This window comes from Cyprinodon tularosa, unplaced genomic scaffold, assembly GCF_016077235.1.
Source record: "Cyprinodon tularosa strain WSP-4 unplaced genomic scaffold, ASM1607723v1 ctg92, whole genome shotgun sequence".
Lineage (NCBI taxonomy): Eukaryota > Metazoa > Chordata > Actinopteri > Cyprinodontiformes > Cyprinodontidae > Cyprinodon > Cyprinodon tularosa.
This window is the reverse complement of record NW_024039696.1, coordinates 2117912-2259964: the sequence shown is the minus strand read 5'-3', so window position 1 is coordinate 2259964 and position 142053 is coordinate 2117912. Positions and strand designations below refer to the sequence as shown.

General features: G+C 38.7%; 9 protein-coding genes across 18 annotated transcripts in view; 3 read left to right on the top strand and 6 right to left on the bottom strand.

Moving 5' to 3' along the window:
* The window catches only part of strip2 (striatin interacting protein 2), a 32292-nt gene extending 7050 nt beyond the window's left edge, over positions 1 to 25242 (bottom strand). Inside the window, exons 1-13 of one of the 4 annotated variants that reach the window (XM_038274550.1) lie at positions 24886 to 25242; positions 16203 to 16272; positions 14627 to 14701; positions 9864 to 9998; positions 9527 to 9647; positions 9202 to 9270; positions 6707 to 6813; positions 6491 to 6618; positions 6183 to 6371; positions 5848 to 5898; positions 2249 to 2472; positions 1764 to 1829; positions 1630 to 1693 (exon numbers count right to left, since the gene is read on the bottom strand). In XM_038274550.1, the coding sequence (XP_038130478.1) occupies positions 1630 to 1693; positions 1764 to 1829; positions 2249 to 2472; positions 5848 to 5898; positions 6183 to 6371; positions 6491 to 6618; positions 6707 to 6813; positions 9202 to 9270; positions 9527 to 9647; positions 9864 to 9998; positions 14627 to 14701; positions 16203 to 16272; positions 24886 to 24999 (1413 nt within the window). In that variant the 5' untranslated portion in view covers positions 25000 to 25242. Of the gene's footprint in view, positions 1 to 1629; positions 1694 to 1763; positions 1830 to 2248; positions 2473 to 5847; positions 5899 to 6182; positions 6372 to 6490; positions 6619 to 6706; positions 6814 to 9201; positions 9271 to 9526; positions 9648 to 9863; positions 9999 to 14626; positions 14702 to 16202; positions 16273 to 24845 lie in introns of all 4 variants that reach the window. The other 3 variants (XM_038274552.1, XM_038274553.1, XM_038274551.1) reach the window with 3 other exon arrangements.
* Positions 25243 to 27926: 2684 nt separating this feature from the next.
* On the bottom strand, positions 27927 to 65625 carry ahcyl2b (adenosylhomocysteinase like 2b). Of its 2 annotated transcripts, XM_038274524.1 has the most exons (17): positions 65206 to 65625; positions 41972 to 42080; positions 39202 to 39345; positions 38894 to 38994; positions 38712 to 38814; positions 38537 to 38631; positions 38316 to 38422; positions 37925 to 38041; positions 37753 to 37816; positions 36834 to 36922; positions 36684 to 36754; positions 34699 to 34793; positions 34413 to 34511; positions 33634 to 33702; positions 33465 to 33543; positions 33037 to 33157; positions 27927 to 31348 (listed from the first exon to the last, which is right to left on the bottom strand). In XM_038274524.1, exons 1-17 carry the CDS (start codon positions 65545 to 65547, stop codon positions 31342 to 31344), a joined length of 1812 nt encoding a protein of 603 aa, XP_038130452.1. In that variant the 5' UTR covers positions 65548 to 65625; the 3' UTR covers positions 27927 to 31341. The 2 variants fall into 2 exon arrangements, with proteins under 2 accessions (XP_038130452.1, XP_038130453.1); XM_038274525.1 differs by lacking the exon at positions 27927 to 31348 and having other exon boundaries at positions 33033 to 33157.
* Positions 65626 to 65926: 301 nt separating this feature from the next.
* tmem209 (transmembrane protein 209) lies at positions 65927 to 72895 on the bottom strand. Its single transcript, XM_038274500.1, has 15 exons — positions 72807 to 72895; positions 72352 to 72510; positions 70093 to 70151; positions 69648 to 69779; positions 69319 to 69548; positions 69030 to 69234; positions 68717 to 68892; positions 68051 to 68122; positions 67854 to 67950; positions 67651 to 67776; positions 67459 to 67556; positions 67249 to 67363; positions 67065 to 67162; positions 66912 to 66985; positions 65927 to 66746 (listed from the first exon to the last, which is right to left on the bottom strand). Exons 2-15 carry the CDS (start codon positions 72489 to 72491, stop codon positions 66692 to 66694), a joined length of 1677 nt encoding a protein of 558 aa, XP_038130428.1. The 5' UTR covers positions 72492 to 72510; positions 72807 to 72895; the 3' UTR covers positions 65927 to 66691.
* Positions 72896 to 73135: 240 nt separating this feature from the next.
* Positions 73136 to 81373, bottom strand: prdm4 (PR domain containing 4). Its single transcript, XM_038274569.1, has 12 exons — positions 81281 to 81373; positions 80954 to 81005; positions 80735 to 80850; positions 78823 to 79011; positions 77601 to 78374; positions 77123 to 77272; positions 76920 to 77038; positions 76747 to 76832; positions 76536 to 76663; positions 74842 to 75387; positions 74049 to 74217; positions 73136 to 73966 (listed from the first exon to the last, which is right to left on the bottom strand). The coding sequence occupies exons 3-12, from the start codon at positions 80847 to 80849 to the stop codon at positions 73603 to 73605; spliced, it is 2640 nt and encodes an 879-aa protein (XP_038130497.1). The 5' UTR covers position 80850; positions 80954 to 81005; positions 81281 to 81373; the 3' UTR covers positions 73136 to 73602.
* Positions 81374 to 85036: 3663 nt separating this feature from the next.
* On the top strand, positions 85037 to 85849 carry LOC119776260 (achaete-scute homolog 4). Of its 2 annotated transcripts, none has more exons than XM_038274573.1 (2): positions 85037 to 85101; positions 85175 to 85849. In XM_038274573.1, exon 2 carries the CDS (start codon positions 85200 to 85202, stop codon positions 85662 to 85664), a length of 465 nt encoding a protein of 154 aa, XP_038130501.1. In that variant the 5' UTR covers positions 85037 to 85101; positions 85175 to 85199; the 3' UTR covers positions 85665 to 85849. The 2 variants fall into 2 exon arrangements, with proteins under 2 accessions (XP_038130501.1, XP_038130500.1); XM_038274572.1 differs by having other exon boundaries at positions 85047 to 85083.
* Positions 85850 to 90028: 4179 nt separating this feature from the next.
* On the bottom strand, positions 90029 to 95796 carry sapcd1 (suppressor APC domain containing 1). Its single transcript, XM_038274555.1, has 4 exons — positions 95538 to 95796; positions 90716 to 90883; positions 90272 to 90418; positions 90029 to 90197 (listed from the first exon to the last, which is right to left on the bottom strand). The coding sequence occupies exons 1-4, from the start codon at positions 95634 to 95636 to the stop codon at positions 90108 to 90110; spliced, it is 504 nt and encodes a 167-aa protein (XP_038130483.1). The 5' UTR covers positions 95637 to 95796; the 3' UTR covers positions 90029 to 90107.
* A 7710-nt stretch (positions 95797 to 103506) lies between these two features.
* Positions 103507 to 120873, bottom strand: slc37a3 (solute carrier family 37 member 3). 3 transcript variants are annotated; one of them, XR_005279757.1, is made up of 15 exons: positions 120761 to 120873; positions 119914 to 120151; positions 118822 to 118936; positions 118585 to 118677; positions 118423 to 118506; positions 118195 to 118340; positions 117821 to 117917; positions 117308 to 117392; positions 117031 to 117230; positions 116749 to 116890; positions 116568 to 116669; positions 116278 to 116477; positions 114931 to 114996; positions 114674 to 114820; positions 103507 to 103981 (listed from the first exon to the last, which is right to left on the bottom strand). XR_005279757.1 is itself a non-coding variant. In XM_038274564.1 (14 exons), exons 2-14 carry the CDS (start codon positions 119988 to 119990, stop codon positions 114728 to 114730), a joined length of 1500 nt encoding a protein of 499 aa, XP_038130492.1. In that variant the 5' UTR covers positions 119991 to 120151; positions 120761 to 120873; the 3' UTR covers positions 114645 to 114727. The 3 variants fall into 3 exon arrangements, 2 of the variants coding, with proteins under 2 accessions (XP_038130492.1, XP_038130493.1); XM_038274564.1 differs by lacking the exon at positions 103507 to 103981 and having other exon boundaries at positions 114645 to 114820; XM_038274565.1 differs by lacking the exons at positions 103507 to 103981; positions 120761 to 120873 and adding an exon at positions 120271 to 120694 and having other exon boundaries at positions 114645 to 114820.
* On the top strand, positions 107154 to 112233 carry cdkn1d (cyclin-dependent kinase inhibitor 1D). 2 transcript variants are annotated; one of them, XM_038274568.1, is made up of 3 exons: positions 107154 to 107306; positions 109804 to 110288; positions 110379 to 112233. In XM_038274568.1, the coding sequence occupies exons 2-3, from the start codon at positions 109808 to 109810 to the stop codon at positions 110435 to 110437; spliced, it is 540 nt and encodes a 179-aa protein (XP_038130496.1). In that variant the 5' UTR covers positions 107154 to 107306; positions 109804 to 109807; the 3' UTR covers positions 110438 to 112233. The 2 variants fall into 2 exon arrangements, with proteins under 2 accessions (XP_038130496.1, XP_038130495.1); XM_038274567.1 differs by lacking the exon at positions 107154 to 107306 and adding an exon at positions 107451 to 107608.
* Positions 120874 to 122071: 1198 nt separating the features above from the next.
* On the top strand, positions 122072 to 141677 carry LOC119776251 (DENN domain-containing protein 2A-like). Of its 2 annotated transcripts, none has more exons than XM_038274563.1 (20): positions 122072 to 122162; positions 126985 to 127035; positions 128326 to 129510; positions 129604 to 129695; positions 129912 to 130006; positions 130082 to 130291; positions 130376 to 130469; positions 130556 to 130606; positions 130708 to 130895; positions 132397 to 132506; positions 132639 to 132708; positions 133034 to 133111; positions 133188 to 133328; positions 134871 to 135019; positions 135476 to 135653; positions 135765 to 135806; positions 135905 to 136013; positions 139826 to 140095; positions 140174 to 140260; positions 140350 to 141677. In XM_038274563.1, exons 2-20 carry the CDS (start codon positions 126998 to 127000, stop codon positions 140379 to 140381), a joined length of 3219 nt encoding a protein of 1072 aa, XP_038130491.1. In that variant the 5' UTR covers positions 122072 to 122162; positions 126985 to 126997; the 3' UTR covers positions 140382 to 141677. The 2 variants fall into 2 exon arrangements, with proteins under 2 accessions (XP_038130491.1, XP_038130490.1); XM_038274562.1 differs by lacking the exon at positions 122072 to 122162 and adding an exon at positions 125960 to 126320.
* The last annotated feature ends 376 nt before the right edge of the window (positions 141678 to 142053 follow it).

Genomic DNA, 142053 nt, shown 5'->3' with positions numbered 1-142053 from the left:
CGGCTCCATGAGCTCTTTGGGAGGAATGGATTTTATTGATTAACACAAGGGAGTAACAAAAGAGAGTAACTAATATCAGCAGCGCTGTGAGTCACTCATGTGTGTCAGCTGTTCCATTTTATGTTCATTTTAGGAAAAGAGAACCTGTAGATTAAAACTAAAAGCATTTTTAAAAGGTATAGTGGAGGATGTACTCATCTAAATAAGTGGTCCTCCTGATTGTCAATCATTCTGGTGATATGTTTACGTAAGGGCGTCCTACGCGCTCGTCCCTTTCAGGCATATGTCTGTGGTGAGCTATGGTTTCAGACAGCCATTGAAGCTCACCCCCCTCAACGCGGTTCTTTGAAAAGGGCCGAGGGTCGTAAGAGAAAAAGTGTCTACGAAGAAAGATATATCCCAAAATGCTTTGCGTGGAGAGCTCTCCTCGCAAAGCATTGTGGGATTTGCTGTCACAGCAACCTGCTTTTCGCCATAGGCTGTCGCTACCCGACAGCGGTGACTAATAACAAAGATGGCACAAGCACCGCGCAGTGGAGGAGGAGTTACGTGACCAACGGGGAGCAAAAACCAGTGATCATCCGTCTGAAAGGTAAGTTAACTGAGTTCACAATAAAGTCCACTATATAGTCCCCGCTCTATATGGTGATCAGGGGATTTAGCAGGTACAGGGTTGGGTATGTGCATTTTTTTTAAAAGAAGAGAGGGCAGGTCTTTTAAAAAAAATCGCAAAAATCCTCCAATATACCTTTAAATAATGATTTTATTCACCAAATAAAAAAGATTTTAAAACCAACTTGAGCCTGTTTGGAAAAAAAGAAAGATTCTACTCAATCATGAATTCATCAAGATAGATTTAATATCTGTTGAATCAATCATCCTGATTAACAGAACCTGACAGCCAGCATGAAGTAGGACACTGTAAACCAAAGAAACACAAAGTCACTGATGTCTATTAGCCTAGAAAGGGTAACTAAGCTATTATCCAAAATGATTCCTGTTTTAGGATCTGGAGCAGGACGTTCCACCTACCAATGGTTCAAAAATATGACCTTGACCTAGTCAAAGGGTGCACTTAAAGATGCTGTAACAGGATCCTAAACCGCCAGTTCACATTTGAACACCCCCCCAATTCAAAATAATTCTGCTACTGATCTACCAGACAGATACAAATGGGTCTTTTCATCTTCTGCTAGTTATTAAGTTTAAGGCTCTGGATTTATTTAGCTTCCTCCTGGTCCCCTACACTCCAAAAATGATTGGAAAAAAAAATCTTAAAATAAGTGTATTTACCCTTATTTGAGAAGGTAAATAAGATTATCTGTCAATGGAATTTGTATGTTTACCATTAAAATAACATAGAGACTGAAGTTGGTTTTTTATCTCTTATTCTGAAATGTAAATTTTCTTAATTCCATTGGCAAATTGTCTCACTAGCTCAGTTCAAGAAAGAATGCACTTATTTTAAGAAAAAATGATTCTATTAGACTTCAAATTTTTTGCAGAGTAATGGGTAAAATTACCCAAAAACGTATTTAAATGTGGGGGGAAAAAAAGCCACAACATGAATAATCTGGGGGTGAGATGGTAAGAAACAGAGAAATCAAAGTGTAACGTTTGCTGACTCACCTGTTTGAGGGTCTTAACACTCTCATGGATGGGTCTGGGTAACCCTACCAGGGTCTTTGTGTCACTAAAGGAGAATAAATAGTTAAATGTGACCTAGAATGAAAAAGATCTACCTTCCTTAGAGACACACCTACCTTCCCAAAGTAAAACCAATGAACTTGTTCCTACTGGTCTCCAGGAAGTGCTCAATGTCCTTCTCCCTGTAAACACAAAGACACATCTCCTAAAACGCTTCACCATGAAGCGCCGTTAGAATTGGCACACTTCAGGTTCTTAAAGAGAAACCCAGAGGCTAGGTGTTCTGATAGAGCATGAAAAATGCAGTGCTGTGCTGAGATACAGCCTGCAGAGACACCCAGGCTGCTCTTTGAGATACACAGATGGAGAGCATATTGCTTTTTTCAGATCTTATTTTAACCTCTAAAATGCTGGCAAATAATAAAGGAAGGTAATTTAGTCCTGACACAAGGGAAATTGACATGTTTTCATTCCCAGTTTAATTAAACAAGGACTAATACTACTACTGGTCAGTGATCTAAAACCTCTTTCAGGCTTTTATTTTCCTGAAATCCAATTAAAATTCAAACCACAAAAATAAGGAAAAGAATGATCCACTAACCTAACTTTAGGGGCCCAGGGGAGGCCTTTGGGGAAGTTGACCCTCTCTGTGGGGGGTCTCAGAGGAGGCGGAGGCTGGATGATGACGTCTCGGTCCAGCGGGTCCACCTCCCCCTCAATGCCGCTGTCCGTGTCCTCCGGGTCCTCCTCTTCATCCCGGGCGTCATCGTTTTTAAAGGGGTCCCGCTCATTGTAGGTGTCCAGGCTGTCCTGCTTGACCAGGGGCTGGAGATGTGGGGGGGGAGCAGAGGACAGGGGGTCAGCGCTCATAGATATATTAATGGGAAACGAGGAAAGTCTCTCCCAATTTAACGAAGCTGTAACCTGCTATTCTGAGAATTATTGTCTGCTAATATTCAATCATTTAAGTTAAAGGAATAGTACATCCAAAACATGATTAGCCTTCATTTTCTACTCACCCCCATGCTGAACAACACTCTGGAGTACTTTTTTGATATCTCAAATGCATCTGGAGATCTGGGAGGCTTCTTGCTGTCTGCTGACATTCAAATAATGGAGGTGTATGGTGCCCGAGACAGAAAGGTCCATAAAAGTCCACAAAAAACGTGTCAATATTCCTCCATACTGCTCGTCCAATGTATTCCAAGTGTCCTGAGTGGGTAGCATCCAGAATTTACTCGAAACGAAGTCATTTAGAATGTTTTTAGAGCATAAACAGTAGTGTATAGGATTTCCTGAAAGCGCGCACACGCGCGCTCACGACGCTACGGAAGCCGGCAGACCAAACCAGCGCATTCAGCTCGGCAAAGAACTCATGCTCTTCCTCAACACTGAAGTCCTCAGATATTTTTCTTTCGTTGTTTCTTTCTTTGCACCGGTAAACAGCACATTTCTTCTTCTATGCTTGCATTATTGGAAGATCAGACGCTGAATGCGCACTTTCATCTGGTTTGATCTGCCGGCTTCCGTAGCGTCGTGAGCGCGCGTGTGCGCGCTTTCAGGAAATCCTATACACTACTGTTTATGCTCTAAAAACATTCTAAATGACTTCGTTTCGAGTAAATTCTGGATGCTACCCACTCAGGACACTTGGAATACATTGGACGAGCAGTATGGAGGAATATTGACACGTTTTTTGTGGACTTTTATGGACCTTTCTGTCTCGGTCACCATAGATCTCCATTATTTGAATGTCAGCAGACAGCAAGAAGCCTCCCAGATCTCCAGATGCATTTGAGATATCAAAAAATTACTCCAGAGTGTTGTTCAGCATAGGGGTGAGTAGAAAATGAAGGCTAATCATGTTTTGGGTGTACTATTCCTTTAAGTTCTACTAATATTTCATTTTTTCACACAGCTGATTTAATTTAAAAAAAGGGCCAATTTAGATTAAGGAATGGAGCATGTAATTACCAAGTGACAACAAGGACATTTTGAATCATTTCTTTCTTTAACAGGTGCAAAGAAAACAACAGCAGGATGAAGGAGCGACTCGCAAACTCCCACGAACATCTGAGAGGAGGACAGACTCAATAACAACAGCAACTGTTTGGAGGAGTTTTTTATTTTTTCTGATTTGCATAAAATGTCAAAATAATCAAATATCCCAGTCGCTGATTAGAGGGAGTAGTTGGTGACTGTTGAGACAAGAGTTAATCTGATATTTATTCCTTTAATTAAACTTGAAACAGTGCGTTGGAAGAGCAGGACAGAATTGCTAGCAGTTCTAGAATCCAATCATTTTAATAAAACTGCCCACATCCTGATGCTGCCATTGCCGTGCTTTACCAAAATCTGCACCAGTCTGTAGACTGGGAGCTCTCAGAAACCAGATGTAGTTAAAACAATGAAAAGGGGTCCAGGTCTCTACATAAACAAACAGCCTTGAAACAGTTCTTATTTTTTATTTTTTTTACTGCCCTGTCAAAATCCTCGAGGATAGCACTCCCTCATCATGATGCTGCCTTCATCATGCTTGACTGATTTTGACTCACATCTCTTAGTATTTATGGCCAGAAAATTTTAAAACAAAAATGTATTTTATTACAGAATCCAACCCAGTTTTTCTGAAGCTCAGAGCAGAAAAACAATCCTCCATCATGATACTGACACTGCCGTGCTTGAATGTAATCTGCAACAATAAACAGTATATTGGCTTCTTAAAGGAGCGTCCTGTTTTTCAGGGAGATGCTAGAATTTAATAATGCCTCTTCTATTGGATTTAACATAAGCTAAGAATTCCCTCATTATTATACATCCTCCACCGTGCTTGGCTGACATCAGCATTAATATAGAGCTTGTTTTCCTGTTTCGCATTGGATTTATTCTCCTCATACAGGTGTAAATGAAATTCAGACAGAGCTAAACTAAGAACTGCTAGCGCTAAGCTATCAAGCAGACCTAACTGTACTTTTAGTGTCTCCATACAGCTGTAATGTTTTGGAAAGTAATGGCATCCAGTTCTCTTTCCTTGTAAAATGCCCCCACATCAAGATGCTGCCACCACTGTGCTATAATATATGTAAGAATGTTACTTTTCCTCAAACCTTTATGATTTTAAAGTAATGGAGGCTTACAAAAGTAAGCTGAAGTTACTCAAATGAAAGGTTTAATTGATTATTCTGGTAGAGTTACTGGTTTTGATAATTTTTTTTCTCAAATCAATCATAATTCTTGATTCTTATATTTTAAAAATACCATCTTTGGATACAGAAACCTGGTAAAGAAGCTCAATTCGTTCAAAAGAAAAAAGAAAAAGAAGACATTTCCACAGCAACCAAATGTTGTTTTTATTTAAACTTACCACACACGTGCACGTCAGAAGAAACAGGCACAAAACTCAAGCAACACTGAGTTCCTGTCTACAAACAATCCCATTCCAAGTGTGAACCACGCAAACTTACAGTGTCTGAATGGCAACATGGCAAGCATCAGGCATGAAGTAAGCTCTCTGGCCGCTAGCTGAACTACTGCAGCTGATGTATGGTGAGCCAGGGGGGCTGCTAAGTGACTAGTACATGGACTGTGCGTGGTGGGAAGGAGGGAAGGGGATGAGAAGAGAGGAGCAGGTGGAGCCATTCTGTATGGAGAAGCCATTTTCTGCTAAGTGAAAAAGTAAAGCTAAAGCTTTTTCTACCGGGTTAGGAGGGCCACCGCTTTCAATTACATCCGGTTGAGAGCTGAGTCTACTTCTGGAAAAGTGAAAACTAAAAATGTAGCCAAATTCCCTTCTCAATGAATGCATTTTAAAGAAAGTGGCCCCTTGAATAAACTCTACAGAGCATGGTGGTTGGTTTTAGAGCTAAAATCTAGTTGAAATGAGATGAAAACTAAAGGACAGATGCTCCTAAAGTGTAGGTGAACCGTCTGTATGGGGGAGTGGAAAGTGACCACTCAGGAGCCAATGGTTACAGCCAACAGGTCAGCCCTATCCCGCCAACCCTACTACCCACAGCGGAGAGGGAGAAGAAATAAGCCAAAAAAAAAGAAGAGGAAATGACAAGAGAGGGTAGGATACTAACAAAAAGAAGGAAGAATAGAGCTGTGGGAGTGCAGGGAAGTGGGTGAGCAGTGCAAAAAGGCTAGCTCGGTGCAGAGAGGAAATGCAGGAGGAAAGAAAGGGAATTTGTGGGTAAAGACCTGCTTCTTGGGAAAGGGACTGTCTCCTTCCAAGCTATCAACAAAGGCACTCTGTGGGGACAGAAGGAAGAGGGGCAATGAGAAACCAGAGGGTAGTTAGAGCTCAAATGAAAAAAATAAAATGAAAAAAAAACATAGCAGAAGCTGGGAATCCCTCAGCGGCGCAGGCACCAAGATCATCTGTGGTCACTGACTCACAGCAGGGAACTGATGATGTTGGCATCTAAGCAGTTATAGAAAAGCCGACACTGCAAAGAGACCTTCCATGCTAATGAAGGGTTAACTATTAGAAGAACGGCTGAGCTTTTTGTCGGGAGGGTGTTCAGTGGCTGTACCCTGCGGCTGCGCCGGCCTCTCTTCTGCTGCTGCTGCTGCTCGATGAGCTCCATCGCCGATGCCGGGGGAGACGCTGCCCTCATGGCTCTCACCACCTTGATGCTGTCCTCCGGGAGCGGTGGTAAGCTGAGGCGCTCCCGGGCTCGCACCTTCATCTGCTGGAGCTCCTCGAACCCGCCCAATGTAAACTACAGAGAGGGAGCACAGAACACAGTGAATCTGGGGTAAATTCACTGCATCCCCACAGCATGATGCTGCCACCACCGTGTTGCAAGACATAAAATGTGATGCGGTTCGCTCTACCCACCAGAACTGTTTTCCACAGCAGCAGCAGCACTTTCTTCATGGGGAAGTGAGGCGCGTTCATGCTGCAGAACTTGGTCACCATGGTGAAGAGGAGCAGAGCGAAGGGCTCTCCGTTGTAAAGAGGCGAACCTGAGGGTGGCAGCAACATCTGCGAGTATTAAGCGCTGTGCTATAGAGGTGTTACACAAAAACAAAAGCACCCCATGTGAACACACACCCAGCTCAGTCTTGAAGGCCTCTCTGGCTGCCCTCCACTCTGGCCGGTCATCTTCTGTTTGGACGCGAATCATCTCCACAATCAGATACATGATGCTCAGAAGCACTCTGAGGGTTTTAACACAGCATGTATTATTCTATCACCCTCGTTATGTCAAACAAATAAAACTTTAATATGAAGAATTACCCCTTTTATAATTAATATTTAAAAAACACTTAACACTTTTAAGACCTTACAGAAACTATATGATGGAAAGACGGATGGATCTGAATTCACCAAACTGCTGATAATAGGGAAATTACAGGAGATGAGAGCTTACTGGAGTTTATCCCCGTTTATCCCTAGTTTTGTACGAAAAATAAACATTAAAGTACCTCAACGGGTATGTATCTATTTAGTCATGTACAAAAAAAAAACTATGTAATTACTTACTTTTTGGTGGGGTTTTTTAAGCGTATGGCGGTGTTTTTTGGGGTGTTTTTTTAAGCATATGGCGATGGTGGGTTTTTTCAGCGTATGGCAATGGTGTTTTTTAAGCATATGGCGATGGTGTATTTTTAAGCATATGGCGATGGTATTTTTTTGGTGTCTTTTTTTTAAGCGCATGGCTATGGTGTTTTTTTTGGTGTTTTTTTTAAACGCATGGCTATTTTTTTTGGGGGGGGGTTTCTGAAGCGTATGGCTATGGTGTTTTTTTTAAGCATATGGCTATGTTTTTTTTTTTGTGTTTTTTGAAGCGTATGGCGATGGTGTTTTTTGGGGGGGTTTTCTGAAGCGTATGGCTATGGTGTTTTTTTGGTGTTTTTTATGTGTATGGCTATGGTGTTTTTTTAAGTGTTTGGCTATGGGTTTTTTTTTGGTGTTTTTTGAAGCCTATGGCTATGGTGTTTTTTTTAAGCATATGGCTATGTTTTTTTTTTTGTGTTTTTTGAAGCGTATGGCGATGGTGTTTTTTGGGGGGGTTTTCTGAAACGTATGGCTATGGTGTTATTTTGGTGTTTTTATGCGTATGGCTATGGTGTTTTTTTAAGTGTATGGCTATGGTTTTTTTTGTGTTTTTAGAAGCTAATGGCTATGGTGTTTTTTTTAAGCGTATGGCGATGGTGTTTTTTTGGTGTTTTTTTAAGCGTATGGCTATGGTGTTTTTTTAAGTGTATGGCTATGGTTTTTTTGGTGTTTTTTGAAGCGTATATCGATGGTGTTTTTTTTTAAATGTATTGTGATCTCTCTTTAAATAGTTTTTTTTGTACAGGTCGAAAGGGATAAATGCCCGTTGAGCTAGTTTACAGTCTATTTTTTGTACAAATGGATAAATGCAAATCTGATGTCTTGCGCTCATCTGACAGAAGAGTGGCTGTAATTGTTATTTAACTGCATTGCATAACTGCTGCTGTAAGAAGGATCAAAACATATTGAGTCTTAGAAAGATCTAATCAAAGGCCCCGTCCACACGAAGTCAAAACGAACACGAAACGCTGATATTTTCCAAAACGTTTGCCGTAAAGCAACGGCGCCATTGTTGTTGTGATACTGGTCGCGCATGCGTGTTTAGAGGCGACGCTATGACGCATGCGTGTAAAAAAAAATATGCGGTTAGAGCGTAAAGATGGAAACGCGAAAACGGCGTTTCGAAATCTTCCCACTCTGAAGGCTGAATAAAAAAAAGATCGTTTACAGACCCCCGAAACGCCGGCTTCGTGTGGATGAGAGGCTGGTTTGGTGAAAAATTTGTGCGTTTAGGCCAGGGTTCGTCTTCGTGTGGACGGGGCCAAAGCCGAGTACTAAATCCAACTGGGAATCAGTGGGAAGACCAAAAAAGGTTCACCGTTTTGCAAGGCGAAATATTTAAGTCTCATTACATTTAAAGCTGACTGACTACAATGAATTTCCTTCTGTTTAGTCTATCAATTCAATTTATTTAGGTATTTTGAAAGCCACTTTAAAATAACATATATTAGGATTATTTTTCTCATCACTAAGAGCTATACTCCCTCAGCTCAACCCAATGCATGCTAACCTTTCCAGATTTATATCTAAAAAACATTCCTTTATCCTCTACTAATCATTTTGCAGTTTTGTTCTTTTTTTGTATTACTCTGTGTTAGAGTTATTATTACTTCCAAATTTTAACATCTGTCAACTCAAGGATCAATAAAACACACTAAATTTAATAGTTATTTAAAGAATCAGAGCCCTGCACAGTGCATTATTCGGTAGCATTGTTTTTTCAGTTCTTCAGAACTACCATAATTGGGCGTCATTTTTTTCATCTAGCTTGTGATTTTTTGTGGACATTGATCCAAAAAACACAGAAGGAGCTCTGTGTCTGTCATCTGAGCACAGCGTGTGGTTATGCTGTTCAGCCTATTTGGCTGAAGCATTATATCCACCAAAAAGAGCCAGAAGCTTAATAATGAACAGATATAAGTGATTTCAGGAGTATTTTCATCTCAAGCCAAAGAAGTAGGACTCTTTGTTTGTGATGGATGCCTTACCTGAGCTCTGTGCTATCTGCAAGAGAGATGGCAGGCTTCCTCACTGCACTGCTGCACGCCTGGCTGTTACTGCAAGTACAAATATTTGGCAACTTTAAAAACCCATGCAAAGAAATGCATTATAAATGGTACAAGTAATTATGTTATAAAACAGAGGGCGAAAAAGCTGACATCACTACATCCCTAATAAAGCTAACACCAGCCATGGCAAAGCTGACAAGCTCTCCATCCTCAATATATTGTGTATAATTTGAAAGATATTGCATGTTTTGTACTTTTCTCTCTCCCTCTTATTATCTACTGAAGGCATTTGTGCCTTGCTTACTCCATCTCCATGCTGAGCAGCTCCAGCAGGGCAGTGAAGATCCCCATGTCATAAAGCAGGAAGATGTTGTGCCTGGACCAGTGGAGCACATCCACCTCCGTGTCACACTCATCAAACACTCCTGGTGAAAGGTGTGGGAAAATGAGAAACAGAATGAGGATTTTCAATAATCCAAGTCCACATATTGCGCTCATACAACTAAAATTTAAATGGTGAGGAAACTTAATTAGAGGCCTGAAGGTCAAATAATAAATGATCCAAGTTATAAAATAGAACTAAACTATTATATGTAAGGATATGTGCTGTGTTAGTTAGTGCTGGGTTTATAGAAACGAACCCTGAGCCAGGTAGAGGATGGCCCTGGCCACCTTCAGCCTCTTGTCCCTGTCTGTCACCTCCAGAGCGTCCAGCAGTCTCATTACATAAGCTTTCTGTTCATCCACAGTCAGCTCGGTCCACCGTCTGCCTCGAGCTGCAACAAAACGCACCGTTATTTTATGATGCTTTGTTTTAGATCTTTAAACAGATTTCAGTATCAGAATATAAAAAGGAGATTTTATATTATGCCTGGGGGGGTTAAACTAATCAGGCCTTGTGATGCATTAGCTTTGATTAACCACAGTTTCACTTGCCTCATCAATGCTTGATAACTAAAAGCAAGAAAGCACTTGCACCGAGCCCATCTGCACCTGCTCATGTTGATCTATTTATAGAAATGCCCAAAGCACGGTCACTTGGTGTTTCATCCACATGCCTTTCAAAATGTGGCTTTAAAATTGCTAAAACATGCTTCAAAATGATTTTTTTTCACAAATATATTTTGTTTTATAGCTGTGAAAAAATGCAAACCAGGTTTTCCCGCTGCACCTGTGACTGATGATGGGGACATGCGTCATAATTATTTTGCCAATTTTTCGACAGAAGCTTCTGATTCTAATTGATTTTTACATTTTTGTACTGTTTTTGATTTCTAATTCTTTTTTTCATAAAATGTCCCTATTTGATGACAAAAATTATACTATTCATCTTATTTTCTATTCAGTTTGGTGACATTATGGTGTGTTCAATGTTGTATTTCAATGAAACAATGGTTTAGTCTTATGTGCAAAGGCTTTGTCTTATGCAGTCATGTTAATCAGCATAATGTAAATCTGGCCAGATTCTCTTTTATGAATGGTAAAATGCATTTGCATTTAATAAAAAAAATCCAAAATATTCTTTATTATATTTCTGGTAAACAAATACAAACAGTTGTATTTCAAATTCATAGTTTTGGAGCTGTACTTGCTTTAAGTCACATATGTAATGTCAGGCGGAATTTTCTCCTACACTAAAAAAGCAACAATTTTTGGCATTAATTTAATTATTTTTTGTTACTTTAACATAAATGTTTTGTTTCTCACCCTGCTAACATGAAGCAATTGTGTTAAAAGTAACTAAAAATGATTAAGTAAATGCCAAAAACAGTTTCATTATTTTTTTTAGAGTAAGACACTCTGGGCTTAAAGGAATAGTACACCCAAAACATGATTAGCCTTCATTTTCTACTCACCCCCATGCTGAACAACACCCTGGAGTACTTTTTTGATATCTCAAATGCATCTGGAGCTCTGGGAGGCTTCTTGCTGTCTGCTGACGTTCAAATAATGGAGGTCTATGGTGCCCGAGACAGAAAGGTCCATAAAAGTCCACAAAAAACGTGTCAATATTCCTCCATACTGCTCGTCCAATGTATTCCAAGTGTCCTGAGTGGGTAGCATCCAGAATTTACTCGAAACGAAGTCATTTAGAATGTTTTTAGAGCATAAACAGTAGTGTATAGGATTTCCTGAAAGCGCGTTCATGCGTGTTCACGAGCCTACGGAAGCCGGCAGACCATTTGAGATATCAAAAAAGTACTCCAGGGTGTTGTTCAGTATGGGGGTGAGTAGAAAATGAAGGCTAATCATGTTTTGGGTGTACTATTCCTTTAAGGGGTTAAAGTGGCCTAGTCAAAGTAAACTTAAATTCAGCCAAGATGCTATGGCTAGCTGTTTGTCTAAAAACAGAAAAAGAAATAAAAAAATAAAGCCCCGGCCTGTGCTGCGGTGGTGCAGTGCTTAGTGCACACGACCCATGACCCTTAGTCATTGTCCGACCAAGGTTCGAATCCCACATGTTTCTCCCCCTCTCGAATGGCCCTTTTCCTGTTAGCCCACTTCACAAAAAATGAGCCACTAGTGCTGTAAAAACCTAAAAAACAAAAACAAAAAACTGGAAAACTCTCTTTTTTTTATTTCCGCAGATTATTTCTGCATGGTATTAATATTTCTTTGATTATATGACATACTTAAGTGTTCCAGGACTTTGATATTTACATGTAATTAGTAGATAAAGCTTATTTCAGCAGAACTATATTGTTTTTGCATGCCTCAAAATAAGAAAAAAAGTATTAGACAACAGCCTGGGGTGAAGTCTAGATTAGCCAACTGTTGAAAACATCTTGGTGTCGTTAAAAAAAAAAGACCCTGAACTCTAGAGCTGCCAAAACTTCTGTAACATATCTCACATTTTAGGATAGTGACATTCAACAGAAGGAAAACAAAAAGCTTTGCTTGTTTGTCACTGTGAGCTATTATTAGACTGTTTATATGATCAACGGAAATAGACATTGAGGATCATCAGCATTGGTGAGATAGCCAAGAAATGATGCTGTGGCTTACTCTGTGTAGATGCAAAAAAAAGGCTTTTAAATAGCAGCTCCATTTGCAGAAAGAAAAAAAAAAACTCAGAAAGCCTCATTCTGTCTTCTAAATTACTGTAATTCATGTTTGAGACTTCTTTGGAATTCAGAGTTAGTAATATAAAAGATTGATGAGCAGCCTGTCAGTTTCCCTAACAGGCAAAACACAAGTCAGGCAGGAAAAAAATCCCCTCTGTCGACTGGTTGCAAAGACAATACAGTCACCCTAATGAAAAGAACATGATGAAAACAGGCTGCTGGGAGCTGTATCTCTGTGAAAAAGCAGCCATCATCAAACACCGCTATTTATTATCCATCTATTTGGAGACGAGGTGAGAGAGAAGAGTTTCTCCTCAAAAATCAAAATAGATTTTAGCACAGTAATAGAGGGCTGTAGTTTTTATGAAAAAAACAACAACAAAGCAATATCATGCTATGATAAAATGTCGACTGGGAAAAATGTTTTTTTTCTTGACATAAGATTTGGGTGGTCCAGTCTTCAGCTAGCTCAAACTATGTGTTAGGAAAACCACCGCAGCACGCTTATACTGTGCTGAGGTCGCCACTTCACATGAGAAATTATTTTATTATGATGGACTTCCAACCACAAAGGTTGTTTCTAGTTAATTAGAGCTAAATGCCCTAAATCCCTCTCAACCTCTAATAAACCTTTTCAGTCTATGCAGCCATGAGTGCTGCAGAAATCTAAACTGAAGTTCTAATAGAACCCATTATTTCTGAGGGAAGACTTCCTAAATACCGCTCTATGTCTGAACACTTTTATACGACGGAGTATTATGGCCAGGCTAGAGATTTTTTTTTTCAATTTGAGAATAAAGTCGTAATATTATAAGAATAAAGTAATAAACTTACAAGAATAACGTCGCAATGAAAATAATAGATGAGCGAGGGGAGAATCAGAAGGGAGATAAATAGACAGACTGGTGCGGCTGCTGCTATAATGAAGACCTGTACCGGTCTGTTATGGCAAAGAGAGAGTTGAATGAAAAGGAAAAGCTTTTGATTTACCGGTCAGTCTATGTTCCTACGATCTGGATATCTGGAACACCGAAAGAATGAGATCCCGGATACAAGTGGCTGAAATTAGCTTCTCCCAAGGTTGGCTGGGCTTTCCCTTAGAGATAGGGTGAGGGGGCTTGAAGAAGAGCTGCTTCTCCTCCACATTGAAAGGAGTCAGCTGAGGTAGCTAGGGCATGTTTTTCAGATGCCCCCTTGACACCCCCCTCAGGAAGTGTTTCAGGCATGTCCCACCGGGAGGAGGCCCAGTGGACAACCTTGGACATGCTGGAGGGTCTATGTCTCTCGGCTGGGGGCGCCTCTGGCTGGAGGAGGTGTCTGCTGACATGGAAGTCTGGGAGTCTCTGCTGAAACTGGGCATACACTGTACGATTTTTTTCAATCGTTGCACGCAGCTACAGCTCACACTGTACGTCGAATCCGCAGGGTTTCGTCGTACAGTGTGAGTTCACAGCTCACGATCTATGTGCAGCACGATGCTCTCATGCGATCTACCTGCTCACACTGCGCGTCTAAAAACCACGTCGGACTCAAATCCGCAGTGAGATGGAGCTACTCTTACTCGTCTATATGGATGCCAAACAAATAGAAGGAGAAAATAAAGCTCACTAGAGTGAACTGTGCTGCCTTGACAATTTGTGCAATTTTGTGCTGAAAGCCCCAAAAAGAAAAGGCGACGACGTATTTGGACGAAGACATGGCTACTAGGGTCTGTCAATTTTACAGAAAGAACTCCATTTCACTCATTGCACCCCCGCCATGCTTCTGTGTTTACATCTGAGAGGAAGAAGAAAAAGAGGAATCCTTGTTTGCGCATGCACCCTGAGTGATTTGACCTCACGATTCCTAATCGGGAGCTGGTCATCAGAGGCTGATTGTCCCTCGTTACCCCCTATACACTACACGACGTATGATCAGGCTGAAAGTTGGCCCGATCGGAAAATTCTCACATGACTGGAAAATCGCCCCCAAAGAGGAGCTAAATGGGTTGAATACATTCTTAAAATAAAATAAAAATGTGCAATTCCAGAGCAATAAAGTTATTAAAATCTCTACATAATTTAAGATTACATGTTAGGTTTAAACATGAAGTTTCACATAATTAGGGAAAAGTCTCCTTTTGAATTGAATAAGAAATGTTTTCCTTTTTTTAATTACTGTTTTCACTTGTATTATGTATGTTTTTGTTTTTCTTGTATTTATTTGTTTTGGGCTTTATGGATCACACTGCATATAAGCTTTTCACTTCCTCCTAATGATGCTCTGCTCTGTCTCTATCACGAAAAAAGGTCTATATTTAATTTATTGAAGACATTCACTTAAACAGTGACACACATTACCATGGCTCCGGAAATCCTCCTCGAAGTAGTCCCTGTTCAAGGCGAACTCTGGCTCTTCTGTGTAACTGTACAGCTCTGCAGAAAACATAGGAAAAACATTTTTGAATATTTCTGGCAGATCTATTAGCTTTTGTGCCTTTGCAAATGATCTGTTAAAAAGTCTGGACTTCAATCTGAATAATTAAAGGTTGGTAATGCTCGAAAAAACGAATGCGTCTGATAAAGAAGACATGTAAGCCAAACCCTCCACAGGGAGTGAGAGACTCATTAAAGAAAAAAAGTCTTTATTGCTTTTAAAGTTAGTTTCAGCATTTGACATATTTAATTATGATAAAATAATAACTTAAACGGAGGAAATATGTAAGGTAAGAAATATTTTTTCATGCACTGTGCATAAACTACAAATAGAGATTTTCACTTTAATCTGCCCTAGTAAAAAAAAATTATCAGTGAAAGCACCGTAGTTTAGTTCTACCAGGTTGGCAACAACAGCACCATTTTATGAGGAAGCTTGAAAAATGTCTGATGTAAAAAAAAAAATAGATGCTAAGGATGAAAAAGAATGCACTATTATTTATAGTACCGTATTTAATGCCTCATTTAATTATCATGTCAGGTATTTCTAAGGTGTTTAGTTAATTTTAAAGCAATAACTACTACTACAACCTTTCATTGCTTTAAGATAGCAAAACCCTTTTAACCTGGACTCCAAGCACAGAGCTAACATTCAAAGTAAATTAGTTTATTCTGATCAAATATAGAGGAAGGAAATAATCAGATGGATGGAAACAACTGCTCACGTGTTTAAATGTAGTGTTAATTAAAACCAATGAGGGCAGAGCAGAAAAGAAAACATCCCAATTACTTAATTATTATCACTTTTTACACTGAAATAAGCTGTTGTTTCTTTAAGATGACACATTTTGGTTGGTTGACCCCAGAGGCTTGAATTCCTCCATGTTTGCTTCTCTGCTTCATCCAGCCTCTCCTTTCCCACCTGTCTCAGCCACACACATATTCTGTTTGGTTTCCTCAGATATTTTTTCTCCTCTAAGCAAAGCATCATTCTAATTCTTTAGCTCCTCCTAATTGAAAATAATCTCACCTTTCAGGTAAAGCTTGTCAGATTCCTAAAAGAGGCTAATTAAAGCAGGCTCTGTATCAAAAGAGGACAATAAGTCCTGGCTAGACTGGTGTCTAAGAGTAGGAGTCTTGACAGCATTAAAACGAAAAAAGGTCTTAACCTCGGTCTCTCTCACTGTGGATCACCTCTTTTCTGTAGACATCCATCTATTTGTCACAATGTTGCCCATCTTCGTCTGCTCTCAGAGCTCTTTTCATTCTCTGACCGCGAGGATATGAGCCTGTGTGACTGACTGCAGGCACACCAAGGTGACTAAGAATCTCTTAACTGTCTGCCATGATCTATTCACAAGGATGATCATCATGAATCAAACATGTAGGCAACAAAATACAAACTGGTGCTGGTTAGAAACCTAAATTAGTCACTTAAAATGAACTCTCATGATCAAGATCAGTCAGAAGGATGTTGCAAACTGCAAATTTTTAGTCCTACCTGAGAGCTCAGCTGTGAGGGTGTCCGAGTCTCCATACTCAAACTCCAGGTTTGGAGACTCCATGGAGCTCTAAGGAAAACAAAGAGAAAATCATACATTAGCACATTATAAATCATTCTGTACCGCAAATTATCACTTAAAACTAAAATGTAATATGTAGAGGATACTGGTCCTCAAAGAAGTGTCTAGGAGTGACTCCCTACCCTTCTTCCCCCCTACTCCCCCATCTTCCCCTTCCTGTGTTTTGTCTAAGTTCAATAAAAATAAAACAAATTTAATTTACCCTTCTCAGTTACCTAATTAATGGTATACAGTTAACAATGATGCACATATCCAAGCCTGCCAGGTGGCAGTAATTAACCTAAAATTTAATTGTGAGATATAAAAAATGAATTAACAAAAGCTCCTAATAGTGGTGTTCTCCAGTATTCAAGAATAAAAAGATATATGTATACTCAAAAATGTAATCCCGGATTGGGCATAATACACCTGCATTAAATTCCTCATATATTCAGGTTTATATCTTAGCGGTGTCCTGATACAACTTTTTTATTTCCGAAAAAATACGGGTATTGCAGCTTTGCGAATTGGCCAATACCGATATTGACTCGATGTGATATTGGCACAAACCATGGAAGCTTTTACTACTTATTTTATACCCCAGAATGTTAGAAAAGGCTTGATACATTTATATCTTAGTAAAACAGGGAACAAAAGTCACCAGCAAAAGTATAAAAACAACTGACTGTTGTAAAATTAACCAATGGGTTACAGAAACCGTTAAACAGAAGCACAGTGTGTCTATCAGCATGAAAATATCGGACATTTTAGGTGCAGGCCGATATAGTCCGATCTTAGTTTTTTGGCTAATACCCGGCCGATCGGGACTCCCTAATCACTATCATCCAGTGTCCATACATCCATTTTCTTTCATGCTTATGTTTTGATGTGCTGGTGTCTATCTGCAGCTTGTCAATGGGCAAGAGGCGGAATACACCATGGACGTGTCGCCAGTCTATCACAGGACACCACAGAGACAAACAACCATTCACACACAAACTCACACCTAGAGAAGACAATTAACCTAACAGTTATGTTTTTGGACTGTCGGAGGAAGCCAGAGTACCCGGAGAGAACCCACGCATGCTCAGGGAGAACATGCAAACTCCATGCAAAAAGGACCAGGAATCGAACCCAGAACCTTTCTTGCTCTAAGGCAGCAGTGCTACCTACTGCGCCACTTTGCAGCGTGCACAGTGAATAAACAGAGGGCCTTATCGGATCAGAAGTTGTCCTGTCAAACAATATCTGGGTCAAGTGTTGAAGAACCAGGACACTGTGATGACAAATGGGCAACTTGAAAAAGGAACTATTGGAATTAGGGTACTTCTGGAATGTTACTGCTTCAGCAATCCTTGGCACTGGGTCTACTTGAAAAAACTGTGGGAAACACGGATGCTTTGATGCCCACTGTCTAAACTGACAGTGAAACATCTAGTAGTTCAGTGTTCCAAAATCCAGAAACGTCAGCTTCTTTCACAACTAGAGATCCAGGAAATACAACACATGAACACTTGGAAGAACCTCAGAAGATGAAGACCTCAACCAACCTTCGTTTAATAACCTGTCTGTGATATGGAACTTCTGTTGGGCATCAAAGCAGCTAAGATAAGTGGGAACATGGGTCAACACATGACAGAGGTGTGGAAAAGCATTGGTTAAATCACCAGAGGAGCCGAAAACCAACTGCTAATTAACCAAACAGTTTCTCAAGACTGCAAAGTAGAAAAACAAACCTATGCACAGCCTGGGTTAATTACAAGAAAGCCTATGACTGAGTACCATGTATATGGATTCCAGAATGCCTGAAAGGTGTTTTCTAAACCAAGACGCACAAAACTCCACAAGCCTTTATTTCAATCTCCATGAAGGTGTGGAAAACTAACCTTGAAGCCAATATCTAGCCAGTTGTGCAAATATTCGTCAAAGGTGGAATTTATCAAGCAGATCCTCTGTCCCTTTTGTGTTCTGCATAGGAGTGAACCCCCAAAAGCCAATTAATCCCTACAACTGGCTATGAATACCAACTCAGAAATGCGGCTCCTATCAGTTACCTCCAGCACACGTCTGTCATCAACTTCTATGGTAAAAATGGGTGAGATACTGACTCGCTGATCAACAATACCAGGGTCTGCAGCAGGGCAGGCCGGACAGTGACAAGAAGAGAGCAGTTAATCCATACAGAAGGGATTGCACTCTCAGGCAGGATAGGAAATGCCGAAGTAAAGTATAGGTACCTTGGAATACAACAGACAAATGGCCACAAGGAAAGCAGCAATAACAACATACTTGCAAGTAAATGAATCCCTAAAATTCAGCTCAATGGCAAGAACAAGGTCTGGGGAAACAACAGCCAAAATACAGCTATGCCTTGGCAGTAATCAGATACCTTGCTGGGGTAATAATTTGCCCAAATGAGGAAATTCAGACCACTGATGTTAAACCATGAAAGCTACCAACCGTGTATGTTGGATCTACCCCAACTCCAGTATTGACAGGCCATACATTAAGTGCAAAGAAGAAGGCAGAGGCCTTGTTAGCATCAGCGTTAAGATTAAAGATGACACAATAGAGAGCTCAATAATATGGGAGAACCCAAAGGATAAAGCTGTCAGTAATTGTCTCAGAGAATGAAAGCTGGAAAAAAAGAACTTGAGGAACCATCATAGGAGGAGAAGAGCGGCAGTGGCTTATATCATCAAATCTTACCAAAGGTTAGAGAGGGCTGGACTGAAGGACAGCACATAAGGACTGGTCACGGCAGCACAGGAGCAAGCTTTGAGCACCAGAGCAAGAGAGGCCAGATCTACCACCATATCAGGAAAGATCCTATGTACAGGACACGCAAAGAGGCCCCAGATGGACAGACCTAAGATTGCATGGGGCTTTCAGATACAAAAAGACAAAATGGTAGTGGCCAATCAACCGGACATTTCGGTCACTCATAAGTGGTGATATGTCAATTTACTGATAGGGTCCTTTTAAGATTACTCAATTAATTAAAAATTACAATCACTGGATTAATCAATTTCTGAAATATTGAGGAGCTGCACCCCTACCTGGGTGTGATGGGAAAACAAACAGATTTTTCCCTTTTTACAGGAAGAAACCTCCAGCTGAACCTCTTAGCTTGGTTCTGCTGGAGGTTTCTTCCTGTTAAAAGGGAGTTTTTCCTCTCCACTGTCGCTACAAGCATGCTTGGTGTGAGGGATTGCCTTTGAGTCAATGAGTCGATGCAATCCGCTGGTTTTTCTTAGATAGAAAGCTTTGAACCAATCGGACTGTATAATCTGGTTGAATTGTCTCTGTAAAGTTCCTTTAGATGACAATTATTGTGAATTGGCGCTATAGAAATAAACTGAATTTAATTGAAATATCCAACTTTAACCCAAAAAAGTTGCTAAGTTAACATTAACTTCAAAGGCAAACAAACTTACATAAAAAATGTGGCCATATTGAAGCATGCATTCTTGCTTTTTCAACCAGAAAAGCTATATAGAGGATATACAGACTTGATCAAAAATATCTTCTCCACTTCACTCCAAGAGTGACTCATTCATATAAAGTCAATGTTGTTATTAGTGTGATCCTTTTCTTTGTATCACATAAGATGATTTCCTTTGCTGCAGGGTCATTCTGCACACATCTCTGTGTAACTATAGTACACATAAACTATACACCAACACACTCTTCTTCTGACTCATTGGTTGCCTCATTTGAAGTTCGAGTATATATTATTAATGGCTGTTCTAGCTGCAGGCAGCGCTGATTAGGATACTTTGAATATTGTGCCTCAGATCCTCACCCTGCAGCTTACAGGTGCCCTCCAAGGTGGGGAAACAGCTCCTGAATTAATCAGCCTATAATTGAATGGTTAGAGGAGCCTCAGAGTGCTCTGGTGTTGCATTAAAGAGCAGCAGCACTGCAGCAGTGAGAGGAGAGAAGGGCGGACTGAAAGCGTAAGCGAGCAAATCTGGCTCCCTCCGTTTTATAGAGGATTAGCTGCAGTGGCCGGGCATGGGGTCCCTCTTGACCTCAGATCTAGCCTCACTGTTTGACCAGCATAAGAGACAAGAATATGCCCAGCAATCAAAACATATTGAACACAAACAAATGAGTCTAAATATAAGCAAAATGTTACCTTAAAGGAAGAAATGTTTGCAAGAAGTCTGTTTCCAATGAGCAGAAACAAGGAAACAACCTCTCCAATTTGCAGGAAAAACAGGTTGTGCGAGAAATATCAACACAAGAAAAAGGAAGACATCATTGAAAGGTAAACAGCTCGCAATCAGAATAATCTGGGCAAGTTCACTCTATTGGACCAATAATAAGCTACAAAGAAAAGTGAAACAACCTGGTGACTGCTGGATCAATAATGAAAGTCAAATTCTGTGTCAATGAGGATTTAAAGACAATCCTAATGTTACTTGAAGCTCCAAGATCTTATTCTCAGCCCTATTTAACCCAAGGAAAACAGTCCCTGATGGGGCCCAGCCCAGATCTGTAAATAAGGATGTGCTCTCTGACTCACCTCTACTGGTTAAATATCCATCTGCTGACGGCTTTTTAAACACTTCCCTATAAATACACACTGACAGCCAGCATCAACTGCATGGTGCAGGACGTTGGCTAACAACAGGCTAAATAACAACATTCGATAATACGACTAAACTAAAACACCTCAACAATTCCAACCAACAAGGTAATCCTCCCATTAGTAAACGCCTAGGTGAGGATTTAGTTCAATAGAAGAGTATGAGAGGAAAAATCCTATTAGGGATGAGTGCCTTCAAGTTTTAATCCCACCTGGTTTGGAGGAAATCTGCTTAAGGTCATGCCACAGCTTCTCAGTTAGTTAGAAGTCCAGACTTTGACTAGGCCATTTCAAAAACATTCCTTTTATTATGTGCTGAAGCTTAAGCGTACCAATTATACTTACTTTTTTGCACCTCCTCAGTTCTGCCTATTTTGAGCTTGCAGAGAATGTGTTTTAAGATTTGTCAGTTTTAAGCAAATAAGCTGTACTAAGCAGTTTATCCAAGAGATGCACGATGGTACAACCATACATCTTTGACCCTGAGTCAGAGATGGAAGCTGAAGCAGCATCTCCTGCACAACCAGCAAGGATGCATCTAACCTTTTCTGAATGGTAACCAAGTAGCCTATTCTTATAGGAATGTCCCTGTTATGTCATCTCAAATGCCTAAAAACATCTTTGAGTGATTGTTATGTTTTTATAAAGTGTTGGTTTGTGTGACATATTTTAAGGAGGTATTTTGCTTGTTTTAGGTCTGAAGAATCTATGAAAAAAATGAGAACCTAATAGCACAAGCATTCCAATTGGATTTTCAATATAAAGTAGCAACATGTACCACAGGTAAATTTGTTCGTGATTCTGACTAATAACAGCAATGTGCTCAATTTAAGATGTGATATAAAAGTAATGTTGAGTGTCTGGCCAAGAAAAAACAAAGGTTCCACCTAGATTTAACCAAGCAAATTAGGTTGGAGCCTCATATTGGATAATTGCTGCATGGGTGATTCCTTTTAAGCAGACAACAAGTTAATTAGACCCGACTGGTGCAATGAGCTGCTTTCTATTTTTTAACCATGTCAAGTGACACATCCTGTGGTCGTGGAAAGATGCCAGTCTGTTTCAGAAGACTGGCATTTAAGGAGGTTGTAAAAAGTTTTCAAATTGGGTTAAAATGTCCAGCCAATTATTAAAAACTGGAGGGATCATGAGGACCCATCGTCTTCAAGTAAAAAATGAGGCTGGATTGTTGACCACTTCAACATTTGAAATCACATAGAAGAAAAACAGCAGTAGAACTGCAGGCTGTGTTTATCGATGAAAGGAAGTTTCCGCATGTACAACATGAAGGGAACTCAAGGGATTGGGATCACCAAACGACTAATTTGTACGGCTTTAATTTGCTAGGGAGCATAAAGATTGGACTCTGGAGCAATGGGACAATTTGTTGGACTGATGAGTCCAGAATGATGCACATCAGGATAAAAGGAGGGGAAGGTGAAGTGATGCACCCATGCCTAGTTCCTACTGTACAAGTCTTAAGGGGCGATGCTATTGCTCAGTTTTAATTCTGCAGCTGCGTCCTCCGAAGGTCTGATTTGTTAGCCAATTACGTCATAGTGTGGCGCTGAGGCTTGTTAGGAGTAGAAGGTTTCTCGTTATGAAGTCGGCCAACGAGTGCAGACTTCTTTTTGCCCGTTTTGAAGGACGGCTCTGGTGCATCCTCCGTAGCCTTTGGTATCCCGTGATTCATTACGGGTCCAAGTAAGCCAGCTGCTCCGTGCTTAGAGCAAAGGGAAACAATGGATCTCTAGTCATGCTTTACCTTGAATTTTGTAAAGTGAATTAAAAAGAGATACCCAATAAATAGAAAAGTTGGGACATTATTTGATCAAATAGCTATATATTTTTAACAGCAATAAAATGTTTGCATCTCTTTCTCATTTCCGTAGTCTCCTGCCTTCTTCATTCTGTTTTTTTTTTTTATCTGCTAAACAGAAAAAGATTACCACTCAGACGAGAATAAACAAAAATAATTTGCACAAAAAAATCAACTCTAGATGACACACACACAGCAGCTAAACACAGCTTTAACCATAGATGCATTTACAGCCTGAGCCATGCAACCACAACACCATCAACCAACCCCCTCCTCAGCCCTCTCTCCAAGCATGAGCTGAATGACAGCTCCGACTGACAATCAGGATCTCTGATGTCCTGCATCCAGACTCGGCAAGCATAGCAACAAGCATGTGGACGATAATTTACAGCCATGCAGGGAAATGTGCATGTCTGCAAATTAATGTAAATAAATGAATGCACTAAATCATTTAGCGTGAAACATTTAGAGCATTTGGAATTTTTAGAATACAATAAATAAAACATGCTTCATTAGTAGAGCTGAGGAAGGTTTATTAAATAGTAAATACATAAATCTAATGATTGTGCATGTAGAATAAATAAGCTTTATATACAAATGAATATGCATCATTTAAGGTGTATTTAATAGCCATGTGTTAAATTTATTTCAAAAAAATAAATGGGAATTTGTTAGATAACAGAATTATACACATTACAATTTCAGTTAAGTATTTTTATAGGTGTAAGTTAATTTACACACAGATATATGTTTTGCTTTTTTTTTTTTGCGAAGTATTCAATATTTTATTAGTGAAAATGATGGGGGGAGTGGCGGCCTACTGGTTAGTACGGAAGAGGATTAGGGCCACTGAAAAAAATAAAAAAAGTGAACTGATTTTTAAATTTTATTCAGTTTAATATGGGAAAAAGTCAGAATTCTGAGATGAAAATCAGAATTCTGACTTCTTCCCCATATAAAACTGAAATAAAAGTTTAAAATCAGTTATCAATTGGCCCTAATCCTCTTCCGTAGGTTAGGGCAGTGCGCTTGGAATCCAGAGATTCTTAGTTCAAGCCCCACTCCCACAGACTGCCACTCTGGGTCCCAGAGCAAGACCCTTAACCCCACACTGCTCCCTGGGCACCGCACAATGGCAGCCCAATGCTCCCTAAGGGGATGGGTTATGCTAAGTTAATTTAGTTGCTCTGTAATTGTGACGATGTAATGACAATAAAATGCTGGAGAAAAAAAAAGAAAACCAGGGGTTTGTGACATTTCAAACAGTTCAAATGTGATTTATGACCCATTCCCTAAAAATAACACTTAATTCCTGCTTTCTAAGATGTCCTATTTTAAAAAAAAAATCTTGTTTCTTTCCACTCTAAATTTGACTTTTATAAAACAAATATAGAGTGGATATATATATATATATATATATATATATATATATATATATATATATATATATATATACATACATACATACATACATATATATATACATAAAGACTGGAAAAAACATTGCATGTAATTTGCCAAGAAGACAAGCCCAAAATGGAAAGCTCATATTTCAAGATGTTTCTTTCCACACAGAAACTGCTGCATCATAAATGCTCTCCAAGCTTTTAACAAACTCTTTTAAAGTCAAATGCAAATCAAACCTTTTAAGCTCTTTGCTGAAATCTCAGGAAAGTTGTGTGGGAAAGCCATTCAGCTCAATTCCTGTGCCTCTGATGATGTCATCAATCAAAAACACAAACAAAGCAGCATTTGCAACTTATTACCCCTCATTGTGCTTTTTATAAACTTTATATTTAATGAATTCCTGCTCCTCTGCTTTATACTTTATTAAATAGAAGAAAAAAACAGACTATAGATTCTTTATTTTAAAGAAATGCACTAAACAGATGCAAACATGAGAAAAGTGATGTTTGGAGAGCTTATGCTTTCAGGAATGTGTGTCTGCTGACAGCAGCAGCCACATTTCAGCACCTGCATGCTGCACCACTGTAGGATTACCGGGTTATTTTTAGGACTCAGCTGCCAAAATAACACATCCCCGACTGCCTGCATGCCTGCACGCTTTAGAGCCAAGAAGCTGCATTAAAAATAATAATAATAAAAAGGACATTGATCTGATCTGTAACCTGAAAGCTCCCCAGCAACAACACACAGTCTGACACACACCTACTACAGGCTGACAGCCCTGGCTGCCTCCTGCATTCACCTCCGACTCTCTCGGCCGATCCTGGAACATCTCATCCCCCTTCTCCCCCCTCTGTCTGCAGCAGTTCTCGTTAAGGTTATTAATGATCGGTACCTCCATGTCCTCCGGCTGCATGTTTCCTCGCTGCGGCGCCGATCAGTGCATAGCCCCGGTCCGGCGGAGAGAGGAGAGCGCACCGCGTCTGGAGGAGCAAGTTGAAGATCTAACCTCCTCCTCTCTGTTTCTTCTGCTGCAGATCCTGTTCCCCCCTAATAAATCTGTTTGATTCGCTGTCCCCGCTTGTCCCGAGAGGGCGGGGTTAGAGCCAGACGGCAGAGTGAGGGGCAGAGAGCTGACCCCCATTAATATGACAGGACCCACAAGGTAAAATGACCAGGGGCGGAGCTAGATGGGGGGTTAGGGGGGCCATAGCCACCCATATTATTTATTTCTCTCTAATACAGATGGTGGTAACAGTAATAATCTCAAGTGGAATATTCAAAACATTTTAATTTTTCATATATTAACAATTACTTGACAACAAAAATGCACATCAATATACTAACCTAAAAAATCAAGTACAAAATTCAAGTAGAAATAGATTTTGTGTTTTATGGGGTAAAGAGAAAAGTCATCTAGGTGTCTTCAGTAAAATCATAGATAAATAAGTATTTTCATAAAAACTTATTAAATAATCAATTTATGTAGATATTAGTGCTTGTAAATATCAATTTTATGCTGAAGGATTATTGATAAAAGTAGGTAAGTAATGACAATGGAAAAGATGTTCACCCAAAGCTCAAATCTGACAGAAATTTATCCACTATACCTTTTATCTAGAAAGCATGGATGTTTAAATATATTCCTCTATTTGTTAGCAAAGGCTGTGGGAAAGTATAATTTGTCTTTATTTAGAAAATATGGATGTTTTGCTTGTTTTGGTGCCTATCTACTTTCGGCCACCTACATTGGTTGTTGCCAGGCCACCCTCATAAAATGTTCTGGCTACGCCTCTGAAAATTACTAACTGCGGCTTTTGTTCCAGAGTCCTGCAAAAGACCTCGGTAATTTACTTTATGTGGATTTTATACCTGAGGATCTCCAGGATCTGTACTGTACGCCTCCAGGACTCTTAGGCGTGCAGTGAAGATTGTGGCTGATCCCTCGCACCCTGCCGCTCCATCAGGACCAAAACCTCACACCCAGAGGCATAGCAAGACATTTTTTACAAGGGTGGCCTGGCAATAACCAATGTACACTGAGGGGTGGCCGAAAGCGGATAGGCGCCATAACCTCAGAGTCAATATACACTGTTCCAACAGGAAAATTAATGAGCACAACATCCATATTTTCTAAATAAAGACTAACTATACTTTCCTATAGTCTTTGCTAACAAATAGACGAATATATTTAAACATCCGTAATTTCTAGATAAAAGGTATAGGGGATAAAACTCTTTCAGTTTTGAGTTCTGGGATGTAAATCAATCATCGTCATTACCTAATAAACATTCTGCATAAAATTTATATTTACAAGCACTAATATCCACATAATTTGATAAAGTTTTTATTAAAATTATTTATCTTTGATTTTTCACTGAAGACTCCTAGGTGACTTGCAGAGACATAATTTTCTCTTTACCCCATTAAAAACACCAAATCTAGTTGTCAAGGGAGCAGGAATTCTGTACTTATCTTTGATGTTAGTATTTTGATGTGTATAATTAACCACAAAAAAATAAAATGTTTTGAGTATTCCACTTGAGAGTATTACTGTTGTCACCATCTTGAGAAAGAAAAAAAAGGTGGATTGGCTAAGGGTGGCCATTGCCATCCCTGGCCCCACATCTAGATCCGCCCCCTGCTAACGCCCAGTACTGCTAACCCAGTTGAGAGGGAATGGCATCCCTCTTCTTAAAGACATTTTAAAATAAAGATCAATAAAGATAAAGATCTTAAAAGAACAATGTATTTAAATATTTTATTTTTTTACACTACGACTTGGTGGGGTGTGGTTCGATAAAAACATTTGTTTTTATTTCAAATTAAAACTTTAAATGCCTTGTTTTGAATATTATATCTATTGTTAACAAGATGCTGCTTGTTGAAAAGGTTTAAAAAAAAACAGCATTTGGAAGATGCATTTTCTTAAAATTTAAAGAAACATTGCGTTTTCAAAAAATTTGATTTTGCTTTTAAATGTGAACATATATAGCTGTCTAAGTCAGGGGTGACCAGCTTTTAAGACTGAGGGCTGCTTCATCGGTACGGAGTCAGGATGGGCTACCAGTACCATTAACTGGAAGGGTCAGCATGCTCCTTAACTTCATAGATAAAAAATATTTCTATCGTTTCTTTCATTTCTAATTTGCTTTTAGATACTGTCATTTTGAAATCCCTATAAATGCTTTAAACTTCTAAATTATTGATATGATAAAATGCTCTGTAAACGATAAAAAATAAGAGCAGCATCAAAAATTTCAAACTAGTGAGTTGTTTTCAGAAGATGCTGAGGGCACCCCATATGTTCCTTTTTCTGTTTTTCATCTACGTTTTGTTAAGCTTTTCCTTTCGACCTTAAAAAATGTATTTTATTTTTCTATAACTGACATATCTATGTTTTTCTAAAAGGTTGGATTTTTGGAAAAACAGCATCAAACTTGCTCTCATTTACGCATTTATATAGAGATTAAATCAAGACAGTCGGTGGCTTTTGATTTTATTTCGGAGCATAAATGGGGATAAATTATAATGCATTCCATTTTAATGGTAAGTATAATTCCATTAAGGTCGCCTAAAGGCTGTAGTTAAGTGAAAAACGGGGGAAACACTTTGAAAGAAACCATCTACCATAAAATAAATTCATTTTTTGACATCTTTGCAGAATAAATTTCCTTAATTTCTGTCATCCTAATTAAATGGCAGTTTTATACCAAGGATTCAGACTGGAGTCGTGTCTCAGCTCTGGAGAGCCCAGAGACGGCGCCGTCTGACCACTGCTGGCTCCGATGAGCTCACCATGCCACAGACCACCAGGAAAAAACACACCACACAGCAAAGGTGTTCAACTTTTTACATTTTTATTCATTAATATTACAGATTATTGCTCATCTTCTAACATGATCACTTCAGATTTTTGTTTTGTTTTTGTTTTTTTAAGAACTTAAAAGCATGACTGAGAATTTAGCCAGTTAGGACTTTGTGAGGATTTACATCAATAAATACAGGAGACTTCTTTAAACCTTCCTAAACACCTACAGGTTTTCAGGTCTGTATATAGTTTGTTTATACATAAACAATGCTGGTGTGTTCCCTCATCCAGTTTACCACTGATTAAACAGTTCTCCTCTCTAACCCGCGGGTTAGGATTCTGAGGCAGCTGTTAAAAAGTAACTACGGCCTGCAAGGTAAAAAGTAACAACACATATGGACGCACACATACACACAAGTGTCATTCATAAGCACCCATTCACAGAATAAACAAAGGAAAAAAAAATAGGCCTTAAGACAATGGGTCACACAATCCAGTGTGGAGATTCCACAGCACAAGGAGACAAGGACGCACAGACACCGAGTGCCACAGAATGGGGGTGGGTTGTTTATAAGGTTGCATCATAGACTTTTCTGTTTGGTTAATATACATTTATTCTTTTGTCTCACTATTCAACATTTAGTTTTCGATGAAAGGTGGGGAAAAAAAACTGTTGAAAAGCTACCATTCACAAGAAACAACCCTCCTTAAGTTGGGAAAAAAAATAAGCTGATGTGCATGACAGAGCGAGATGTTTCCATATGATGAGCTGCTGTATATTGAGACACCCTCATGGTGTTGGCACCCCGGTAAAGACTTCTGCAAAACCTTAAAGACGTGCAGACGTGAAAGCAAATCTGTGTTTTCATCTAAAGGTAAACTAAGCATATAACACTCGTCAGTGCTGAAGTGTTACTGAAGGAAGGAGGATGAAAATTTGGTATTTTGATCAGTGTAGTGAAATAAGCTACTTCGAATGAGGCTCTATGTCTTAAGACGCGTTGAGACGAGTCTGTGATTCTTTTAGCCTGTGAGAGCAAGACTTAAAGCAGATAACAGGAAGGCTAAACCGAGTGTGGCAACTTTGCTGTTTTATCCGTTTAAGTTGGCAATCTAGACCCTAGATTGTTTTACTTTTTGGGACATTTTAGAGTTAAGTTAGCCACTGACAGTGTTTATCACGATGATATTTGACTAACTTAGAATGCTAAAGGTGAACGCCAATCTCATCTGTGTTTAGAGACGTAAAAGGGTAATAATGCATGTTTCAGTAGAGTTGCATGACTCCACCTCTGCTTTTAATACAAACATAATAAACATTTTCTAAATAATGTAATTGTGGAGATGCCTCAAAGTCTGGCTGATACTTAAGAACCATTTAGCCTGATTGATCTTTGTTGGACCGATCAGAAACTCAACATTCCAATAATTTTACTGATCCCTAAAAGCATCATACTATTATTACAATTTAACACTGAACACACTCGTTAGTGCTCAAGTTGCACCAAGGGAACACTATTTTTTTAAGAGTTTCTTTAAAATAAAGTTTAGAGGACGTCAAAAAGAAAGTAAAAGAAGGTATTTAGAAAAATGGCTGCTGTTCTTTATGGCTACAGGAGAGGGTAAGAATTACAGTGGATAACAGGAAGGTTGAATCTGTTAAAGCTTTAAGTCTGTGTACATTTTTTTTAGTTTTAGTGATGCTGGCCATGCTAATCCTGAGGCCAGTTTAAAATGTCACCCTGTAATATCTTGTTTTCTACAATGACAACCGTAAAGCCATGTTTTACAATGATAACCCCACTATTAATGCTAATAAAAACAACTCTTAAGTGGAAATCTTGGAAATTGTTCTTCCATCTCTTAAGCTAGAAAAAACAGGATGGCTGTTTACCCATCCTTTCAATTTTAAGACCTACATAAAGGGGCAGCCATTTCTTATATTTATACACCAAGAAAACATGAAGCAGTTTGTTTAAGGATTAAGATACTAATAAAAAAGAATGCTTAAGTTCATGTTTTAACAGGACTATTATAGAGATAAAAGAAATTCATTCTATTGGTTGCAGCTTTACCAGAGGTGCCAAAATTCAGGAGAATGTGATTTTATTTTAAAGCATTGTGACATTAGTTTGGGTTTCCCGCTGGTGGAGCAGTGAGGATGTAAATAAGTAGAATAGCTGTAGGGTGCAGATAGGATGTTAAGCACCTGCAGGTTATTACTCTACATCAGAAAAAAACAACAACAGAAAAGCCCTTCAACAGCAGCAGGAAAATCATTGCAAAGTCCGATCTACAAACATGGAGATAAATGTGCTTCTTTGATTCGCCTCGACACAATCATGAGTCAGAAAGTCGATTTACAAGCCGAGTAATTTACACCTTTTAGTACCGTTAACCTGTTGTTTTTGGGTATGGCATGTATGATTAAAAAAAGCACCATACTTTCCAGCGAGTACCTGCTATAGATTGCTTCAGGCTGTGTAAATACTCTGTCACAGTATTCAGACTGAGGGTTTGAGTACATTTATTACAGATTATTAGAACATTTAACTGCTTATCTGTGCGGCGTGACGAGTGAGTCAAAAAGGAAGAAATTAGATGGAAAGATAGAAAAATCTTAAATTCTATTATAAATATCTAAATATACAGTATAACTTTGTAATGATTTGATAATCTGCCATGCTTCTATTTCAGTATAGTCATTCTTGTTAAAGAAAATAAAAACAAAGTGGTTAAATACTTTTAGTGACTTGAACACTGGTGTGTTTGAGCAGCTGGAGACTAACGAGCAGCCAATGAGATGCTTTCACTGTGGGTTTAAGAAACGGGTGAGAAGGAATTCGACATCCAGTCATATTCAGACCAACAGATGGGTGGAAAAAAGCATTAAAATACAAGATATGATTAGAACCTGAGACCCTCCCACAAGATCTACAGCCCACCCTTTATGGAAAAGATATTAAAGGTAGAAAAAGAAAGATGGAAAGAAAAAAAACAGCAAAAAAGGGAAAAATTGTCCACGACTTAATCTTCATTTGCACATTTGTTAAAAAAAAAAAAAAAATGTACGTTTTGCGTACAGTCTATATTTCATTTTTTTAAATAAAGAATCAAAATTCTGGCAGCGTGGAGGGAGGACAGAGGATTAGCGAACAACTCCACACACAAACGAGCATCTAAAGAGAGAGATGGTGACAAGATGAGTGGAAATGTAAGAAACCACTCTTGTTCAAGGAGGAGTTCTGACCAAGAGTGGCTCCAGAGTAGTTATTATTTTATCGACAGGATTATTACTGTGGTCAGGTGGTAGTGAAATAAACACATGCCATGATGGTGGGAAAAGCTGTTTAATGTCCGGCCCTCTTTCCCTCCGTCCTCCTCTTCCTCCAGCATGAGTCTGTGCGATTCATGAACTGATATTTCCTCAGTCGACTTGAGGGTGATTTAATACCTGAAGAAAACAGAAGCGCAGGCGTTAAACTCAAACCAGGAAGTGAGCGGAAGCCAGAGAGTAACTTGTCTCCACTCTGCTTTGTTAAAACTACAAACTTCTACTTACTTAACTGGGATTTTACATGACAGATCAACACAAAGCAGCAGAATATTTGGTCTTAACACCCACCTAATTTTAAGTAATCGTCCCCTTTACGCATACCCAAATATAAAGGAAAATACTAAGAAATCGTAAGCCCAGATTACATGTGTGAAAACAGTGTGACTAAAACACAGCCTAAACTGCAGCAGGTAAAGCATGACTCATAGTTGTTTTTTTTCCTTCTTGAAAATAATAGGTCTTTCTTGAGTAGCAGTTACAAAGACATGCTTGACATTAGGCACATTTCATTGTATTACATTTATTCTGCATTATGTCAACTACAACTGCAGAAAATGTCAGACCTCTTGGTATAACAGTTCCAGAGCAATGGGATTTTAAACTTCTGGTGTCACCAGCGTCTTCAAACCTCTACAAATGTGCCAAATTATTCCAAATTGTGCTGATTGCTTTTATATAACAATCTTACACACAAAAGAATAAAAATAAAAAAATCACACAGAAATATTTTAATGTATAAAATGTCTATATTGGTAAAAGTTTAACTTTATTTTCAAGCGACTGCTGTGTTTAAAGGAGAATTCCGGTTTTTAACACTTTTAGCCCATTTTCTGTAGTGTCCAGGATGAAATCGAATGATCGACACCAAAATTTTGACAATTGGTCCTGTCTCTGCTTTTTGGCTCATTTAGAATCCCCCCCTGGCTGCTTCAGAATGGCTTTCATAGTGCATGTCCGATAATGTCCTTAAAACAACCTTAAACGTTCTTTTTTTAAAATATGCTACTCACCGGGTCGTCAGCGCTGTTCAATGACGTTCCAAAAAAAGTTTCGTAAAGAAAAAACTTTCCTGTAGTGTTTTATTTAGCATTTTGTAAATCCCATTGAGTTCTGTAGGAATAGTCAATATTCCGCTGCCACCGGAAACGGAAATGGGGCCTGTTTACACAGTTGTAGTCTTTTCTCTTCACTCTGTGTACTCCGACGTCGAGAATCAAGAATCCACCTTTCGTATTCCATTTTCAGAGTTTTTTAAAGTGTTTGACAGAGACGTTAGCACCTCGACGTCGGAGTACACAGAGTGAAGCGAAAAGACTACAACTGTGTAAACAGGCCCCATTTCCGTTTCCGGTGGCAGGGGAATATTGACTATTCCTACAGAACTCAATAGGATTTACAAAATACTAAATAAAACACTACAGGAACGTTTTTTCTTTACGAAACTTTTTTTGGAACGTCATTGAACAGCGCTGACGACCCGGTGAGTAGCATATTTTAAAAAAAGAACGTTTAAGGTTGTTTTAAGGACATTATCGGACATGCACTATGAAAGCCATTCTGAAGCAGCCAGGGGGGGATTCTGCATGAGCCAAAAAGCAGAGACAGGACCAATTGTCAAAATTTTGGTGTTGATCATTCGATTTCATCCTGGACACTACAGAAAATGGGCTAAAAGTGTTAAAAACCGGAATTCTCCTTTAACATAAATATGTACAAAGGAGCAGTGGTGAATAGGTGGATGTTAAGAGGCTAAAATATCCGATTAGTCTAAATAACATTTAGATCGGTTGCAGCTGTGTTCTTACCTATAGTAATTTGGCTTAAAGGGCCCGTTCTTGTTCAAGCCCAGGTACTTGGCCTGCTCATCACTCAGCTCTGTGAGATGTGCATCAAATGTCGGGAGATGTAGGCTGGCCACATACTCATCTGAGTAAAAGGAGAAACAGAGATCATGAAAACATTTTCCAGGAAAAGAATCATGGAAGTTTTTTCATTTAACTTGTGATAATGTCTTGCAGACACACATAATGGTAAATATGCAGTATAATTCAGCTGTTAATGATTGGTTATCCAGGAAGCTGACTCTAAGCACATGAGGACAACCGGCTGACTGAAGAGATGAATGCATCCTGTCCTGCAGGCCTTCTCACTTCCTCCTCCTGTGCTTGGTAGCTACTGATGTAGCTGCTCCATTAGCTCTTCTGTTCGTGCATCAAACTGAAGCAATTCTTACCCATTTTCTTGGGCAGCAGATAAACATCCTGCTTGTATCGTCCCTCTGGGGCATTGTAGAGCTCTATCAGGGCCAGAGCCTGGAAACAGACCAACGAGAATCACTCAATTTCTCGTTTCCACCGGCTTCACTGAACACAGGAAGAGAGGGCTAAATGGCAGCAGTGTACCTGGGTTGTGGCGGTGATTGAGAGGACGAAGGTTGGAACCGTGGAGCAGCTGAGGTTGAGCAGACGGCCCTGGAAAGAATGTAGGAAAACATTCATTTTCCTCAAATAATCTGCAGTTGGATACATGGAGGAAAGCAGACTCAGTGTTTATTCTTACATTATTGTGAAAAAGATTTTAAACATATAATTTCTCTTTTGTTTCATGCTAATGATGTAAACCACCAGTAGAACCAAAGAGATGAAGATTTAGGTGCAGTGGTGACTTACCAGCACTAGTTGGTGTCAAAAATCAACCAACAATTGACTCTCTGCCTGAAGCTGCTTTTAAGAACAAAATATTTCTGTGAATTCATCCATAAATCTGAGTTTGCATTCAGCAATCAGCTCCATGCTGTCTGGATGACCTGGTTAATCAGTCCATCAGACTCTGAGGGCATCATTAATATTACCTCCCTGCAGCTATCAAATATATTTATATGTGGATCTATTATGTTTGTATTCGGGCTTATAAACAGTCGTATACGAGGCACGGCTCTGATGTATAAAGGACATTTACTTGCTTTTTGGCTGCATGTGGTTTAACAATAAATCAGATTTTTTTTTTTTTTGCTGTATGCCAAAAAGGCGTAAAATACTTTAAGTATACAATGACACCTCAGATCTACTGTCTGTTATTCTAAAAGCCCCCTGATTAAGGTGCCTGTCGTGCTCTTTAGTAAAGCTCGATCTGAAACAAAAATGTAATCTAGTTTTTTCGTCTCCAGCCTGCAGTAAAGCACCTCAGCCAGCAGGACTATCCTCTTGCCATCAGGCCAGATGACGTGGTCCACCTGTGAGCGCACTCTCTCCCAGGTTAGCTCAGGGGTCCGCAGGCTGGCCTGTAACACAAACCAAAGCTTCAGTTAATCCAGCCTCTTTCTGTGGAATATTATCTTTAGAAAATAGAATCAGCGAAGTGACTCAAAACATCCTCTAGCGTGTAAACTATTTCCAGCTTAGTGCCTTTTTCCAGATCAGTCCCATAAACAGGGTGTTAGAGGAAGTTACTAAGAGCTGCAAACTGACCACATCTATCTCCGTGTTAGAGTGCCCCATGTTGCAGACAATGCAGCCGTTCTTCATGCGGTCCAGGTGCTCCCTCACTACCACGTTCTTATTGCCTGGTGAAGAAGAAGAGGTGGATTAAATGTGAAACAGGCTGCAGGGTCAGAGCAAATTCCTTCAAAAGGAAGAAAATGAGGACAATTCCGCTCATCTGAGGTCAGAGAAAGAAAGCTTAGTCTGTATGGATGATGATGTAATTACTTATCGTAGAGTATGAGCAAAGTTAATGGGCTCTATGCACAGCTCCACTACTTCCTGAATTTAAGGCAGCTCCTTTGTTTCCTGTCTTTCATTACTGGACGAACTGATTAATCCAGGTGTGTCTGGCCAGTTACTTAGGTCATACACACCTGGATTAATCAGTGCATCCAATCATGAAAGACAGGAAACAAAGGAGCTGCCTTAAATTCAGGAAGTAGTGGAGCTGTGCATAGAGCCTATTAGGTCTGGAAATAGAGTTTAGCTCGAGCCTTTTGCTCAGCATGTATAAAGAATCTTAAGCATTTTTTTCTCCCCACAAGTTTTTATGTAAAAACTAAACATTTCTATCTTGGATGCAAGAATTAAATTCTTAATTAGAGAAAGAAGCTTTTAAATTAAACAAGGGCTGCAACTAACAATTATTATGCAAATCGATTAATCAATTAAAAATCTGAAAGCCAAAGGTTCCATAAAGAAGATTTGTTTTTACTGAATTAAACCAGGTGAAACCAACACTTTTCCAATTGACGAGTTCTGGATAGAGCAGGGATGAAATAAATATATATATATATATATATATATATATATATATATATATATATATATATATATATATATATAATATAATTTTTGTATAATTACTGCTCTAAACTGGTTGCTCCCTCAGCTAAAGGCATGTTTTAGGGTCTGCATGCTCCAGTTAACGATTAATCGATTACAATATTAGTTGACGATTATTACAATAATCGTTTAATCCGATTAATTGTTTCAGTCCTCAATTTAACCCCAATTAATAGGGCAAAAGTTTACCCTTCAAAACTTTTAATTAATACCCTTAAAACTGTATCTAAATTTTTTCACAACCACAAACTACGAATTATTTGATTGAGATCTAGTGTAAAACAAAATGTATAGATCTGCAATAGCCATAAAACCACCTGAAAAACACCATCTGCAGAGTTAAAACATGGTGATGGCAACATCATGCTTTGGGTTTTCAGAGCTCTTTACTCTGATGTCCTTTAATAAAACATTGTCAACTGACTGCATATAGAGCTAGAGCTCTATTGTTCAGCGAACCCCGGTAGTGGCTGCATCATGCTGTGGGGAAGCTATAAGACAGTTTAGATAAACACATTGTGTTAAACTGGCTCAGGCTCCTGTTCTGACTTTAAAAACTCCTGTTCAGAGTAACTCTCGAGCTAATCTGACTGAGATTAAACACTTAGTAAAGAGGAACGGATAAAACTTGGCAGAATTGCCGGTAGAGACATATTTTCCTTCTTCAAATCTAAAACACTGTGCAAGCATGTTTAAGGTGAATTGACATTTTAGTAACTAAAACCTGGATTTTATAACTGTCGGCTGTTTTAATGTAAAGGCGCAAAGCTCTTGATAGATGTTTTTTAGGCAGATTTCTTCCTTTTTGACTCTGTGACTGCAGCACTGCTACATAAAGAGCCTCTGCTCCAGGCCTGCATAAAGCATTTGATAATGAACTGGAGGAAAAGTAATTCTCTGCTGTGATACAAGGTTAGCTGCCTGCCTGCAAGGCGTACAACTTAATTAGTAACCACTGAAGAGTCATGTACTCACCTTGGCAAAAGCCAACAGAAAACCTCAAACTGCTACATGCTTACTTTTTATAAAAAACTATTTCTGTTTATTTAAGCAGGCAAACATGGGGATCAATGAAAGTGATGCGTTTCTGCAGTGAAAGTAACAAGTAAAAGTAACAAACCAACCTGTGCAGGTGATGACTATGTCCACTTGTCTGATGACTTCATTGAGTTTCACAAGTCTGAAGCCATCCATGCTGGTTTCAGAAAAAAAATTGAGTCATTGCATTTCAAACTTCATAAATAAGCAAAAAGATTAATGAAAACAAAAGTTACCAGGCCTGCAAGGCACAGATTGGGTCAATCTCTGTGACGTAGACGATGGAGCCCATTGCTTTGAGGGCAGCGCAGCAGCCTTTTCCAACCTGAAGATGAGAGGTTCAGGAACTTACTGTTTACACATCAGATTTAAAAGGTATGGTGGGGCATTTTCGTGAATTTTTGAAAAGACCCGCCCTCTCCACTTAAAAAAAAATGCACATGCACAACCTTGTACCTGCTCCCGAGAGGGAACGGCTATTAAACGCGTGCGTTCTCCTCATGCGTGCTCTGTTTCAAAGTTGCCTTTCTTGTAGCTCATTCAAGCTTACTGTGTCCACACGTTCGCCCTAACCCCTAAATCCCTCAATCACCATATAGAGCGAGGACTTTATAGTGGACTTTATAGCAAACTCAGTTAACTGACCGCTGGGAGAGATGATCACTGCTTTCTGCTCCTCATTGATCACGTAACTCCTCCTCCACCGCATGGTGTCTGCGCAATCTTTGTTATTAGTCGCCATTGTCCGGTAGTGACAGCTGGCTGCTCTGACAGCCAATCCCATAATGCTTTGTGAGGAGAGCTCTCTGCGCAAAGCATTGCGGGATAAATCTGCCTTTTTTGTGGCCTTTCTTTTCTTCTCATACACTTTGTAGACACTTTTAAGGTGAGCTTCAACGACTGTCTGAAACTGTAGCTCACCACAGATATACGCCTGAAAATGCACATGCGCAGAAAAAGATAGCTAACACGTAGGATGCCGTTATGTAAACATATCACCAGAATGATTGACGATTAGGATGACATCATATTATGATGATTGACCTGGAAATCATCATAATATGACATCATATTATGATGATTGATCCTCCACTATACCTTTAAGCAAAGCACTGACATGAACACATATAGCTTTAACAGAGCTGTAAGCCTTACCTCTCCGTATCCACACACCACAACCTGCTTGCCTCCAAACATCACATCAGTGGTCCGCTTCAAGCTGAAGACAGAGAGACTCACTTTGAATACAGACTAATAATAAGCCCCACGAGCTAGGAGAAAAGCCTGATGTTTAGGAGTCGATCTGAGGACAAAGTGAGTTTTATACCCATCTAAGATGGATTCTCTGCAGCAGTAAAGGTTGTCAAACTTTTGTTTGGTAACGGAGTCGTTGACGTTCATGGCTGGAACACACAACTTCCCTGCCTTGGACAGTTGGTACAACCTGAATACAAAAAATACACATTATCACTTATTTTATCTTTTCATAAATACTTAATTTCTGTATTTTTAAAGTCACAAGGCAGTTTAAACTTTTTACCACTAGGTGGCAATGTTGCCTAACCAGACTCAGCATATGCAAATGGGACCTTTATCCTGTTACTGAGCAGGTTACTGCACATTTTTAATCTTTAAAGATACAGAGAATTGCTTTAATCTGCGTTCATCTAAAAAATTTGAGAATTTAAAACGATGATATAAAGACAGAGGAGCCCCACCTGTGAACACCGGTGACGCTCTCCTCTACGATGCCCTTGATCTTCTTGAACATGTTGGGGTATTTTTTATATATCCAGTGCGTCAGGTCTCCCCCGTCATCCAGGATCTGCGAGTGAAAACACAGAGTAACAAAACAAAACATCAAGAGGGAATGAAGGAGAACAGAACAAGATGGGGGAACATTCTGTTTTCTATTTTTTACAAAACGTAATGTTGCTACCATATTCGGCTGCCATCCTTCCACATTAACGCAGCGATCGATGCACCACCAGAAATCATCCTCTGACTCGCCCTTCCAGGCGAACACACTGAAGCCTGCAGAGAAGAGGAGGAAACCAGTGAAAGTTATGAAAGAAGAACATTTAGGAGGAGAAAGCATAAATTATACTCCTCACCTCCCTCTGCCAGAGCTGCTGCCACTTCATTTTGGGTGGAGTAGATATTGCAGGCGGCCCACCTGCACTGAGCTCCTAGAGCTGATAGAGTCTCCATCAGCACCTGAGAAAGAGATGTGAGGAGATTTGTTTTCTGCTGGACTAAAGTCAACAGGTTTCCCTTTTATTTTTGCAGCACTCACAGCAGTCTGGGCGGTGATGTGTGTGCAGCCGACCACCTTGGCACCGGCGAGGGGTTTCTCCCCCTGAGCTCGCTTCCTCAGCGCCATCAGTGCCGGCATCTCTGACAGAGCGGGAAACACAAAGTGCACACCAGAATTAGGTTTAAAATTTAAAATAACCTTTAACCCCGACACTTGAACACTGATCCATGGGGCAGTGTTCAGGTGTTTTATAAAAAGCAATCATGAAAATATATCAGTGAAGTGATAACTGCAATGCTCCGCTCCAGTTAAGCGTGAGATGCAGCTTAGGGGGGTTTTGGTTTCACCTTGCTCAGCGATCTCGATCTCTCTGCGTCCAAAGTCGGCCTGTTTGATGTTTTTGATGCAGAAATCTCCGTTGCCTTTGGAGTTCTTCTGCTGCTTGTCCCGAGGAGAGGTCTCATCGTCGGAGCTGTCGGTGTATGACGCCGCTGGGGACACAAAAGGTTTATCTTAAGCAATTCAAAGTTTTAGGAACCTAATCTAAACTCCGTTTCTAAGAAGAGCAGAGATAGAAGGGTTTTCTCATCGCCGCCCTTTTTTTACACCCTGTAATTCAGCTGCAGAGCTTTCAGGATGATAAATCTGTCTGGCATAACTCCTCTTGTTACTGAGCAACAACAGACATACAGGGAGGAGGCCAGACTTCATGCTGGGGCTGTTTTCTCAGACTTTTGATTTGCCGCTTTGCCATTTATGGTCGATCACAATCATCATCAGTCTTTTATTGTTTTTCAACAGGGTTTATACAGGAATGAGTAACTCTAATTCAATGCTCTTGCTCTTTTAATGCCATCAACAAGGCCAAAAAACTTATAAACGTACAGTTTTTTGGCCACTTTTGTTGAGATTTGCATTTTCCTATTCTCTCGATTTTTTTCCGCCTCGAGTTTCTTTTCCGAACATACGGCTTTGTCATCAATCGGAAGCAGTTCTGTGCAAATAAATTGCAATATAATATATCTGACGAAACTGTTTTTATAAACGTATTTTTTTTATTTTAAATAAAGCATTTTAAATTCCACGATAATCACACTGAATTAATTTTAATGCCAATTAAGGCCTTAATTTAAAAAATACTTGAATGACTTTTAATGATTTTTAATGACCCGTGGAAACCTAGTTCAAGCACAACTTTGGATCCTCTGTAAGCTTTTGTGTTTTAAAGCACATAGTTTTTACTTCTTTGTTAATAGAAAGACAAAGAAAAGATAATCGCTTTATATCCATTGCACCTACCAAGAAGGAGGAGAAGAAAAATGATTAATCTTAGAGCATTAAATCATTAAATTCTAAATCTTTACAGCAGACTGTAGAAACTGTAAAAGTATTTTCCATGTGGGAACAGAGTAAAGAGCCTGAAATCACCAACTAAAACCAACCAACCAACTTACTAACATGGAAAAACAAACCAAGCTGACCCTACAGAGAAAAGATCTTTATGTTCTCACCTTCAAAAATGTAAGAAAACAAACTTTAAAGTTTATTTGAAATGCTAACACAAAGGAAGGCATGTGATGATAGCTTTACCAATAGGTTTGACTAGCATTACGCTACCTTTACCCTGATCCTCCTTAATAAAAAAAACTGCAATTAACAACCCTTTGAAGTGACCTGAGTAACTAATGAAGACATCATTTAAGATGACTCTAAATCCAGCTGATCTGTGAAGGCTTTTAAAGGTTAGACACAGCGGACACGATCAGGGAGAAAGTTGAAAGCTGGGGGCTGGGTTAGTCTGTGAAATAACATCCATTAGGAGGCCGACGGGGACTCTGAATGAGCTGCAGACATCCACAGCTACGGTGGGGAATCAATTAAAAGGAAAACGATCAGGTCTTCTCTCTAAAACATGTTAGAAGATGTTTAACCTGACTGTAGCCTTGTAAGTTTGTTGGTGCTTTCCTTCCAGCAGGAAAACAAACCAGACATGCAGCCAGAGCGTCAATAAACTGGTTAGGTTAAAACATTTTTGGTGTGTGGAAATGGCCTAGTCAAAGTACAGAATACAAATTAACCTCAGAATATGTTTGACTGGTGAATTGTTCGGTCTGAATGACCGTCTGCTATTCTCCGAAGAAGAATGAGGAAAAATGAAAGTATCTTTATAAAAGTAGCTGGTAGAGACAAACCAGCAACGAAAAAGACCGGAACGAAAAGTTATTTTATTAAGCATTGATTGGAGGGGCTGTAACCTACTTTGAGTTGGTCTAAGAAAAACACATAGAGGTTTGTGGTTTTAATGTGACAAAATGTAGGAAAAGCAACAAGTCCAAATGTTCAATTGGTCAAGGAGAAATTCAAAGCACAGATGAATTCATTATGTTAATGGTTTCAATGAAGGGCCTGACTTTGGGCACACAGCAGGACCAAGCAGATTATGATAGATAGCTTTTTGGATAGCAAATAAAAGGTTATGTGAGGTGAGGTCGAAAGCTTAAGAGCAGAAAGCATAGAACATGGGAACAGGGGAAGTGAGGTTAGCCATTTTTTAGACAGAAATGTTGCAACCATACCTCTCATTGTTCTGGGAAATAAGACAGGGGGAGGTGTACCCTCTGATTCCTAGTACTTAAAAAAAAGAAGGAGTGTTCCAAGAAAGGTCCAGGGAATCTTTCACAAAGGCACCATCACCGTTTTAATGACTATAGAGAGAAGGTTGAATGGTCAACACCGTAACACTCAGGGGGTTGCTTTGTTAGACGTTTTTTCCTATTTCATCTTAATATGTCAGCAGCTAATCGAGCTACAAACAAATCCAATCTTCTTCCTGCTGTAGCGTGGGATCAGAGATGGGATTTTAGTCTCAGATTCCAGTGAATTCCTGCAGGCCTCTCTGCAGACCACCAGCAGCTAATCCTACAACACAGAGCCCACAGTCTGACGTGAACCACAGGGTAAGAGAGACAATAAGGACGGAGATGGTTGATAGGGAGACGGGAAAGGTTAGTGAACTATTCATCCAGGTGGGATCCACAGGAAAAGTGTTATAAAGTCAGGAATTTCTGATAAGCAGCGGGATGCTGTGACTGATTAACAGCCTGGCTGTTTGTTTACCTGAGCTGTAGCTGTCTGTGGAGGACTGGGAGATGGACCGAGACAGGGAGCGTCTGCCGATCTTAGACGGGCGCTTGTTGAACTCCTGTTTCTGGTCTGCAAATTGGATCTGCAGAGAGCACATAAGGAGAAGATTTACTATGTGATTTGTTAGGATGCAGCCAAAAACCTTCAATATTCTGAAAACAAGTTTGCTTCTCCAATTTTTGTAAAAACAGTTAAACATAAAAAACATTTTTTTGAAAACTACCATATATGGATAATATGGCAAAAGTAACCAAATTAACCATTATGGCTTTAAACAGAAAACTATTGATTTTTAATGCATAGTTCGATAAGGATTAGCAGAAGAAGCCAACTGAGCCAAACGACCAACACTTAAAGCTTTAGCTTTATGAAGTAGAGCTGAAACAATCAGATTAATCGGGATAAATTGATTATTGAAATATTGGTCAGATAATACAGTAATTATCCAGTTATCGAATAATCGTTAACTGGAGTATAGAGTTTTTAAAACATGCATTAGCTGACAAAGCGACCCACTTACAGCAGTAATTATAGCAAAATTGTTAAAAAAAAATGTAAACATGTTGCATTAAAGATAACTAAACCTTTTTCAATGTCAGTATGCTTTACCCAGAACTCCTTAAGTGGAATAGTCTGAGTATCACCTGGTTTAAATTCATAAAAAATTTTCTTTAAGGAACCTTTGGCTATCAGATTGTTAATCGGGAAAAAAAAAATAGACAGATTAATCGATTTGCAAAATAATCGTTATTTGCAGCACTATTTTGAAGTATTCAAGTTTCACTTTTTCTTTTTTAGGGCCAAAGAGCACGCTGTACGAAAACTATTATTAGATTAAATTTATAGTGTAGCGCATGTGGATGAAAAAAAGAAAAAAAGTTTGGATAGCTGCATTGCTTAGTTTTAACCGTCACAATTAAATCAGTTAATGTGTAAAAAAAAAGTGCGACTCACACAAACTTATTACATATTACTTAAAGCTACAGTGTGTAATTTTCAGCGACATCTAGCGGTCAGACTGCAGACCGCAGCAACATGAACATCTCCCCCCCACCGCTTCTCCCCCCCAACAGTACGGCGAGCGTTACGGGACAAAATTTCTTCCACGACGTCCACATCACCTACCTTCTCAAGTGATGAGGTTTGTTTACATAGATAATTTTACAGATAGTATTTCATTAGTCTGAGTAGGGTATAGATTTCATGTAGACTTAAGATAATAAATATACCCGTTATTTTTTCTACATCGTTGTGACGTTTTGGTGAGCTGCTTTGCATGGTGATATAAACAGACGAAGTAATGGTAGTCATTAGTTTAACAGCGAGATTGTGTTCGCTGGAAGAATATATATTCCCCGTTTACAGAGTCTAAGTCATTTTGGTGGCACGGGGGTTACAACGCGAGGAAGAGGGAGAGGGCGAGGGCAGGGAGGCCGTGCAGCTAGGGCCAGGCGAGAGAGGGGAGCCAGCGGGCTGAGAGCAGAGGAGGAAAGGCTTGAAGATCTCCAAAGGAGCTGGAGAGAAGTAACCGAGGTATATATCCAGAAAATCATTTTACAGAAAATTACTGAATCATTACCTATGAAATGTCAGGGACGTTGCTGAATAAGTATACTGGAGAGGAACAGCATCATCACGCCGCAGCATGTTATTGTTTTAGACAGGTCTGAGCATCCTGTACTCCAAAAACTGCAGTGATATTAGACAATTGTGTGTGTAGGATTAATTACCTGTCCAAGAGAAAACTGGCAACTTGAGCGTCACTTTGAAAACCTTTTTCCTCCATCAGTGACTTCCATCGTGTAAATGCCGTGCCAATGTTGATCCGTGTTTTTTGCCGTTTCTTGTCACGCCTGCGTTTATTCTCGTCGTGTTTCCGCTTCTTAGATGACGGGGGTTCGGTGTCCGCCGCTTTTCGTTGTGATACAGAGTAGGCATGATCCTCCATTCGTCTGATGTTTGGCCACACAGTGCCAAACAGTTTGCAAAGTCACTCACGCCTGCCGCCTTGTTCACCTTTCTTGTTACTGAGGCGCAGTATACCTGCTTCTTCTTCTTCTTCTTTGGTTTCAGGCAGACTAAACGCTTCTCAGGCATAATACTGCCATCTACTGTTCAGTACCGTCTCAGTTCATCTCTCTCAACTTGCCGTAGTTATTTTTGAGCGTCATGGGAGATCTCGCAATCGCTAGTTTGTTGCCTCTGCGCTTGACGTAGCGCAAAGATGTCAGCCTCCATGGCTGCGAGACCCGCTCCTATGTAATTATAAATAACGAATTCTAAGGCAACGCAAATATTATGGTTAAAAGGCTGAGCTCATAGGTGATGATAAATAACATAGTTATGTATAATATATTAAATTTCTGACTTTATATCCCTGTAATTATTACACACTGTAGCTTTAAAAGGTTTGCATCTAAAAGTTGCAGGTTAGTCGATTTCAAAGTCTACGCCTTTTGTCTTGGTTGGGATTTTCGCTCTTAAAGGAGAATTCCGGTTTTTAACACTTTTAGCCCATTTTCTGTAGTGTCCAGGATGAAATCGAATGATCGACACCAAAATTTTGACAATTGGTCCTGTCTCTGCTTTTTGGCTCATGCAGAATCCCCCCCTGGCTGCTTCAGAATGGCTTCCATAGTGCATGTCCGATAATGTCCTTAAAACAACCTTAAACGTTCTTTTTTTAAAATATGCTACTCACCGGGTCGTCAGCGCTGTTCAATGACGTTCCAAAAAAAGTTTCGTAAAGAAAAAACGTTCCTGTAGTGTTTTATTTAGCATTTTGTAAATCCCATTGAGTTCTGTTGCAATAGTCAATATCCCTCCGCCACCGGAAATGGAAATGGGGCCTGTTGACACTTAGTTGTAGTCTTTTCGCAAGGCCCAAGTGTTTCTGCTTCACTCTGTGTACTCCGACGTCGAGGTGCTAACGTCTCTGTTAAACACTTTAAAAAACTCTGAAAATGGAATACGAAAGTTGGATTCTTGAGGAGGACATATTGGACTTTGAGTTTGACGGTAGAGGATACCGTCGCCAACTAGTGGTCTGGAGTGTGCAACGCTTCAGATTTGAACGGGAAGCGGAAGTTTATAAGCGGTTGTGATGTATCGGAAAAAATAGTTCTGGGATTTACAAAATGCTAAATAAAACAAGAAGGGAACGGTTTTTCTTCACGAAACTTTTTTTGGAACGTCATTGAACAGCGCTGACGACCCGGTGAGTAGCATATTTTAAAAAAAGAACGTTTAAGGTTGTTTTAAGGACATTATCGGACATGCACAATGGAAGCCATTCTGAAGCAGCCAGGGGGGGATTCTGCATGAGCCAAAAAGCAGAGACAGGACCAATTGTCAACATTTTGGTGTCGATCATTCGATTTCATCCTGGACACTACAGAAAATGGGCTAAAAGTGTTAAAAACCGGAATTCTCCTTTAAGCATGTTTAGAGAAGAAAACTCTTATTCAAATTTTGTGAACTGGAATGCCACTGAAAAAGAAAGTTTTATAACTCATGATATAAATATTTAAAGCGTGTTTTTCAGTAAATCTCAGCTTTTAGAATAAAAAGTTTGAAATCAAAACTAAAGAAACCAAAAATAGCACCTTAGGTTCCTCATGTTTTCTCTTTAAAAAAATTTTAATAAAAGGTAATTGACTTAATTATTCAAACAGAGACAAGGCCACATAAAGCAGGATAGTACTAGCTTTGGAATTAGGTCACCCTTTGCAGTCGGGTCACTAAATTGAGTTTGATCCTATCACTTTCTTTCCACTAATGCATCAGAGCTGATAGCCAGACATCATAATTCATCTGCTGATAGTGGTTCAGAGGACAAATAGCTAACCTATTACCACAATAAACCCTGGGATAAGGAGTTAACATCTGAGTTGATTGACAGAGCCTGTAAAATATAAAAAATTGTTCAATAAAATCCCCAGAATGCGGTGCATTATTTCATTCAATCTGAAAAACTGCACAAATAAATCAGAACTAAAACATAACTGAACAAATCTGCTGATGTCCAATTAAAAGACGGCCAACGCTGTCCCCATGATTTCATTTTTTTTTTTAGTAAGCCTCCATATCTAGGGGTGGGTATTGGCAAAGAAGTCACGATTCGATTCGAATCACGATTCACATGCCACGATGCGATTCTATCACGATGCATCACGATACTTGAAATATTGCGATGCATTGTGATATTTTCACTGAACACTGTAAGAAAAAGATACAGCCCTTACCAGTGGCTGACTGGCTGGGTGTGATCTGGATCAGGTCTTCAATTGATACATAACTGAAAGCAACTGAATTCATACATAGCTGTATTTATTGAAATTACTTTTGGAGGTGTTGCCATGAAAACAAATACTGGACAGAAATATTACTATTACTGGCATGGACACACCAACAAAAAGATCTTAGGATTCATCAAACTTAAAATAACAAAATGAGGATAATCAGTCCGGACATGCTTATGACACAAAGCAGCAGGCGTCAACACATCCGCAGCGACATCTGCTGGACTGGAAGTTGTATTCCACTTGGTTTGATTGATGTGCGCCAACCATTAATGTATTTTATTTGTTCATTTTTTTTTTTTAAATAATCGATTCTTGCCTTCAAGAATCGATTCAGTAGATCACAAAAATTAGAATCACGATTCATCGATTTGACGATTATTTTGCACACCCTTATCCATATCCTGCATGTTCCATACAGACATGTCTGTTATGCAACATTACAGCTTGCAGTAAACAAGCGCTTAAAACACGCATGGATCAATCAGCCGATACTGAAATTGTAAAAACCCAATGTGAGCCAGTTGACCACGATCCCTGAGAGTCAGGTGAATGTCGGGGAGCGCTCCCCATTAGCTGATGACGATTCTGTCATCATTTCATCTTCTCATCCAGATCTGAGCATAAAGCATCAGGTTCCAGCAGCCTGTAAGCCTGGCTAATACAGCCATTCATCCCTCCTTAGTCGCTCTTCACACAGGGCTCAGTGCCCTCCTCCTCAGACTGATCACATGTGTGGGTGTGAAAGTGGAGAGCATAATGTGCTTCAGATTCAGATGGCCTTCAAATCTTTAAGGTTAGCTTCTTTTAAGTAGTACACCTCTTTATTTGGTGATTTTCTTCTTTTTCCTCCTACATTTAGTTCTTTTACTATTTTTCTTGGTATAAATCAGGAAGAAAAGCTTTCAATTGGGGTTATAGAGGACTAGGACCATTATAATAACAGGGCAGACTGTTCAACCAATACAGAGCACTGCTGGTAAGCTGGATAAAAGCAAGCCCTTGCATTTCCATCCTGTCGTATCACAGCAGCACTAAGAAGCAAGTATGTTTCCTTGACCCCAAACAGGCTACAACCCATTTGTTGATCCACTCAGTTTTATTAAATGGATGTTGCCCGGGCATAAGGACTGAAGTTGTTTTTATGAGCTCAGTGGAGTGTATCAAGAACTCACATGCTGCTTTTTGGGACAAGATTACCTCAGATTAGACTAAGATTCAGAACAGGGGGTACTGCCAGAGAGAAAACTGGGTTTCTTTTCTACTCAGTTCTACTATGTTGATGCTTTCCATCTGTTCTGTCAAATCAAAACTGCTTTTTAGTTTGTTAAAATTCAACTTCCCTCCTAAGGGAAAAGTTTTTTTCACCCTATGGTCATTGTATGCATTTGTCCTTTATAGGTCTGTTTCACCCCTTAGATCAGGATCTCCATGAAGTTAATATCAATGGGGTCATTCATTCCTGGAAAACTAGCATTCAAGCTATTTTTATTCACACTCTGAGATAAATTTAGGAATAACAGCCAGCTGTGTTTTGAGCTGAAACAAAAGGCTGAAATCAGAGCATGAGGAAAATAAATCTATATCCGTTTAACTCTAAATGGGAGCCCCGAGGTGCTTTGAATCAACCATAGAAAAGAATGCTCAATAATTCACTACCACATCCACAGGCTTCATGTCCCATCTGCTTATTTAAGGCTTCATTATGCAAGTGTTTTTTAAAACTATTAAAGTACCAGAAAATCATCTAATTGGGTGAAAAAGTTGAAATCCTTTAGGACAGAGCAAAGCATAGCTGACTGAACAACAGACCAGCTGAGCAGCAAACGACCTGCAGCACAAAGCAGGCGTCCCTTCTTAGCAGACTGGGTGAAAAAAAGGGAAAAAGAAACCCCCGGTGGGAGAAAGGGAAAGGAAAACAAACAGACGCAGCTGCAGCAGCAAATGTGATGCGATACGATGCTGCAAGGTGTTCCCCGTGACCCATTCATGGCAGACTAATTCAGGAACCGGCTCTTTAAATACAGCAAATTTTCCTGGCCTGTGGTATCATTGTCCACTCAGGGGAGTGAGCACGCTGATCCGACATGCTGCTTTTTATTTAGAAAGCTAAAATAAATGGTTTTAGGTTACTTGGAACTTTTTTCTCCTCCTAAATATGTTTTTGTTCTTAAAAAATAAATAAATAAATAAATCCAGCAGGAACATTTAAGGACATAAGCCTGCTTTTCATAAAAACAGATAATGCAGATGTTTTCACAGCTCTGACTGCTGTAATTTTTCAATGTAGGACACAACAGCAAATATCATCCATTTAAATTTCCCTTTCCGTATATATATATATATATATATATATATATATATATATATATATATATATTTTTTTTTTTTTTTTTTATCATATTAAGGCATGTGGGTCAAAAATGGCACAGTAAATAATCAGCTGTTTAAATAAAACAGCAACAGAAGTCCTGCAAAAACCTCTGCAGGTTAAAATATGCTAGCAGTGTTTGTTCGAAAATTCAGTTAACATAAAAGATCAACACTCGGTTTGTCATTTTGTTCAAGGTTTGGTAAGATGGCTGCACAGCTATACCGAAATGAGCAATAATGAAACCAAAATCATCTTATTAAATTGGCAAACAGTATTAGATTTAACCGTCAGGACGGACGGGCAGCTGAAATTGTAGCTCCAGCATGAAAGGTAAAGTGGTAAATTATAATACACACATTTGTGATTTGATGATGCTTCAAATAGAAAATTGGCCGATCTGTTTCGACTTCATTTGCTGCTGCTTTCACACGCTGATCAAATTATGCTTTGCTCTATTGCTGAAGTAATTTGCAACCATAGAGCAGGTAAAATAAAGGTTAGTGTTTGTAGAAAACCCGATAGAATGAAATCGCTTCCAAGATTTCACAGATATTCTAACATGCAAAGGCGAGATATGACAGAGACCACCATGCACATGACAATTTTTATTTATATATTTTTTTGCCGGGTTTAAAAAATAAATCATGGGACATTTATATTAATTTGGAATCTGTCTTTTTGGCCACAGGTTATTACAATTTAGCTTTGTATATAAAGCAGGAAAACATTTGGGAATTTGGCTTAAAGATGATTAACTAAAAATAATTAATACAAGTGGCTTTATTATTAATAAATCACATTTAAAAAAATGTTTGAACTGTGGTTTTCAATATGATTTAGCTTTCTATGCTTAAAACCTTCAATTCTTAAAAATTAATTGAGGTATTTTGAATACTTCTCTTTTTAGATTAAATAATTATTAGAAAAGATTATTAATATCTATGCAACAAAATTTACAAGACAGAGTGAAAAAATACACTTTATTCAGGGTGCACCAATGTGAGAGATTGATATTTAATATTAATATAAAACTTTTTTTCACAGTGTGAAAAAAGGATCAACCCACAAATCCCTCGTCTCTGTTTCAGTCATCTCCTCGTATATTTGAACCAAAGACTTGTTAAACTGAGGAAAAAACTGCATGTTTGTGTCACAGATACAGAGAACTCGACACGCAGTAAAATCCAAAAGTTCATGTATTTTAAAGCATTCCTGTCTATGGGTAAAGCCAAACGAACCCCATGAACCACATAAAAGAAGATGAAAGAGTGTCCAGAAGGGGGGGAGCGGGAGAACATTGTAATTTTCCACCTCTGTTTAAAATCTTGGGTCACTTTCACAGCATGGACAGCACACAGCTACATAGAAAACGACACACGTGTTTAATCTAGTGTGCTAACGCTCAAAATCAGTGGACAAACAGGTTGAGAGAAGTGTGACTATAAGAGTACATGTTGTACTGGGTCACACATCTGTGCCGATAATTGCCTGCTTGTTTTAGTTCTAGTTGACAAGAGAAACACCAAGTGAGGGAAAAAAAAGAAGTCAATCCATAGAAACAATCCAGAGGGACACCATGTCAGATAGGAGCTTTAATGAAATTGATATTTGAGGAAATTAGTTCATTTTTATATCTATGAAATCAATGTGAATGTCTAAAGCTTTCATTTAATAAAAAAATAACTTAAAATCTCTAAAATGTTAACCAAAGCTCAGTTTCAGTCAGTGTATTATAGAAGATTAGCTGACAAAGTTTAAAGCAGACCAGACCCAGATGATATCAAAAGGCTTCTGGGTCCTAATAGCTCCGTCTGTTGAGGTGGTGTCCGATAAAAAGCCTGGCATTTGAGTGCGAGCACTTAAAGGCCTAATGCCACAAATATCACAAAGTGTCCTGAAAGCCAAATCCTCAACGTGCTTTTGGTTGGCTATCCCCAATCTATGAAAACCCAACAGCTGGTGGGCCAAAAAATTGACAGAAAACATCATCATCATTGCCTGATAAAGGTGAAACTACATGGCATGACACTGTTTGGCCTTGTGCTTTAAGAGCATGTTATATTATTAGATGGTTCTCACAAGATCATCTCTAATCTCTTATTTTAGAAAGTAAAAGGTCCGGTGGATGAATGGGTGGATGTAAAAAGTGGTATACCAGACAAATGGACAGAAAAGATAACAGGAATGAATGGATAAATAACATATTGACAAATGGATCATTATTTTAAAACCGGATGAATAGATTGACTGATGGAGAAATGGATAGTTGAGTAGGTTGAAAAAAACAGAACAGAGAGAACAAACGGAAGGACAGATGTGTGCATGAATAAATGAAATACATTTTTAGAAAAAGCTCTTATTGATGAATCTCTAATCCAACTTTTCCATCCCTAAATTATGACTAAACTGCAACCGTGAGAGCAGTCACTGTAGGAAACGGCACCACTCTACTCACTTCATATTTAGACCCGACAAACAGATTTGGCCTAATTGTCTTGATACTTCACTACTCAGTCCCTCCATCCAGTTCAGATAATAATCAAATTACTCCTGGAGCACAAATAAAAGTCTCTAATGCGTCACCTTTTTATGAAAAGCCAGTATCCCGTGGCAGCAAAGAGCTCCGCGGATCCACTGACGTAAAAGCTAATTGCTGGGACATCTTGTTACCTGCACACTCAGCCTTGGCACTTGGCAGAAACAGGACCTTTCAGTTTCTCCAATCCTTTAGGCCTGCAGGACGCTCACCAGACAAAACAGCAGACGTCTTGTTCTGTAGAGCTCTGCCACAGCGCTCTTTGAGGTTTTCTTTTCATGTTAGTCATGTCTCCTTCCGTATAACAACCTGAACCAAAAGTAGGAAGCAGACAAAAGCTAATTTGGCCATTTCTAACAAACTCTTGGAAGCCACATCTAAGGCTAGCTGGAATGTTTCTAAGCTGTTCCAAATGTTATTCCTGGTTTCCTGTTGTGTTTGTGAAACAGGGACACTTTAATACATTATTTTAGAGACATAAGGGAGCTTAAAAACGGAGGGAGCACTGAATTTACCACTTCTCAAAAGAAAAAAGTTCTTTTCACTCCTTTTTAGGGAACAGTATGGTGGTGATTGCAGGTCACAAACTGCACACAGGAAGTGCATTCAATCATATTTTTTCATACCTATTAAAGTATCCATGGAACAAAGCCTGATATTTCATATATCAAAGTATAATTTCAGGACCCATCATCAACCCGACCTTACCGAACCAGGAGATTCTCTCCCCAATCCATGCATACTCTCAGTGTGTATTAATGAAGTGGGAAAACATCTAGTGAATCGTACACGAATAAAAGAGTAAAACTGCTTTATTTCTTTAATCGACAAAAGTACGGTTGAATCTTGGGAACTGACTGGGAACAGGACTAATAATCGGCTTCTCCCAGATTTGTTCAAGTATTTCAATTTGGAGACCTAGTTTTCATACTCAGTCCACTGACCATAAAAAGAAGTTACCAAACACCAACAAGAAGAATTGGCACTGAGTGTGCACACCACTTATTCACAGCTAGTGGCTTAACTTGTAAAGAATAAATGGCCACTATAAGCTCTATGCAATGCCAACAATAGGAGGATATAATGAAAACGGGGGGTGCATCCTAACCGTATTAAACACCTGTGATCTCATAGTGAGAAGTAACAGATTGCCCCTTCCTTGAAGCGTTTATCTGGTTCAGCTCTCCTGAAATAATTTATTTCCCTGTTGATAAAGCTGTTGATAAAATGAAATTATAAAATCTTTTATCTCATTAAGATTGTCATGTTATCTTTAGATGGCCCCCAGTAAAAAAATAAATTTGTTTTTTGTTCTTCAAACTATTTAATGTTTTAGGAAAATCCCTAATATTTCGATTCCCATTTCATCGGATATATATTTATATTTCAGCAGAACACCTTTACACCCACAGTTTTATTTCCCTCGAATAAAAAAAAAGAAAGTAATTATCAATATTCCTGTTGTTCATGTTGTGTAAAATGTCAGACCTTTAGTCATAAGCATTGCGAAACTGTGACCTTTTTTGTATGCACAAGTTCCAATCGGCACAATTGATCCAAATTAGGACCCAAAGTGCCCGACAGAATTATTTTAATTGACTAATTTAACCACTATATATTAAACAATCTATATATACTTTAACATAAGTTTCTATTCAGACATTTTCTTTTATGACTTTTCAAAATTTTCACTCTCAGAATTTTGACAATGCTTTTTCTTTGGTATCCGATTGGTTTTACTCTCCTCTCAATCCTTACGCACAAAAAGTAAACAATTTCAGCCCGCCCTGACACATCCCACACAGCACTGCAAGGCTTCTCTTATTGGCTAACAAAATCAAAATCAATGTTTGATTTGGTTACCAAGTGTTGGATTTACAGCTACGCAAAGACTGCAGTGCCACATGCACCTGGGGGAGACATTTCTTACGTGGAGGGATTTTTTTAAGTTTTCTGAATACTGAGAACAGAAGATACGCTTGATTTTGGGAGCAGGCAGATTGGTGAATAAGGCCATGTAACTTAGATAATCTAAAATGGCAGTCGTGTGACATTACACAGATGAAATGTGTTTTCGTCTTTATTCGTTTCCTTTATGTGAAATTACTGGATTCATGTGACGTGATTTTATCTTATATCATATTTCTGTGTAGCTTTAATGGGCAAAATGAGCCCATTTATGCCAGGATAAAATGTGTTTAGGAACACCAGAAGTGAAGATTATGAATTTTAATTTAATGTCAGATTATTAGTCATCTGTGTTTGTGGTGTATGATTGGCTTACAGTTGAGTTTATGATTGTCTTCTTTGGGATCACCTGATTCTTTGCAGCATGTTGATGTTGGGTTTTATTTTGAAATAAGCCTGCCTTTCGATGTAGGACAAAATGTCACGTCAAACACAAGTACGGTTGGTTGAAGTAAAGTAAAGTAAATAAATAAATGAATAAAAAAATCATGGTAAAGCTCATAAAAAATAAAATATAGATAACCCAATTAATCTAGAAGAACTTTAGTAGGTTAGCTCAATTAAAAATATACACTTAGGACCCTCCCTCCTAAAGAAAAGAAAATCACAATGAACCAGAGTCAAACAGAGGAACCACTACTGTTCAAAATCAAACAATTCCCGATCCTCAAACTTAAGTTAGAAGCAATATAGACAGTAGGCTTTGCTGCACAAAATATATAGGCTTTAGGGAAATTCTCAGAGCAGAGACAGTGCCCTGAACCAATACTAGAGAGATGTTGCTGCACACAGACATCAACAAGCAAAGAAATCCAGCAAAACTACACGGTAAAAAGACTCCACAGCTCATACTCGTACAAAAAAGGCCAAGCAAGGGAATAGCAGCCTACAAATACATGCCTCCATGTTAAAGAGCAGCAAAAAAGGCAACTGCCATCCTGCTGCTGTGACCCTGACCTGACATTTACCCTTTGCAAGGCAACATTGCTGCAAAAGTATCTCATGTACGAAGGGGTTTATGCAGTGATGAGCAACAACAGGCTGCTAGTGTGAGTAGGAACCCAATCCAGCTCCACCATTACAGGTTGATTCCTGAATACCCTGACCAATAAAGGGATTAGGAGAGAGAAAAAAAAAACAGCTAGCGTGACCTGATGTGTGCGCATGTGTGCTTGAGTATCAGAGTGCAGTCCATGTGGGGGGGCACGCAATAACATTTCCTCCTTATCTACGGAGGAAGAAGATCCAATAACCCAAAAACTCGCATGCATTTAGCCATCACCATATGACACCATATAAACAACTTCAACAAACACGGTACCATTCATCAAATTTCACCACTATGCATTACTCTAGATAGTATGACATTTCCGTGCAATGCACAATGCAACTTCACCAGCATCATCCAAGGAAGTATTTCACATCTCCTTTACTCTGTATACAACGTAAGCATGCATAATATAAGATAAAGCTAATGTAGCACAGAAGCCATTTCTGCACACGCTGAAGAACCGTTTTACGATCATCCCATGAGCTCTGCAATTATGTCTATGACTGATAGCTGGGGGGCTGTATCAGAGAGCCACAGTTATGACGCTCCAGCACAACTTTATAACTATGGAAGGTATGCAGGGTGATGTGCAAACAGCAATCCCAGTTCCTCTGATATGGTCCGATAGTCACAGTAAAAAGCCTAGGACACTGATACTAGCGGAGCACAGGCAATGAATGATGGGCTTAGTAACAGATTAAACCCTGGCTTCTTCGACACAGACGAGAAGAGGACATCAGCAAAAGCACTAAAAACTTTCCACTGGGTTTTTCCCCCTCTTCTCTTTCACAGAGAATCCTCTACAGCACGCTGGAGGATGGCCAAAACAGTCCACAAAGCACAAGGTTAGGCTTACACAGAGTCCAGATTTCTATTTACTTTACCTTTAAGGTGTTCAGACGGTTTTAGTATTTTTGGCATTTTATTATAAACTGGGTGGTATTCCATATGTGACACTTTCCTTTACCTGTCAGTTGTATAACCATGACTAAACTAGGGTAAAATTTAGAGACCTGGTGATCACAGTCAATAATGGACGCCAAACAAGCTCAATTTAGACAAGCAGTAAAGTGATCACTCATTGGTCTCGTCAACTGACTGTTCAGATTCCAGTTCTGTATTGACCTCAATTCATTGATCAAAGATGATTTATATCAAAAACTGCACATCCACGTCCAGCTTGTCGTTGTTTCTCATTTCTCACAGTGCTCATAGACCTTTCTTTCTGTTTAAAAACAAATAGCAGAATGCAATTCTTCTAAAAATGTTAAAAGGAAAGCATAATTAAGAGAAGAAAAATAATAAACAGCCTTATGCGTTTCATTTTTGCTCATTTGAACAACCAAAAATAGCATCAGCCTTTCCCTGAGGGGGGGAGTTTAATTACATCTGCTCCATTTCTGAACAAATCCATAACCGGGACAATGGTCTAGGTGTAATTGGGAGTGTGGAGTAGTTCGTTATTAGTTTACGGGGTTCATTTAAAAAAGACACTTCCATGTGCTTAAACGGCAGATAAATGAATAAATCTTTTTACTGGGTCTACGGATCTTTTACCAGTTTAGGCAAATTATTTTAGAATAAACTAGAGCTGCACGGATGTACTTTTATGGTTTTCACTGAGGTAAAACTCAGATGAACCGTAGCTTGCCATACTCAAAATTCGGCTCTAAAACTGCCTCTTCTCTCCTTACTACGGCTCTAGCCACACGGTGAATGGGCTCCAAAGCATAAGCAATGGGATTTAGATGCTTTAAAATAAAATTAAAATTAAATAAACTGAACTTTATTGATCTCACAATGGAGAAATTTACCTCTGCATTTAACCCATCCCCTTGGGGAGCAATGGGCTGCTATTGTGCGGCGCCCGGGGAGCAGTGTGGGGTTAAGGGTCTTGCTCAGAGACCATGAGTGGCAGTCTATGGGAGTGGGGCTCAGAACCTCAGGCTTCCTGAGCGCAATGCCCTTACCACTGGGCCGCCACTCTCCAGAGCAGGCATTAGTGTGAAGGATGTTGCCTAAGGACGCGCACTGATTATGGCAAGCTACAGTTCATCTGAGTTTTACCTCAATCAAAAACCATAGAACTGTACATCTGTGCAGCTCTAGCTTATAATTTTCCCAGCTGGGATACAAACCTAGGCTTCTTGTCTGCAGGACAGGTAACTTAACACTTGAGCTAGCCAGCTTATTAGGTTACGCTAGACTCCTTTTAGGTTCGTCTTCCATCAAACCAAATTTCCTAAGTATTTTACGGTTGTGAGGTATCGTCGTACAGCCAATGTATTCACCTGCTAGCTGAAGCATCAACCAACCCTGTGATGTCACCACCTCGAGTACTATAACATGGTGCCTTGCCAAAGAATTATAAAAGCAAAGCTACGTTTTGCCCATGTTAGTAATATAATTATTGATAATAGTAAAACACAATCTAATGAATTTAGTTAGTTTGGTTAACCGTTTCATTTCCACTTTAAGAGTTCCTTTTACTTACTACTTGCAACAAATCCAGGCTTATCAGTGGATAACTACACAGTGAGGCCTGATTTATTACTTCATCTGCTGCTTTGCATTGCCCTTAGCGATATAAATTGTGGATGCAGCTGCTCTTTGCATGAAGCTCTCACTGAAGTGTTCATGAGCAAACTCTAAGGCCATTTAAAACTTGGAGGTATTTTCAGAAAGTCATCAATGTCTACAAACTGTACATATTAGCATCTGTTGACTTTATATTTCCTACCAGTTTGTGAATGATTAAGGTTCTCTGGCCATATTATCAGCAGATGTTTGAGATTTCATAGAGGTGCCAGCCAATTTCCTAAAATCTTGTTTCCTCTTGTGGAAAAGGGGGATAGGTCAAATGCATGAATAAAATTGGAAAACTAAGATCAGATTAATGCTCAGATTCATTAAGAGTTCTGATCACAACTAAATATAAATATAATTCAAGTATAAAAAGCACATTAATACATTTTAAAGCTCTACAGCATTCACCAGCTAGGATATCCATCCGCCAGGAGCCACTGGGTCGGCCTGACTAATAGGAAGTGAAGCAGACAGATGGATGCGTGGGGGGGGGCTGGGGTTCATTTCAGGCTTTGTAAGGCCTCTTTTGTGAGGCAACACTTTTTGCACATAATGTTGCCTCTTTGTTCATGAGCACCGCTTCAGAACGTGGCTGCATTCCTCACCGTACTGCGTGGCGATACCGTTTCCTGATCCTTGTGTAAAGCCAACACTGAGGGCAACGAGCTGCGCTAACACAACAACCGCGTCGGCACTCACTTGTTCAGCTGAGAATATACAGCGGTGGCCTCCAGTAAGCAATCTCTACCCATTCACTTTGCTTCAAGAAGCTTTAGGTTGAAAGACGTGTAACTCAATCACTCTGATGGCAAGCTGCAGTGATGAACAAGGAAATGAGTTCAAACCAGCGAATTAGAGACTTAGACAAACCAAAAACTGGAAATTCATTCACAATTTACCCTGCTGACATCGTGTTCCCTTGCACGAGCAATAACCCCATCATGCATTATTAACCCCTACACCCATAATCACATTTCTTTGACTTTTCTACCAAAAGATTTGTCTCCAGCTACCTCTGGCACTAACGCACTGCCTGCTCTGAGCGATACAGGAACAGCTTCAAAGCCTGTAGAGAACATTCAGCTTCTTTTATCTTTTTTTAGGCAGCTAAATGTTCCCTCCATGTGCAGACACAGGAAAATGACAGCGTACTGGAGCAAAAGACTATAAAGGGTGAGACACGTTTTGCCGCTTCCTGCTACCAATTTGCTCAGACTATATACATAGGATTTGCCTATTTTTAACATTTGAGGAAGCTTTTCCATTAACTCTACAAAACGTCTCTTCAATAACTTTAGTTAACTTATTGAATACAGTCATGTCTACAAAGCCTGCCAGCCTGCTTGATTAGTCTCCTGCTTAACCTTAAAAGCAACTTGCTGGTCCTCGTTTTAATGACTTCAGCAGTTTAGACCTGTGTTTTAGTCCACTATATAAAGCATTAAAGAGAATGTACAGCAATGCCAAGCAGCTGTCAGATTACTGCAGTAAATTACTCCCTGTAGTTTTGCCTGATTTTTACCTGAACGACTAAACACACATCACCAGGGATGAGACTGTGGAGAGCTTTAAAACAGGGTTAGGCAATAAACTAATATCTAAAGCTTTGAGCATCTCAATGGGATACAGTTAATCTTTTATCTGAAAAGCAAACCTCATAAAACATGGCCATGAATCTAATCAGACACTAAAGGCAATAGGCGGGAATTAGTTAGGAGGGCATCCAAAAAAAACCAAAGGTAGCAACGGAGAAGTTGCAGAGATCCTGAGTTCAGATGGGTTTAAACCTTTTACGCATCAGTTGTCATGAAGGACGTCCCTTTGACCTTTAAACGCTTGCTTTAGGCGGACAGACCAATGTTTCTGTAGATCATAACCCCTCATAACCAACAATAAAACAAGAAAAATCTATGGTGGAAACTTTCTCCTAACAGAAAGCTCTGACAGCCATGTTTGAGCTCATCAGTGCTGCTTTTAACATATTTAAGACCGATTCAAAAAGCTATTTATGATCCGTATGCAGATTATTACTAAAATGGGGGTATGCATAACAAGACTGCCAGCTCTCCTGACAGTGTATGTGCTTCTGTTGTGTAGTGCTGCTCTCACATGAGCACACAAATGCCAGGGATAAACAAGGTGTCTGTTGTTTATCAAACAAATCTGGCTTTTATGATAAAACGGTAAGAAGGAACCAAAACTGATGGAAAGTCAAACGTGGGTCATATTTGAACTTCGACACAAGCTGCAGTTAAAATGTTTTGCATGCTAATCAACACGGTGATGGGGAGACTTTGCTGACAATAACCATGAAGACGCCATTTAGCTTTGAAACACGGTGGTGGCAGCATCATGCTGTGGAGATTCTCTTCAGCAAAGCAAGACAGAATGGGAAGATATAAACTCCTGGATGAAAGGAAAGCACCTATTTTAAGTCCAGACGAGTGCTATGCTTAAGAAGCACAACTGAGCTAGAACAATAGATTTAAGAAATATTCCTTAAAAATAAAACAACTAATCTAGGTTAATGTGACTTTTTCCTAGTTCTTAAGCGTTTTCCTGTTTTATCCGGTAATCCTTTTAGCTCCATTGCAGTAAATAAATCCTGTAAATTGGGTGAGTGAAAGTGGCTGGAGTCCAGTACTACCAGTCTATTCTCTGAGTTGTTCCAAGTGGCATGGATAAAGATGGTATGGGAGGTGTTATTTGACGCATGCCTTTGGTGGGTAGTGCTGAGATTTACACTTGGATGGGAAACACACAGCTTGCAGTGTGGAGGAACACAATAAGCCTGTGAGGAAGACAGGCAGTACCCAGTAACATAGGAAGTGTTGTCAGTGAGGCTTTGACTTAATGTTCAGAGGTTTTCACCAACATTTAGAAAGCATTATTTAGTAATCTGGTACCAGGTTGAGCTGATTCAGGGGGATATAAAGGAAGTTGAGGCATTTGAGATCATTACTTACAGATTATTCTAAGTAATGACCTCATTACAAACACATATATTAAGAGTGAATGATAAATATTGTCCTACTAGTGTAATTCTGAGTGGACACATTTACATCAGCTTATAAAATAACCAAATTTTTGGTCACCATTACGTGTGCTACTTAAAATAAAGACATATGCCTCACAGATGTTTGTAAACAAGATCCAATTAAAAACAGTTTTCTTGCCTGATCCAAATAACTGTAATCATGAGGAACAGTTTCAATGATACTGGGAACTACGGTAAAATTCCTGAAAGTTTATTGTGATGACAAACCCTGAGACCACACACAGTCTCCTTTCTTAAAGGTAAAGTGTTCCCTGATGAGAGAGCAATCTTTAGGCTCCAGAGGTTTTTTGTTTTGCTGCAAATCTGTTGTTGTTGGACTTAGCTGCTGCATTAAGTGATAACTTCTACCTAGCATGGACCTGGATGCTAGCTCATCTCTCTCTTTCTTTAGTGTGGAAGTAGACTCGCTTTAAGAATATTGCTACCAACTAAAGGTCTCTGCGGTGGGAAATGATGCGTCTTACTCTCATTAAAAGTAACGTGACCAAAAACTGAACCTCTCTGTTATTTGGAAACAGTCACTATCTTCAATGAGAGGCTTGCTTGCATAAAGCCACCAAACTAGCAAGAATAACTGGTTCAAACAGCCTATATGGAAAACATGTTCTGTATTTTATAGTTAAGTTACTTTAATAGAAATTAAAGCCTTTGCAGTCCATTTTTATTGTAAAGAGGTTTCATCTATTAGTCCCACTTCTGGAACCACCTTGAGAGTAAATAAAGGGACAAACACACAGCGAGGGGACGGACTCCATTCGTAGTGATTTTATCTGAAAAGGACGAGCCCACATTCACTCAGTGAACTTTGTGATAAAGACAATCAGCTGTAGTGAATTATTCATGCAGCCTCTTTGTTTATATTTTAGGCGGAATAGTGTTTTAAAAATTGCATTTTGATGTGGGTTCTGGTTGCCTGAAGATTTCTAAAGAAGTAAGAACAGCAGCATCAAACTTTCTGCAGGATTATTAAGCAAAAAGCAGGGCGTTTAACAAGGCTGATCAGACATAAAAAAAAAACCATTTCAAATCTTTGGAAACAGAGATGGGTAATTCTAGTGACCAAGGGCCATGAACTGCATGCTTAAGATGCCTTCTTGCTCCAACAAACCTTGGTAAAAAAAAAAATCTGTTATCTTATTGGCTTGCAATTTAATACTAGAAAGGACAAAAGCCTCAAAATAAACGTATTCTCAAACAAGGGACTCTCTAAGACATGCATAACACCATCCCTAAAAGAGAAAATCCTCCTCTTTCCTAGAAGCATTTACTTTGAGAAACATTCACTGTTGTGCTTCCTGGTAGGGTTTCATAAATCTCCTTATCTCATTAATTGTTCACCAGTGCTTTCTAACTCTAACTCCTAATAACTCTAGGAAAGACATATATATAAAAAAAAAATATCAGGCTGACTTCTAAAATGTATCTTAATCCAAAACAAGTATATTATAAAAAGTTGGATAAAAAGGTGCAGAGATCGGAATCCAACAGTTTTGCATTCATTAGTTGTGATTTATTGCCCTGCAATGCTGTCTGTAGATAATTTATCAACTGTAAATATCAATGTAATCTGCTGGTTGAGAGTCAAACTGATCTACCTTTAGAATGATGTCAGTTTCTATGGAAATCTCCAAACAACAACAAAAATTGTGAAAGCATATTTTTCATCATTGAAGAAACCATAAATCCAAGGCTCATCCAAACCTGGGTCTAACACACATCCAGTTTTGATATAAAACTTATGATTACTTTGGAAAAACAACTTCTAACAAAAACAGATTCTGTAAGACAAAAAAATTAAACCCCAAACTTTGTGATATTTTGGAAAATTTCAGGTTTCCCCTCGGTCCGCACATGCAAAGTGTTTAAAAGTACACTTTGTCCTCCCACCATAAAATACAGCAGTGGTATAGAATCAACAGGTTAAGTTAAATAGATCAAGTGGTATAGAATCAACAGGTTAAGTTAAATAGATCAATTTGTCTTTTTTGTATAATGCTATTTAGCACACAGTGAAATAAGGGTAAATTAATTTGATTTAAATCTCTAGTGGACCATTCTCTTTTCAAGCAGAGCAGCCACATGTCACTGTAAGCCTATAAACCATTAAGCACTAGCAGGAACGCCAGCTTAGTGCATGACATAACGTTTCTTTCAGAGGGAAGAGCTTTCTGTGCTGCAGCTCTACAGAGTCCTTCAGAGACCATCGGGCTAATGTCTTTGGAGGACATCCACTTCAATCAAGTGACCCTTTTTTTTAAAAAATATATACATATTTGCCTAAATTATCCCAAACAGTGATTAGATTCGCCAGAGTCAGCAAAATACTTTCAGCAAATATCAACTTGGACCACCTGCAGATTGGATATCTATGCTGAAGAAGAGCTCAAAAACGCTTACATCTGTCCTCACCTACAACAGAAAGATGGCCTTTTAATCCCCCCATGTGGTGACATGATAAAGGCGAGGATTAAATACTAGCCAGTCACTCAGTCAACACCGCCAGCTTACACACTTGCATCATCAGCCCCAGCACCGCACGTAGCCATTACAGCACTGAACTCAGCAGATTAGTAAGGCAATACAACATCTACAATGCAATGCGCACCTATAAATACAGCTAAGGGTGGGGATCTTCTGTCCCAGTGGATGTCCATAAAAGTGTTTTTAAATTAAACTGCAAAACCGGACAGATTTCCACTCCGATGGATTCGCTGACTGTTAATCACTACCCAAGAATCCCATGTTCTGTATTCACTGAAGCTGAAAATTCAAAAACTCCCCCGTCTATAATTATGTCTATCCCTGAAGAGCATTTTTAGCTTTTTTTTTTTACTGCAACCATCTCCTTGTATCAAAGTGAACTACACAGACTACCCAGTAAATCGACATAATCACTGCTGTCTGAGCACAGGTTAGAGGACAAATTTTAGACAATGATTGCAATCAACAGGAGCTTTTTCAGGTTTTTTTTTTGTACTTATTTTTGTGTAACAACACAAGCTACAACAACATTGAATTAAAGAAAACTTTCAAGGCCGTCAAGCAGAAAAGCAAGCCTTTGTTTACTTCTAAGAATCAAATACATTGGTGAGAACCTAAAAACAGAACTGCAGAAAAGTCCTTCATCTCTACTGTTAAGTATGGTGTGGGACCTATGATGCTGTGGATAAAGGCCAATTTATGCTTCTGACGCATAGCTTCTGAAACCGTCTCTGTGCACGACCACGCCCCACCGCGCAGTGGTTCTGCAGCCATCACTGCGCAAAAAAATCCTGACTACGCCTTGGACGGTTGCAAACCCGCACAGACCTCAAGCGGAAGTGCGCAGACAAAAAGCAGCTGTGATTGGTCCTTGGTATGCCTTTCCGGCTTTTGTCTGTTTGGTCGTCCTATGTTCTTGATTCAGTGCCGGAGCGCACCATTTTTAAAAACCAAGGAACAACTACGACGGAAGGGGCGTACAGACCACCTGCGCGTCCTCCTTTGTCTTTTTGCCAACTCCATTAACAGAACCCGTTCCTCTTCGATGTCTAGCAACTCTAGATCCATCTCTGTGACCGTGATATCTTGCAGACGCGCCATTGTCGTTTTAAACACTCCCGCCGGCAACGCCGAAGTTTTCGTGACCATCTGCCGAAGTTCTCGAAGAGGCTCCCCCTTGCGCTCTGGTGGGAAACTGCTGTGCGTCCCTAGACATTCCAGACAGACAGCGCAGAAGCATACCAGCAAAACTGGTTCACGACCAGACGCAAGCGACATTTGATGTGTGCGGTTGCAAAAGTCTAATTTGCCCTCACGAAACAAAATCAAGTCTTAATTCATTGCAGGAGTAAAAACACATACAAAAAAAAAAAAAAACCCCAACACATTCCAGTTTAGCCTTCCTAAATAAACCTACAAATGCTTTTTTTTTAGGCAAAAGATTATAATTGTCAATAAAATGTATTCGTCCTGGCCTAGTTGATTGTAATGTTCCAGAGACAAACCCCTATGTTAATCACCGAAATCGGAACATGGGAGTTGAAAACACTTTAGTTATCTGAATACTAAAACGTCATGTTTTGAGAACTGTTCATTCTTATCAACTCAACAATTATCTATTGTGTTTATATCTGACCTCAGCTATGAGATGAACTTCATAACACGATTATGTTTAACAAATAAGCTGACACAGAACTTTCTGGGCTATGGGAAAAAACAGGAGGAAAACTGCTGCAGCAGTCTCTAACCCTGAAAAAAAATATCTTACCACTAAACATGCTGGTAACAGTTCCTTAATGGAGGAAGGGGAACTTTTTTTTTGAAAGACTGGTGTAGAAAATACAGCTTTTTTTTTTTTTTTTGGACACGTTTTGATTTGCTGATTTAGCTTTTGTGCGCTTTTTATTTATTTAGTTTGATTTTTTTCAGGGTTTGACAAAAGCAGGATTCTGCCACTTAAGTGGGAAGGATTCCCTCTGGGTCACCCTGAACACACCAAAGAAATGACCTCCCACAGTAAAACATGGAGAAAGCAGCATTAAAAAAAAAATAATAAATAAAAAATAATAATAATAATAAAACAAACAAAAAAAAATTACCACCCCCAGTAAAACATAGTGACAGCAGCATTGATAAAAAATAAATACAAATATAATAATAATAATAAAAATTGACCACAGTAAAACCTGGTGAAAGTAACATTAATAAAAAAATAAAATAAAAAATAAATTTAAAATTATAAAAAAAATTAATTTTAAATGACCACCCACAGTAAAACATAGTGAAAGTGGCATTAATAATATTAATAAAAAATAACCACAGTGAAACATGGTGAAAGCAACATTATGCTGTGGAGTTACTTTTCTAGAGCTGGGGGGGAAAGAAACTGAGATTTCAGGTTCAGGTTGTAACACGTTTTTCTAACATTCTTCTTATTTGCATCAATTAAAACAAATTAATTTGAATGAAAAAATGGCTAAAGACTAATTTTTCTGAAACATAATCCCATCTCTGACAATAAACCCTTATACTGAAGGTGTTTAATGCATCTATAAATCTACAAATATCAAAAGTCACATAAACTTTTACAGTAGTAAAACTTTTAGGATGATTTATAGTCACTAACCAACAGTTTTCAGCAAAATATAAAACAAACAAGAAACCCTTAAGCTAAAAGTCAGTTTAATGTTATGTTTCCAAGCCATTACTATTAGCACAGCAGAGGGGTTTTAGGGGAAAGCCGTTAATTAAAAGTGTTAACGTTCCCAGCTGAATCAGCTCCAGGACCAGCTAGCCTGTTAGCATCATGCTCACTGCAGCTCCAACCCAGAAAAGGTCTCCGTATCACCCACCTTTTTCATCCGCGGAGCCTCGGCCACCGTACCGTCACGGTTCACGAAAGCTTCTCCCCCGTTCTGTTGAGGGTCCGTGTGCTGCATAGCGGACGGCTGTGGCATTTTGACGGCGCTCGGGGTGAGCAAGCCCCGGCTGCCTTCCCCGGCTTTCGCGGAGGGCTCCGCGGCGGGGGACGTAGCGGCTGGGGCGGAGGAACCGGCCTCCTTCTGCGGCTCGTTTCTGCCGCCGAGGGTCTTGTCCTCCGACGTCGCCGCGGAGTCGGCCGACAGGTTTTTGCCGGTGGAGACGTCTTTGAGTTCGACCTCTGCCATTTTCGCTGCCACAACCTGGACTGACATCGCTGCAGTTTCTCAAAGTCCTTTTTTTCCAGCGCTGATAGCGAGGTGAGCGGATGTGAATGGAGGAACGGCGGCTCGCAATGCATTGTGGGACTTGTGGTCCCACAACCAAAACCCGGCACATTCGGGCATGGGAGATTTTTCTAACAGATAACCACTTTCTCTGGAAATATATTCAATATTTAACATTGAATAAGTAACTGAATATTCCCAAAATCAATAGTAATATTTGTAGATACATTGAAATACGTCACAAAAATACATGCTTACTTTAAAATTATTTTTCAGTACAATGTTCCGCATTAGCTACAGGACATTTACATTTATTCGGATTTAACATGAGATATTCCACACATTGTCTTCATTTTTCATCTAGTTAAAGAGATCATCAAAACAAAACACCAGGGTATCTGCGATGGCACAATTGGTACAGCAGTAAGGTCAAATCATAAAGAGAGCGACACTGCCACCATGCGGATGAGAGTGGTATTGAAATACATAAACTGATAATAGCATTTTTACTTTTGTTCTAGTGAATTAATCGACACACGTCACAAGAAATGTTTGAATAAAGGAACCTCACAAGGTATAAAGGCGAGAACTTTGAAAAAAATGTGGTTCTTTATTAAAAACACCTAAAAGGTCACTTAACAGTTGTCCAAAGCACATTTCTCCATAATTTCCTGCATCCTTATACTCCTTTATTAATAATGTAAACAAAGGGGCTAGATTGTGATGACAGTCTGAGCAGTGATATTTAAAAAAAGGAGAATACAAATGACAGTTTGCAGATGTTTCCAAGAAAAATATTTACATTCCTCTAACTGAGTTTTGTTGTCATTCAGTTATAATTTGAGGTATATAATTTACAAGGCTGCCATGCGGATACATTCTCAATCAGAAAAAGGAAATAAAAACTGCATCCTCAGGACTAAAAGTAACAGAAATGTGCTCTGAAACTGTGAACACAGCATTCATCCAGCAGAGGAAATGTCCATAGATGTGCATGCAGTTCTCTCTTCGGAGCAAACAGCTGTTTGTCGTGTGACCCTAAAAGAGTTAAACTGATCACTGCATTGCAGAAGAAAAAACAAAACAAAAAAACTCATCCTTAGCAGCTGCTTGTGTCTTTTAAAACATTGCATCAGTTTTCAAAAATCCAGAGGATGTTCACACCGGAGAGACCCAGATTCACCCTCCTGGGAAAGAAATAAAAAGGATAAGAAACACATTATTCAAGATAAATATAGTCAAAAGTAATCCCAAACATATGATCAGTCAGTTTTTTAATACATCAAATGTATTCAATGTTTTACAATAATTTGCTACAATGATTCTTCATTAATAACATAGGAAGAGCTCACCCCAGCATTCCTGACTCCTTGGTCTTAATGACATAGAGGAACATGAGGATCGTGTGAAACAGGTTATTCCTTCCCTATAACAGAAACAAGATGAAGTCTAACAATTCTACTTTGATTTTAAAAATCTAAATAAGGTATTTAGCATTCATTCACCTTAGGAAGACTGTAGATATGGCCTTGGTATATCAGCTGGTAGTGAGGGGGCGTGGTGCTGCTTTGGTGAATGCAGAAGAGGTTCTCTTTGGTAACATCTACAGGAGTTCATAAAACAAAATATAAATCAAATGCAGGAAAGGTTGTTTTTTCACTCCCGCTCTTTTGACAGATGAGCTCTCACCAGGTTTGTCAGGAGTGTGGCTGAAGTGCTGGGAAGTAAAAGTCTTCCCGTCTGGATATTTGGGATGTGGGGGCAGTCTGGAGTCCAAATATGTGCAAAACACATGCATGAGGATCTGAGAGAGAGATGAGAAGCATGAGCTCAGGTTGAGAGAGGAAAGCAGGGGGACTTCTGTAAATATAGTTTGCAGATCTTTGTTTGCAAACTCACAGCACAGTCAGTCGGGAGATCCGTGTCCCACTTCCTGTTCTTCAGATCACCGCCACCGTTCCAGCGAAAAGAGCTCATGCAGCCACTGTGAGATAGCTCTAAAGCAATAAACAACACATATACTTGGATTTTTATTTTTTGCGCCTGAACAGTAGAGAAATTATGAGCAAAAAATTGCATGTCTGAACCGACCTTTGATGCGATCCACTAGATATTCCTGGTTGGGTGTAATGTCCAAGTATTGAACAATAGAGGTCAGGGTGGGGATTAATGAGGCTTTCATCACTGCTGCCTGTCTCAGACTGCTAATGCTGGCCTCTGGTGGAGAGAAGAAGAAACGTTTTTGACACATTTAATGCAGAAATTCTACATGCAGCATTTCCAGCAGGTTTAACCTCCGATCTGAAGCTCCGGACAGCCCATCCTCCTCAGCTGACTGTTCACATTGTCGATCTCTTTGACCAGAGGGACCAAGATGGTGTCACTGATCCACTGCAGGCATAAAGGTTTGCATTAAGTCAATGCTGGAATTTTTTTGCACGAATTTTAGAACTTACAGACCATGTGAACAATCCAATAATTCAGTACTCACGTTTCTAAGCTTAGCTGTCCAGCTGTCGATACGGTCCACCACTGCACGACTGGTGGTGATCCTGGCCCAAACCTTTACGTGCAAAATGACGTAAAAATAAAAAATATATATGTATAAAAAAAAGTTTAAATAAACACATTTAATCTCTATACAAACATAGTTTTTCTAAACAAAAGTGAACCAAGGTGGTGGCGGTACGATGATGTGGGAATGCGTTCCTTCAGGAGAGTTCCCTTCCAGGAAGATAAAGCACTTAAACGCAGATGCAGCTCAATTAAACGTTTTAGAGGTGTCCATATTAATGGTCTAGTCAAAGTCTAGACTTAAATCCATTTGAAGATATGAGGAATAACTGAATAATTAATGTTTATAAAGATAACATTAATCCATCTAACAGAGTCTGAGTCATTTTAAAAAGCTTGGGGAAGACTTCCAGTCTTTAGATGTATAGAGAAGCAAAATAGTGACTCTAGGTTGGTTGAATGCAGATAATAACTAAATTATGCACAGATGGACTATTTCTACTTATCGCCTGTTTGCTGAAGTCTTCCTGGTTCATCACATATAGCACAAAATACACTGAAGTGTTTGGTTTTTGAAGTGTAAAACTTGTTTAAAGAGACAGGAGTGTAAAAAAAAAAAAGTTTGGCTTGGCAACGTGCAGACCTCTTCTGCAGCATGTTTGGAACCCAGGTCCGCCTCATCCTTGTGGGCAGACGGCGCCTGAGAGCGGCACGCCGGCTGGTACAGGAATTTCCTCAGGCTCTGTGCGTAATCGCCCACAGAACGGTTGTAGTTCCAGAAAGTAGGGCTGTGGTTAGGAGACACAGACTCTGGGCTGCCTGCAGGTAAAATGAAGAAACCAAACTGAATTCATATAGAATGAATTGAGTGAAATGATTGGTATATTGAATGGTAAAATGGAAGTTTGTGTATAAAAGGCATAAATAGACATGAACTGGTCTCAACTTCTTCCCACCTAGGTGACTGCGATGGCTTTTCTCCTCTTCAGAACGCAGAAACCTTTCCAGACTTTTCAGATCCTCCATGTAGTCCTCTTTGCTTCCAGGGGAATTAAACACAGAGGGAGATGTTCGATATCGAGCTCTCAAGCTAGAGCCTTCAGCTTGCCCAATAGTATTCTGGTAGGGTGAAGAGCCCGAAGATGGACTGTAGTTCAGCACCTAGCATGTGAGCAAAATAAAATATATAACATTAATTTAGAAGCCATTTTGGCTCCTTTTTTGTTTGTTAAAAACATCATGCACCTTTCCAAAGGCCACTGAGGGGGTAAAAGGTCCTCCTGCACTGCCTGATGGGGATGGACTTCCCAGAGGAGGGCTGTACCCAGCTGTACAGCTGGGGGAGAACTTAGGGCTGCTTGAAGCTGGACGGGATGGACTGAAGCTCAGCACGCTCTGCCCCTGAAGTGGGGAAGTCTGATCTGGAGCTGGAGCCTCTTTCTTTTCTGGCTTTTGGGGAGGAGAAGCCTGGATATCTGTAAGGTGAATGTCAAAATAGAAACAACAACAATTACCAGGCAGTTAGAAAAAAAAAAGAAAAAATATTTCCTCTTTACAAATAAAGGGATATTTACTTGTGTTCCTTAAACCCAGAAGGTTATGCTGCTGAGGGGTAACAGCAATAGTGGACGGAGACATTGTGTATTTAAAATACTTCCAGAAGTCAAACAGAGCATTGAGACTGAAGAGCGAAGCCAGAACAAGTTCTAGAAGAACAAAAAGAACAAACATAACAGAGTTTTAGACAACAGAAAGTAATACATAAAATACATGTAACCAAATCATTTGATCCATTTTACATCTCTAGATTCAAAAGGTTTTTATGCAAAAAATCTAGATTTAAAGTTGCTTTTTGTCCAAATATCAGCATTAACTTTTGGCAGGCATTTCTACAGAGATCAAACTTTAAAGGTTTGGCCTTAAATAAAAACAGGCTGTAGGAAAGAACAGAGAATCAATTCATTGAAAGATAACAGGCCAACATTTAAGCAGTAGTAAGAAAGGGTAACAGGATCTCACCGATGTACCAGATGGGCCAGTAGGTGATGTTATAGTACCTACTCAGCAGCTTCCCGGACCTACAGAGGTAACAAGCATAACTATTTGTTAAAGATAGGCTCAATGCACCCTGAAGCTCTATCTCTCTGGTTCAATTCCCTGAAAAGAGATCACTCGGGACAAACTCTTTAAATAACATTTCTCAACTTAAATTTATTAAATAACCAGGAGACATGACAACAGATTCTGATAGAAATTGTAATCTTACTAAGATCAGAAAAATTGCTTAAGCCGGGCTTACACTGTGCGATTTTTTGCCCCTTTTGGGGCGATTTTCCAGTCGTGCAAGAATTTTTCGATCGGGCCACTTTCCAGCCTGATTGTGCGTCATGTAAAGTACAGGGTGTAACCAGGGGGCGATCAGCTTCTAACGACCAACTCCCGATCAGAAATCGTAAGGTTGGGAGAAAATCACCCGACTGTCGTGGGCAAATCGCTCAGTGCGCAAACAAGGATTCTTCTTTTTCCTTCTTCCTCTCAGATGTAAACACAGAAGCATGCCAGGGGTGCAATGAGTGAAATGGGGTTCTCTCTGTAGAACTGAAAGACTGTAGTAACCACATTTGCTCAGCCATGTCTTTGTCCAAATACGTCGTCACCTTTTCTTTTTAGGGCTTTCAGCACTATATTGTAGAAATTGCTATTCCTCTTCTACTCATTTGGCTTCCAGATAGATGAGCCAGAGTAGCTCCATGTCACTGCAGAGCAGATAGATCGAATCAGAGCGCTGGGCTGAACATGCATCGTGAGCTGTGAACTCACACCGTATGACGAAACCCTGCACGAATATAGTGAATATGTGCAGGGATTGAAAAAAATCGCAGAGTGTACGCCTGGCTTTAAGGTTTACAAAAGGCAGCTGTTCCCCTCCAGGCTCACCTCTTAGAAAATGGCCCCAATTAAAAGTTGAAAAGGCATTTTATACATTTCCAGTCTGCCACATCATCTTATTTAACATCATAAACGTTAGCAGAAGAAGAAACGTCCATGGCTCCAGCCTTATCAAAATATTACACTACGTTCTTAGCTGAAGGACATCTCTATCATTACATTTCCAAATTTTTGCCACGTACAAAATGAAAATTATAACTATATATCCAGACAGAGGAACTGTCCTAATTAGATTAACCCTTTAAAGCAAAAAGTATCATATTTGATACCTGAGTTTTTGAATCCTCTGCATCATCAGTGGGATGTTTTGTTCTTGAAACCCTCACTTACATAATCAGACACATGTAGTGAATGGAAAATATAAAAATAATTATATAGAAATGAGTAATATATCCAAACTGATGCAAATAAAAGATGTAATTTAACGTATAAAAATGTATCTTGTTCTCAAAGTATCATGTTCTGTCAGGCTTTAAAGGGTTAACTATTGTGGAAAACATCAGTTCTGACATGCAACAGGCAGGCAATACCATTGTGTAATACACTCACACATCCTTAATAGGGCTGGGTTAAAAAAAATCTATCTAATCGATTTTGGATCGACTCCTTTACATTTTTGCAAAATCGATGTGTAGGGCATGACGTTCACATTCAAACGCCAACCCAAGTAACACACCGCTCAGCAAGCTGTCCCAACTGAAGTCTGATGTCTGGAACCATTTTGGATTTAGAACAGCTAAAGATAATGTGCTGGATATGTGACATTAAGGTGACGTCCCTCTACACTGATGATGAGTGGCGCCTTGCATCTCGTGCTACAGACCACCAAGATGACTTCAAGCCAGACAGCTGCAAGTATAGCAAATAGGTTGACTGAAGTCATTAACAAATGGGGGCTGACCAGAAAACACCCTGTATTTGTTACAGACAACGCTGCAAATATGGTTTGTGCAGTGGAAATAATGCAGCTCATGCATGTCTGCTGTGTCATGTCTGCCTGCTCGAGCGAGGTCTCCCTTTTTCACTTTTCACAAACAAATTTGCACTTTTGAGACAGTTTTGTACACATCACAAGCTTAAACTGTCTGATTTACAAGTTTGGTATTTTATATGCCAAGAAAAAATAAAAAGTTGAACCACTTTCATTATTGTAAAAACAGATTGAATCGAAATGTATCGATTTAGAACTGTATGAATCAAACTTGAATCGATTTAGGAATTTGGCCAAAATACCCAGCCCTAATCTTCATTGATAATTATCCTTACACATTAATATACAAATTTACAAAATGAAAATATTATAGCAACTTATCTATTATAAATGCTTACATTTCAGTGTAAATCATGCCAGCTAGGGACACGTTAAGAACTGCCCAGGCGAGGACGATCTGCCTCGCCTGCTCCTCCCTCCTCATCCTCAGCGCCCTGTCTATCATGCTGGGCATCCCTTCCTTCTGTGGGGTCAGCATAGCTGTCACTCAGGGCAGGCTGGGAAAAAGTACGAAAAAAACAATAAATAAAAAAAATTGCATAAGAAATTAGAGTAATAAGTGAAGTTAGAAGCCTTATTTAATGAGTAAAGTTAAAGTAGGTGACATGAAATATTGTTATTTAACGTTAATGTCAGCAGAGCTGCTAGCTAAACCGTTAGCTAGCACAAAAGCAGCAGAGGCGCACCGGAAGTCTGCGTTTACTTTAAAATTATGTTATGTTTGTGAATACAAAAGCTTAAAAAGTTCACAAAAATCAAAATTATAGTATAAAAATGAGAGTAAAACACATACCACGCTGAAGTGAATGAAAGCACCGGCGCTGGATATTTGTATTTCCAAACAGGAAGTCGAAATTTCAATTCCGGTGCAGGAATTTCAAAATAGGACTCATATAAATTACTTTACCTTAATAAAAAAAAAAATCATAACAATTGTCGAAAAATATATGTACGCCCCTTTTATATTTTATAGGCGAGTTGGTTTGTATTGAAATAGAAATCAGCCAGGAAATAGCATTAGTATTCGACCCAATACGAATGCCGACTGTGGCTTATTTTCTAATGTGCCAACAGGGGGCGGCAAAGACCAACATGCTTCTCACACGGATGGTATAATGAGTCTGAAAATATTCCTATATTTATTTGTTAAATGTAAGTATTTTGCAGCTTGCTACCAGCAGTAGTTTATACCGGCTGGTGTCACATGTCATTTACTCTATTCTTGCAGGCAAAAAAATTATAGATTTCAATTTTATTTTTAAAACATTTGACAAAACACTGACACAGAAGCCCTTTTCTGGTACAGAAAATGGCAATTCCTGTAAAATAAGTAGGGTAATAGTTACAACAATGTCAAGACATTATAAAATAACCAATAAACTCAAGAAATATTAAAACAGACAAGGCATAATAAACAGAATTTTACATATATAATACTATAGCAGCAATAATATTTTAGAAGAATTTTAAAATAATTGTTACATCATATAATGTAGCATCACTTTTTTGTAGAATGTGGCATATATGTGTAAAGAATAGCAATGTATACAGTAAATAAATAAAACAAATATTCCAAGAGGCACTCTGTCTTAATGAGGAGGGGAAAGGGATTTTTCAGAGTTATAACCTCCAACATCTAAACCATAATCCTCATCATTCAGTCTCTCTACACCTCCTCTTCTTCCTCTATTCTCCTCTTCTTCCTCCTCATCTTCTTCCTCGTCTTCCTCCTCCTCTTCCTTTAAAGCATTCTGCTCCTTTCGAGTCGTTCTGTCTCTCTTGGGCCCTTTGCAGATCTTAAGGTGACGTGTGAGGTGGTATTTAGTGAGGAAAGCTTTGTGGCACTTCTCACAGACAAAGTCTCTTTTACCCTCATGAGAGTTCATGTGCTTCTTCAGGTGGTTGGTTTTCAGGAAGTGCTTGTTGCACTTTGTGCACTGAATCTGGCGCTCACTGTGGAGATATGGAAACATATTTAACATCAAAACCTTCCTGGAGGGTAATCATTAGAGGAAGGGTGTAATAAACTACCTACTTTGTGTGAGAGAACATGTGTTGTCTCAGGTCTTGTTTGCGGATAAATGATTTGTCGCAAAGGTCACACTTGAGTTTCTCTGCACCAGTGTGGATGAGCATATGTGAAGCAACGTGAGATTTCTGCGTGAATGACTTCCCACAAACTGTGCATTTAAAGTTCTTCTGACCTGTTAAAATAAAAAAAAAAAGGTTTCCATTTGTTAGCAGTTTCTCCCTGATAAATAACCCATTAATTATTATATCCAACCTTTATTAAATATCACTACTTAATAAGGTATCATTTTTCAGAGGATGGCAAAAATATATAAATTTTTTAATATCTTTTCCAGCTTTTAACTCCCAGAACCTTCTTCCTGACCCATCTGCTGTGATCCATGATGCTTTTCCTCATTCATTTTATTAACAGTCATGTTCTGGATTTTTACAGAAGTTAAATCAAATTTAATTGAATTTCCAGTTCCTTAATAGGTGACTTCTGAAAGCAATTAGCTACACTGGAGGTTTATTTAATCATTTCAAAATAAAAGATACACCTAGTAGATTTGTATCCGTGTAGCAGTTGCATTTGTGTTAGCTTGTCATATATAATCTTCAAAATCTTTAATTTGGAGGTTATAACGTGGTTACATATTGAAAAGTTTAGTTGATATTATTACTTTTGCAGCAAACTTTAAGATTCTCGTTTAGCTGAAATCTCAGTTCTTTATTCTATTTAAAATGAACAGGTCTAAGCAGTCCACCTTTTTCCTCATGGATAGAATGCTACAGGTAAATAGAGCAGCTTAAAGTACCTGTGTGAATCTTGAGGTGCTTCCTGAGGTTGCTGGGATCACTGAACGCCTTGCTGCAGTACTCACACTTATGAGGCTTCATCCCCACATGCCCCATGAAGTGCACGTTTAGCTTAGTGGAGGTGATGAATGCCCGAGAGCACATGCTGCATTTGAACTTCTTCTCCCGCACGCTGCCCTGCCCTTTACCTCTGGTGGCAGCATTGTTGGAGTTCCCGTTGCGGCTGCTGTCGCCGTTTGTTTGACCTGCGGCGGGATTGTTACAGGGCCAAGGTGAGGACGAGGAACTTGACGTGCCATTGAGGAGCTTCTCCTCAGAGGGAACGTGTTGAGGTTGCTGTGACTGCAGCTCTTGTTGCTGCTGAGGTGGTGCTGGTTGCTGCTGCTGGGTCTGAGTGTGGTGCTGAAGCGATGGGCTGTGGCAGTGAGGAGGCTGGGAATGGCTGTGGTTACTATTATGGCTGTTGAGATGAGACTTTAACTCAGAGAATGATGAGCACTCTTTGCCACACTGGCAGATCTGGCCATCAGGTACCTGAGGAACACCTGGAAGCATACAAGGAGAGAGTAATCGATCTTTAATAAAGACTATCCAGAGCAAAACTATTCTTATTCCAATATGCTGATTCCAAACCATGTTTACCAAACTAACATTTATACAGTGGGAGGAAATTAGGACAATTTAATGAATGAAAGGAAGGAATAAGGACACTTGAAAGGGAGTGGTGGCCTAGTGGTTAGGGTATAGAGCTTGGAATCCTGAGGTTCTGAGTTTGAGCCCCGCTCCCACAGACTGCCACTCTGGTTCCCTGAGTAAAGGCCCTTAAAGTGCAGTAGGAGATCTTTTCTGACGCATTTTTTACCATGTGGCTCGAAGATCCTCCACAGCCGCTTTTAATAAATGGTCCCCGATACAGTGAGAAATCAATGAATAACCCCAACAAATCCAAAAAGACAGTACATTGTACACAACTGGTTCCTGACACATAAATCATGGTCGTCTGCTTGTCACTCCCCCTGTGCGCGTACCCTAAGGAAAGCGGGGAGAAGTACGGGGATACCGTTGTCTAGGCTACTGTTACCGGGTCAGGTTCGGACGCTCCGTCCCCCGCTGGCTCCCTGTTTTGACTACGTGCTGCACTGTAGTCGTTAATTTAAGTTTCGGTATTTTCTGTTAATATAGGCATTAATAAACTGTTTCAGAGGAGTAATCATAGCGCTCTGCATCATCAGCGCTGCTTCTGTTGCTCTAGAAGCGCTGCAGACAGCATGCGCGTTCAGGTGTTTTGAAGGCATGGTTTCAAGTGGTGATCTGAAGGGAGAGGCATGGTTGTGTATGTTCAAAAAATATAGCCTAATGGAACCGTTTTCCAAGAACTCCTACAGCACCTTTAACCCCACACTGCTCTCCAGAAGCAGCACAATGGCAGCCCACTACTCCACAAGGGGATAAATGGGTTAAATGCAGAGATACATTTCTTCAATGTGAGATCAATAAAGTTCAATTATTTTAATTATTATTTTACGTACCGAAGGAAGGAATAAGGACACATTAATAAAAGGAATGAAGGAATAAGGAAGGTAGGTAAGGAATGTAGATAAGTAGAGGGGAGACAAGGATATGAGAAGGACAAAGACAAGAGATGACATGCTGGATGACCTCATCATTAGACTATGCAAACTAGTCCTCTCACCCATCAGCCTGCAGTAGTCTGGGCTGTAGTAGAAGAGCAGCTCCTGGTCAGGGTGAATCTCTGTGGTTGCGCAGAAGAACAGTTTACCGTTGGCTGGGTAGGCCACCAGGTTCTGCTCTTCTTGGCTCCTAAAAAACACAAACACTGTGTTTTATCTTTAATGGAAGGAGGCTTCCTCCATTATCTGTACACAGAGAGATCAGCAATCTACCTCGCCTTGCGCACAAACATCATCCAGTTGCACTCGTTCTCATCTGTCGTCACAATGTAGAACTCCAGCACATTGTTGTGGTACATCTACGACAAAGAACGTGCATTTCCAGCCATTCGCTTTATAGAAAAGTATTAATGCACACAATTTTAAACAGCTGCAAAACATCACACCTTCCAAATCTGAGGCGCATCCTTTTCGGGCCAATTAGAGAGATCCACGTTGCTACAGTGCTGGCCAACCATCGGTCCGAAGCAGGTCCTTGGAGAAATGACGTCCCGTGCAAATACTCCTGTAAAAGTTTTACAGGAACGTTTAGATCTGCTCACACCAATGGTGAAACCTTCAGTTAACGGCGAGAGAAATCAAAGCCTACCAAGTGGCTCATCAGTCACAGAGATACGAAGACAGAGAGGACGCGGCAGAGAGAGGCGAGCCCTGCTTTGGATGGGCGTGTCAGGGATAAAGGTGACCGGGCCGTGCTCCGGACAGTCTGAGGTATACGAGCGCTCACACAGCGTGCACCCTAAAAGCAAATGAAGCTAGGTTAGAGGGGGGCGGAGTAGTTACTGCACTGTACTTATGTATTCATACTATTTTAATATACTTCCTCATTTTGAGAGATTAAAATAAAAACACATTCAGTGTATTTAGTTTTGGTTAGTCATTGGAACTTATTAAGGTTTTCTTCATGTCAACAAAACCCTGATTTGTGAAATGTTTAATTTAAATTTGCTCCTCCTGTCAGAGATGTAGATTAAATTATACACAGCAGGATAAGACAGATGCTTTGAGAAATACTCCAGAACTCTGAATTCTTTTTCACTGTTATTAATTCATTTGTTTATACTCACAGATGGAGCAGGGAGCGGCCATGTTCTCCTTATTGGGAGCAGGATCCTCCAGTTGCAGGGTGGGATTGACGAGGACCAGGTTGTTTTCTGCACCTAAGGACACCTCAGCAGTGATGGAGGATACATTCACCGCCTCCAGACCCATCCCGGTGTGTCCATGGAGAGACACAGGTTCAAGTTGGCTCTGGTTGGACATGGAGCCTGTGAGCACTACGCTCACCACGCCGGGGTTCATTTCTCCATTCCCGTGGAGCTGCTCCCCGAGCCCACCGCCTCCTCCTCCTCCCGTCCCGGAGGTTCCCACTCTGCCTCCCATGTGATCCGACTCCATCACCACAGGCAGTTCCAACACAGGAGGTCCATGAAGTGGCATCACCCCACCAGAGGAGTCCACCCCTGTCAGGGCTTCATGGGGCTGAGGCTGCCTTCCTCCACCGAGCTGCTGGGCGTCGGACACCGCCACCACCCCGACCCCATCCATGTTGGTAAGCTCCTCCCCCATCCGGTCAGGGGACAGGGGGCTGTTAACACGAGACTCCATTGCCAGCCCTGTTGAGTCCAGCTCATGAGGGCCAGCCTGGTGAAGGTCTCCCTGACCGCTGACCTGTCTTGTATCCATGGGCACCAGGCCTTGCTCCAGTGGGCCCCCAGTTCCACTGTAGGGGTCCAAACTAGAGGGATTGTTGCTGGAAACAGACAGGGAGCCATCCATGCTAAGGCTGCTGGGATGTATATACTGAGGAGGCGGACGGTCAGCCAGGTAGGACAAAATACCTTCAAAAAAAAGAAAGGAATACTTTAATCAGTGAGGTAAAACATATTATTTAGCATCTAGCTTTTATAATAAAAGCGCTGATGCATTGGAAATATTAGATAAAGTTCTAGAGTGTTTAAAGCCTTAGGGAAATAGAAATTTTCCAAATTTTGGGACAATATCGTTTGATAAAAAGTACATTTATATACATATTTAAACCAGAATGATTTGACATTTAAATATGATTTCCCTACGACTTCAAATCTGTTCATCCAAACAAATGGATAAGGCAATGGATCGATAAATTGTATAAATTGTGTTTGCAAATAATCTTAAATCTATCTAATCTAATAATCTAACGAGATTAGGCTTTAAATAAATAAAAAAAAGATAAAGAAATGAAACCCAAACCTTTCCACAGTTCTTTATTTTTATTTAAAAAAAAAGTTTTTCAAAAGAAGAACTGACCTGGCAGTAGGTGTCGGAAGTAACTGCTCTCCAGGTGGGGATATGGAGGAGGAGGCAGGGAGTAATTCCTCTCAGGAAGGCCACACATCACCCCTCTATCACCCAGCGGACCCATGGGAAGCATCAGAGAGAGCGCAGAGGGGAGGGAGCCGAGGGAAGGACCCAGGTTGGGGATAGCCACAGGCATGCCTGATCAAAATAAACATGAATGAAAGGATGAGTCTGGAAATATGTAAACATTTGTTCCTTTTTTAAGATTTAATTGAAATGCAGGGCTGTCAACTCTCACCCATTGGGAGTTAGACTTACCCATCTCAGTGTCTTCACACACTCTCACTTCATATTCCCAATTTCTCAAACTAAAAAATGACATTGAAACTCAATTCCGTTCCACTTATTTATGTATAAAAATACCATGGTGATCAAAATCCAGTACGCGTTTTTAACACAACCTTAGTGCAAACACACAAGGACTAGCCAGGTTTATTTTGGTCCATTGAATATGTTTAAAAACTTATTTTCCATCACACCTTCCAAACTGAAACATCAAGAGAAATGCTTTCACCTGTCATGGTGAGTTTTTATAAAATCTACAGCCTCCTAGAAGGCCTGAATTGTTTAGCTGTTTTGTCAATTGTAAGAGAAAACCAAATGAGTCTTTTTATTCCTTAGCCTATTACCAAATATTCATAGACAGTGTAGTTTACATAGATTTCAATTGCACTGGTTACTGTATCAGTGTCAGTAATCCAGTAATAGCTTATTAGTTCCCCATTGTTTAATATATTCTGTAATGCTGCGTTCACACCAAACGCAGCAGGAGCAGCAAAAATGTGTCTGCTGCTTCTTTTTTGCTGCTTGTACCTGTTTAGTTCTGATGCGCGGCTGAAGCATCTTTGCTGCTCTGGCTGCACAGTGGAAAGGGAGGTCTGACGGGCTTTGGGCGGAGCTACTCTATCCTTTCTTTGCCTGGCAGCTATATTTGCTGTGATCGCTCAGACCCCCACATACCAGCGGTGCGCTGTCAGTAGGAATCCCATTCAACAGCAGCCTATGGCCCGGTCGCCTCCTCGCTGTTCGCCTCGGCGGCTGGAAGGCGGTTTTCATGAACGTAATCCAAACTGCAGGCACCAGGATAATAAAAGCGAACCTATTTTGTCGGCAGGTTTCACCATTTTAGGTTAATTTATGCGTATATAAACTGTTTCAGGGGAGTGATCATAATGCTCTGTATCATCAGAGAGGTGTCTGTCTCACGGGCAGCTCCCAGATCAGCTTCTCTGATTGGTTGATGCGGTGCGTCGAGCAGCAAAAGTTCAATTTTTCCACCTCGAGCAGCAGCGTATTTGAGGGTCAGATGCTCAGACGCGCTGCGCCTGCTGCTCAAAACGTGCTGTGGGACAATTTGCTGCTCCTTGACGCACATCAACCATTGACTCTGCATGTATACTAGCTGCGTCTGCTGCTCCTGCTGCATTTGGTGTGAACGCAGCTTTAGCCTATCTTTAACAATTCTTAGTTTAAAGTATATTTAAGATGAAAGTATTTTAGTAGAGCCCAATCTGCTTTACTTCAATTCTCTAAAAATCACCAGAATGTAGAAAATAATGTATATTGTGACAAAAATGTTCCCCATAACTACAGACCACTTATTGTTACTCAGTAACATTTGCTGTTGCATAAAAATGAGACTTTGTTTCAGTTAAATCCTCTGAAAACCTCCAACCTACAGCTGCACCTATCCTCATCGAACCCTAAAAGGTTATTTCAAAATCTCACCCCAAGGTTTGGTGAAAAGTTGGCAGCCCAGGAAATGTGAACACAATGAATAAAGACAAGGATTGTGGGGTAAATCCGATTAAATCCGGATTGTCTTTAGCAAGAAAAAAAGTTGCTGCATGAGTTTCCATACCTGGGGTGGGGATTGGATTGTGCGTGGGAGAAGTGGGTAGACCCAGGTGGCTGGAGCTCACTGAGGGGACACTGAGCTGGTCCATACCCACTGGACTCAGGTTCCTGTCATTCATCCTGAACAATCAACAGAAAATTCATCAGAGCCAGAAAACCAGTCAATGAGCCAATTAGCATCAAATTAGCATATTTAGCAGACGACTGTAAGCGTTTAGCTTACCTGAATTCAAACACTGCTGTAGTTCTTTAATATTTCAACGCTACTTAATCCCCTGTGGGAATAAAGGGACATAACTTCAAAAGCATGAACAAGACAAGACAAGAGTATTTACCCGTTTGATAAATATAACAAACGGCATCGATGTAGCTAGCTTGTTAGCAACAACAAAACAAACATTATCTTTCTTTGTTTATAAACGTATCATTGCTATTTAAAAGTCACGTCTCCACGGATAATACCAACGGAGCAGAGTTTCCCAAAGCGGAAGGAAAAAATGTTTACGTTCTTGCAGATATATTCCCAATTTGTCGAGAAAGAACAACATACCAAAACAAAAGCTCCCTGGAAGAAGCCATGACAGCGGATCGATGTTGCGCATGCGCATTCCCGGATTATACGGTTCGCTTTCCATTGTGAAGACGTTTCTATATCAATAAAGTTATTTTGTATCGGTTGACCAGCGGTGTGTATTTATTTATTTATATATTTATTCATTTTAGGTTTTTTGGTCTTCTGTGGAAGACCAATCCGGTCATATTTAAAAATAAATACATAAATTAATAAATGCTCAATAAATAAATAAGCATACAATTAATTGCCCCCAAAAGTACAATAAACCAATAAATGCTGGTAGAAATTAAATTATAAAGTGAGACATTAATGTATATATCTGTTTTAATTAGCTTCTTTATCTATTTGTCTTTGTAATAACTACCTTATTTATTTATTGTATTGTATTGTATTGTATTATATTATATTATGTTATATAACTGTACATTATAGCATATTACATTATTGAAAATTGCATGATGCCTTTGGTTGATTTATTTCTCTAACAAAGCTCTGAATACCTTGACAGAGCAGTTGGATTCATATTAAATATGAGATCACACATAGAGTGATTTTTACTTATTAGGAGTTTTAAATTAAGACTTCTGATTTGTTCTAACAGTTTAACCCTATAATGCCAAATGTATCATATTTGATACACACGGTTTCTGAAATGTTTTGCATCTGACACCTTTTGCATAATTAAATGGTAAAAACTTTGCTCAAAATCCTATTGTACACAATCAGATATACCTGATAACAGCCAGTAGAAGACTACACAAAAAATAATCTTGACTTATCGCATAGTAATAAATTATTAATTAAAAAAATGTATTTCTGTCTTTTCTTTTTACATATTTTGTTAAAAGGGCAAATAAGGAATTCAAACAAAAAAAAAGTAATTTTCTGTTTTGTTTTATTCTTGGATCAGGCTTTAAAAGGTTAATGAATATAATGAATATTTGATAAAAATGGAAAATCTGTAAAAATCACATCAGCAGGGTACAAAAAAAATAGTGATGTGAGATCAATAATATTTTCTTATTTCTTGATTCATGGGGGAAGAATGGTCATGAATAGTGGAGTGTGTTTTTAATCTTTCCATGACGACATACGCTTTTAGCATCAGTTATTTAACATGATAGTTATATAACTTAACTGTCTGTCAGACTGTGAAACAACAGTGTTAAGAAGAAAATAAATCAATTTATTTTTAAACTTTACAACAGGAACATTTTAAAATGGAAAAATTCAAAATAACATGGGGAAGCAACCTCAAATAACAATTCAAACCTTTGTCAGTAAGTGTAAAATTCTCAGAGCCCTCTAACATAATTTTTTTCCAGTTTGGATGATGAAAGGGGTTTTTATTTACCCTGGTAGCCTTAAACTCTTCAAACAGAGTCCCACTTATTACGAAGTAATAGTTGTTTTCTGTAGCTTCTGTTTGTTTTTTTCTTTCTTAAAGGCTTACAGGCGGGGTGTATGATGTATTTTTCTTTTATCTTTAATCAGTAACAGCAATATAAAAATGTGTTTCTTTAATTCATTCATTCAACAGAAGGGTAAATATACAAACGCAGGTTTTTTTTAAAAACTATTAGTTCAAATCTAATGAGGTATTAAAGTTATGTTTACTCAGTGCGCTGCAGTTCTCACAACTCTGCTGAATTTCAATTAGGTTAATTTGAACCTCTACATAGTTTTTAAATTAAAACAGTCGTAAATGCTAACAAGATGAATGTGTGTGTTACTCCTTGTCTTCTTATATAAGTGAATATGGGTGTTGTACAATCTTATAATTCCAAACCCCTTAGAAATTTAGATGTGGAATTAAACAGTGTTAAATAAGATATTATTGGTAATCCAGAGCCTGTTTTGCATTGTTCAATATTCAACCCCTTTAAATTTTGCGGCGTTAAAGTAACACTTTAAGAGTGCATTTTGTCCCACTTGAAATTAATGTTAAATTAACTCTCTATGTAGTGCGTATCTTACTCCAGTTGTTGTTGTAATAATTCTAAAAGGATCAATGTACTTTGATACTACATATTTAACACAGTGGAATTTCTATGTAAGACATATTTGTTCATCAGTTATCCCTCCTAGAAATTACATTTGATTCCTAATTTCAATTTTAACTCCTTCGAAATGAACTTGTAATGTGTTTTCATGAGGTTGTACAAAAAAGGAATCAAATTTGCTTATGTATAATTCCACAGTGTTAAATATGCAGTGTTAAAGTACTTTGACTCTTATAGAGTTATTTCAGCAAGTCGAGTAAGATATACACTAAGTAATAAGATATAAGTAATAAGATAATTAATAAGATATAAACTAAGTTAATTTAACACTAATCTAGAGTGGGACCAAATGCACTCAGATTGGTGTTGATTTTAACTCTTGCAGTGTTACTTTAAAAGAAAAGTCCGGTCATTAAGGAATAATCAATGGATCATTATTTATACCTAAAACTAATACGTTCATGGTGATTTAATGAAATATTTTTCATCGCGATCACTGAGTCTTGGAGCAGCCATTTTTGCCCAAATATAGTGACACCTCACTCCTCTTCCAGCAGTGATGTCACGGTGCGGTAAGCCTAGCGCCATTCTCCCCGCTTTACAAGCAAAATCAATGGGAACTACTAAACACATCTGCAATCAACAACAATTATTTAAGATTTCGAGAGGACTTCACCATTGTATTTTGTGAGAGATATTGTTAAAGTGACAATGCCCAAGTGCATGGCAGTTGGATGTTGGAATACATCGGATAAAAGTGAAAAAAAATATATAGTTATTTCACCTTTCCGATTCATGAGGATTTGCCACCGAACTTCTGGACAGAAAAAAAACATGTCATATGTAGCCAACATTTCGAAGACGAATGTTTTTTAAGATGACAAACACCAAATACAGCACTGGGACTTCCTTAACAGCTGATACTGCACCCTGACGTCACAAACCAGTTGGTGGCAGTAGTGTTCTTTGACAAACATGGATGTCTCCAGTAAAGCACATTCAAATAAAATTACTCTTCATTAAAAACACTTATCATTAATTGAACAGTATGAAATATTTTTATTTAAAGTACTTTCAGAAGTTTGAATTCTGAATATGACTGAACTTTTCCTTTAACACTGCAACATACTGAGAAACCTTCACTATTAGTTCTGCATTAATCATCTGTGAAAAGATTTGTAAATTATCATCAGCAAAAATACTAATAATTGGCTATTAGTACACATTAGTATTTCTGAAACCTAACACAAATCATTAATGTGAAAAACATAAATGAGAACCAAATACTGAACCCTTGAGGACCCCACAAATATCCAAACATGGAGAGCTGACAAACTGCTTCCTGTCATGAAAATAACCTTCTGCTCATGATGCTGAAGTTTATTTACTAAAGTGTCAACTTAGATTTATGGTGCTGAATAGTTTATTTTTTGGTCATTTGAAGATTCAAAAAAATGTTAAACGGTGTGCTCTAAATCCATTCTACTTTAATTTGTACTTATCAATGATTTTATCCATTATCTACAAAATATGTTATAGGTTTACTTGTATTAACACTTTTTTAGGGGTTATAATTAAACATGTGTCTCATAAGAGAGTACTGATGAAAGATAAGAAGACATATAATGTGTTTTCTTTTTTTTTCTTTGCTGTGAGAGTTACTTCCCACTGAGCGGAAGGAAGAACAAGATTTTTAGTTTGATCTTGATCAGATCAAACCCCTATGGGTTCAAAACCGCCCTGCAAGTCTGACAGACGCACGGTCCGAATGGAGCAGTAAGTGAGCCAGGCAGGGTGAGAATAGCTTTATTCTCAATGTTTGCGCAAACTTATATTGTTTTTAAATTCAAACGTTTTTATTTTTCAGCATCGTGTCTTATAATAAGGAGTTCATGGAGAATCTTCCATTCGTTCTCCGCGGCGTCTCCATGAGCAGCAGCTCGGCGCGCTGCAAGGATGCGCTCCGGCTGGGGCTGCCCTTCCACATGGAGCAGGGTTTCCACTGCAGGAGAGTCCCCTGCTTCTCCTTCCACGCTCCTTTAGACATGTACGAGTTCTCCTTTGAGCCTGCTTTCATCCAGAAGCGCAACGAGCGCGAGCGCCACCGGGTGCGCTGCGTTAACGAGGGTTACGCGCGTCTGCGGGAGCACCTGCCGCGGGATTTTGAGGACAAAAGGCTCAGCAAGGTGGAAACGCTTCGAGCGGCCATTGACTATATCAAACATCTGCAAGGTTTGCTAGACGTGGACGTCTCTGGGGGGGAGATCTCGTTCGGACAGGAGAGAAGTAGCGAGCGGAGGAGAGAAATCAGCAGTGATGGAGAGTCCAAAACCAGCAGCGGGGACAATGTTTACTGAAGACTTCCTATTCAAACATCTGCTTAAAACAAGAAAAGCAGAAAGAAAAATGCTTACAATAATCTGTCGATGAACAAATATACCTTAAAATTGAGCAATATAACTTTAAAAGTACTTATGAAACAGATTTGCCACCATATTTTGAACATTTAGGGTAGGTATATTTGTGTTTTTGTATTTGAACATTACTTTTTTTTTTAAGTAAACAAATTTATTTAAATTAAGGGTTTAAATTGTTAAAATAATTTCATTGCCGTGAAATTATGGTGCTAAATTTACATTTTTAGAAAGGGTTGCCTTATTGAGATGCATAATATCATGTTCTCAACTGATGAATTAAAGAGGTGGGTTTTTATTTCATCATCAAAAAACACAACTGAAGATGCACACAATATTTACAAGTCTATGAAATCTGTTTTTTTTGTGTGTTTGTTTTGGCAGGGATATTTATAATTTGGGCTAATATTTTGCTGAATCTACTGACAATAACTATTAAAATTGACCATATAAGGTTTTGGTGCTCCTTGGTTGTTTTTGACTAAAACATTAATGTTTGATTTTCCAAAAGCCTTGACATATAATACTTTAAATATCCTCAGTAGACTCAGAAATATAATATTCCAGTCTATAAATACCCCTGACCAATCTGATGCTATATATATATATATATATATATATATATATATATATATATATATATAAACAAATCAGTTTTTTCTAATTGCGCACCATTATGTGAATTTTACCAACAAAAAAAACCACACACACAGTGTGAAATTTGACTTTTATCTAAATTTAGAGAAGGAAGAAGTTAACACAAAGCTGCTTCCTCTAAATATAAATTAGATTTATTCTGGTTTAAATACTAAAAGGTTGATGACTGGAGTATTTAATTGTAAATGCATTGTAATAATGGGTATATTTGATGATAACAATCCATGCATCAAGATTTTAATATTTCATTCATTTTATGGGCAACATCGTTCAGACGGTACAGACTTGTATTCAAATAGAGAAAGTTATGCAGAAAGTTTATTGTTGTTTGATGTTATAGCAAAAAAAAAAAAAAAAATATATATATATATATATCTTGTGCCAATATTAAAGTTTTTTTGGTTGCAAGCTAAAGCTGATCGCTTTGGTTTGCAGTGAAAAGGTTTACATGCCGCTTATCTTTTTTTAATATAAAAGAAAACAAACAAGAGGGGAACACATAAGCAATCAATGATCTCAATGACAAGCTGCGTGATTTTTATTTAGAAATTTATATTTTAGATTTTTTTCAAAACTGGAATGCATTTAACTGTGTTTTTTAGCAGTTCATTATTTCTTTGTATTCAAACTTATTGACTAAAATCTGCTCAAATAAAATCTATAATTGCAGCATTATTTTTGTTGATAAAACTGCTCACTCTTCTATTCAAAGGGATAGCTAAATGGACAATTGTGTGTATTAAAAATATATTTCTGTATTGTAGCCAATATTGGGTTTATATTAATGCATTTAGGCAATTATAGACATAAACAATCAAAAACCTTCCCTAAAGGTAATCCTCCACAGACCATGATGCTGCCACCTCTGTAGGCTCTGCTGTGTTCTGATTGAAACTGAACTCATATGTCTACTTTAAGTAAATGGTAAATCAGACCTGGGTGTAGCTAAAGCAGTAGAAGAGGAAGCTCAGACATGCTACAACGTTGTCGCTTTGTGACAAAATGATCTGGTTTCTTATGGAGCTTTCTTCTCCTGATAGATCTCGGAATGCATTTATCAAGAATCCCTCAGTCCCATCAGAGGAACCCATGTTAACCTGAAGAAAAACAGTTCTTTGTGATTCTCAGCCCACCTCTTTTTTTTTTTTAAGGGTAAACATAACTTTTAATTCAAGTTACACGGATTAAGAAAAACCAGCAGGGTGCAGTTCAGGTGAACCGGGCTGTTATGGAACAACAGCATTAACAGGCTTGAAAGCGTGACGCTTCCTCAGCAAAGGTGTTTGGTACGAATTAGGCCCAATAATTAGCTGAGTGCTGGTAGCCCTGGGCTTGATGGTTCAGTGGCGCAGATGTAAAACATGAAGCTACTTAGAGGAAAGCCTCTATCGTAATGGATGTTTTCTTTCCGGATGTGCAAAAAGGTGATTCTAATCAGGTTCCTGCCCCGATTCCTTACAGGAGGCGTTTCTCTTTTATTGGCTTTTCAATCGCAATGTTTGAGCAGAAATATTTGGATTTAGTTCCAATTTATGTCTTCAAGTTTGAACAAAAAAAGTATAAGCAAAGGTCTTTATTTCCCTTTAATTTCACAAGCAGGGTGAAGCTCTGATAATCTGAGAACATATTCTATAGAGAGGCAGGGACAGAGGGCCACCATGGGCCCTGGTGTAAACAAACACTCAGGGACAGAGTATGAAGAGGAGAATTTGAAAAAAAAAAAAAAAGGGGTTGGATAAACAAAAAAAAAAGTCCAGTCTGTTAATGGAACTGTCAAAAGGGGAAAACAGACAAATCAGACATCACCATCTGTCTAAAGGTAGCTTTCCTGTGTGCACAAGGCTACAGTTATGCTGTGCACGACAGATATTTCCTGCAAACGGTAAAGATGACTGCATGTGATAAGGTTTATCAGTGTGAGTAAGATCAGTGGGGGACCACCAGGAGAGGTTCCTGCAGCGTGCTCTGACAGGGAGCCCTTATGCGAGAACGGAAACAGGAACCGGGACGCACAATGATGCAGGATTGTCTTCTTCACGCATCAGAAAAACACTGATACAACTCAATTGAAAAAAAAGAAAAAAGTATCTAACTTTGGCTATATTTTGTACTTAAAAAAAGTAAAATGTAAAAATGACAATATCATCTGCAAAGAAGGTAATTTGATGTTTCACAGAATTAAACATGTAAAAAAGTATATAGTTGTGGTAAAATCATAATCTCCAAGTACAAGTTAAAATATTTTGGCGCAAGAAATACGATGGGTGATGCAGATTACACATTTTTAAAGCTCTACACAGACGGAGCCAACTTAGACCTTTTGTTAAAAACTACAACTACTATTCCAAAGCCTCCTGAAGCAGTAACTTAAAATTAGGATTTACTGAGTGACTTTGTCAGTCCTGCAAATTGCCAAAGAAAAAGTTTCACTTGCAAATTGTTTCATTGGGTTTAAGTCAAGTTCCATATGGCTTCAGATTTCGCTCCTGTATGGTTTGATTCATTTAGATGTTTTTTAATGCAAGGTGATCAGGTTCTGAGGCCTGAATTGTCACACTTTTACAGTTTTTCTTGATGATTGCAAACCAAATTCACGCTGCCATGGTTGTTTTAGAGAACAGAGAAGATTAACTAGCTACACTTATCCAATTAAAACATTGAGTAAATAATTGTGTAAGTGTTTTGCAGATAAACAAGAACTTTAAGGAATAGTTTTTGTGCATATTTTTTTCTTAACTTTCCTTAAATAAAATCATTATGAAGTACTATTGCTCTCACTTGAGTAAAAGGTCTGGCTACTCTACAAATCATCAGTAACTTCACCCAATAAAGAACAAGCTTGTTTTGAACAAAATGCAACATTGAGACACATACCTACAGCTTATTTGAGACTTCTCTTTCCTACTATAGCTTCATGCTTTTAATTTATTTTCAGTTTGCAGAATCTGCAATGTAATTTGGACCAGCAATTGGTTTAAAGTATGTTACAGGAAGTCACCCTATTCTAACCTAAACATAACATACTGTCGGTAAAGACTTTTTTTACTCTTGTTTTTTTTTTACTCTGACTTGAGTTGTTTCTTGAATGGCTAGCTTTTACTTTACTTGAGTAAAAATATGTTGAATTAACTAAACTCTTACTTGAGTACAGTTTTGAGTACTCTACCCACCTCTGTTAGGGTGCAGCGTCTGTATCCAGGCAACTCTTTTTTATTCATTTTAAGATTTATCATGCTGACTAATAAATATGCAGTCTGTGGTTTTAGTGATTTTGCTATGATCTGCATGGCAATAAATTCACAGAATAAGAGGGAAACATACAAGAACTGGGGCAACAGTAGATTCCAGCAGAGAAAGGAAGATATTAGAGACTTGAATACTGCGGTGAAGTGATGAGTATCATAACGCCAGGTGAGCAGAATCACACAGTGAATACTAGCTGAGTGGGAGGAAAGGCTAAGTAACACACAGGATTAAAGTAATCTAATTATAGAGACACAGAATAACTAAAAAATTAAAACTTATTAAACAAATACAGAAATATCTTCCAAAAAGGAAAGGAAACCATGACAGTCTGACCTTGGGGTGAATATAAGGGTGAGAAATCTACTTGATCATAATAAATACAAATAATTTAAAAGAGCACAGGGTAAAATAAGGAAACATTAATAGTAATTTATTAATTTAAACATAAATATATAACCAATGTGGGAAGTGACAGTGTGCAGATCAGCAGGCTTGGAGATCCCCCAGCTCTTCAAGGAGAACCTGTTTTTCCAGCTCCAACAAAGAGATCCGACGATTCTTTTCACTCACCTTCTGCAAGAGAATTGATTTGAATTGTGGGAAGGATTTAAGGATTGAGATTGAATCTTAATTGGCTGTATCTTTACCTGAGTTAGTACTGTGTTTTGCCAGCGGAGGTCACTGTCTGCCAGCGGATCAGAGAGACAAGGGTTGCTGCTGACATTGGGTTCACTCATTACAGAGCCCAGGGCTCCATTAACCCGCTGGATGTGTGTGGGGAGGCAGGATGGAGCCTAAACAACAACAACAACAAAAAACACCATTGTTAATGTGCTCTGAAACACTGAGAGAGCATAATAATACAATAAATCTTGCAGGCATTAAACTATTAGTGGTAGCTTTGGGGAAGATTGACTAACTTTGCAGACTAAAGGCTTTAAAACAACCCCAAAAATAAAACAGTCTGCAACTTTTTCTTCTAAACCACTGCAGTTTGTGCTAAAACCTTCACCAAAAACAAAAACATACTTTAAAAGCTGGCATTTACAGCGTGGTTTATTAGTAGTGAGAATCCACACATCCCGGTTTACCTCTGAGGCATGTTTGTGGCAAAGGCGCATCCTATTTCTGCTCTCAACACACTGCAGGGCCCTGTTCTCTGAGAGCCGCTGGAGGTACCACAGCCGACCGTGCTCCAGAACCTCCAGACCTGACCACAGAGCATCCTTCTCCTTCTCTAGGTCCTTCATCCGCTTAATCTACAAAGAAAACAAAATCCTAATGTAATCACTCTTCCTTTAGACAACAGGTTTACTACTATACGAGGGGCATTCAATAAGTAATGCCCCTGACACACTTCTAGATGTTTGATCCAGCTGAAATGTTGCATGTGAGGTTATTTAAATCTCTAAAGATTAAGTAGCAAATTACAGCTCTGAACTATTTGTGGTTTCTGACTTACAGGTGTTTGAACTGAGTAAAGTCTGAAAAAAAGCCTGTTGAGTGTCGAGCAGTGATCCGGTTTTTCTATTTGAAAGGACTCACACCACAGGAGACTTTTGGTGAAATTAAAGTAACTTATGGTGATGATGCCCGTTATATGACCTTGCAAAATGTTTTACAAGGTTATATTATGGGACATTATCACTATAAGTTACTTTCATTTGATCAAAAGTCACCCGTTGTGTTTTTTCAAATGCAAAAACACAGACTTGACTCAGTTTGAACACATGTAAATCAGAAACCATAATTAGTTAAGAGCTTCAATTTGCTATTTAATCTGTAGAGATTTAATTAAATACACATGCAAAATTTCAGGTCGATCAAACATCTGAAAGTCGATCAGGAGAAATACTTATTGAACAGCACAGCTCTTCTTGTTTCCAATTGACCTGTGGTATTGTTTGGGGCAAAACATCAGGGTTAACAACAAAAAAAAAGATGATGACTTAGTAGAAAACAAGGAAAACACGAGGAAATCACAAGTAACGATGGAAGCACATCTGATTATTTAAAGTGGGTTTTTGCGAAACTGTACAGAGCTCTAAACAAGGAAGTTTACATGTGGAGATTAATCACTGGGATCAAATTTAGCCAAGATGGAAACAATGACAGCAGGAAAATGAAATGAGCTTGATGAATCATCCACATCTGCCACATTTACAGGACTTATCAGAAAATCTGTGTTAGAACAGGACTCAAATCTAAAGGTGGAAATTTAAAGCACATAAAGTCCTGGAACAGGAATACAATATTTGACCTTGTGTATCAGTTGTGTGTGACACACCTGCGTTATTGTGTAGAATTAAAGATGCATAAAAACAAACTTTTTTTAATACATTGATGCTGCATGTCACACTCTGATCAGCTGTAAGTAAAATTCCCCTGATCATGAAGTTAGCTTTAGCTTTAGCCTTTTGTTCCCCCCATAGATAGTAAAAATAATTGACTATGCCATTACGAATTACATGCAGGCCATTGAAGTGCAGTTTATTATTAGGATCTTTGTTCCATCTGTTTGTCAATGAATAAAAACATTTCATCCCAGGGCTGTGTCTCTCGAGCCCGTAACACCCCTCAAACCCCCACCATGGACTGTTCACCCTGCTGCCCTCTGGGAAGAGGCTTTGCAGCATCTGCTGCAGGGCCAACAGGTTCTGCAACAGTTTTTCCCTCGCTGCCATCAGACTGTTCAACTGTTAAAAATCTAATCAATACTCTGCATCACACTTGAATACATCATATTTGCACCACCAACGTGGCTGATTTTTTCAGAATCCTTTCAAATAGAACAACTCAGTGTTCTACTGTATTTTGCACCATATTTATTTACTCTGTACTGTACTGAGCGTCTCCATAAAACTCCTTTAAACTGGTTTTCATTTTTTCCTACACTGTTTACATTCTGATTTATAAATGGTAATGTTCATTTTACTGTTTTAAGCTGCTTATTCACTGTGAAAAACCTGTATGCATCAACATGTTTGTTTTGTATAAAATCTGTGTATACAAGATCACATTGAAGTTTATGTAATTCTAAGTTTAATTTTTTTTTTTTGTCTTTGCTCATTTGCAGAATGGATCCAGTTTATCCAGCAGGGCTGATTTTTCTAATTGTTTGCAGTTTGGTGATCAGAGGACCAGAAACCTTCTGAGATCCCCCAGTATCAAACGGATGAATAACATTCATCTATCTGCATGAAATTCGGCTATCATGTGATTCAGTGCTGGAGAAAACATAATGCAGGACATTAAACTCTTGAGGACTGGATTCTGAGTTAAGTGCTCTAAGAACACACACTCTGTGTCATTATTAATAGGAAACACTTTCAGTAAGAGGGATGGGTCGGGTCAGCCAAGATGGATCCAACATGATGATGCGTTTATGGACAGCATCCAATCAATGTGGCATGTCAAGGACAGTTCACTGTCGATCCCAGTGCAGTGAGTTTTACTCCAATGGATCAACACTGTATGCTGTTTATAGTGTGTAGTTCGATAAAAATGAAAATCATAAAAAAAAGAAAAATCATTGTCTTTTTGGTTTTTATGAGTCTTATTGAATATGTACTTATCACTTTGGCGCCCAGCTGCTCATTTCTTATCTGAATGCGGATCATAACTGATAATGTGCACATTATTGTTTTTTAGGCCTTACTCACACCTATAAATGTGACCTTCCAGGAAATATTTTCCACCAGTTTGACAGGTCCAGAAGCCAAAAATGCTCTCCCTATGAATCTGACATCCTCTGAGGCATGGGTTAGGTTCTGATGGATGAAAAACTTTAAAGTACAATTTTGGCAGTGAATTTATTCAAGCAAAGTATGTATGTATCCTTTATATAACCAAGAAAATATTAAACCCCTCCCCACAAAATATTTTAAACCCTCAAGGCTACTGCAGTTGCTAAAGTCCATCCCTGTTTGGAATGAGTCCAATATTTCATCCATCAGGTTTTTCAAACTAGTTTACAGCCAGAAAAGCCAGCTTTACCTTCCCAAAGTAATTGGGTGAGTCTAAGCTTGTGTTCTGCTCTGTAACAAGTTAAACTTGTACCCTTTTGAAGCCGAACGCCTACATGCTGCCGGAGGTCTGCAGACAATAAAAAAATTGAAGCTAAAATACAGTAAGCCTTCCTGGCAAGGAGGCACAAATCAGCTTTGAACTTGACATTAAATTGCCAAAAGTGGTTAATCATCAAATCCTCGAAAACAGTGGAGAACAAATGTGGTTGCAGGAATAATAATAGCTTTTTCAACCAAACCATAATGAATAGAAACTGTACTTTATGAACAGTAAAACTGCTGTTAGTAAAACAAGCATTGAGAATCACTTTGCTGTAAACATTTAACACTAAAGTAAAATGGATTCATAACAAGGTTCTGCCCATTTTAATGTAGGGTTTCCCTAATTTTTACCAGAGACATTTTACATATAGAGTGAAATAGAATTATTCTTTTTACCAAATAATGACATTTGCTTATTTAATTTCATAATTTTAAAGATATATTTAATAATTTAATTGAATTAATGTATACATTTCTTAATACAATGATACGTTTGATTATTTAATAAAGCACTAGAAAAACAAATTTAACATGTAATTATTTATTATTGATTATTATGGAGACATTCAGTGGTACTTTTATCTATTTTATTCGAAATTTCCTTTTTTTTAAATTTAATAAAATATTTATTTATTGTATTCACATTCAACTGTGGGTCTTAAGAAACAATCAAGGTCACATCTCCATAAATTCTGAGCAACACTTTGGGAAACCTTTCAATGAATGTTTTTATGCAAACGGCTAGACAAACAGCTAGTTAATTTCTGCAGCTATCGCCCTGTTGAAATGCATGGCAGCCGTATTACTTTATATAATTATATAAGGTAATAAGGTAAGAAACGTAAATGAGATTTAAAACAGAGCTTATCATTTATGTTTTCTAAAGAAACCATTTTGAAGTTTTTCCCACAGATCTTAAGAGACATTTCAAGCATAATGAAATTTGACTCGAAAGAAACACAGAAAGCTATTAAGTTTTTCACCCCATCTTGCCCAAATTTTATTATTTAGATCATGAGCACTGACTTTAACGAAACAAATGACTTCTTGGATGATTCATTGTTTTTCTCTCTTTGAGTCATTTTAGTAGCTCTCCCCCTTCTTTAACCGAGTCCTGCAGCCTTAGAGGTGGCTCTATTATTTATGTCTCTAATCTTTTCTTGAATTTCGCCCAATTAGAGCATGAAGTGTTGCTTTTTGATATCTCAGCCTAAAAGATGTTGTCAGACAGATGATCCTTGATTCTGCGATTCAAGCAGTAATTAAAAACTTTTTATTCAGGAGCTCGGGGAAGTTATCTAGATTCTAGAACAACCCTCAGCATCATCTTTATCAGACACTAAAACGATAACTGACCGTTTCAGTCAGAGACTTCTCCAGATCTGCTGTGAGACTGACTGCTATAGGAAATCATTTCTGCCTACAGTCAGCATTTTAGCAACTCTCGAAAATAAAACCCTTATAATATAAGTTAGAGAATATTTAATCTCCTTTTGGGATCAGTAAATTCTTTTTGAAATAAGTTAAAAGTCTGCAAGGGCAGTGAAAAAAATTGTTTCAGAATTTAACAACCAGGCAATTTTAGTTAGGAGTAAACCTTTGCATAATCAGCATCCTATAGAAGTTTAAGGGGAACTGAGTTGTAGCCGTATGTGACACCTGCTTTTACAGTTAGATAACCTGTGCTAAATTCCAAGCTTCAAGAAAAGGTCAAGCAAATGCATAGCAGCCAAATGCATCAACCTTGTGACACTTTTATGGACTCTAGAGGAAGGAAATTGTGATCTAGTTATGTCTGACCATAAAACATACACCAAGACAACATACAGAAGCGAGACCTCACCCATAGGTAGAAACGAAGGGCCTCCTGGCTGTAGAGGCTGGTCTTTAGAGGGAGGAGGACCACAGTGTAGGAGCCTGAGGAGGAGAGACGGCAGGCCATGGAGAGGAGGTCACCAGCTGAGGGGCTACCCCATGCAGGTAGCTTACACGGCAGATAAAGAAGCACAGCTCTACACTAGCTTGTTTCAGAGAAATAATGAGTGTTTGTTTGTTAGAGATAGAGAGAGAGAAAGAGAGGGGAGGTAGGAGTGGGAAAAAAAAAGCAGAACGACACACAGGCAGAGGCACCATGGTGGCCCCGGGGCGAGGTAATGAAAAATTCCTCATGTCACTGCCATGACTGGTTCATCAACAGGGTGGAGAGCACCGCTGCGACTGAAACGGAAAACACGAGAGTTTAAAAAGCAAGAAACATAAAAAGTGAAACAGCCCAGTATTACCCCTGGAGTTTAATCACATCTCCACACCTGAGGACAGGCAGAACTTTCTTCTCCTTGAAGTATTGTGTAAGAAAAATCAGTACTTCTGCTGAAGCAAAAACACGGCAGATGTAACTGTTTTCTTCTTCTATGCCTTCTGTCCTGACATGTTTCCTGCAGCCATCTGTGTAGCTGTCAGGTTGACAGGTTTTTGGTTCATGTTGGGTTTGATGGGCTTGTTAAATAGCTGCAGATTTTCATGCACCACACCCTGCAGTGGTTGAGATTACAGCTATAGCATTCTGGGTATGTTTTCACTGTTTATTTTCCTTTAATTCCTTTAAACAGACAGTTATATTCAACCACTGTAATCATACATGTTGAACATTTAAGTGAGGATTAAAACATTAAAGATATCTGCACTAAGCATCGGCCATTTAGTCTAATCACTGGCAATTGAAGCTCTTCTCTGAAAACCAGTTTAATTTATAGAATGTTCACATAGAGCTCTATTTATGTTCTTTAAGAGGCAAACTTTACCTCCAGTATATTTCATCTCTGATTATATAATAGGGGCAGTTCAGCCAGTTTCTACTGAAAGTACAAACATGTTTCTGCACCTCCCTTTTTGCTATGGTAGTTGCAGGCCGATGGATCCCACTGTTTACTGCGTCTACCCTTACTTTTCTCTACCTTCTTTAGTAAGAACATTTTGAGTAATTAAAAGCTCCACTTTTAATTTTCTACCAGAGGGGGGAGCTGGATCCGCACATTTGCTTGTTGGAGGCATTTATTTAGAGTTATAACCTCTGAAAAAAACACCAGGTGGTGCTATGCAGTGAGAATCTTACTGACTTTCTTGGCTGTTTTTTTTTTTAAACCTTTTTAGTAGAAATAAAAATGTACAAGACTGGAAATGTTTATGACTTTGCTTAAAAAGGTAGTTTGAGAGTAATTAACTTCGTGCATGCAGCACACAGTCCCTTACATTACAACTATTGCAGTTTGTGTGTTTATTACTATTGCTTAGTTTATGAGAAATTAAAGCATATAGTTACACATTCTTACTGTTATTCTTACATATAAAGCCCTAAAATACCAGGCTCCATCTCATATCAGAGATCTGCTTGTTCCTTATGTTCCTAACAGCACATTTCACTTTCAATCTGCAGGTTTACTAGTGGTTCATATAATTTCTAAAAGTAGAATTGGAGGTAGATCTGTAATTATCAGACACCTTTCCTGTGAAACCAACTACCAGTTTTAGTCCATGAGACAGATACTGTATAAGTTTATCAAAACTTTCCTTTTTGATAAAGCTTATAGTTAGAGTGGATAAGGTTATCCTGAGCTACCTCTATATTTATGCTGCTATAGGCTTAGACTGCTGGAGGACATGGCCACAATCTGTCTCTATCTTACAATCCTATAATCACTGCAAAAAATATAAATCTCAATAAGTTATTTTTTCTTAAAATAAGTGTGTTTTTTCTTGATTTGAGGAGGTAAGTAAGACACTTTGCCAATGGAACAAGACAATTTCCTTTTAAAATAAGAAAAAACTATTTTATCGTCTTATTTCAAGTAAATATTATCTAACTATCTTATTTTAAGAGTGAAAATACTCATTCCATTGGCAAATCATCTTATTTACCTGCTCAAATTAAGGCTAAATATACTTAATTTAAGCCATTTTTTACTTATTTCTGGATTGTTTTTGCAGTGCAATTGTGCGCTGCTGCCATAAACACATTTCATTATAGATGATAGGGTTAGCCCTGTTTTTCAGTTCTTAGTCCTGGTTTCTGTCCTACACATAGCTTTGGGCTTACCTTTGGCTGTGACAAACTCTATGCGCTGTCTCTCATCCTTTTTGACATGGTCACTAACTCAGAGCTCATCTGTTTATATTTCTTTCCTAGACAGAGCCACATGTGGAGCTAGTTTATTGTCTCCTTTATGGATCAGTGCTTCTATGTTCCTTTCTTAAGTCTGTTTCTGTCTCCTGTGCCTTGGGAGAAGGCCACTCACACTGAGTCTGGTTCTACTGAAGGTTTTGTTCTGTTCCACTCAACTGTTTCTACAACCATGATCGTCCTGGGGGGCTAACGAGGAGGCAAAGACACAACACAAGTGAATATCTAATGTCTCAACATCTTAATTCAGGAAGAGTGAACCCTGCCAAGTCAGTCACTGGCAGCAATCAGCAGGATATCCTTAGAAAGAAAAGTTATAACCTGTTGGACTGCAGGATTGGATTGAATCGTCCATGTCAAGTGACACGAGATGATATTTCTTCTTAATTGGAGCTATATGAACTAAACTGAATTAAATTGACTTAAGACTGAATCAGGAGCATCTGTAAAAAGCATTTTTTAGTCTCAACCGCAGAATTTGAGTCAAATTTAGATTTAGGCTTTAACTCTGCCGTTCTAACTCATGTTCTAAAACATTTGATTGTGTCTCTGGCCCTAAACAGTCAATGTCCCACTGGAACATGTTTTCTCTTAAATTTAGCTTTACCTGTCCTTGCAAAATTTCTGACTATTTCTCCCTCCCTGTTGTGGAAATGGATCCCCGCAGCATGACACTACCACCCTCGTGAGCCAGGAAGGTTGAGTGTTCATTTAGTGTTAGAAAACAAATATAAAATCCAGCAAAATCCCTTTAATTCAGATGCTAGCCTATGAGTAGTTTTTGGTCCATTAATGTCCAATTTAATCCCAGTTTAGGTGGAATCGAGATGTTTATTAACATACTTTAAAGGGAAGTTGTTTGAGGTATAAGCATTAAAAATATATTAAAACTTTCTTAAAAATGAAACAAATTGTTTTTCTGCTGCTTTATAATAAAGCATTTTTGTGTTGATATATCTCATAAAATCCCAATAAACTGCAATGAGGTCTCTGGTTATAAGGTGACAGAATTCATCCCCCTTGTGTTTGCATGGGAAAGCTTTAGCTCAAAAGAGGAACCCAGTTACCCTACAGAACTCCCTAATATCAGGACAAGACAAATAGTTGTGCTCTGTGTCAGCATCCCAGATATACGGTAAACCCTGCAGGGTGAGGATGGAACCATGACCGATGTTTCATCATGAGACGTGTGATTCCCTCCTAATCACCACATACAGCTCCATGTGCTCATTGTTTCATCTACAACAGATTGCTGTGTCCGAAATGTTGCTCTTTAAGACGTTTTAAGGAGCAACCAGAGGTCAGTGAAATAATTAATAAATATTTTTGCAAAACATAAATTTGATATGAACCAACATTTAATTCTGGATGCTCCTGTTGTTGCAGAACTGCAGCATGCATGCGACCATGCAGGGCCCCCCATAAAGAGGAAGTTACCTAAATATCACATAAACTGTGAAAATACTGACACTGTTTTACTCAGTAATAGTAATCTGAAAGCACATCAGTGGGGGGATGGTTACACACACACTAAAATGAGATGGGTTTTTTTTTTTTTTACCCTGAGACTTTTAGTCACTTCTACAACTTTGTGGGTAAGACTGGGCCTCCCGCTTCTTCCTGCGTTACTCTTCTACGCTTTATCACACAACTAATACACATGCTTTCTTATAACGGCTCTGAAACACAGAGGACACGTGGACGCAGATTTTGCCGCTCAGGCCGCTCCATGGTTACTGTTCCAGAGCATTGACACGAGGAATCGGAGATCATATTTGTCACACATAAGGACAACACCGAGCTGATGTGCAGATGGAAATTCTACACACTACATGATGTCTGTAATTAAAGACAGGATCTAACTTAATTCTGCAAATATAAAATATTGGAGAAATAAAAGAAGCAAACATGGAGTTTATCTACTCTATAAAACATGCATATATTTAAGGCTACCTACATGCATTGTCTGTTTTCCAGTGAATGTTGCAGAGAAATTAGATGGTTTATATTTATTTTTGCAGGTCAGGAGCTCAAAATGATGCAATCTCACTACAATTGCAGGAAGAAAAATCAACTCTGTAGATGCATTAATGTTAAGATTGTGCTTAAGTATTTAAACTCTATCAAAGATAAGAGGATTCTAGGTGTGTTTCCGATGCATTGGTACTGATGGCAGACTCACATGATTATTAACTGGAGTCCTCTAAGCAAGCGTCATCATCCTAACCACACAGTTTCACTTTAATCTGGTCTAACTGTTAAACTTTTCTCTTCTTTAAGATGTATTTTAGCAGCAGCCTAACTTCTTGCCCTTCAGTTATGTTAAACAGTGTTAAACTATGACAGTGAAAGGGGTGATCTAAGGGTTTACACATCCAGTACCTGGAACTTTTACCTGACTCCGTCTTGGATTCTTCTGTGCCTCACCGGATCTCTGACCTCCTGGCTCTGACAACCGTCTGCCTGGTTGTGATCCCCTGCCTGTCTTCCGACCTCCGATTCATCAGCGTCTGGGACTCACTGTGCGCAACCATATTGACAGCCCGCCGGCCAGAACCATCCTTTACCTCTGGTCTCAGACTGAACTATAAGACCGGGTTAGTGACTCACTTCCGGAAGGACGTGGTCACTAACCTGCTGTCTCCACTCGCAGAGGTCCAACCTTCTGTTTTCAATAAATGCTCTGAGAAATCTGTTTGTTCGCCTCGAATCTTCCAGTTCTGAGCCTTGACATAAACACGCCACATTTAACATATTTCTGCACATAAAACAAGCTGTTAGTGTTCCACAATACAACAGGTGTAATTATGAGGTCTGTTTTTCTTTGTTGCATTAAACCAGGACCGTGTTAAACATGTATTCTTTTGCTATAATTTCTATTTGTTGCATACAGCATAAATACAGTGGATGCCCCTTTTTAAGTAAAGTGCATGCTGCGTTTAAGAGTAAAACCACCATTTTCTCCAAGTAACCTATCATGTGTAGCACCTGGCTTTAATAAAACCTGCATGTAAATCATATTAACCTCACAAAACATTCAAAATCTCTTCTGCTTTGTGTAAGAAATCCCCAGCCCTCCATATCTAACAGATTCAATGCTGCAAACTTGAATAAAATGCAACCAAGACCATCAGTTACTAAACCAAAAAAAAAATATGGCAGACCACCTCCTTCAACTGGATCTGGTCTGCCATGTTTTTAAATTCAATCAGAAATCTTGATCAGTGAGGGATGCACCGGTGATAATAGAAAATGAAGCGTTAAGCGAATCTGATTTATTGCTTTATCCAGCTGTGCAGACAGCCTTTACAAAACAACACCATAAAGTTCACTGGTTGTAGTGCAGGTAACCTGATCACACCCAGGAGAAGAGGGAAGAGAAGTCGAAAGACAGATAGGCTCCCCCTGCACCTCCTTTTATTTTTTTGCCTCTCTTTTGCAATACTGAGCACCACTCAATAGAACATGTAAACCCAGATGTTGGCTTTTATCTACAGATGTTGCCCAGATGTAGGTAAAGGGCAGAGAAGCCACACATATCAGCTGGAGCGGGCCACCTTTCCACCTCAGCTGTGCAGAGTAAAAACAGACAACCTAGAATGAGTGGGGTCAGTTGTTGCAATACGTATGCATCTGTTTTGGATGAAAATCCACATTAAGGCAGAGGAAACATCCAAAAGGAACTGAATAAGTATTTTGCATTTTTTTTTTCTGTTTAATGCTGTCATATTTTCTCATTTTGAAGTGCAGCTGTTTCCCCTTCAAGTTGTATAAACTCATCTGAGAGACGCTTCAGCAAAACCAGGAGAAAACCTTGTAAGGAACATACAGAGAGAGAAAAACAAAGGCTCGATTAACACCCAGCTGGCCCCGCCCCTCAGCCTCCTCCTCCTCTACCAGCTCGCCCCTCCTTCTTCTCCTCATTCTCACTCTGCAAAAACAATATTTCAGATGGCCAGATACTTATCAACAACAGGAGAGGCTTTATGTGCTACATGATTAGCACCTCCTCAATGCAATGAACCCTTAACATGTAAGGCAAGAGAAAACAGAGTAGCCCTGATTTCCATGTCCTAAAGAATAGATTAAACATTTATCAACAAAAATATACCTAATTGTTTAACTTCAATGCAAGCAACAGCTGCAATCCATGTTTTTGACACAAGAATAGAGTAAAAGTGTATTAAAATAAACAGCCTGGAAAAAGGTGGAAGTGTTGCTTTTGTTGATGATCTTGTTTTAATGAATTTTCCATTTCAAAATGTTTATATTCCTAAATAATTTGACTGATTATTGCTCTAGTTGAAATGTCTGCTATACATTTGATTGTGATAAAAGATCAAAATGCAAAATGTTAGATGAGATTTTCCATCTATTACTGATTAACTCCTTTGTTGTGGAATTTATTTAAGCAGTCAAATCTACATGATGTAGATCTTTAAGCGCAGAAAATATTAGCAAAATTGTTTCAATTTTATATGTTAAACAATGCATCAGAGTCTTGGGTAGATTTTAGATTCACACAAAAAGTATGGTGTCTGAGAAATGCAAACGCATAATTTCACAGCAAATCCAAAAGGTCCTTTAAGCTCAAAATTGAGATGAACAAATGCAAATAAGAGACTAACGAACACGTACAGGAAGAAAAATCAGACCACCATTTTTTTTTTCTTTGCTAGAGAAACTTTTGAGCTAGCAAGACCTTTTGAATATTGTGTGAAATATGTATTCATAAGCCTTTTGCACCATAAAAAAATCATTATATCATACAGTTTGTAGATGATAATTCAATTAACATGAAAGACAAAAAAGAAATCCATTTCTTTAGACAAATACCTTTGATAAAGCTCACTTTTTCGGTTTGATTAGCCCACATCCAGGCCTAAGTACTGCTAAACCGAAAACTAAGTCAAGTAAAAACTGTGAAGTACACTAAAAATGTCAAAATGCATTACATCATGGTCTAAAGAAGTTCAAAGACAGATTTCAACATATTTCCATCCATCAGTCTGGAAAGGGTGACCAAGCCATTTTTTAAGCCTTCGAGGCGCAGAGTATTGCAGCGTTGGAACCACAATATCAGCCATTGTCCATAAACACATGGAAGAGTTCAGCCTCCTGGAAAAAGAATTAATAGCTCGTCCAGGAAGTTCTAAAAGAAGCAAGAACAAGATCTAAAGTACTGCAGACCCCATGAAAGAAACCTGGAAAAAAGCATCAGACGGAGGCCTCCAAGGGACAAAAACAGAACTGACTAAACAAGAACAGAAACTTTCTTTTCTGCGAATAAAAATCAAAATATAATGCTGATTCTCCAGACTTCAGGGGTGAATCATACTGAGGTCTGTTGAAGAGGTGTGTCATGTTACATTTGGAGTTAAACTAGTAAAGGATTTTAGATGAAAAAAAAAAAAAAAATGTAACATACTAGTCCAAAATGATTAACCCACTCCGAATTTGGCATTAAATATAACTTAGATGCTGTGGTATGACATAAAAAAAGCAAAAAAAACAGTTTATTTAATAAAAACAACCTCCCATTGTGGTTTAGATAAATAATAAGTGGGTAGACGTGTGGCAGCAGTATGATTTACTGAATATATAAAAAAAAACAAAAAAACAATCCAGCTTTACATGAAGAAGCCTCCTGGAGGAAATGTATCAAGAAATTCCAGGTTGTGCATCTTTTAATTAATCTGTTTTAAGTCATCCTAATCCTTCTACATATACTGTTTTTCTCTCTTCATCTCTAACAACCCTATCCCGTCGTTGGTATGTCGTTTTTTACACCTCTTTGCATTGTTTGCGTTTTGTTGTGGCGTGTTAGGAAATTGGGAGTTGACGTAAACAAGCTAGCGTCTTGCGGTGAGACTCTCTGCAGCGCTCACTTCCGCAGCTGAAGGACAGAGGGACGTGGAAACCCCCACGCTGCACCTGTGAACCAAAAACCTGCTCTCTCCCGCCATCCTTTTCTCTTCTTCTTCTTCTTCCACTTCCTGCAGAGAGGAAACTGACTCACAGTACGTGTAAGGCATCTTCCTGAGGTTTCGTTCAACATCCTTCGGCACCAAATAGTTGTGGTTGGGGGATGAACTTTGAGTTGCAAGCAGCTGTTTGGCAAAAACACAAATTGATGTTGATGCAGACGAGTTAGAAAGGATTGGGAACTTCAATGCAAATGCAAATTCTTCCTATCATTTTTCACACACGACTTCCCTTTTCCAGCTAAAAGAGATCCCACAGCATAATGCTGCCACCTCTATGTTTAACACTTGGAATGCCATCTCACTTTTCCCAATCATACATGTTTAATTCTGGTCTAATTTGCTCAAAGCACCTACTTCCATGTGTTTCTCTAGTCTTTTATGGCTTCAGCCCAACTAAAAACATAACCCCGCTTTCTTCTTCTCCCCTTTGCACAAAAGGCCAGATATTCTGGCACAAGAACTGCGCATCCTTTCCAGAGTTACCCGATTAAAGATCTCCTTCGTTGGCCTGTCGACTAAACAGGGATGTCTAAGCCTTTGGGGGGCTGTAGGTGTAGGATAATGACTTTAAAACAGAGCCTCCGCTGTATCCTTTGTCTTTATTGAAAAGAAGGAATGTGGGAAACACAAGACCCACCATGACAGTTCCCAGTGTTTAGAGGCTGAGTCACATTGCGCTGTGTGACTGTTGTTTTCAGCCGTGCTAATGTATTCAAAGGGGGGTAAAACAATGGGCTTTATGACTGCGTGGCCACATGTAACATGTAGCATAAGACTAACGATGGTGGGGTGGGGGGGATTAGGGATTAGGCATTTAATGTGGAACAACAAGCTGACTGTAAATACAGCTCACAACGTCCCCATTAGCCTCCTACACACACAGATTTATGGAGCATTAGGAGGAAGGGTCACACGTCACCTGTTTTCATGAGAGAGACCTAAAAACTGAATACTAAACCACGTTCTCATGGGGGATTAAACCAAGGAGCACAAGACTTTCATTGTTTGACGTCGCTGAACATGAACAAAGTTTCACAAGAGTAACACGGCTTGTTGGATCTGCAGACCTGTGTGAAAAGAGTCGACCATTTTAAAAAAAATGTAGAAGTAAAACTTGGAGCAGCGCCTCTGAGCGAGGGGCGTTGGCTGCAGAGCGGGCCTCTCAGAGGGTACACCACTAATGCAATAAGTGCAAGAAGGGACACAATCAGATTTATTCAATTTAGGTAAAAAAATCCTTACCCTTTACTCTGATACCCCAAAAATAAAAACCATTAGAAGGCAGGTTTACTTGGATTTAAGATATAGAAAATGGCTATGAGAATAATAGCAGGCTGTTAATGTGTGACTGTTGCTATAAAATATCTTGGCTTAAAAAACATAAAGCATAAATAGTTTCAGGTGTTTTTATCATAGCTTGTGTTTGATTGTAGATTTCTATTACTTTAGCAGTGTGTGTAGTTCACTGCTTTTTCACCATAAGGTGTGAATCTTCACAAGAGTATTATTTCCCTTTTAACAGGTTATTTTTTCCAACACACTTTTTTCAGTCAGAAACTTTAATCAAATAATTCATTGAGGTTTTACTTGACAGAGAAAAAGAACATTGTTGGGAAGTGGGGGGGAAATTATGTAAAGGTTGGTTTGTATTAAAATCCAAAACTTATGCCTTGCACTTTTAATTACGGTAGATATTTTTATCCTGACAAACTTAGCTGCTTAAAGCACAGATGGTTTTCTTTAACACGACTAAAATAAAGCTAAATATAAGGCAATCCTTAAAAAAAAAAAAAAAAGAAAAAAGAAAACAACTTTATAGAGGTTGAAAAATCTTAAAACTGGAAAGAAGATTAATCTCCCTACAGGAAAATGACTCTATACAGTAGCTGAAGTTGCCATGGATAGTAAGGTGTCAAGTAACAAAGTACAAATACTTTAATACCTTACTTAAGTCAAAATTTTGGAGTAATTATTCTTTAGATAACTTTTTACTTCTACTTACATTTCGTTTTTGCAATTATCTCTACTGTTTTCCTCGCATTTTGAAAATAGACTCATAAGTTTTCTTTCATTAAACCTCGTTCTTGTTATGGGCTGTTGGTATAAAAAAAAAAAAAAACATCAAAATAATTTGCTTTATCCAAACAATTTCTTTGTGGTTGGACTCGGTATTAAATATAGTTTTACAAGATGATGCAAAGTTACATTTGCACTGTTGCCATGAGTTATAAAACTAAGAAAATAAAGTATAAGGAAGTTATCATCCAGAATTGTAGAAAGATGTTCCTTTCATAAGTGAGTGCAGTAAAGTATCTGTCCTTAACGTTTTTTCCTGCATTACTTAAGTTGATACTCTAACTTCTACAAAAGTGTTTTTAAACAGCAGGATTTCTACTTCTACTTGAGTAATAAAGATTAATATATTGGACGCCTGAGTGTCAGAATGGCTCATTAAGGTATGGTTCTTATAGGAACTTTATCTCTGCAAACCCCCTCAACCAAAATGATCTAAACCAGGCATCTATAAAGTCGGTCCTCAAGGGCCGCTGTCCTGCAGGTTTTAGAGGTTTCTCTGCTTTAGCACAGCTTATTCTGATGATTGCAGTTCAGCAAAAGCCTGTTAATCAACTATCAATGTAAATCAGCTGTGCTGGAGCAAGGAAACTTCTAAAACCTGCAGGACAGCAGCCCTCCAGGATCGACTATGGGGATGCCTGAAACTCTGCAGTGGAATAAAATGTATACGGATTAATTTTATTTAAAGATGCAGCACAAATCAAAGACTTGAAATAAAAAAGCAAAATTAATTTAGCTCAAAACACATTTTCTCAGGTGCATGGTGCAATTTGACCCCTTCTCATGCTGCCTTGTGCAACCACCTGTCTGTACAGTGCTCAAAGTCCTGTTGCAAGCCTTAAAAATTGCTCTTCATGTAATTTGAGAACATTTTTTATTTTTCTCAATTAGGAGTTGGCAAATATTTTTGTCTGCAAATGTGCAAAGCTGTGACACTTTGCAGGTTTTAAATCCAAGAGGGATGAAAACACTATAAAAATTGAGATTTTCAGTGATTTTACATTGAGGTTAGGTTAGTAGGTCAGCTGAAGCCTGGGTGAAGGCCGCTTCAGTGCCACTTTTCTTTTTCGCGGGAAAACTAAAATAGTTTCCCACTGCTGCTGGATGTGGCGGTGCTCCAGCAGGACACAGTCTTCCCACTCACGTTGCAGCTCAACGTGACTGAGGCTACGGGCGAGGTGCCAAAATCAAACGTGACGCAAAGGGCATGCACGGGAATGTGTGTCACATTTGAGGAAGTAGGGAAATGGCGGCGGTTGCCAAAATATTTGACCTAGTTTCGTCCAGTCGGAGAGAAAGGAGGAGGAGAAGAGGAGCAGAACAAGCAGGAGGTTTGGAGGGAAGCTGGAGGACATTTTCTTCTTACTCTAAGGTGATAAAATTGGCCAAAGGTAAAATGCACGCAAAGTTTTTGGTGCGCTAACTGAAATTTGCGAGCGGAGCGCGCGCTGCGTTTACTGGCGATGGGAATGTAGAGTGACTGTTTTGACGGAAACCACGTGACACATCTGCTTGGCTTAGGACGTCCCCTGTCTCCACAACAAACAGGTCACGCAGATAAGAGGGTTGTGAGTACCTCTCCGTGGGCTGACAGCGTGTCGGTGTTTATATCCACTGGATTTTTGAATTCAGTTATTCTTTTCCGTGATTCATATTAAGATATTTACGCTGATGGTAAGTTAATTTTGTTCAGTTTTTCCTTTTTTTTTTGCGCACAAGGTTCGTTAAAATTCTAATATCGACTTTTAAAAAAAATACTTTTTTATGTTAATTTTCGATTTAAAATGTGTCCACATTTATTTCATGAGAGGAATTTATGTGTGTTATTGCAGAAAAGTTGATTTTGATGTGTGGGTGTTTGTGTGTCGCATCTCATTAACCCACATCCTCTGAATCTAACTGCGTCACTGAACGTAGCGCGAGCCTTCACCTTCACACCAGCGCTTCTCACTGGATTTATTTAGCGTTTCTACTAGTAAAAAAAAAACCCAAAAAACTGAAAATTCATGCTTTAAATTTTAGTTGTATTGAATGATAGTTGTTCATTTTTTCCTCCGTTCTTTCTGGAAGCGGGGAAACTGCATTGGAAACCTGAGCCGCGAACGCACCGCGCCCACTCCACTCTCCGCAAACAACTTTCACTGGCAATAATAAACCTCTCAGGAGAAATAATTAGGAAAAATATTTTAATTCAGCTTAAAAAAATCAGATTTTTCTATTCTTCTTAGAGGATGCCAGGTTACTTTTAAGGCGTGGTTTTTCTGGTTGTTGTTTTCACAAATTCTGTACATTTTGTTCTCCATGTGTCCCTCAGCTGAAGCATGCGCCCCTCAGGGGACCTGCCTTCATACTAATTTGATCCTGTTTGGTTATTTTTAAGCACGCAATCTTACCGTTCAGGTTATTGAAAAGTAAACAGAAAGAAGTTGGAGCTCCTCCTAAATTAAGTTTAGTAGGTCACAGTTTTTTTTCCTCAGCCCTAGATTAGATCTTAATGCTTTAAATAAACAGATACCCACCCAGTATGCCTTCTTTTAAGACTCAGGGAATAAACATTTGGCTAAGAGAAGATATTTCCTGTTAGAAACAATTCTGAGAGAGTAAAACAAAAATTATATATATATATATATATATATATATATATATATATATATATATATATATATATATATAAATATTTAATCTTAGTGTTTTCTTCCCTAAAGGGTTAGTAGCAGGCAACTTTGAATGTCCTCCATATGAAAGATTATATCTGATTGCACCAAAATGACCTTTTAAAAGTAGAATTTATTGGAATTGGTATAAAATTAGAAAAAAATAATTAGGAACTGATGGGATTATTTAAAAACCCACCTTTTCAGAAATAAATGGAATGAATCCCAAGCTGCATTATGTGCAATCTACATTTAGTGAATGATTCAGTTTGGGCTTTTATTTTGAAATAAATGTAGGCAAAAAAAAAAAAAAGGAGTTATAAAAAAGTGAAACAGCCCTTTGGCACAGAAAGAGAACCTTGAAGTAGATACTATCTTGGCTCATGGTCTTTTTTTTTTGTACCAAAAATATTTTAATAAATGCAACAAAACCACTCCAGTTCTACTTCCTTTTCTACTTCAAAATAAGTCACATTTAGTGCACTCTAATATTATATGAATACATTTATGTAACCACATAATTACCAGAGGTAATGTTTATTTAATAGCTACCAGCACCTTACTAAGGAACACCATGGGGGCCAAAAAACAGGTGTATATGTGTTGCTGCTTTGGAATAACACCTTTTTTCTTCCTTTTTTGACAAATAGATTTTTTATTGTTTATATTAAAGACAATCGAGTCTGTTTATTTGCGCCATCTAGCTTTCCGTGGTGAGAAAGACTTCGCTTTTACTGAGACTGTTGTAGTTTTTCAGTAGCACATGATGTGCTGACATATATGTTAAAGAAAAACGAATGTTAAATTCTGTCCATTTTCTTAGAGGCAGATGTAAGTTAGCTTCATTCACAGAGAGCTGAAAAATGGGTTGAAGCTGCATCTAGGAATTCAGCTGGATTGCTCTAATTAACTGGAGAAAGCAGGAAACATTCCTCACCACAGGCCTTCATGGACCTCTCCTGTGTGACCTTTGACTGGCAGGCTCCAGAGCAGGTGGAGACTCTGGTTCTTTTAGACACAGCTGGTTGTTAAAAAGGTCGGAGGTTTATTGGGTGTTGGCTGACGTCCCCGCTGGCATAGTGATTCCTCAGTAGGTTGGATCCAGAAACATGGCAAATAACTGTTATTTGTGGAGTAAAACGCAGATGGATCTATTTTCTTTCTTTAGATGTTCCTGAATGTTTACACTTCTGTTTGAATTTGTTTACCAAACAGGGACATGGTGATGGCTTCTACGTCGACAACGTCCAGAGGAAACATGGCGTCTGATTTGGAGATGTCAAACCTCCAAGGCATAGAGGCCTTGAAGCTGAGAGTCGGTCCCGCCCGGAGGAACCTCTTCGGCCCAGTCGACCACCAGCAGCTCCAGCAGGAATTCCAGCAGCTCCTCAGAATGAGCGTGGAGGTCGCCAACAAGCGCTGGAACTTCGACTTCCAGAGGGACATGCCAGGCGAGGGCGCAAGCGTGGAGTGGGAGGGGCTGAGGTGCCAGGATGTGCCGGCGTTTTACAGGACCTGCTTGGTAAAGCCTCGGGTCACAGCGAGAAGAAACGTGAGGAGCAACTCACTGTCATCAGACGAGGCCAGCTCCCCCGTCTCCCGCAGCTCGTCAGGCTCCGGAGACGAGTACCTGGAAGTGACCACAAGAGGGCGCTACCAACTAGAGCGGCTAGAAAAGCGCAAACAGTCGGCTATCACAGGTGACGCTGCTACTCACACGTCTGCTTCATTTCCTCTCCATGCTGTTAGATAAGAATCTAATCATCATTATTGTTTTTTTTTTTTTTCAGATTTCTTTAAGGTGAAAAAGAGGAAGCTTCTGCATTGCAAAACGTCCTCTCGGCAGTAGAAAAGTGCAACCACCTCCAGAGGAACATCACTAAGTGCTCTCCACTTCTCTACACTCAACCTGATGTAGATCTTTTGTATATATGTAGCAATTTAATCCAGACATTTAATAAGCTCATACAAGCTTGGGCCTTAAAACCTTGGAATTCACCTCGCGTTTAATTTTCAGCACAAGGAAGCTACCTAATTTAGTCAGGCTCGGATTCTAGTATTCTGTGGATATATATATTATATATATATATAGATATATATATACTTATACTGTATTTTTCTATACGGTTTTGCTCAGCTTTTTACAATACTGTGAAATAATTGCAAATGCACTCATTCAGGATCCTAAAACAGAAAAAATAGGATACCAGATTATAGAGGTTGACATTAGTCTCTGATCTGTTCATTTATTAGTATTATAATTATTTTGTTCCAACTCATTCCCTGTTATCGATCTTAGCAGTTTCCTACTGCCGGCACGCTCAGCACACGCTGTGCTTTGGTTTCACCCAGAGGCTCTAAAAGCTTGAGTCAGATCAGGGGTCAAAAGGCGGCCGCATCCCTTTCATTAGCTCCAGCCTGGAGCGTAGTAGTAAAAATTATTTATATTTGTCACGTTGCAAGATTATTTTCTAAAATAATAGCTAAAAAAAAAAGAGCATAACCATAATCCGTTGTGGAAAACGAGGTAAGATAAACACAAACTGCCGTGCCTTGCAGCATTTGGACTTGATGACAATCTCTGTAACACTCCCAACTTTGTAAATCTATAAAGGCTTTAAACAGGAAGTCATTAAAAACTCCAAAGTTCAACAAAGAATAATAATAATGTACAAATAAACTACTTTTGCTTTGTAATATCAGCATAATAGGGGTTTGTAACGATCGTTTGAGCAACATGATGGAACATGTTGAGTGTTTTAGTCAGCTTTATGCTTGTAATATGTAGCATTTTCCATTTATTTTGATCCATTAAGGGAACGTGGTGTTTTTAGTTTCTCCAGAGATTTCAAATACTTTCTTTTTTTTTTAGCATAAAATATAAAAAGTAAAGCTCTCTCCTGCGTATTTCGTTGCGATCCAGTTCTTTGATTCTGCATGCAGGCGAATGTCACAATTGGGGGAAAAAAGATGGAGGCAGCCGAGGAATGGATCCCAAAGGGATTTATTGTTTGGACAGAATTTATTTTTATCCTTTTTATTGTCCATAACAAATCCTCTTAACCTGGGTTTAAATCTATCTGTAGCTTTATATATATAATTTTTTTATGCTAATTTCCCCTAAAGGGTTAAAGATTTGCCCAAAAAATGACTTTTAAGCACATGAGCCTTTGATGGCAACAAATCCAAGATGTTCTGATCATCTATGTTCATTAATAACAGCTAATGGCTCCGTTCTTGTACCTCTTTTGATTTTATCAAGCCATACGAAGCAGAAAGAGCAGGATTTTAGATGTTTGCTGTCAGCAGGTTTCTCCATCTATGGGATATTGCAGCAGTAGTTTTACACAAATAGCCATATTATGCTGGATTTATCCTCTCTTACTACCTCAACGAGATATTCGATGATTTCATTAAAGCAGCTGAGCCCGTTTATGTTTAGGGGACATGAAAGTGAAGATTGAAGAGAGAGATTGAGGTTCTGTTGTGGTGGGTTAGAGCGGTGGCCCCTGGGAGGCGGGGTGAGGGCTGCTGCGTGGGTTTGGCCGCTTTTGTTTTGCTTCAATTTTCGTGTGAGTTTTCCCTGAACAGATAAGGCAAGTGGAGCAGCAATAGGGGGGGATAAAGCAACTATATATATATATATATATATATATATATATATATATTAAAAAAAACAGATTTAATGAAGAACCGTCCTGAGAAAACGTCCCATTCAGCTTTAAAAAGTCTAAGATTCCCTACTTTCCTCCTGTCTACCCATACAGGTTATATCTAAACTATATATTTGCACTATATACAGAAGTACTACTTTTATTTTTTGGCATATTGAGTTCTTCGGAAAACAGGAAAGGACACTTTGGACTGAAACTTATTGTAGCTGCATTAATCCATGCATCAGAGATCAAAAAAATATAAAAAGCTTGCATTTAATTCTTTTGCAGCTTTAACAAGAATTTTGTTATTTTGTACATGCATGAATGTAAAGTATTTGTACACAGTTTGTAACATTCTATTGATATTTAAGGCTTGTTTATGTATCGTCTGATCATGTAAAGATGTAGCTTTTGTTACGCATCTTTTCTTCTTTGGAATAATATTTGTATTGTTACCCTCCAACGTTTGGTAATACATTTCATTTGGTTTGTTCAATCGGTAAAATAAACATAATGATAAATCAAACTGCTGTGCTTCTTAAATTATTGCATTTCAGTTTCTGTTTCCAAGAAGAGGCTAAATGTGAAGCCTTGACAGCGCCCCCTGCTGGATTTGGTGCAAAACTAAAGCTTCAAGGAATGTTGGATAACATGAAACTTGCATTTATTTACAACAGAAATAGTTAGTTTAAATATATACATAAATAATAAAAAAAATTACAAAAAAAACAGGATATAAACATCCCCCCTTAATTATTTTGTATGTATTGAAAGTGATTTTCTCCTCATTTACAGAATTGATTCACATAATGATCAGAGAGCAGAGAGAACTATAGGGATAAAGACTTCTAAGTAAGAGAAATATATCAGAAATCAGCAGATGGCTCAAAAAAACAAACATGGAAGATTTCATTAAAAACAGGGGCATTATTTTGGTTGATGTGACCAGAAAAGTCAATTTTAAAGAGTTCTGCTACAGTTACCGGTAGTCCAGAATCTAGATTGATTCAAAGCCTGTGCCTCAAACTTGAATAAAGACACAGCTCTCTTCACATCTATTTACTACGGAAGAGGATTAGGGCCACTGGAAAAAGAAATAAAAGTTAACTGATTTTTAAATTTTATTTCAGTTTAGTATGGGAAAAAAGTCAGAATTCTGACTTTTTTATTGTCAGAATTCAGTCAGAATTCAGACAATAAAAAAGTCAGAATTCTGAGATTAAAGTCAGAATCCCCATACTAAACTGAAATAAATTTTTAAAATCAGTAAACATTTTTTTTTTCCAGTGGCCCTAATCCTCTTCTGTAATTTACACCCCTGATAAAAACAGAAAAAAAAACTTTAAAGTAATTATTTACATTCTGAAAATATCACAAATTAAATAAAAAGTTTAATTTACCGGTAAATGCTTTATAGCAGCAGGTCTGGAACTTGAAGCTCTGTTCTTTTATAACCAGTTAATTATGTAAATAAAACCTCTTCCAGGCAGCTGTATTTATAGTTTTAAAAAATTCTTCCTTAACATTTATTTCCTTAAAATCTAAAAAAAAAAAAAATTTAATTAAATGTTTCCGAAAAACATCTTTTGCAGGGGTTAAGGTGGTTTTGCAGCTCTACACAAACTATTTTGTTGAGGTAAAATATACATTTAACGAGGGATTCTTTAATGAGAGGATTTAGCCTTTAATTAGAAAATGACATTTTTATCTTGTGGATAGAAAGAAGTTTTTTTATCTTTAGTTTTCAGCCTTAGATGAATTCTTTGTACAAAAAAACTCAATTGGTTTAATGATGGATTATTAAGCACAAAGTGAGGCATCTTTATGGCACAGCTTGTCAAGTTTTGAAATGTTACATCAAAGAGAAAATATCCTAGATCCGAAATCAAAGATAAAAGAACATTATTCTCTTTTTATCTAATTTATACTAATATTTTGATTTTATTTTAAGGAACCTTGAAGTAAAAACACATTCAGCCCTCCCTAAAAGCAGGCTACAGAATCAAATCCAGGTGTTAATCTGTAAGCACAGTAAGAAGATGGCGTTTTTTCTAACGTTTTATGATTACTGATCTTTACGAGAGTTGTGATCAGTATGTAGGGCGACAGAAACTAATAATTGAGAAATTCTGCTAAAAAGAAAGTGAAAATAAAAGTTTACAGGTCAGTTTTCCATCTCGACTGTAAAGATAAAACAGATGAGGCAACTGAGATTAAAGTGGTTCATTCAGATCTCTAGTGCAACTTTACAAAGCTAAAAATCATTATTCGCAACCTTCACAGCTCTCATGTTTCTGATTTAAGACTTGAATCTCAACTTAAGTGCATTAAAAGAAAGTATTTACATCAAATAAAGTTAAAACTCAGACACTAGTATGGCTGGAGGCAGGCACCTTTTTGAGTTCTCTAGTTGGACAAACTGAACCTACTGATCAGAACCGGAACAAACGCACCGAGGTGTCCTTGATAAGGCGGTCGGGCTCTTAGAGCTGGTGTCGCAGAGCTTGCCTGTTCCTCCACATGTCTCGAAGTTCTTTCACCAGCAGCGGCGAGATGAAGACGATACTTCCCCCCGTCTGTCGATACCAAATAATTATGAGTTTCACACCATAAATAAAACAAAAAAAACGCTGATATGAATTAAAATCATGACCCTGATTTGGAAAACAGAAAAGTGTCTTCTTACCATGACGATAAAGAAGTAGAAAACACTCATCCAGCCCAGCCGGCTCTCAATCAGCGACACCAGATACTGTAAGATTAGAGATGCAAAGGTGAACTCTGGAAGCTAGAGGCTCCGGATTTTATTAAAGGTATTGGAGAAAAAGGGGCCTGAAATATTTGAATTTTCAGTTTTTTCTATGGCCTCCAGAAATGCACAGTTTATCCTGATAGGAGCAGAGCTTCTTTCATAATTAGCATCCCACCACTTCCAGTCTGAATCCAGCCAACATGGTTTATGCATAATACATTTTTTGGAAGGTTGCACTGTGAGACACACTGAATTTGGCCGATTAACTCATTAAATTCTCTAAATCTGACTCAGGTTGTGCATCAAAAACAGGCTTATTAATGTTTTTTTTTTTACAACTGATATACAAGCATGGATAACATCTGACTTAAATTCCTAAAGTTAATTGGGGATTTGAAGCTTTTTAACTTAACCAATTAAGGAACTGATTAGGATATAACTGCAGAAAAAGTCTACAGAATAAATTTATTTCCATTTTGCTAATTTCTAACGATAGCTTAAAACTATGAACAAAATGATAAATGAGTAATTAATCCCATAACACAAGACTGATTTATGAAACATGCAAATAAAAACTCCTAGGACTTTACAGTGATGTGATTTTATAAAATATTTTGCTGAATTTGAAACACTGACTGACAAAAAAGCAGCAGTTATCAAATAGCAATTGTTTTGATTACATTTTTCCACTGACTTTTTATTGAAAAGGGGTTTAGCAGCTAAAGGGGAAGCTCAGCAACATGAAATTGGAAACACTTTGATATAAAAAATACAACCATTGTTCAAAAAGACAGGTTAAAGGTCAATTTCTAACACTGTTTTCTTACAGCAAAGAAAAGCCTTGCAGATCCAGGGAATATGGAGCATGCCATTTTCTAAGAATTAGCTCCATTAGCTCATAAACATGTTTAGACTTAATTCAAGTCTTGTTTAAGAAAACAGCATTAATGAAAATAGTCAACAAACCTAGACTGAAAATGGGTTTTATGTCTTAGATGCCTAGTGTTGCTAATTAGTCTAAATGTACATTTACTATGAATGAAATGTTAAAATGAAAAACCTCCATGTTATCTTACATCTGACTGACAGCAAAGCACAAAAAAACAAAATGTTTCATTCATCTGGGTATAAATTGAGGCATTAGGCGGTAAAATGCTAATATTATTGACTATTATGAAAATATGGTGAAAGGTTTTGCTACAATACTGAACTAAAGTAATGATGACGGCATCTGCTGAATTTTTCTAATAGCATTAGAAAGTACCTTGTTTAAAGGCTCACCTGTCCTACAGCGGCTCCGATGCTCCCGGTTCCATCCACTATCCCAGTGACAGTAGCCAGAGCTTCCTGACTTCCCCTCAGGACATCCTGTCTCCCCAGATCAGCAGAAATGGCCGAGCTGATCATATTGGACGGGCCGCCGATGAAGAAGCCGGTGGCGGCGAGGATCGCTGCGTTAATCACCTTGTCATCAGGGGAGCCTGAGGGTTCAGAAGGCAGAACTATAAACTCTATAAACTATAACTCATCATTCAGTAGAGGCTTTAAAGGAAGCAGCTGCAAACACTCACGGCTGTATCCCACCAGGGCGCCCATCGCCATGGCGAGGCTGAAAACCAACACTGGAGCTCTCTTCCCCATGAGGTCAGAGATCAGACCTTGAAGGGTTCCCCCTGCAACAAACACACAGATACTCAGACTCCAGTGACGTCACACTCGGCACGCAGACGCCTCCGCCTTTCAGGTCATTACCGACGATTCCTCCGACATCGTACCAGACAGACAGCCGGTCGGCCTGCGCCTCCTTCCAGCCGTAGTTGTTGCTCAGGTAGAAGGGAAGCCAGAAGAAGAAGGAGTAGTTGACCAGCTTCAGGCAGGCGTACGCCAGGGAGTACTGAGGAGGAGACATATGTCACCGTCAGACGTTTTTACGTCAACATGTTAACCATTTCTGACAGAAAAGTTTTAAATGAAAAGATCAGGAGCTGAAGGGGATTTGAACAGGATGCATTATGGGAACTAATTCTGACTCACAAGCAGAACTCCAGGCAGGCAGAAAGCCTGGAGGAAGCCGATGGCTCTGGGAGGCTCCTCCATCGGCTCGTCTGGGGTCTGAACTGAGCGGCGCTGTTGGCTGTACGTCTCCTCCTCCTCTTCGTCACTCATCAGCGGTCGGTGGCTGTCCGCGTCCGTCTCCACCGCACCGACTCCGGTTTCTAACTCAAAGTGCAAACCTGCCACACCGCAACACGACTCACTTCAACATTTGAACCCGATCACCTGCCTTTTTACATTCTTCGATCAGCCTTACCGATTTCTTTCGGTGAGGTCAGGAGGCCAAAGAACACCACCACCCCGCCAGCAAACTGCACCACAGACGTCACCAGAAAGGCGTACTGCCAACGAGAAACACAACAAACTCCACATCAGCGCCTGAACCCGGGCGGAGCTCGAAGTAACAGAAGGTAACGCGATAATGAGGGTTCGTCTCATTATCGCAGTTAGAATACCAGGTTATAAGATTCAAAACCAAGAGACGATGATTAATATTTTCCAAACTTCCTCCACGTTTTGCTACATGCAGCCTGTTTGATTTTACTGTAAATAAAAACAGAGAATAAGCTGCAATTATCTGGCTGGATACTTTTTTGTCAGATCTAGCTTACAGAAGTTTATTTTTCCAGATTTACTCCTGCTTTGGTTTTTCCTCAAATGTCATTTTACTGTAAGCTAGATGCTGAGAAATTAAACCAATCTTCTTTACCTGAAGGGGTTAAAAAATAAAAATAAATCAGAGAAAGCTGATATATTTTAACTGACCAACCTCATATCCATATTTCAGCACACTTGAGGCCAGGAAGGCGCCCAGTATGTTGCCTACAGACGCACAAGCGCTCCACAGACCGAACACGAATCCACGCCTGGAAACCAAGAGCGAAAAAAAAAAGATTAGACAAATTCCTCTTCATATATTAATTCTTTTTTGTTCTCCATATACAAATCCATGAACTATTTTTGCAGAAAGCAGCACAGCGTGTGATTTATGTTCCTTCCTGCAGAGGAAAACTGATCTTAAATGAAGTCTGTGTTTCAGCTGGAGCGTCTATGAATGGACCTCACTGTGCGTGTGTGCACACACAACTTTGGACCTCAGATTTCAGGACTCTGCATGCAGCTCAGCACAAAGTTATCACACACCCCGTTTTGCCGAACCAGTTGCCCATGACGGCCACCACGCAGGGCCAAACCGCCGACTGCAGCAGGCCGTTCAGCACCCACAGGCCGCAGTACAGGTAGACGTTGTAGATGTGGAGCCATTCGGTCAGGGTGCCAAAAACAAATTCCTGCAAAGTGCATGCATCAGAAGAAACAAAAATTACTTTCAAGTGTTAGTTGGATCGTTTGCCATGTTCCCTGCATACTAACCACTATGGCAGACCCGCACAGGCCGAAGCAGAGCACGTAGCGCAGGTTGACTCTGTCCCCGATCACGCCGCTCAGATACAGGCCCTGCACAGGGAGGAGCAAACGCACCGTGATGCTTTGCTTTATTTTAATCCTCTGCTAAGGAACTAGAGCCGGACTCACCACAGCGTATGAGAAGAGGAAGATGGAATCCAGAGCTCCCAGAAACAGCGTAGCATGCTTCTCATCAGCAAAGAGATGATTGTCCTCCCATGTCTGCATAGTCACAGAAAACACACTAAGTGATAAAAACCTTCCCTTTTTTCTTTTGTTTTGCCAAAAACATGTTTTTGTTCATTTGGATTTCCATAAAAGTTCCTTTATTCCCCAAAAAGCTTGTGTTCTTTTAAACTTAGGCACCTCGCCTGGAGAGAAGGCTGCAGCGCTTTGGTTCTGGGCGGACGGCGTCCACTGGGCCGAGATGCTGACTTTCACGTTGCTGAACGTCTTCCTGGATGCATGCAGCAGCACATAGCTGGAGGGAGATAATCATTACAGAGAACGTTTGTCCTGCTGGTTTATCTAGCTAACAATCGCTCATTACAAAACTTTTGTTCACAGTTTTAAAGTTGTAAGAAACATATATTGGAAATCATTACTGACAGCCATTTCTATCTAATCTAAGGTCTGAGTAAATCTTGCCTTGTTGACCTTTAATCCTGAACACGAACACAATGAATGTTAGACAAAGCTAGTCATCTCCTGAAAGCCGCAACAGTCTGAAAGTTAAATAATAATGCAAACAATCCTTTTTAATTTTTATTTTTTACATTGTAACCATCAACTAGAATGTGTTTTAGGGAGACAAAGCATCCCCTCAGCATGCTGCTTCCCCCACTATGCTATATTGTGAGGATAATGTGAAGAGCAGAAGTTCTGACCACAGTCCCTCTTTCACAGGTTTGCTGCTAACAGTTTCTCCTTCCAATTCTATGTCTATGTAACACGGCTGTGATACTTCCTGTTTATCTAGCACATGAAACCCAGTAATGCATTGAAGTTTGAGGCTTTAACATGACATGTACAAAAAAATAAAAGGGGTTGGTGAAGATTTGAAAGACATACGTAGGGCGACCTAAAAGTTAATTAAGACACAAACACTGGGAATTTGGTGGTATGTCGTGTCAAAATTTCCTTTTAGAAAGAGAGAACCAGCTCATCTGTTGTTAGTTTTGAGTTTGGGTAAAACAGAGGGAGTCAATTGAAAAGGAAAGCTGCATCAACACATATCCATAATCAGGCTGGAATCTGACCCCAATGCAGTTTAAAGTGTAACAAACTGGAGGGAAGATATTAATCTGTTCTCCGCTCTGATTGTTTGTTAAAAATCATTGCATATTTTATTGTCGCTCCTGCTAAATCCAACCCCGCTCTCCGACTCCAAACGTTCCTATTATATAACCGCCATAAGAGCGACACAGCAAGATCTCACCATCCAATTTTCAAGATTACCTAAAGAAGGTGAGGAGAAAAACCACCAGATGATGATGGGTGTACTGTGACAGACAGCCAGAGCACGAGGGAGGCATCACAGGGATGGATGGAGGGAGGAAGAGGAGCCAAAGGAGGAGGAAGGAGGTGGTGGTAGGTCGGTGGAGGTCTTCAAGGACAGGGAGGGAGAGGTTTACGTATAAACCTCTGACACTAACCGGGATGAGATAAACACATCACTACTGGAGGGAAGCTACTCCTGCAGAGGAAGGAAGCCCACATTAGATTACATTAAATCATGTATTTATACCACAGGGAAACAGATAGCCATGGAAATCTGACAAACTTAGAAGAATAAATGCTTTTAAAGAGACATACCTGCTCTGAATGCTGCCCTATACCCACCTATCAATGAGCCCAGTCAAGGTATGCTGACTGAGTTTAAATCTGAGACACCTCCTCCTGCAGAGTCTCCTAAAAAAGGAGGCTTTGTCCCTAATGCTTCAGCTCTGGATCACTGTCCTTCTCAACTCTTTAAATCTACAATCGTTAGGAACGTTAGGAAATGTATTTATCGCATCAATAGCTTTAAAAAACACATTTAACTAGTTTTTTATTACATATTTGTATACACTTGTCTTGAGGTAAATGGATTTAATTTGAATTACAGTTTCTAACATAAGTTACAATGCTCCTTTAGCACTTTCTCTTTCATCCATAAGGTAACATATGCCACATATGATGGCTTGGTTTAGGAGGCAATATACATAGTCAGTTCCGGGTTGGTTTAACCTAAAATACTTTACAAAAAGCTACAGTTTGATAATTTACAGAGAGGAAATCTTAGAAAACAATAAAAAAATCTCACCTTTCTGTCCAACTCCTGCTTTACTAGCTTAATATTCGTCCTGATGTTGCTGCTGTGTTTACTGGGTATTCCTGATGTGACGTGATTGCTAAAGAGCGGCGCACTACTGCCACCTGCAGGACAGGAGTGAAATCAGACCCTTCAAATATATATATATATATATATATATATATATATATATATATATATATATATATATATATAAGAAAAAGAAAAGGATTGGGCACCCCTATTAATCTTAATGATTTTTATCTGTTGCAAACACCCTAATGTTTATAAATAAAAATAATATACAAATATATATATATATATATATATATCTTGTTATCTCTTTTTATTTATAAACAAATACGTTTTTCAAAGTAAACCAAATATAAAGAAAAACATAAGCAACTGTGCCATGTTCCTAATGTCAACTATGGTTTTACATCTTATCACTCCAAGGTTGTAAGATGATCTAAGCATAAGTTAGTTCAGATTATGTCCTATTTAGTAAACAATTTAAATTTTGTTTAGGCTTATTTGTCAGTTTTAAAATACATTTTTAACAATACATTTTAAGTCAGGATAAGAAATAATTTTAAGCAACACTACATTTCTCCATTAAAATACTTTGTTATGAGACATGAATATCTGATTTTAAATGTTTACTTTTTATTAGTTAATAACAAAAATATCACTCTATATATGCAAAATACAGGCTTGAAAATATTAGTCTGTTTATAATAATCCATATAATAGGTTCCACTTGTTAAATTGAGTTAAAGAAATGTATTAAGTTTTCAATAATATTGCAATTTATTAAATTCATTGAATACAACTGTATATATTTTAAGAATGAATCCTGAATTACATGTTTTTAAAATGAGAAAGATTTAAAATTTACTAAATATTTCTGATTGCAGGGACTTCATTATTGACCTAAATTTTTATATCGATTAAGTTTACACACATTTGACACATATTGATTTAATTATTTCCAGTTCTATTTGAATTATCACATTTATAAACATTTTAAAATATTTCAAGTCCAATATTTCTGGTAATATATGATGAATACAAATTAAAAATATATATTTTCATGTTTAATTATTGATACCAGTTTGACCTCTGCTGCATTAACTTGACCATAAATACCATTGGCAAAATAACACGCTGATGTAAGCAAACAGTTTAATGTAGCTTCAAAATAGTATATGAAAATGACAGCTGATGTTAAGGACATACAATTTTTGTACAAAATGGCTTGCTATACAAGCAGCTGCCCAGAGGTCAGCTGTTGCTGCACTTTTGTTGGTTTAAACAGCTGCTACTGGCTCTAAAGAAACTGTGTTTAAAAGCTGAAGCGCCAAATCAGCCATTAAAGCCTAACCGTAGGAAAGAAAGCTAACACATCTCTCTGGTAAGCTTTTAATATTTTATTTATGAGTTAAAAATACAGTTATTGAATTTCAATTTTTACTCTGATTATTCGTTTCGGAAGTATTTTATTTAGTCATAATAGCAGAGTGTTTAATGGACCTTAAAAGTATTTACTCCTGAGGTTTTTTGTGTCAAGAACAGGTAGAACTTCAATGCATTTTAAGGGGAATTTTATTAATTTAAATTAGATAAAAAGCGGAAAGAAAAGAATGCATTTTTCAGAAGTTTTTCAGAAATAAAAACCTCAAAAAAGGTGTAATGTCGATATATTCAGCGCCCAAAAGTTCCCTAAATTACCCTTTACTAATCTAGTGAAGGCCAAAAAAAAAAAAAGAATATATGTAGGAGCTAAACTATGAAAATACTTCTTTTTGGAGGCTATAACACATTTTTTAATGAGACGAGGTTGTCCATCAGTTGGAAGGTGAACTATACTTCTATCTTTTGCAGTCTCAATATTTAGCTGCATGCCTCCATGAACTTAAACAATCTTCCCTGTACCTGCAGAAAAAAAAACATCCTCACATCTGGTTTCCAGTTGTGCAATATTCTTTCATTTTTAGATCATAAATTGACTTTTGTGAGATTTTTAAAGCTTGGAAAATTGCTTTAGGTTTAGGTAGTTTTATTAAAGAGTCATGGGCGGTGCTACAGAGGGGGCCAACAGGGGGCAGCACCCCTGCAGACCTGGACCTTGACCCTGTTACGGCCCCTTTACCAAAGACATAATATAGAATACATTTGTGATCAATTAATTATATTAATATTTATATTAATTAGGACCAAACCTACAACTGATAAGTTCTTTGGAATAATAATAATTATTTTTTTCAATTTTATTTGATTTGCGATTTAAAAAGTTGTTGCACTTTAGCTTCAGTCATACAGCTGCGGATTTCATAGCTTTACATTAACTTAAAATATTAAGTGTTATTGTTTCATTCTTTTCATTCATTTCATTCTTTTGTTTAGTGCTCCCATAAAAAAAACACTGACCCCCCAAAAAATGTTGATCTAGATTCTAGAACCACCATAAGCGTCGTTAGACCTATTTAAGGGTGGCTTCAGCCACCCTTTCTTTGGCATTAGCCACCCTATAATTATTTTGCGATTTTAAAAAAAATATATTTTTTTTCTGTATTTATTATTTCCTCATATTTTCCCAAAACAAATGCAGTAAAGCACCGAATAAAAGCCATAAAGAAGACAAGTTAATCTAAACAATCATAGGCGTAACTTCCTTAAGGACTGGTGTGGACAGTCCCCACCAATATTTTGTACACGTATTTTGCTTTCGGTGCTGTGTATATCTGATTAAAACCCCATTCATGCCGCTCCTCAGAAAGAAAATAAAAAAAGTTCTCCCCGCTGCTCACCGTCCACAAACCCCGACAAAAAAACTCAGAAAAAAGAATCTGTTGCCTCTCGCTTTCTCCCCATCACCCCCCTCCAACCTCTCCCCATAACATTTGAATTGAAGATATCCGCGGGTGACGGGTCGGGTTCGGTAGTCATCCTAACGGGTTCGGGCGGGTGCGGGTTGGTAAAACTCGACCCATGCAGGTCTCTAAGCTACACTACATTCAGTATCGTTGCCATAGAAACAGACAACAGCGCCAATATATCAGAATTATACTAAAACACACGCAAATAATTTCCCACATAAAAAACAGGACTTTCAGTCCATTACAGTTTTCCATTTTTAGAGGGTTGTTTATTTTGCGTTTATTAAGTGATGGCTGTGGTATATTAGCTTTCACTGCTATAAGCTTTCGCAGCAGTGATTGATTAATTTAAACACCTGCTCTACTGATGGTCTATCGGAGTTGGTGTTTAGGTTGAACATGAAGAACACCTTTTATTTGAAGCTTCTTGTAGCTACTGTTTTAATCCCGGCTTCACTTAAAACTTTTTCCTGACTTTGATAGTGTTGCCATTCAGTAGCAAGCACTGCGCCCCTTTTTCTTTTATATGTAGGCCTACACGTACATTTAAGATTTAGCGTGTTATGTTGACAACTCATGAGCAAGCTGCTTTTTGCAATCTAGCAGGAAGGTAAGGATAGGATCTTGCAGGTGTGACGTCACTCTGCAGGGGGTCCAAAGATAAAAGATTTAAACAATTTTGGCATTGGAATTTCAGATTTAAGGGAGTTAGAAAGTTCACTTAGTAAAAGTGCAAATAATAAATCTGATTACCGATTACTTTTAAGCTGGTTGAACATACTGCGACAGACTGGTGACCTGTCCAGGGTGATCCCACCTCTCACCCAAAACGTGGCTGGAGATATGCACCAGCACCTCCTGATCCCACTGAGGGATAAGGTTAAAGAAAATGGATGGTTGAACATAGTCCGCTCTCCCAGATTCTATCAAATCAGTATTGATACCCTCAGGGGCGGATTTAGGAAATTTGGGGCCCTAGGCAAAGGCAGGGGGCCCCCTGAGAAGAAAACCCATAAAACAGACCCATTCTACAGATAGAGAAATGTTAATAGAATAGACATCCATTATCTGGATCATTCAATTTGACTGTATGATCTGGTTGAACTGTAAAGTGCCTTGAGATGACATGTGTTGTGAATTTGGCGCTATATAAATAAACTGAATTGAAATTGAATTGAATTGAATTGAATTATCTGTTCTAGGTTTTGTCCCTCTCTTCTTGTCCCTTTTTTCTCTCTATTTATCAGCGTTCTGATGGCATTTTAGCCAAAGGATTTTTAGCAAAAACATAATTAATGTGCACAAATAAGGATTAGTTGTATTAACCATAAATGGAAACAGAGTTTTATGGGGCCCCCAGAACTTGGGGCCCTGGGCAACTGCCTAGTATTGCCTAATGGTAAATCCCCCCCTGGATACCCTGCTGGTGGATGTTCTTGACAGAAAGACGGAGTTGCTTAATCATATTCTGCTTAAGGTCCCATAAGATCTTGTCCGAGTCCTGGTTTAAAAGTAAATTAATTTTAAAACGTGACCCAAAATTGACTGTCAATAAATGTTCTACAAAATTGATATATTTATTTGATTTGTACTGTCTGTTTAGATTTATGTGATATTTTTGACACAAAATATATAAGTGAATATTGTAACAGTTATGTTTTCAACTGTAAGCATTAAATTGATAAATGTTATTCGCATTTTTTTGGCTTTATCCTTTCCAACAAAAAAAAAAAGGCGTCGCGCAGGTAGCTCCCTTTCCTTATGAGCGTCCCCACCAACTTTCAACACAAAGTTACACCCTTGTCTTAGACAACGCCTTAGCAGGTGCACTGAAAAAATAGGGGCTGAGCCACCCTTGTGTCTTAAACCTAGAGACGCCCCTGAGAACCACCAATAATTACAATAACAGGGGTTGAACAAAGATTATTTCAAAAAAAAAAAAAAAAGAAAAATCTATCTTTTTTTTCCATTGCATAATTGTACTGATTTGTGTTGATCTGTCACATAAAGTCAATACAAAATATGCTTAAAATTGGTTTTAATCGGATAAGATGCATCAAAGTGAAAGGGGAGGGTGACATTTGTATTTCATTGGATACCAGAATTTGACATCTGAAGAAAAGGCTCAAATTTAAAGAGAAAGAAGAATTAAAACAAAAGAGAAAATGAAGGCCTTGAGTGTTAAATGATAGATCGGTGAGGGTGGGCTGATCCGCTGCAGCTGCTTAAGCAATCATAGAGAAGAAACAGCTGGGACAGCAATCCCAACACACTTCAAATTTGGAGGGAAATGATTTAATGTGATGATGTATGTCCCATGGAACAAATTCTCCTGCAGCCATAGGTTAAAAATGTGGCTTTTGAATTGTCTGAGAGAGCGTCAGGAATCAGTCATTCATTCTGCTAGTTCAACTGTGAGAGGGGCTGACAGCATTAAAAGAGAGGAGAGGAGCAGGAAGTGGTGTCCAGAGCCACGAGAGAGCGAGGGTGAATGAAGGCTGCGGATTGGAGGAGAGTCAGGGAGGAGAGTTTGTTGGTCGGGAGGGAAACTCTTTGCCATCTGCTAGAGATTTGAGTCAAGTTAGAAATCCTGTTTGAGAGTGTGATTACATATGGAACGCTGAAGGGCTCTGGACGCTGTACTGATGGATACAGAATCTTTAAACAGCAGCAGTTCCATCAAATGGATGGAGGTAAGAAACTGAAAATTTAATGGTGCAGAAATATTTATTCTGTTTAATTTTCTAGTTTTTTTTTTAAGGTGGACAAACAGTTTTCAGTATTAGTTGACTATTTCTTATGATTTGCTTCATTTCATCAATAGATTATTATGTTTAAAGCTGCTTATGATGAGATAAAAGCTGACGGCTGTGGATTATCTTCTGTTTTAGTGTCTTTTATATTATTCAGGTTAAAAACCAACAATCACACTATGCACCTGTATTACCTTTGCAGCTCATTAAGCTTTCTGGAGTCATATTGTCCCACTGCTGATGCAGACTGTAAATGATCACAGCCGCAACAGATCTGGGAAATCACCGAGTGCTATCTTTAAGGACGCTGAACTTTGAATTGTTGGCCTCAGAGACATGTGAAAGTATGCAGAGCATGTTAGTCACTTCACAGGTCAAAAGTTAGCCTCTGGTATGGACAAAGTGACAGAAGAATTAGCATGAAATGGATGAAAAGGCAAAGGGAGGAAAGACTTTATCATGATTTCACAAGGATGTAAAATTATTGTGTTTTCAGTGAATTCTTCCAGCTCATCTTCACAACCTTAAAGGGATACTGAAAGATGTAAATTTGCAAAAAATATGATAGGCTTATTTAAAAAGGACTTTTCTGTGACTCTTGCAGGTGCACAGCGATCATGGAGGCTGCTGAGGGAATCCACATCGCTGGCAGCAGGTTTGCATTGAAGATTATTATAATGTTTTAAATTGCATTCCTCAGCCTGCAAGCTTAAATCAAGTACAGTTGTTGACAGATATCTTCTAATGATGTTATTCGTCACATTAAGAAATAAACGTAAAGCAATAAAGTCAGCCCAAAAGGTAAACCGCCTGCATTAGATTAAAGACAGGAAAATTAAATATACTTTCAAAATCCATTATAAATATGGAAAGTAACTCTCAGCAAACAACTAATCGCTTAGGGACTCCTTCGAACATCTTCAAAAAATTGGACTGCATTCAGCAAAAATGCACTTTTCCGTCTGATCAAAAGCATCTAAACCAACCTAAAGTCCCATAACAGAAGCTGATATACAGAAACTAACATAAAATAATGTTTTTTTAAAAAAAGGCAATAACTTTTAGTATGTGCAGATGATTATTCTGTGATATCGTTTAGAAAAAAAAACATACTAACCTAAATCAAAGTTAATATTAAATATCAAAGTCATATTAAACTGCTGTGTCATCTGCATAAAGGTGAACTTTAGCTAAACATATACCTATCCAAATAAAAGAAGGTGTAATATTAAGCCCCATCTGTCCTTTAGACTAAACAATTACAGTTTAGTTTAAATATTGCCCAATTTAATGGATATAGATACCCAGATAAATATTAAAGCTTAAATAGATTCAGATTTGTGAGGCTTCAACATTTTAAGATTAATTTGTTTTAATTTTTTATAGCTGAGCCATCGATAGAATAATTATTTCTAAATGTCATAAAAATGATGGTGATGTTTGTTCAGTGACTGCTCCAACTCATGCTATATTTTCAGAGAAAAGTATTGCAGTGTGTCAGGATTTAAAAGATGTGAGATAATCCATTTTCTGAGCTGGAAAATAATGAAAAGCATACAGCTGACTCTTATCACCCCATCCATAAAAGGTCCCTAAACTCAGGGCTTCCCATTTCCTCTCGTTTATTTATTAAAACCTAACAGTCCGATAAAATTTGGCCCCAGTCCAAGAATGTGTTTATTTTTCAAAGCTTATAAAAGGAAGATATTCGGTCATAAGCGTATCCTCTGGCATTTACTCTCAGGCTCAGTTTTCCCACTGTCACCAGAAAAACTGAGTGTCCTCTGACTGGTAGTCCCAGTGACTATAAGAAGTTCAGGAAACTTTGGTGGGGGGTCAACAATCCTGTGTTGGAATGTTCGCCTTTCTTTGAACTAAAAGTCTGTATGGATAACCAATTTATCAGGGATCTATGACCAAAAGTGTGCTTTCATCCCTTCTTTAGGCAAAAGCTGGACTTCGTTGGTGGTAAGAACGTTGGACAAAAAAGTAAAGGGGCAAAAAAACAACCTTTTACCCCCTTAGACAACATGTGGAAACGGAGGGAGGAATCGTCAAAGGTGGATTTCAGGAGGCCGATTTGTGACTCCTATCCCAGCAGCAGCCCCATGGTGGGATCCAAACTCCCCAGGTCCAACGTAGGCAACATCAAGGACAAGATCTCCCTGTGGGAGAATAAGGAATCAACTCTTTCACACCTAAATTCAGGTAGTTTGAGCAAGAGCGCCAGCTTAAAACCAGCCGACTCCTCCACAAATGGCAGCAACAGAACTGTAGATAATCAAAGCTCTGAGATTATCAGGACAGGACCCAGTAAGAAACAGGATCTCGGGAAAGAAAATATAGCAAATTACAGTAATTCAGGGTCTTTTTCCCTAGATGAACTCTCGAAACAACCTCAAATGGCCAATAATGTCCCTAAGTCGAATGATAATCATGAAAAGAATGACTCAAAGGCATTAATGGATCACAAAGAAACCCCTCAAGATGATTTATGGCCATGTTTACCACATGGACCGGGGAATCACCCTCAAGACCTAAAACATAGCACTTTGTCCAGAAGCTACCTGGCAAAAAGTGACTGTAAGAGCACTGAAGGTCACATGAAAACTCCAGGGGATGATTCAAGGCCTTGTTCTCCACAAACGAAAGACAAGCAGCAGGTGGGGAGGCTAATAAAAAGCAGTGGAAAGAAATCATCAGAACAAACAAATGAAGAGAAGAGAGCTGTATTCACTCTTTTTAAAAAGCTAGAGACTTTGGAGGAGAACCATAGGAAAGCCCCCGCAGAGCTAGGCAACTACTTCAGCCCACCGGGGAAGGAGAAAAAAGAGGAGGTGAAAAAGAAGGAACTTGATGATTCAGTGGTGAGTAGAGCTCTGGATGCTAAAGAGGGAGAGGAGGACCAGGAGAATGTGTACACAGAGCCAGGTACCCTGCCCATCAATCCGGTGCCCAAACCTAAGCGTACCTTCCAGCATCCAGCTACTCCCTCCATGGGCAGGAGTTTGAGGGAGGAGAGGGGGAGAAGGAACCTCCCTCCACTACCATCTGTTTCCTCAAAGACATCCTCAAAGCCTCCGTGTGGTTACCATGGGAGACCCAGGGCTGAAAGACACCTTAATAACAGGTCAGTTATGTGTGTGTCTTAGAAGATCATTATTAGTTTAAGATTGCTGCAGATATCTAAAGTTATTTTTCTTTGTTTTTTGTGCTGTGACAGGATACGATGTGACTTTGAAGACCGTACGAGGTCACCCAGCCCAGTTTTCACCTGGTCAATCTCTCAGGAACATCACTATGAAGACATCTTGGGTCAGATACCTGCTTCCTATTTCTAAGCACTTTATTTTATCCTCTTTTTTTGGGATGCATGCTTTCTTTCTAGAGTACAACCTATTTTTGTTCTTTTAAGTGTCAACCATTTTCACTTTCACAAGTTTCTGGAAGTATTTCTTGACAGGACTCCATTCTGAGGGCCATCTTTTCAACATTAAAAGCATTACATAGATGTAAATGTTGACTCAACAGACTCGTCAAATGAGAATCCATACGAAGACATCGAGTTGGAGAGTCAATGTTCGCAGCAATCTATACCCTCGTCTCCTGGTGCCGACTCAACAAAGGTTCCCAAACATCAATACATGAGGCCGCCATAACTTAAGCCTGGTTATTGTAACAATTGTTTTCTCTCTCTGTAGGCATCTAGGCCTGGATTTTTCAGACAAAATTCGGGCAGAAGCTTCAAGCTACTGGATCTGAGGAGAACCAACCAGGCGGCTCATAGCGTCAGCAGTGGAGGTGTTTCATCTCCGCCCCAACTCAGCCCTCCTTCCACCCCAACAGGGACTGAACACAGTTCCTGGATCCCTGGGGATCCCTACAGCAACACCTGCCGCAGGATACCGACGGTCTGGATTCACATCTACGTAAAAATCGCAGGGTCAAAAGTCAAAAAGCAATCTAACACTGACTCAAACATTTTCTTTCAAAAGGTTGTCCTAAGGATCAATGGTATATTTGAGGGTCGGACCAGAAAAAAACATCTACGCAGGATGTATCATTATGCTGAAGCAATTTCTGGAAGAGGTTTGATATTTTAGTTCACTAATAAAAACTATATTAGAGTTCTCTTTATATCAAAGGCAGAAATTTAATTTGGCTTTTATTTACAGTAACTGATGAGAACAGTGACTCTGAGAGTGAAGTTGAAGACAGATTAAAAGGTAAGGTGTGAATTACATATGCACACCCAAGACTATACATTATGTTTCTCATTTGCTTCCTGCACCCATCTCTAACTGGATCCTATGTTTTCGCCCTGCAGTTCGGTCTTTTCTGAGACAGCCAAGAAAGATGGAAGTCCACCACGATGAGTCCAACACCAGAAGCTACTTGCTACATCAAGATCGCCACCAACGCAAGCTTTTTGAGTACTTTCTTGTTGTTTCACTGCACAAGTCGAAGGCTGGTGACCACTATCTGCCAGAAGTCACACAGCAATTCCCTCTGAAGGTTAGCAGCAGCGAAGAGCTATGTTTTTTTCTTTGTTTTTATTTTTTTATTATTGTCATTTGGGCAACAATCTGCAGGAGATTTTTTTTAAAGTGAAACCTCATTTATATTGTAAATATTTCTTGCTAAACTCAACATTCAAACCTTTGGCTTAGCATCCTAGATTGTTTTTGTGCAGCAAATCTTGGTATATTAGTTATTATAACAAACATTGTCTAATATTGGATGCGATCAACTAAAAATGATATAACAAAGGAAACCTTACTCATGCTCTTTGTTTGCATTTAGAACCTTGCAAACGCATCACCACCCATTGAACCTTTAATATTTTGTCATTAAATACACTAGAATTCAGAGAGACATTTTGTAAATTGAACTGTAACAGATCTTTAAAATAGCCTTTTTATTTGATTGCAACCTTAGTAGTTCACTGCCTGTAGCACATATTTCCCCTCAATGTGCATCAGGTCCGGTATTCCCATGCTGTTGTCCAGATGTAACATCAAACATGTGCATATTAAATGGGTTCAACCTAGCAAATAATCAAAATGTTATATAAGATGGATTTTATGGATACTCAAAAGCAAAAGGCATCCAGCTCAACTCAAACATCAAAGGTAACTCCATGTATGGTGATAAAAGTAAAAAGTAACACCTTGTTAAGTATGAGCATGCTCTACAAGAGTGAGCAGAAGAGTGCTTGCAGTTGTTTGTTTTGGCCACAGGTGGCAGTGTCATTAGAAGACTCCCTAATGCCCCTTTGACCTAACCTAACGTTGCAAGCAAAAGGTTCAGGCGCGACATGTGGGAATGACGACAGTCAGAAGGGCCTTTCTAGGGCATCACAAATATGGCTACGCTGGAGGACACACCTGTCAATACCGCAGTTTACTCTGTTTTAGCTAAAGCAAAAATAAGCAATTTGTGCATTTGTAGATGGCAAAGATGTCTGTGCATTTCTTTCGAGAGGATTTAGGTAAAAAAATTGATTTATCAGCTTACTGAAGCTGCAAACGATCCCCTGCTATGATTGGCTGAAAGCGTATAATCGAAGGCGGGTACTAGCTGGCAAGTCACCCAATCAGCTTGAAGTATTGTGCTAACGTCACTCCTTTTCACGGACAGACTGAACGGCAGCCATCCCAGATGGATGGCGTAAAACCCAACTCGGTTCTATACAGATCAATCTGGCTACTGCCATGTTTTCTTTAACCCTGAACTGGAACGAAAATTCTACATTTAAAAATTTGTATAAAATTCTCCCGAATACTGACCAGTTTTCCCATTCCTGCAGAAAAGAGTCATCCCCACATCATGATACTACCACTACCGTGTTATTACTCCAGCAATAGCATCTCCACGTTGTTGCTTTAAGTTTTTTAAAACACGCCGAGTTTGCAAAACAAAACTGAATTATCCAGCCTGTCATCACTGTGTCAAAGGATTCAATACAATTTAAAGAAATAATAAAAATCCAGTTAATTGCTTCTGTTTGTTGCAGTTGGAACGAAGCTTCAAGTTTATGAGGGAGACAGAGGATCAGCTGAAGATTATTCCTCAGTTCTGTTTCCCCGACGCCAAAGACTGGCAGCCTGTGGAGATATACCCAAGGTGGAAACAGCTCAGTGTTACAAAACTTTTATAACCTTGCAAAACTAGAAGCTATATTGCAGTTAGTGTGTGGATATCTGTATTTTGCATTTAACAAAAAAAAATTGTTTCCTTATTTTTCTTGTTTTACAGTGAGATGTTCTCCTTTGTCCTGACGGGAGAGGATGGCACCAGGAGGTTTGGATACTGTCGACGTTTACTGGTAAATAGGAACTAGCGGTGTAAATAAAAGTGCTGTCACTGAACAGGAAGTGGCTGAATACCAAATGTCGGCTGAGTAAATAAACAGCAAAATGGTGAATGCGCCTGTGGGAAACCAGTGCATCTCAGAGCTGAAGCGGAAGTGTGTGGGACTGGGAACCGTACGCTGCATGTGAAAGTGTGCATATGGTCCTGTTTATGGATCTTTAAAGGGGAGTGGGATCATTTTGTCTAACCTTAGTGTTTCTGTTTTTCCTTTAATGTCTAAGCTCAGTAGAAGTATGTGTTTACATGCAAATGAAAGTAAAAATGACTCTGCATTTCAGCCTAGTGGAAAAGGCCAGCGCCTGCCAGAGGTTTACTGTATCGTTAGTCACCTTGGCTGTTTCAATCTGTTCTCCAAGGTAAACACTTCTGTCTAGAACTCTAAAGCATTACAGAGCAGCTTCACAGATCATAATCTATGGGTATAAATGGCAGGTGCTGGATGAGGTGGAAAGGCGGCGAGCTCTCTCCCCTGCACTGGTGCAGCCATTTATGAGAGCCATCATGGAAGCTCAGTTTCCAGCTCCAGGCAGAACCATCAACATCAAAACCTTCCTCCCTGGTTCTGGAACGGAGGTAAGCAACGCAACAAAAAGACCAAACATACCCAGAACATATGGACACACATTTAAATGTGTTTTAGGATTAAAGTGTGTGTTGCTGAATTGAAATCTGATTGGTTAGTAGTTCGGATGTTCTGTACTGATTAAGCTAAATGTTTAAGATCATATCCTGCTGAAAGAGACTTAAGGATCAACTTTCATTTCTTTTTTTTCATTTCCACTAGATTTTGTTTTAGTTTAAAATGTTCTAATAATCCAAAGAATTTATAATACTATGGAATCTAACAGCTTTGCATGCCTGTAGAAGAGAAATAAGCCCACAGCATCACAGATCTCCTCCGTACTCTTCAATGGGTATTAGGGGGGCTTTAGCAACCATTTATCTAGTGTTTCACATCAAAGCCACCTGTAATGTTTGTGGCCATAAATCTTAGTTTCATCTCATCTGGAATACATGGTTACAGCTTAAACTTTTTTGATAAAAAAATAAAATTATCCAATAATTATGTTGCTTTAATAAGATTAACTCATTAAAAGAAATTATGCCTATTTTTGACTTTAGTCAATGAATAAATATGTGCAAACAATAAACATTCTTTGAGTGAATAGAAAGGTTAATGTCACTTTGAAACCAGTTAAGTGAATCATAAAAGCAAGCTGTTATTTTAGTCTGCTTTTATAAAAGAATCTTGCATTTTACATCCCTAATGTTTGTTTATAATCTCAATTTTGCCAAATCCAATATTTGCTCCTAGAATATGAAGAATATGAAGAATTTGAAGGCAGGGAGGCAGAAGTTAAATTCTCATATGATATTTTCAAAGCAGTTCTTATTTTACATTAATTCCACAAACATAAAAAAACCATAAACTCCTACATGCCTTATATGTAAATTTTTAGATGCTTTTCCTTTGAAAGGTTTTGCAGAATGCTGCTCGAATTTTATATTTTTTTCCCCCAATGTTTAAATGATATCGACTTTTTTTTACCCTTTATAGGGCACTCAGTAAAATACTTTGAAAATTAAAAAGTCAAGCCAATAGTGTTACTGGAATCCAGGACAAGACCTTATTACCTTTATAACATTTAAAGAATATGGATATTTTGATGGAAAAAATGAATGTCAATGAAATAACAAGAAACACCAACTTGCCTGAATATATTAAGAACATAAACATAATTGTTAACTGGACTTATTCACTTTTAACTTTACTTTTTAACTTTTCAATTAGCTTTACAGAAACTTTTTAAATTTTTGCCTTTTTTTCGTCACTTAACTTTTTTTAAACTTAATTTACACTAGGTAATATATAATTTAAGGGCTCATCTAATTGGTCAAATGCCAAACTAAGATGTGCAGCCATGTAGCAGTATCTTTGCTGAATGGCTAGATGTAGATCTTCTGCTTCTAGACCTCACTGAGGGACGGGGGGACTCTATCTGTAAGTGGGATGTTAGTGATGAAAAAGAGTAACTTGCCCTATAAAGGGTTAAGGAATCCTGGTGATTTGTTTTCTTTTATCAGGTTTTGAACGTGTAAATGTTGATATTCCAGGTGATGGAGCTCTGCAGGCCATCCGACTCCCGTCTGGAACACGTGGACTTTGAATGCCTCTTCTCCTGTCTGAGTCTGCGGCTGCTCCTCCGGGTGTTCGGTTCTCTGTTGCTGGAAAGAAGAGTGATCTTCACTGCTGACAAACTCAGGTTGCCTCTTTTTCCCTCCAATGCAATTAATGCAACTTTTATTTGCTAATAATAGCAAATAAAACCTCTTTGGAACAGGCTTTTGTTCAGAACACCCGTCTACTAATGTTTATTAAACTGAGCTCTCAGGGATGTTGCCATTATGAAGTTGGATGTACAGTGGGTGGTCCAGACTCATGTTTTTAAATAAATGTAAGGCATCCCAGGGATTAGGAGCTCATGCAAGACTGACATTTGGAGCAGTGCCTGGAGATGATGGCAAATTTATTTACTCTGCTGGGAAAAGCCAGAAAAAATGTTCTCAGTAGCTCAGAGCAGGAATGCAACGAACAGTGATGTCAAGAAAAACAAAAAAGCTTCAATGCCTGATTTTCTTTGGGGTAAATGTTGATCTTCAGCACCATCTGGCGGTGATAGCGTAATCCCGGCCAAATTTTCAATTTTCTGTCCTTGCAGTACCCTCTCCCAGTGCTGCCATGCAGTCGTTGCACTGCTTTATCCCTTTGTCTGGCAGCACACCTACATCCCCGTGCTCCCCTCAGCCATGCTCGACATCGTCTGCACACCAACGCCATTCATCGTCGGCCTTCTGTCCACCTCTCTAACCCACCTCAACGAGCTTCCCCTGGAAGAGGTCAGACAGAGAAGAGGCTAATGTAGCTGAAACTCTAACCAGCAAAAATAAAACTCTATAGGTTCATCAAGAGCAGAAGAACATCACTGTAATCATTTGATTTCTTTACAGGTTCTTGTTGTGGACCTTGGTAACAACCGTTTCCTCAGAAAGGTGAGAGCATGTTTCTAAGTCACTTCATCATTCTGAATCACAAAGGGTTTTGTCTTTATAAAAAAATCTGATCTATTTTTCTGTTTTCTTACATTTAGATGGATGATGAGGACTCCATCCTGCCTTCTAAACTTCAGTCGGCGCTAGAGAACGTCCTTGAAAGAAGAAGAGAACTTGCTAATGACAGAGGAGCAGATTCAATGAGTGGTGAGATAAAACAAGCCCTAAAATGTATGGTTCACAGGCTGCAAATGTGTTTTTTTTAAATAATATATTAGGTCTAAAACATGACTTTTAAAGCATCTTAAATGTAGTCTGAAATTACTTAGATTTAGACTTAGACAAAGTTTATTGTCATTTTGTATACACAGATGTAAACAATACAAAATTTCGATACATACAGCTTTTTAACGGTGAATGAGCAGCGATCAGAATGTAAATGGTGTAGGAGAAAAAGAAAACCAGTTTAAAGCCATGGTGAAAAAGGCATTTATATGGAAAGGTTCAGTGCAGTGCAAAATATATAAATACATATGGTGCAAAATTCGGTAGAACACTGAGTTTTGTTCGGTTAAAATTATGAAAAAAAAAAATCAGCCATGTTGGTGGTGCAATTATGATGTTTTCACGTGTGATTAAGTCTTGATTGGAGTTTCAACAGTTCAACAGTCTGATGACAGTGAAGGAAAAAGCTGTTGCAGAACTTGCTGGTCCTGCATCAAATGCTGCGAAACCTCTTCCCAGAGGGCAGCAGGGAGAACAGTCCCTGGTGTTGTTTAATTGAAAATGTATCTGGCTTTTCTTTGTTGAAGTTCTTTAACCTCTCATCCTAAACGCTTTCAGAGTTGGTATCAACCCAATAGCAACGATATGTAGTCAATGTAAAATGACAGGGTCAAACTAGACCATGCTCAACCCCCCTGTTACATTAAAGGGATCATAGAACGCAAAACAGAGTTTACATTGTCATAGATGAATAACAATAGTTCAGTGGGTGAAACTGATCTTCAGAGAAGTTCAAACCCCATCGACACCTCCTTTCTATGCAAATCTCAACAGTCTAAACTTTCACCATAAAACGGGTGAATCCAAACGAAACACCGAATTCACGTCAATTCAGGGATGTTGCCTTATTTGGTTCTGGCCTGTACTTTTGTCACACCCCGAAATTGACATTTGCACCAGCCCACTGGTTCTCTGGTCCAAGAGCATGAATAGAGGTAGATGTAAGGCACCAGGTTAGCTGTTTAGCCTACAGTTGGGTTTATTTCTACAAGAATTACAAAACAGGCAGTTTCTCTTTTGAAAATGAGCCAGAAGGTATGAAAAGTAGGACATGCCCAGGAAAAAGGGGACATCTGGTCACTCTACCAAATCAACAATTTGATGTTTCAGTGAGTGACTGCTTGTTGCTATGATGAGTCTTGGCTTAGCAGCTTCACTCGTTGCAAACCAACCAATCAGCGCACATCTCGTCTAAATATTCATGAGCATAAAAGGAAAAAAACCTGTTGTTTCATTCTAGGGCTTTATAGCCAGGTTTGCATTAGGGCTCATAGAACAGCAAATATTTCATTTTCAGCCCAACCAATGTTACACACCCTATTCAGACCTTAAGGACCAGCACCAAATATCCTGTATAATCATTCTATGACCACTTTAATAAATGACCCAAGTGTACATGGGCCTCTTCAACCTTGAAGACAATTATACTCTCTTTTTTTTTTAGTGTTCAGCTAAAAAAAAAAAAAAAATCTAATCTGACTGAATATTACTACCACTGAAACATCATCAGGAAATAATGCGTTTTCCACTTTTATCCAGCATTACTGATTTAGGTACAGTAACTTCTTCCCGGAGGCTTAAGCTTGTCAGAGAGAGGCCAAAGCACCCACACCTCTACATTCTTCCTCTCAGATCTGAAAAGGGGTCCATGCAACTTTCTTTCTAAAAAAAAACTATGAAGCTATTATCATGAATGTTTTGCAAGATAAACTGATTATTTCTCCAACCAAATATGGAGGCAGGAGGCGGTGCAACGCTAATGATCTTCCTATGTGAAACACATACTGATCATTTTTAACTTGCAGCTCTGCTACAATGGTTCCTAATCTCTAAAAGGATATAAAGAAACAACTAAGTGTAGTAGAATATCTTAAACCAGTCTGTAAGCTTTATTGGGTTTAAAAAATATATTTGATTGAATTTTGACAACAAAATGACATTAAATACATCAAAAATATTTTTTTTATAGGTACGTTTCATTGTTTGCTTGAAATTGATTTTTTTTTGGTTTACAATTAAAAAATATCATTATGAGGAAAATCTGTGTTTCATCTTTATGAAAGGTTTCATGGTTTTCCCAATTTTAAATTAACAAAATACAAATAAACCGTTGGCTGTTTGAAATTGAAAAAGATTTCATATAGTAAATATTTAACAAAGATAACAGGTTTTGTTTTCTTTCTAAGGTCATAATCAACTGAAAAAAGCTTCAATATTTTCAGCTTAAAACAACTTTTAAATAGCCAGACTCAGGGCAAATTGATTCTTTGGATTTTCTAACCTTTCTTACAGAACCAACCTTAAAAAATGCATTAACATCTAAATATTACTTTTGTTTTTGTTGAAGCTGTTTTAAAATCTAGCAAATCCAGTTTGTATTAGACTGAAGCTTAAAACAACCAAAGGTGCATGCAGGGGGGATTTACTATTAGGAAATACTAGGACCCCAAGTTCCTGAGGGCCCCATAAAACTCTGTTTACATGTATGCTTATTACAACTATTCCTTATTTGTGTCAGGGTTTGGTTGTGGTTTGAGGACCCAAATGCAGAGGCAGAGGTGAGTTTCTTGTGTGTTTAATTAAAGATAAACAGACAGCTGAGGCAGGAATCCAAATATCCAAATAAATCAAACATGAAAAAAGTCAAACAAACCAGAAACCATGGAGACATCAGGGGGAAACAATCACGACAAGGAAGACACAGTGAGACGGAGTTGGAGGAAGTTAGACCAGCACTGAGGAACTGCACAAGGAGTGTGTTTATGGGAGACTGAACAAGGAGAGGACTAACGAGCAGATTGGGAGCAGGTGTGAACAGAGCAGGCAGGAAAAGGAGCTAGGGAAAAAGGAGAACACAAGAAGGCAGCAGAGGGCAGCAAATGAAAACTTGAAAACTGAAATATAACCAGAAAACACAACCAAATGAGAATTAAAACAATAAAACTAGAAAACATGGAGCAAAGTAAAACTGAATACTCAAAAGAAAACATAACAGGACCAAGACTGTGACAATTTGTGCGTATTATGTTTTTTTTACAAAAATCCTGTTGCTAAAAGGCCATCAGAACGGTTTTAATATATTGTGTGTGTCTTTGCCAACAACATTTAAAAGCAGCGAACTCTGCTCTCCAGAGCCAGTAGATTGGTAACCCGCCTCCTGCTCTCCTCTATCTTGTCTGCTGTTATGATTCGTGCAGCTATTATTTCATCCAAATGAAAAATGGAGAACAGATAAGCAGATCATGGCTTTCCTACAGTGAAAAGAATGACTGTTTACTTTTGCCTTTATGGAAACATGGGAAGGAGCAATCGACTAAGTGAGCTTAGTGCTTGGAAAAAAATCTTTAATCCCATTTGAGACAGCATGAAAAGTCAGCTGAGTGCAAAACATAGCGATGAAAACAAGAAAAAGGACAAGAGAGGGACAAAACGTAGAACAAATAATGTATGTCTATTCTATAAAAATTTCTGGATCTGTATAATGGGTCTGTTTTACGTGTTGTTTTCCCAATTCAGGGGGCCCCCTGCATATTTTTGCCTAGGGCCCAAAGATTTTCTAAATCCGCCCCTGGGTGCATGCCATGCTTTTTGGCCATGGCACCCCGCCTTAGAATGCAAAAAAAAGTCAAAGTTAATATCTGTGTGATACTAAACATGAGTTTAATCATCTTTTTTCTTCATTGTACTAAAAAATGGAGATTTGATGAAATTTTACCTTCTCTTTGTTACTCTAGATACCAGTCACCTTAGCACCGTTGTGTCAGAGGCCTTTGTTCGCTTCTTTGTTGAGCTAGTTGGACACTATCCGCTCTTCATCACTGCTGAACGTGAAGATGGCTATTCCTCCTCCTCCTCCTCTCCTGCTCCCTGCTCATTCCATCGTGAGGGGTTCCGGAAAGCGATCCCGTCCAAGACTGTGTGTCGTTTCTTGGAGGCGTTCATGGAGACCCAGATGTTTGGCTGGTTTATCCAGGAGAGAGAGCTCCATCGGCAGGCTCTGAGAGGTACTTACAAAAAGAAGAAAGGAGGAGTTTGGGACTTTGATGAAATGTTCCTGATTTTTCCCTCCCCGTCTATCGCAGGGCTCTTTGAGGTCAGAGTGCAGGAGTATCTCGACTCTATCAATGACAATGAACACCGAAGGGTCAACAGGTTTCTTAAAGGTTTGGGTAAGAATGATTATCATCACTTAGCTGAACAAGATATTGATTCAGTCCTATCCTAAAGTATTCTTGTGTGTTTTTTTTGGTTTCTCCAGGAAACAGAATGAAATTCCTTTCTAAGAAATAATGCAAAGCGACATGAAGAAGCAAGAAAATCCTGACCGCCTCCCTCAAACAGAAATATAATCTGAAGACTTTTTCTTGGAATTTATCCTCCTTCTTAAGGATTGTTGGCCAAGAAGCGGTGGTTTGGCTTCAAAAGTGACACGCTGAGAGATGTTTTGAGTGAAAAATTGGTCAGTCGTTCCAAAGAACCACTCCTTTAAGACACCTGGAACTGGAATATTTCAGGTCTTGGGAGGGGAGGAGTACATAGATGGTACTTTCCGTTTGGGATTGTGTTTTATTCTGATGCCAAGTTTATTTTCAAGTAGGCCAGAAAGTTTAAACTAAGTAGTTATATGTTACAGCCACAAGTTTTTCTGCTGGATATTGTTTTAAAGGTTCCTAATCACAGTTTTCTGTTTCCAGTAGAGGGCAGTACTGAAGAAGAAAAACAGGTTTTCTTTTCACCATGCAATTTTTCCACCTTTTTGGGGGGGAAATTCATATTGATTAAACTACTTTGAATTAAAAAATGAATGAAGTGATTCATTCCATGCATATGAAACTTTCTCTTTACATTTGTGTCCCATTGTCGGCGGTAATTTCCATTTTTTTCTACAATGTTTTTTTATTTAAAGGTTTTTATTCTAAAGAGCCTCAGCATGAAATTTAAATATTTACTTTACTTTTTTATGTGAGTCATGGAATTAAAACACTCAGGAAGAAAATCACCTCAGCTTCAGCAGAACACAAACACAAAGGACAGAAGTGCATTGTCAGAAACGATGGCATATGTGTGGATACTTCCTGCTGAGGATTACTTAGAGACCCTAACCTGTTATCCTACCACTGTTATATACTGAGCTGAGTATTAAAGAACTCAAAAGGAATCACACCATTCTAGGATCTAAAGGAATTTAAGAAAAGATGAGAAACAAAGACATTAGCATCATCCAGGGAAGCTTTATACAGCATTTTTTAAGCTGTGGGACTCCAGTGAACTCAAGATGGAAGAAAAAAAAGAAAAAAAACACATAATAGAATAGTAGAGAACCTCCCCAGGGGTGGTCAGTCCAACAACATTATTCCAAGAGAGCAAGGAGTACACATCCAGAAGGTCACAGGAAACCCAGAGCAACATCTGAAGCACTGCAGGCCTCATTTGCTTCAGCCTGTGTCATGATTCAACAACAGGAAGAGGCTGGGGTAAAATGGCATTCATGGGAGAGAGAACGCTAATGACGACCAAAAAGAAAACCTCGCTAAAGTTTGACTAAAAAACATAATGATCCAAGATTTTTGGAAATTTTTTTTGCAGAATAAATGTACAAAAAAAAAATTTGAATAAAAAAAAAAAAAAATCCTAACTATATAGAGATGAGGCCATTTTCCTAGTTTATTCAAGTATACTTAAAGTGCACTAATTTCATACTTAAAATCAGGCAGTGCACTTAGAGTTAACTTATTCTAAACTAAGTCAAGTGTACTTGACTATACTATTGTTTACTTTATTGTTTACTAAAGTATACTTTAAGTGTACTTTAGTAAACTTAAAAATGTCCCAATTTAGTTCTAAGAAGTATTACTTTAGTAATACTTCAAGTACACTAAAAGTACATTGTTCGGTATACTTTCTAAACTTATACTTAAGTATTCTTAATAGAATTTACTTCAAGTATACTACTTTTTGCTAA

Excerpts from the sequence above, each read along its gene's own strand:
- ahcyl2b (XM_038274524.1), bottom strand. The coding sequence starts at position 65,547 with ATGTCAGTCCAGGTTGTGGCAGCGAAAATGGCAGAGGTCGAACTCAAA. Across the intron at positions 39,346-41,971 it reads CACAGACAGCTACAGCTCAG|CGGCGTCATACACCGACAGC; the intron begins GTAAACAAACAG and ends TTGTGTCCCCAG. Across the intron at positions 33,158-33,464 it reads TCTGCTGCCCAAGAAAATGG|ATGAGTATGTGGCCAGCCTA; the intron begins GTAAGAATTGCT and ends CCTTTTACTCAG.
- tmem209 (XM_038274500.1), bottom strand. The coding sequence starts at position 72,491 with ATGCTGACCCCACAGAAGGAAGGGATGCCCAGCATGATAGACAGGGCG. Across the intron at positions 67,951-68,050 it reads GGACAGCTAAGCTTAGAAAC|TGGATCAGTGACACCATCTT; the intron begins GTGAGTACTGAA and ends TTATGCCTGCAG. Across the intron at positions 67,364-67,458 it reads ATCTCCCGACTGACTGTGCT|ATCCTCATGCATGTGTTTTG; the intron begins GTGAGTTTGCAA and ends TCTCTCTCTCAG.
- prdm4 (XM_038274569.1), bottom strand. The coding sequence starts at position 80,849 with ATGAATGACAGGAACCTGAGTCCAGTGGGTATGGACCAGCTCAGTGTC. Across the intron at positions 75,388-76,535 it reads AGACTACTGCAGGCTGATGG|GTGTTCCTCAGGTACCTGAT; the intron begins GTGAGAGGACTA and ends GTATGCTTCCAG. Across the intron at positions 74,218-74,841 it reads GCACCTCAAGATTCACACAG|GTCAGAAGAACTTTAAATGC; the intron begins GTACTTTAAGCT and ends TTATTTTAACAG.
- sapcd1 (XM_038274555.1), bottom strand. The coding sequence starts at position 95,636 with ATGGCCTGCCGTCTCTCCTCCTCAGGCTCCTACACTGTGGTCCTCCTC. Across the intron at positions 90,884-95,537 it reads CCCTTCGTTTCTACCTATGG|ATTAAGCGGATGAAGGACCT; the intron begins GTGAGGTCTCGC and ends TTTTCTTTGTAG. Across the intron at positions 90,198-90,271 it reads AAAACACAGTACTAACTCAG|AAGGTGAGTGAAAAGAATCG; the intron begins GTAAAGATACAG and ends ATTCTCTTGCAG.
- cdkn1d (XM_038274568.1), top strand. The coding sequence starts at position 109,808 with ATGGTGATGGCTTCTACGTCGACAACGTCCAGAGGAAACATGGCGTCT. Across the intron at positions 110,289-110,378 it reads CAAACAGTCGGCTATCACAG|ATTTCTTTAAGGTGAAAAAG; the intron begins GTGACGCTGCTA and ends TTTTTTTTTCAG.
- slc37a3 (XM_038274564.1), bottom strand. The coding sequence starts at position 119,990 with ATGCCTCCCTCGTGCTCTGGCTGTCTGTCACAGTACACCCATCATCAT. Across the intron at positions 118,678-118,821 it reads CAGCCTTCTCTCCAGGCGAG|ACATGGGAGGACAATCATCT; the intron begins GTGCCTAAGTTT and ends GTGACTATGCAG. Across the intron at positions 116,891-117,030 it reads GCCTGCCTGGAGTTCTGCTT|TACTCCCTGGCGTACGCCTG; the intron begins GTGAGTCAGAAT and ends TCTCCTCCTCAG.
- LOC119776251 (XM_038274563.1), top strand. The coding sequence starts at position 126,998 with ATGGAGGCTGCTGAGGGAATCCACATCGCTGGCAGCAG. Across the intron at positions 130,007-130,081 it reads CTGGTGCCGACTCAACAAAG|GCATCTAGGCCTGGATTTTT; the intron begins GTTCCCAAACAT and ends CTCTCTCTGTAG. Across the intron at positions 135,020-135,475 it reads TTCACTGCTGACAAACTCAG|TACCCTCTCCCAGTGCTGCC; the intron begins GTTGCCTCTTTT and ends CTGTCCTTGCAG.